This window comes from Lichenostomus cassidix, chromosome 6 (assembly GCF_008360975.1).
Source record: "Lichenostomus cassidix isolate B80296 chromosome 6, HeHo_3.0, whole genome shotgun sequence".
NCBI lineage: Eukaryota > Metazoa > Chordata > Aves > Passeriformes > Meliphagidae > Lichenostomus > Lichenostomus cassidix.
Window position 1 is genome coordinate 5,753,311 of NC_139487.1, and position 144,179 is coordinate 5,897,489.

Below are 144,179 nucleotides of genomic sequence, written 5' to 3' on the forward strand. Positions count from 1 at the left end.
GCAATGTTGGCTAGGGAAGGTTACCTCTCACAAGCTGTGGCAGAAAGTTCTGGGTTTTTGTGCCCATGGTAAAAGTTTTGTGAAAATGCTGAATCAATGCTGCACTGGCTTCATGTGCAGCTCAGAGGGAAGATTCAGTACTGGCAGTATTGGAAAAGGATATTTAGGATGTGTCAGACCTCTTAATTACAGGTGATCACTTAGCAATTTCAGCTCTTGGGAAGTGAGTCAAGGTCATTAGTGGAGGCAGAGCCTTCCTTTACCACAGTCCCTTCCAGCAGGGTTGGCTCTCACAGAACATGAGCAATTTGGTTTAATTGCTCTTAGAGGGGACAGGGCATTCAGAAATGGAATCATGCTCCAGCTCAAAGGTAAGTTTGAGAGTTGTGCTGCATGAATGTCACTCCATTATAAGCACACATCACAAATTTTGTTCAGAAAACAGTATCCTGGGTTGCAGGAAAATTGCTACATTTTCATTAGTCCAGCGTGTTTATTCAGCCTTTCTGGCCTGTGCCACGTCAGAGTCTGATGGAGAACTTACTTTTCTCCTTTTGGAATGAGAAGGCATCAAAGCTCATTCTGTGATTTTAGATGGTGTTCGTTGTTTTCTCTCTATCCAGGCACAGAGCCCATTCATAAAAAGAGATGAGTTTGCTCTGAGAGGATTTGCAGTTGAAAAATCCATTTTGACTCTTCCTCATTGCCTTGTTTTCTTTCATTGCTCACAAAGATTTTGTGCTTTCCAAGATTTTTCTGGCATTTGAAGGTAAGCTGACTGATAGACAAATCCCCAATTAATCTTCTCCTTCCATTCTTAGAAACAGAATATATTTGCTCCTTTGCAGTTTTCTGATGCTTATTTACACCCCATGACTTCCCTAAGATAACCCCAAGTGGTTCTGACATTGATTCTGTCATCTTCTCCTGCAGCACCTTAGGATAAAATGCATCAGGCTCAAGCAGTGTGAAACTTTCCAGTTCTCCAAATGTGCTGATGCCTCCTTGTGCATTTCCTTGGGGATTTCCTCATGCTCTGCTGCTGCTTGGAGCCTTTTCAGTTGGTCTTTCCTCTTAGGAACACAAAAACCCACAAAGACACAACGAATTTTGCCCTTCTGGGTTTTTGTTTTGTTTTGTTTTTGCTGATTAGTCCTTCTTTTAATTCAATAGCTTGCTTTTTCTGTTACCCTTTGCACATTGAGAATTGTTTCTTGCTACCCTGATACCACTTTTAAAATCCTCTTCTGTACCTTCACTTTTCAAAATTTTGGCTCTGCTTGCTCGTGGTGTTCTTTGATATTTGTGTCAGAAACCCCATTTAGTCACTGCATTCTATAGGCAATTTCTCTGGTTTTATATTGAAGAACTTGTGACTTTTCCTCATATTTCCAAATCTTCTCCAGCACCTCTGGTTGTCACCCACATGTCCTTTGAATTGTGATGTGCTGAAGAGAAGGTGTCAGTGTCCCAGTGCTGCTCAATAAAAAGAGCTGAAGTCTGATTCAGTTCTGTCCTGCTTCACACTACTCACTTTCCCATGAATTTTTTCCTTCTATTCTGCATCTTTAATACAAATTTTAAAAAGCTAAATTGAATCAAGGAGTTTGTAAGATTTTCACAATAATCCTTTGGGGTATTTTGTTCCTTTTGAAGGGGATTTTTCAGAAGAAACTTCCATTTAAGCAATACTGCATAGAAAATTAAAGCAAGCCCAATTACCCCTCAAATATATGAAACAGGCATTTTTTAGTGTTTTGTGTGTGACCTGATCCTAGTGTTTTTAGCAGCAAACTCTACACACTCGGTAAGGCACACATCAGAACCCCTTGGTTGCATTTCTCTCTCTGGAGCTGCTTTTCCCCTGAGCCCGGCTGTGGGGACAATCCCGGCATGGTTTGATCCATCATTCACCACCTGGAAAATATGCCAAATGCCCGCAGAGCTGCCCCAGCCCTGCCTCCCGATCGGGAATGAGCCCTGAGCTCTGAGCCCTGTGTGTGGAGTGATGGATGCTCCTCCACTGCCACCTTCTGGGTGCCACCAGGGCCACCGGAGACAAAAGCTTTACATCAACATTTTCATGAAAAAGATGCTCAGCCAAAAATTCAACTGCCCTTTTCGTTCCTGACAGGTAAAAACCTCCCTCACCTTGGATGTCCCCTGTTGGGCAGCACTGTAAATGTAATAATTTTTGTCTAGATCTCTGATTTTTCCAGCAGTCTGAGTCTTTAGTTAAAATCCAATGCTATGAGCTAGATGCTGTGAGCTAACTCTGAAAGGCATTTTCAGTTTCACACAGCTCTCAGTCTTTACAAAAGCACAAAATACGATATTAATCTGGAATTGAAGGAAAGGTTCAGATCCATCAGACTGGCTCTGTTCCCTGGCTAAGCAGAGCAGGAACAACTTACAGCAACATAAAAGACTTATTGTTACAATAGTGATGCATTTTCAAGTTTTCAAAGTTCTAGGACTGTGCCTATATTTTTCTTGAGGGTTTTTTAAGTTTTGTTTTACTGTAATTTCCTTTATTGCTTCAGATGTTCAGCAGGTACGTGCTGGAAGTTCTACCATGAAAAGAGTTGAGGGGGACTTTAAAGGTAATTTAATTTCAATGTCTTGTCATGGGCAGGAACATTTTCCACTACACCAGGTTGCTCTGAGCCCCATCCAGGCTGGTGGTGGGTAATTCCAGGGATGGGGCAGCCACACTTCCCTGGGCAACCTGTGCCAGGGCCTCACCACCCTCTCAGGGTAAGAAATTAGATTATGCCTAATCTAAACCCACATTCTGTCGGTTTAAAGCCTTTAGCCCTTCTCCCACCTCTCCAAGCCCTTAGACAAAGTCCCTCTCCAGCTGTTTAGGCACTGGAAAGGGCTCTAAGTTCTGCCTGGAGTGTTCTCCAGGCTGAAGACTCCCAGCTCTGGAAATTGGATTTAAAATGGTAAAATGTCTCCAGCAGGTGTCAGTGGAAGCTATGGAATTGAAAAACTCCTCCAAAGTCAGGCTTTATTCACCTCTCCCTCCTGCGAGGTGCTCCCTGGCCTGGGGACAGAGGAAATGCTCCATTCTGTGAAAAAAATGTTATTGCCAGACAGGTTACTTATTAATTTTTTTTCCTTCTTTGAAGTACGGCTCAAAAATTTGCAGTGACTTCAGAAGGGGACAGTGATGAAACAGGTGTTAAATATTTATTGAAGGGACAGTAGATATGTTTGAAACATTTGAATTAGTGACCCAATTCACACATATTGCTACAGGGAGTTAAAGATCTCTGCCTTTACTCACTGGAGTAGTGCTTTACCCTACAAAGTACAAACACACAAAAGGGCAGAGATAAGGTTCTCTCTGCAGCTTAAATCCTGACATTTCCTAACATTTGAGTGCTTTAGATGTGACTGATGGCCCTGCAGAGTATCTTCCAGCAGGGATTTGGCTGGCAGCCCCCAGGCTCTTGGAGACAGGAATGTGACAGCTTGGGTGGACTGGGAAGGAGGGCATGGAGGAGAAACTTTGCAAGGTTATGTGCAAGGTAATGACAATTTTTTTCTGTTTCCCAAGGTATAACACTATTGTCATCTTAGTGCTCTGTAGTTAATGAGTTACACACACTGTCTTGGTGCCCTGTGATGTTCTCAGAAGGCATTGACTGACTGAGAATTGTAGGTTCATCAGCCCTGTGGAAAAAATAGGTTCATTGAATGTTTATTAGAAGAAATAAGAGATGAAGAAATATCATCTTGCAAAGGACAAAAAGAGCTCCATACTGAGAGCCTTCCACTGTGTTTTCAAAGCATTCATTGAGAGATACCTGACTTGTGAAGAGTTACTCTCACTTGGGGAGAAATATTTCAAATTGTCAGCAGCATTTCAGTGACACAGTTCAAATAACACGTCATACAAGGTAAACACATGGTGACTTTAAACCACTGACTTGGTGTGTTTCCCCAGAAGGTTTTATTCAAAGAAGATCCTACCCCATATCACTCGAAGATCATGATGCCTCAATGCCACTTCACAGGAATATTTAAACTTTGCTGAATATTAGCAAGGGGTGAACCTACCTATTTTGAGTGAATAAAATGTTTTGTGTGATGTTTTATTAACAAGTTCATCAACACACATTTGCAAAGCTTTTCATGATCCTCTCTCAATTAATCCATTTACCTATTCAGAAATGCAAATTTTTAAAAACATGCATCCATCATTGAATAATGACTCTAAAAGTCTTTAAAGACACTTGGACTAATACACAATGTAAGTTTCTATTAACATCAAGTATTGCAAAATAAATTAAAGACTTAATCTCAATATCCATTAACTTAATTTACAATTCTCTAGTAAGAAAATCTCATGCTCATTTACTCTGAGATTTATAATTAAAAACTCTGTCATAAATTCCCAGCATCTTTATTTCTGTTGTGTTTTATTTAATATGTTGCATCAGAATTCAGAGGAAGAATTTATAGATGATTCTTGATGCATCATATAAACCTTTTTCTTGAAATAAATTCAATGAGGGTTATAGAATCTATCCTTAAGAAAGATTCCATAAAGTATATGAAGAAATAATTTGGAGTTGACTGTAAATAAGAACCATTCTTGCTCTCACACAGGAAATTGCTGTCACCAATTCCCATAAAACCGAGGAGCTGCTCTGTTGGTGTTTTGCATCTAACATTTCTCTGTACACCCAGTGCCAGCCTTTACTTCTGAAACAAGGTTTGTTTGCTAAAAAATGGCAATGTGCCACTTCCAAGGCACTGGAGATTCCTCACAGGCTCCTTTCTGGGATCAAAGGGATGCTGTTTGGGTGACAAATGCAAGGAGAGCAGCTCTGGGTTTGGTGATCAAGTGTCAGTGGACAAAGGGCTGCTCCTTTCCTCAGGAGGGTCTGACCAGGAATTGCTTCACCTGCAAACACTGGATTGTGTTGCCAGGGTTTCTGGGCCCAAAATAAGGTGCTTGGACACCTCCATGGTGCCAACATTTTGGGAATCCTTAGAAACTGAAGCTTGACAACATTTTTCATATCAGAGCTTTGCAGACACTCCGAGAGAGGGAAGGAATTCTGTAACTGTAGTCATGTGAATCACCAAAGAGAATACCGTGAATTTGAGAAAAGCTTTCCCCAGCACCAAACTCACAAATCTCCCTTAGCCTCAATAGGATGGGGAAGAATGTGGCTCACCCAGGGAGGATTTTCAGGTGTGTTGTGCATCCTGCTAAGGACACCACAGCAGCCAACATTGAATAAGTGTGTTATACAAGATACCAGAGGTTACCACCCCTGTACAGCTGCTTCCCAAAATTTCCGTGGGGCCAATGGCCACAAAACACATGTTTCAGGGGGAGAAAGGCATGGGAAAGTCTGTGGGGCTCTTTGCAGGTGGGAGGGAGAGGTAGAGCCCTGAGCTGCCCAGGCTGCAGGGTGGGCTGGGTTAGTGGGCAGAGAGGTCTGAGGTGTGACAGGATTGTCTCCAGCAGTTCCCACTCTGTGACCACAGACTGGCACGTGGGCTGGCTGGTGGCTGTGATGTTGGCCCTCTGACACAGCCCTGACCTGAGAAACTGCATCAGAACTGCTCCCAGCTGAGAGCTGACAGCTGGCATCCCAGCAGTGAACAGGGAAAAAACACATGAAAAGTCCCAGCTACTGGAATGGTTTATTATGAGGTTGCATTACTCGGGTTGTGAATGTCACACCGCAAAGTGATCTGCTGCCCTCATTTTCTAACATTCAGTTGTGCTTTCATCTACCTGGGTGAGGTAATCAAACCATGTTGTGAGAATAAAATCTAGCAAGGCACTGTGTGTATCCACATGTTTAGGGAAAACTATTTCTTTTTTTTTATTATTTTATTTTAAACATGTGACGCTGATTATCTGCAGATACTTGACGTGCTTATGATTTCAATCAGCATTTTGTTCATTCACTGCCTCTTGGTTTATTGATTTATAAGCCCTTTAGAATGGTATGATTAGTCCTAGCATTTTATTCTCAGTGGGGGTAAAACGGTATTTCATTATTAACGCGTCAGAAGCTATTTCAAACTGACAGTTTGTTTTGAATCCAGGCAAGAGAAGTGACATTTATATTTGGAAGTGGGAGATTGACATAGAAATTATTCTGAAACATAATTACACTAAAGGCAAATGCAGAAGAAGATAGAAATTCCAGCTAGAGTTTCTGGGGGCTGCTCTGCCGTCAGTAACTAACTCCTGCTCTTTTCCCAGCTCAGAGTAATGAGACACAGCGGTGGTCCCTGTAGGCACTCAGAGGAGATGCAGGATCAAGATTTTTATGCATTTAAGCAACTCAGCACAGGGCTGTGAGTGAGGACAGAAGGCAAATGCTGCTCTACAGCCTGTTCTGGCTATCCCAGAAAGCTGCAGGGCTGTGATGACAGCCTGTGCTGGAGAAATGAGGAGAGGGTTAGTGGCAGTGAGCAAAGAACTGCTGGGGAAGGTCCAGAGGAGGATGAGGAGCATCTCTCACAAGGAAAGGCTGAGGAATCCTGTGCCACCTGCTGTAGGTGAACCTGCTTTAGCAGGGGGGTTGGACCAGATGATTTCCAGAGGTCCCTTCAGACTCCAGCCATTCTGTCCATCCACGCTTTATGCCCCTTTGCAGTCAGGCTGATTTAATTCAGTGTTTTCTGGGGTACCTGGGTGTCTGTCAGCTCCAGTGGGGTGGGGATTTGTACCTCAGTGCTGCCCACCTGGTCCTGCACCACCTACACCTGCTGCAGGCATTTTGTGAGTGCCCAGAGATCTGCTTGGCATTTTCCAGGAGTTGAGCTGACTTGGTGTGCACTCCAGGGCTGATAATATGAACTCTTCCCATTTTTCCCAAGCTAAACATTTATCTTACATTACAAAAGTGCCCTGTCTTGCCAGTGTCCATTGTCAGATGCTATAAGAGAACTCAAGAAGATTTTGGATTTTAAAAATAAATTATAGTAGGCTTTTTCTCCAAAGGATTTTGATTATAGTGACTGACCCCTCCATTACTGAGGTCTAGAGGAACTTTTCCATTGATGTGAGCAGGAGCAGAGAGGCCAGGGCTGTGTTGTGGTGCTGAGAATTTCCATCTTGGCACTAGAGCTCATGCAAAGGGGACACTGCAAGTTTCATACAGAAGTTATGGACAACCTATTAGTCATGGTGTAAGGAATACATAGATCCAGAGAACAGCAATGAGTCAACATATTACATGAAACTAGGTGCCAAACATGACCTGATTTGTTGCTCTCTCCTCTGGAGCAGAATAAGTAAGAATACAAATTGGCCACTATTGCATTTTTTGTGTGTTGGATAATTTTTGTGGTTATTTCTCAGAGGTACACAGAATCTATTACAATGCAGTTTTTAATATTTAATATGTTGTAAGCAGATTAAATAAATAAAATGCACGGACTCTAAATTCTTTTACATGAATGCATAGGCTTTTGTTTGTGCAGGACTGAAGCCTTACTCTATGCCAGTGAACATGCATTTCTGCTTGAACTTACTTGGAACTGCAGCACTATCAATTTCTTAGGATGAAATCCTGGAATCTTTTCTGAAGTCAACCAGAGCCTTTTATTCCAGCAGAACTGAGATTTCAGATTTCTGCCTGATGCACTCTTGCTTTACCTAACCTCCAGGTCTGCTGTTTTCTGCTGGCTGATCTCATCACACTGCACTGTTCCATGTTCCTCTCTAATGAATGAAGCCAAACGTGCACCCATTATCCATACATGCTCCCTCCATAAAAAAGGAAGGCAACAAACCCTAAACATTACAAATAAACGTCCAGCTTTATTTGAATAACACAGAGAAGGTGACTCAGTGACTATGGAAAAACCAATATATTTGAGACTAAAATTATTCAACTCCAGATGAAGAAGAGTTGAAGGAAGCAGAATGCAAGTAGACACAATCATGAAAGATATACAGAAAATTACAGCTGATCATAGGTATTTTTCCAACTAACATTTACCTTTCACTGGAGGAAAACTTTTAACTGAAAATATCCACCAGAATTACGCCATGTCAAGCAAAATGCTGATTTCTTCTTTTTGGGAGGGGGAAACAACAAAAAAACCTCAAAACCCACCCTAAAGTGCTTTTGAGGGGTGAAAGATTCAAAGACTGAAAACTGTTTCTTATTTCAATGAGAAAAATCAAAATTTCCATGAATAAGTTCCTGGATGAAATAGCAGAACTTGTCTTTATCCTAATGATGACATCTGTTTGCAATAACACTCCATGCCAGTAAACGATGTTATTTTAACTAATCTATTGGCGTGGCGATGAAAGTGACAGTAAAATGTTGATATGGAGGCTAATTTCTGTGTTTGGCCTTGAGATCCATCTTCACAGACACAGGGTAAGTGCAGAAACTATTTTTGGCAACATCACAGCCATCCAGAATTAATTCCGACACTTCCGTGCTTTCCTGAAATCCAAGGAAGACATCTGGCTGTGTTTTCTGAGTATGTTCCTGAAGGGCCATTGAAATAATTTGCATCAGAAGTGAATCTGGAGATAGAAATGTGACGAGAAGGTGCATGTGGGGAGGAGGGGACCAAAACCTGGGTTATGAAGAAAAAACAGAATGGCAGCTCTTCAATGTACAATGTCCTTACTGAAAGCTGGGAATAAGATGTCATTCTGAATGTGTTTTTGTGAACTTTAAACTTTGTTTGGTGCTTCTATGTTGCTCAGACCCATGATTTACACGGAATTATGCATATGCATGGCATGTGAGGAACGAGGGGATGGCTCTGCCTGATTCCCAGGAGAGTGGCTGTCCAAGGCATTTGCAGTCCCTGCCATGGATGTGCTTCCTGCAGCCCTTCAGAAGAATAACTGACTGAAGTGTTTGTGAGTTATCAGTTAATTTGATACTATTTAGGGTGACCACAGGCTCCTCATCATACTTTTTAAGCCGGAAAAGTTTGTTTAGGCAAAAAAACAGCCCTGCAGCCTTTGTGTTTGCAGCCATTCCACATAACCCACCACTGTCTCATTGTCTTCCGCCGGGAGGAGCTGCTGGCAGCGTGCTCAAGTTGCCAACTTCCTAGAAAAGAATTAAAACCCCATAATAGTGCTCCTGGTGTGCCAGGCTGCCCGCGGGTTGTCCTCCTGTGGGTTGTGCTGTGCTGGGAGCTGGGCAGGTCGCGCTGGGGCAGCCCCTGCGTGCTCAGGCACAGCTGGAGCAGCTGGAGCAGCAGCCTCCTGCCAGGATCGCTGGCCCAGGCTCTCCTTGCCTCCCCACATGGCAGCCATGTGGGAGGAAGGCGGGCGAGCGGCGGAGCAAACTGGCTTGTGGCTGCTTCGCCTCGGAGATCGCTTTTTCCAAGCGTCCCAAACACGGGCCTTAATCATCAGCACTTCTGAAGCACTCATCGTTCTTGTAGCCAGGCAAGGAGCCTTGTTATTACCCTTGGAGAGATACCACATTCCCTCATTTCCTAGGGAAGGGCCTGCCAGCAGGATCAATACCGGCACTGCTGGGTTTGTTTCAGATTAAAGATGTGCCCAGGGAAGGTCTGAGTTTGTTTTCAGCAGGGGCTCAGCCAGGTCATGGGAATAAACCCCTGCTGATGGTGACTTCCAGGGAATGTATAGGTGGTCGCCTTCATTGGATACACTGCTGTGAAAATATTCTGGGCCTGAACTGGGAAAGACTCCCTCTCAGGCTTCTTGTTGATAAAATGGTGTTACAAGAGTCACTGATTGTCCTTCATGCACTGTTCTGAACCTTCCTCTCTCTGGGGTGACTTCAGTCCTTGGGGTGGTGGCTTCCCCTGGCTTGGACAAGCCTGACTGGCTTGGCTGCAGCCCAATGCTGGAAGAAATTCTTGGAACAAAAGGAACCACAAAACACTGCCTGCAAGGTCTTCAGTGCACAACTTCTCACACCCCGACCTGCTCTGATTTCCCAACCATGGAGGGAACTGAAAAGAAAAGCTCCATTTCCAGCAAAATTTAGATTTGCCTCCTGTATTTCAGAGATGCATGTTCTGTAACTACACACACTCCTTAAGGAGATCCATAAACACCACACGCCATGGCTGACTGCACACGGAATCCATGGGATTCTCCAGCCCAGCCTGTGCATGAAAAGGCCAGCCATCGAGGGCGAAGAAAATACTGTAGAGATGTGATATCACAAGTTATATAATATCATGGCCAAATCTCCGCAGCTGGATATCATCAAATCAAAATTAGAAACTCATTGGAAGCAAAGGACAGTCTTTGCACAGATTGCCTATAAATCTGCAATAACTAGTTCTCCCTGGGCGTAACATCAAAAACATTTTTTAGTGTCTCATTAGTAAGAAAATTTATTGCTCAACTATTGAACTATGTCGATTTTTGAAAACATTGTGTGAATAATTCCAGAAAGCATGTGTTTGATTTGTATTCGTTTTGTGCCGCTGGTAGAAAAAGTGGCTTTCCCCCCATGATGAAATGACACTAATCATGAAATTATAAGGTGAAGCATGTCTACAGTTTCAGAACAAGGTAAATTTTTATAAATATGCTAATGCCCTCCCTTTCCCATAAGTCAAACTAAGATTAAGGAGTTCATACCCCAACTGAGCTTCAAAAAAAAAATAAAAAGAGAAGACCCAATTACAGTTCTGGAGAGGGGAAAAGAACTCCTCCCAGCCTTTATTATTTTTCTTTGTGCTGCAGTGTGTTTCCCAGCTGTGTCTGTTGGCCAGTTTTGTGGCTCAAATAGCCTGGGAAAAAAAAAAAAGAAAGGAAGATTGAGAAATGGGAGAAGTTTAAATCAAGCAGCACTGTCCATGTAGGATGGATGGAAGGAGTTTTCAAGTATCTGTTGGGTGGTGAGGATTTACTGAGGGGGTGGTTGGGATTTTTTGACACCCCTGCGTTCAGGCAGAATGCTGTCTTTTCCCACATTTTAGCAACAGGGAGGGCAGAACAAATGGCTCCAGGGAGATTCACCAGCAAGGGCCCATTTGTGCAAAAGTCCCTAAAACATTTGGGTGCTGAGGCAAGTGGCATCTGCAGGCATCTCCCAGAGCTTCAGCGGGAGTGTACAGGTGAGTGTGGGTGAGAAAATGGCACAAAGACACCCCTACCCTTCACCAGCATTCCTTTGCTGGATTTTCCTCTGCAAACAAATGCTTGTAAGATGGAGGAGAGCCTCTGAGAATGAGGATTTGTGATGCCCAAGGTCTGCATGCAGGGACAGCAGGGGCATGGCAGGGCTGCCATGAGGTGTGGAGCAGTTTTTGGGGCAAGCCCAGATCTGGACCGTCCAGGGGCTCAGCTGGCATTCAGGATTTAGCTGGTGAGCAAGGGGGACAGAAAAGTCATGCAATTAAACCCCCTTGTCTTCAGCAACACATCCAGCTGACTGATTTTATCTCACTGTTGGCAGTGTTTCCTCACTGCCTTTTCTTTAGCCCTGCCCTCTCCCCCCTTGCATGACACACCCCACAAATGCAAACTAATAACCAGCTCTTGTATCAAGGGCTTTATACTGGGGGAAAATAAAAGAGAAAAGAAGAAACCCAGTCAGAGGGGCCAAGTGGTCTGGTCAGGGTTTCTCACACCTCAGTGGCAGAGTCAGAAATAAACTCAGGCTGGGGAATCACATCCTGATGCCCGCCAGGCTATGGAAAATACAACTAAACTCCCAGCTGTCTTTGCAAAGTGAGGTATTTGGGGATTTTTTTTTTGTTCCAGAATTGAAAAAGAGAAGAAATAACTAAGTCTGTGTAGCATTTGTAGTATATAATTTCTTCTCGTGAAATAGTTTCAGCATCATCCAGTCAGGAAACGTGGAAAGCACAACAAATGGGAATTGCTATGATAAAGCCCCACTCAGATCTGTGAGCAGCTCCTTCCTAGCCCTGCCCTGTTAACACAAGTACCAGGATCATGGGTGCAGGTGAAGCAGATGACAACAGGAAGGAGTGTGGGGACAGGCTGAGACCTTCCCAAAAAGGTGTTGGAGACTGGCAGTGCAGCTGCCCTTGGCACATGGCATCCTGGCTGGCACAGGGTCTGGGGTACAGGTGGGCTCCCCCCACTTCCAGGCATTACCACCCTAAGCAAAAGCAACCCCAGCATGAGAGACATTTCTCAGCCAGGGCTATCCACTCTGAGCTGAGTTGTGAATGAGGGGTGCCCTCCCCAGAATTGGGGGATGCAGGTAATGGGGTCACTCCTGGAGGAGCTGAGTCCCAGCAAACCTCCCCAGAGCACCTCTCTGGTTTGCTTACAAATGCCTCCAAGCTGGGCTCCAGAGGACACCAGCAGTGCTCTGCTGCTTTCTTCCAGCTGGGCTGGGAAATCTTTTTCCTGAGCACTCCTGGGAAATGAGAAAATACAGGCACAGCCCTGGCCTTCAGTGGAACGCCAGTGAGCCCCTCGGTGACCCCACTCCCCCACGCCAGGCCCCTCCAGCCTGGCTTTATGGGTGAGAAGGATCAAAGGGCTCCAACTGCTCCCAGATGGTAAATGGCCCTATACGTTGTGTGTAATTACACACAAGCATCCCCACATCCATGTTCAGCCTCCATTAACGATGCCTGGGCTGCGGCCAGCGCCGTTTTCCCAAGGCAGGAACATTCCAGACGTCACGGCAGTGGCGTCACAGCCTCGCACGCACGGCCTGGCGACCAGGGGACACCTGCCCGTGGCACGGCATCCCTTCCCTGCCCATGTCCTGCCTCACAGCCCTGGCAAAGGGCAATTCCAGGGGCACAGCAGCCCTTCCTCTGGACACCAGCTGGGAAAGGTGTTTTCCAGCCACAGGGTGGCATCTGATGGAAGCGTTCGCAGCGAGTTAATGCTGCCTGGGTGAATGTGAAGCTGGCCTTTCTTGAAATTAAATTTGCTTCGTGAATATAGCTTCCCAAAGGGGATGTTTGCTTTTTATTAAGACTGGGCAGAAACGGGAAGAAAATCAGACCTTCAGTCACTTATTTTAGGCTGCTGTGATCCTTTTTTAGAGAAGTGGGTGAATGTGTGCACATGGCAGCCCTCAGGGCAGAGATCTCACCCCTCATGGGTGCCAGAATGGCACTGCTTGCAACAAAAACATCATCTGCAGTTGGAGAGTCTGGGTATTCCCAGTGTATTCCTGGAGTGCCAGGCTGTAGGAAACAGCTTTGTTCTGCTTTTAAAGGCTGAACTCTCTGGAATGCAATTCTGCCTTGCCAGAGGGGTAGAAGGAGGTGGTTTTCTTGTGGCACCCACATGGGGAGAAAGTGAGGGAGAAATGGATGAAAGAGGTATGAAGGAGATCTGAGACACAAGATTTTATATCTCATGTTTGATCAGCATAAACAATATGGGAGATTCAGAGGGAAGTACCCCTTGTTTCCATAAATGATGTTCAACTTCGCCAAATATGGGAATGAAAATCCCAGTTCACATTTTCATCCCCATGGTTTCAGAGATGAAGTTCAGATGTTCACACAACGATCCACATGAACACCTGGGCTGATATGGCAACCTCCTCTTCATAAACACAAATACTATGAAACTTGGGTGGTGCTTGACTTTGTTTTTAACTGAAGAAATTCCTCCCTCCTACCCCTTCCAGCTATTCTTACCTTGGGTCACCTCCTGCAGGAGCTTGTAGCAGATCTCTTCAGAGATTTTTCATCAATGAAATGTTTCCAGAGAGAAAATATACTGGCAAAGGAAAGGCTGTGTTTTGGGGTGGTCTGCCCGGCTAAGAAGAAAGAGCAATCAGGCTTTTCATCAGGAAGATTCCCCTGGTTCTCTGGGGAGGATCCTGGGCCATGACTTCCTGAAGGACTGGGTTACTCCCCCATTTCTCTGAAGAGTTTTCTGAGGCTCACCCTGATTCTCTACAGGGCTGTCAGTCAGGAACATTTTCCTTCTTTGCTCCCTACTCTCCCCTATTGTGTGTTGGCTGTCTGCTGTGGTTGGAGTGACAATGCTGAATGCAATGTTGATACCTGGTTTGAATCCAAGCAGTGTTTTATTCAAGTAATTAGTTGGGGAAGTAAAAAGCCTGCATTGCTGTGCTTTTTCAGGGACTGGTGGGTTAAGTTACCTGCTGAGTTAGAGAAGTTACCTGTTTGGGCTTTTTTCCCCCCAACCCTAGACTTGTGATAGCCTGAGAAAAAAACTGCCTTTGTAGAGGAACCCTTTAAAAACAGCCACAGGCGCTCCCACCTTTCTCTGCTCAGCAGCCCAAAGGCAGACTTAATTAAAAGTTCCTTCAAAATATACTCCTTACCACTCTCCTGTGTTTCAAAGGCTCTGGTGCTGTGCCAAAGTGGGAGCAGGCATACATTAAAGTGACAGGTACAAAAGAGGTTGTTGTATTCCTTGTGCTCCCTCCTTCTCTGATCCCTCTTAGCTAAAGCCCCACAACTTAAATATTATTGAAACTAAAAAATAATAGTCTCTCTTCTCCCCTGCCCATATAACAAACAGATCATGGCTGAGTGTTTGCCTTTTGCATGCAGCCTCTTGAAGCACAGATTCCCACTGCTCTTGGGAATGTTTTCCTGGAAGGAGCAGCTTGGTCACACCATGTCTCTGCTGGCAGCATGTCTCATGGAATGCTGGCACTCTGCCTGTGCCAGGATGATCAGGCCAGGGCACCTTAATATCTACCAGCTTCTTGTTAATAGCTGAGATGAAGCCATCCTTTTACTGGGATAGTTTGAATTTTCCAAGGGTATCCATACACATCAGCCTTTCTGAACAGCACATCCCAGGAGCTACTGACTGCCAGCAACACAAGCCAATCCTGGGTTCAGAGACAATGATTTCAGAGAAAAAGGTAGGATCATCACTTCTCCAGATGGAAAGGTAATGACAGCCATTTCTAGGCAGTAAGGAAGAGATAAACATCCTTCCCAGGAGACTGAAGGGAGAGAAGGAGCATGGATTGGAGAACATTAGTTAATCTAACAGTTTGGCATGGACTAGCTTCTCATTTTCACAGTAAGTGGGAGCCTTATTCTGTCAGTGTGCTGAGGATTTTATTTCTAGAGACTTATAGCCACAGGTTCTGGAGTGCTCTGTAATTACATGAGTTTACACTTGCAGGGACAAAGGATGAGTAAATATTTTATTAGGCAATTTTTTATCTTATTGAAACTAAATACACATGTGATAATTTGCCTGGTGAATGGGGGAAGGACAGTGAAATAAATAAGATAGTTTGCAGGGAGCCTTTTTGGTGGGCTGCATGCAGAATCAGCACCCACACTGCAGTGTCCCAGCACAGGCCCAGGAGTGACACCACAGCCAGCATGGGAGCCATGAGGATGGGGCCAGGGGGAGAAATTTGGCATCCCACAGGATGGAAAAGACACTGGAAGCTTCCTTATAGAGAAACATTGTCTTAGGACAGATGGATTTTTTTGCCTGGTGGTTGACCTGCCACCACACCACCAAGGGCTGAAAACACCAGGTGTCCTTCTGAGAGTCCTCAAGGGATGCTGGCACTGCAGCTCTCCCTCACACTCTGCAGCAGATTATGACAGAAATAATACACAGATAAGTTACACAGGTTTTGCACAGGACCTCTGGTTGCTGCAATTTTTTCAAGATGTCTCTGCTGTGGGATCATCCAGCCAGTGGAGCTGACGTGAACTGGACTGCCATGGGAAATGCTGCACAATCACCTGGGGCACTGACCCACGAGTGCAGCAGATTTATTTCACTGCAGTGGAGAAATTGTTGCACAAATTGAGGCCCATATCCAACAACTCACCCTTCAGAGCAAGGATGCTCTGAAGTTTACAGTTCTTCTCCCAAAGAAGAGGGAGATTTTACGAGAGGAACACTTAATTTTTGGAAGTTGGTGAAATTAAATGGTTGTCATTGTAGGGTAGGTAAATGGCCCTGGAAGGCAGGAATGGATGCAGCCAGCTGGGCTCACTGCTCTTGTCCTGGGCTGCCCCATGATGCAATCCAGTGGTGTTGGATCATTTCTCACCATCATTTTTGGAACTCTGAGAGCAGATCCCAACCCTGTGGTTCTGCAGGCAATGAAACCATCTTGCACTGACACCACAAAGGCAGGGAGATGTTGGCACTGCCTCCTTGGGGTGCTCCAGGGTCTGCTTCACTCCTCAGCCCCAGTTTGCCAGCAGCAGTGGGGCAGAAATTCATGTCATTGATTGCTGGGATTCTCAGGGGACAGCCAGCTGCTGTTTGCATTTATTTTGTATTTACACTTTGCATGGACAGAATGTGGCCTGCCTGGGAAGGAGCCCATTGATTTTTAGAGCGCTTATAATGAAGAGTGAACTTCCAACAGCTTCCTGAGGTGCAGGCAATAAGCTGTTGGACATAGCAGTTGGATGTGAAACTCACATTTGAAATTAAGGTCTTGGTGAAGAAGCATCACTATAACATTTTTTAGCAGCCAGACATTTAATAAGAATCTGCACAGGCCCACATAAAATTGACAAAAAGCAAAGCTTCCTATAGCATTTCTGAGTTTCATTTTATTATTCTATTCACAAACAACTGCAGCCTGTTATAAGTCCCATGGCACGAAATTTTCTAAGAATAGTCAAGGAACCTTAGAATTAATTTATAAAATTTGGTAATCATTTGCAAGTTCATTAAATACTCAGATGCCTAATAATACATTATGCTTATCTTGATTTTAAATTTTAATTGCATGAAGTTTGGTCCCTCAATAATTAACACGTTGTATATCCCACCTAATTCATGAACTAACTGTAATTTCCTAGTTCTTAATGTTACTCACTAATTCTGCCAATGATAAAGAATTTTATGTCAAAACTCCAGAGTAAGTGACATTCTACATGCACAATAATGACAAAACAAGTTAATTTTCTGCAAAGTTGCTGAAAGACAGAGCTTTTTTAATTGCATATTTGTTACCTTCATTAAAAGGTAAGTGGCTCTTCAGTTATGTATTTGCCCATTTCTTACACATTAAAAAAAAGTGCTAATGAACCTGATTAAAATTAATTGAAAAGGTCCAAGATCTGCAAAGAGATCCTAACACCAACAGACTTCTAATTACTGCTGAAAGATGGACTTAAATGGGGTTTAGTGGAAGATAGAAAATAATTTCCTAGCCCGGCTGTAAGGAACGATACGGGGAATGCAAAAGCGGTGCAGAACCGAAAACGCCTGGTTATGACACAGAAAATGCAGAGTGTCTGGACACTATTTCCTCTCTCTCCTCCCTGCTGATAGCTGCTCTTCCTGCCTTCTGTGCCCTGGCTGGGCAGGCTGTGTGACAGCTGCACAGGGAGGAGCAGGCGCTTGCACGAGAAGGGCAGGGGCTGGTAATTTTTGTCTTTTCTTTTTTATACCCTTTTTATACATTTTTATACCCTTTCCCTCTCCTTGTACCCTTCACAAACACTCCTTTTACTTTAGCCCCACATGTTTGTAACTCTTGTAATCTGATATTTAGCTTACTTTGGGGGTGTTGGAGGGTGGGAAGACCAAACATCCATACTATTGCAGAACTAGAGGCTCCAACCTTGAACAGAGCCTCCTCTCTGGAACATATTTTTGTAAATTAGGCTGTACTCTCATTTGGGAGTGGATAATTAGAATAGGGGGGCAATTACTTCATTTGTTAAGTTTCTTATTGGGGGATTTTAGGTAGATATGCTAATTTGAAGGGTCCACATAAATGCTATACACATTGTATTAATTGTGCTCCTTGGTGTGTTTCCACCTTTGATGAGTTGAGCACCTGGGATCCTATTACACCAAGGTAATACCCTTTTTCCTTTTACTGCTCTGTGTGCTTCATATTTTTACCAGCTGATAAGGCATCAGTGGAAGGAACTCCAGCCCTCTCAGCCTCACCATGCTGGGAGGTGTCAGGGAGAGCCTGGATTGGGGCAGGTTTAGGGAAATACCCACAGAAGTGTGGATAGAGGACTGAGAGGAGGAAATGAGATGCTGCAGAGAGAAGGGGGAAAGGCACAGGAGAAGGCTGGGCAATGGTACTGATGGGGACTCCTGGACCCTGCGGAAGGTGGGCTGTGCTGAGAACCCCATTTTATCCCACCCTGAGCTTTCCTGGAAGCTGTGGCAGTGCTCACAGTCACCCAGGATGCTGGGAGATAACATTCCCAGCCATATAGTCCTTATTTACATTGCCAAGGTGAAGACTGTAATTAATTCATGGAGTCGAGGCCCTGTTCAGGCACCTTTCTGGCTCATCTGGAACATTTTGTCCCACTGTTTGTGTGTTTTCAGCAGTCACAAACACAGAGCCAGAAAATGGAGCTCATCCCTTGATATCAGCAGAAGTGTTTCTGTCTAAGGTGGGCAGAGAGTACATTTATGTGTTTATAGCAAGCATAGAGAGTTGCCTTAGACAACAGTCAGTCTCAAACTTCACAAACCACTTCATTACTTTAACTGCACACTTTATAGCTGCCCCTTTTGTTCTTCCCCACTATCTATTGCCATTATTCCAGGATATTCTAATCTTATAAGAACTATTTTCTTCCTCTCTGTTAATAACACACACCACTTATCTTGCTACCACTATATAAATGTAAAAGAAGAGAGAAACATATGAGCTATTTTAATTTTTTTTGTTTTGATTGAATTTAAATTGCTGAACGAAAAATTCCACTAATTCTGCTGTAACTAACTCAGTTTGATATTGGTTCTATTAGCCTTCTAATAGCATGAAAGCTAAAAAATTAAATCGTTCCACTTGCACATTCATAATTATGTGCAATTAAAATCTTTACATACCCAAAAGTCTTATATGAAGCCCTGAACCCTTCAACTGTCACTCTTCATTATCTCCAAGCCTAACAATTTTACAGTGACACATTGTACACAATGAGATGTGCTAAAGAGGAAATATTGTATTTTACTGATGTATGTGTTCTTTTAATTTCTCTGAATTAGCTTTTTGATATGGATGCTAATTGTTTTCTTTGAAAGGAGTCAGCACAGATATGTGATTTCTCTATGCCTGTTGCGCTTCAAAAAAAATACAGTTAATTGCAGGAAACAGGAATTTCTCTCTTTTTTATATATTAAAAAAAATAATCAGCTGCATATCAAAGGAGAGAATCTTAATCCAACTTTCTGATTGCACATTAAAAAGAAACCTTCAGTGTTTGTGACCAGCACGGAGTATTTGGCGACTTTTGATGTTTCCCCTCTCTTCATTTATTCATGAGGAGAGATGAATAATTAAAACAGGACGTTTGGCAAAACCGGCGCACACACAAAAAAATATTTCCATATGAACTTCCAGCTCCAGCCCACGACAGTCGAGGAGACACGTTGGGGCAGGATTGGCCATATGGCAAGTGTGCATGGAGCTCTGAAACCATAGCCCTGGCCAGCCTTGGGATGTGGCCATCAGTGGCTGACAGCTGTTCCTGCTCTCCACATGCAAATGCTGCATGGGGGAGACAAGCAAGGTGGAATTCAGGGTGTGATGAAGCCACTGATAATGTGTGCTCACAGGGAGAGTGATGGATCTGCTCTGGATCTCTGGGGGAAGGGGACTGAGTGGCCACACTCTCACAGTTATGCAGGAGAAACCTGAGCTACAGTACAGAAACATCCCTGAGGGGAGAGCAGGTTGTTCCACATGCTCCAGAGACAAGGTCCTGCTGATGAAGAGGGAGTGCTTGCTCTGTAGTTTCCCAATTTTCCTAAATTTAACATTTAGTTTTAGCTGTGGTGTTACAGGAAGCAACATTTTTCACCCTAAATCTCATAAAAGGTTGATTTGACTTAGCTCTCACTCATTGTAAGGAAATATTATAGAGAAAAGACAATATGCCATGTATAGCAAAAGGTCTTTATCAGTCTGAGCTGGGCTCCCCTGTCTCACAAACCTTCAAAGGAACTTGTGTGTTTCACTTGTCACACCCTGCTCCATTTCACTATTTCTATTATTGAAATAATATTTCACTGGTATTTCTTCAGCTCTGAGGACCCTGCAGCTAAAAGGCACCTTCTCTCCATATCTAGCTCAGAAATTCCCCACTGCTTCTAGGAAAATTCTATTTTCCTGTTTGCAATATTACTAAATTTATTCTTCCAAATTTTTAGCTCCTGACCTCCTGTGAGCTTATGCAGTGGTGTTGGATTCACAATTTAAAAGGGCTCTATTCATGCTCATTGTAATATTCCATCACTGTATGCAGCTGTCTCTTTTAATGTTTCCCACAAATTCTTCTCTCTGTGCAAATTGCACTTTTTTTTTAAATTTTTTTTTTTTTTTAATATCTGCAGTCAGGATTCAGCTACTTACACAGACAAAAAGACAAAAGTTCCAGAACATGGCTGGTTTGTTCTTGTCTGTGCACACTTTCAGGAGGCCTCTGGAAAACAAACACTAGTTTTGCTCTGTCTCCTCTTGGAGATTCACCTTTGCCTCTGCATTTCCTGAAGTGGAGTCTGTGGTTTCTGAATTGTTTTACTATGACTTTGTCTTGTTTTCCCTCCAGAGCTGTGGTCTTTGCTTACATTCTCTGAATGGCAAAGCCCATTTGTTTCTTTTTATACTTCTGTCAGCTTAAACTTCCCTCAGCCCTCCTCTCTGCTTGGGGTCTCTGATCCCCACTCAGACCTTATCTCAAATTAGGGATTCCACAAGCTTCTGTAAAATGAGGATCAACTTAAATTCTCAGATTAAGTAAGATGAATAATTAAAATAAAAATTCTGTCTCTATTTTTCTGTTCCTCACCCAATGTGAGGATCATCTCCAATTTCTGATCCGCAAATATAATTTTAAAAGCTAGCTTCTACTTTCACTGACATTTTTGGTAGCTCCACCTGCACAGATTTCTTTCTTGGAGTTTTTCCTGAGGCCCATGGGCACTTTGGGTGGGGGAAGCTGAGTGCAGAGATTTGTTCCATATTCTCTCTATGATCTTAGGGTATATTTATTAGTGTGGTAGAAAGACAGCATTTCCCAGAGACAATCTTCTTAAAAAATAATAAAATGTTAATAGTATTTATAAAATTATTCAAAGTTGTTTTGTTTTTCCCAGACTTCCCTTACTCATTCTCCCAGAAATTTACAGTCCATAGCTATGAGGAGATGAATCTTCACCAAGTGTGAATTCCCTGCCCATGAGCTCTGCCCTGCCAACATGTCCTGACTGCCCATTCTGAGCATGGGGGACACAGATCCACCATCCAGGAGACAAATATTTAGAGGGTGGCTGCAAAAGGAGTCATCTTGTGGTGTTTTCTTTTCCACAGAGGCTTCCTGAGAGCTTCTGTGTGGAAGACTCACTCACTTTGCTTATATTGTTATCTAATATAAATAAGTTGATTAAGTGGCTTGTTTAAATTGCATTTATCACATTCCATCCTTGTTGAAAAACGCTCTTCAAAAATCTAAGTGGCTGGAGCATTTGCAGAGAAGTGTTATACTCACAAGAGTGATAATGAGTTAGGTGCAGCTGGGAATCAGGTATATGAGGATCCCTGAATGCTTGGCAAAGGCTGTTATTCCCTTTCTCCCCCCCTTTTCCTTCTAATGATTAAAAATAAATTAAGCTACATATTTGTACACCACCAACAAAAGCTTGTTTGTTATGCCTTACAGAGTTCTTTCAGGTTGTAGGTTCTCATTCATTTATTTTTCTACTTCTTTAAATTACTGAGGAGTGTTTGCTAGCACCTCTTCTTTCCATTCCTTTTCTGGGAAGTTAATTGTGTCTTTAACCCTGTGCCTCCACACAGGAACCTCAGTCTTTCCTCTGATGTCAACTACAGTTTTTTCTAGATTTTGATCAACACATATATATTTTTCTTTCTACTTTGTGACGATGGTAGTGGCCTCAGTCAAGAGGAAAACAGCACAGCCTCCTCGAATGGAACTTCCCAGGACAAGCTGGTTTCCTGGGTGGGGCATTCAGTGCCATTCTCTGGCTCTCCTGGTCCCAGATGGGTGGAGGCAGAAGGCATCAAGAACATTGAGCACTCAGACTCCTCTGGGCTGAAGGGACATCCTCTGTGCAGTTCTCCAGCTTGGAAGATAAATGAGACCAGACTCTGGTAGTCTTCTCAAATGCTCTTGCCCAAAGAGGGGATGAATTTGTTTCCGTCGGCGCCAGAATCCGTGAAATAATGCAAACAAGAATCATGATTCCTCTTGCAAATCCATTGATCCACATGTGTGGTGAGGAAGATGAAGGATGGGTTTCTTGTAAACTCATCACCAATGAGTTTGAACCACCTGGTGCAGGAATAGCTGTTCCATGAGTCATATCCAACACGCACGAATCCTCTCAGCAGCTACAGCCAGAGAGTTACACAAGCCCCGTGCAGCACCACCCCTTTTCATGTGGGCTCTGCTCTGCTTTTCAGCACAGGCACTTTGAAAAGATTGATAGAAAGATGAAAATTCAAGGAAGAAAAATGGCAGCAGAAAAATCTGCTTTATGCTTCCCACTTCTTGTTCCTGTTAGGCACTCTGGTCATATCCTCAGCTAAGTGGAGTCTGATTGAACTATATATCAGCTTGGATGGCAGCTCTGCTGCTGTTTTTCCAACCCAACAAACAGCATTTTTCCTTCCAGCAAGGTGGTGTATCACACTGCTAACAAGATATTATAGAGATGTTAAAAGATTACCCACCAGTAAAAAGTATCACAGAAAAAAGCAATCTATTTAGACAGAATTTCTACTTGAGTAACAAAGAAATGCTGTTGCAGGCGTAAGCAATCAGCTCAAGAGTTCCTAGGAACTGTGTTGTTTTGGGCTTTTTTAGCCTAAAATCTGCTGAGCACATTTGCTCACACAGTTGCATCACTGCCACACCCTGGTGTTGAGGCATGTAAGACTTGGGGGAACATCAGGATTTATTTAAATAAACAACTGAACCATCACAGAGACCTGGTCCAGTCACCCAGTTACTGACAATCCTCAGGAGGAACAAAAGTCCTGTGCAAAGCTTCAGCTCCTCACCTGCCACAGGCTGAGCAAACAGAGGCAAAACCAGCCCCTGGTTACAGGGCACCTTCAGTTCTGTCCAGAAGCTTCAGATCTCTGCATCTCAAAATGCTTTCCCCAGTGTTCTACTCTGGCCATCCCTCTAATGTGGGAGATGGACTCAGAGGAAGCACCTGAATGGCCCCAAGAGACACTGAAATTTAGTCTGTCAGAAGGATCTGATGGAAGGGTCACCAGGAGGGGACAGTTATGGTGACTTGGAGTCATGGAGGAAACTTCAAACTTGTCTCACCAGGTCTACTTGGAAAAGTAGGGCTCTGAAAAATAACCTCTCATCACCCAGTGCTGCTGTGGATGGCCAGGATATTCCCTCCTGGAACAATGCTGGCAACCAAGAAGAAAAACCAAAGTTCTGCATTTGGTCACTGAACTGAGACATTTTTGTTAGGCCCAAAAGAAAATATGCATTTCAATCGCAGGCTTTAAAGCAATGAGTTTTATTTTTCCATTTTGAAATAAGAAGTTTTTAAACACAAATCTAAAATAATGTTTCATCAATTTAACAAAAATGGTTTCTTTTTTTTTTTGTTCTTCTGAAATTTCACTGAATCTAATGCAAAGTCACCACTTTTTTGTATTTTCTCTGGACTTACAGTTTACACTCCATTGAAAAAATATCAGAATACTGATAGAATTTGGAATGGACATTTGTTGTTGTTTTCCCATCAGGACACAGTGAGTAAATCAGATGGAAACTCCTGGCAGAAAGAATAGATAGTTCCTGCCCTGGGAAGATATTGAGTCTGTTCTGAAACTTTCCAAACAGAGGTGAAGCAGGCAAGGAAACGAATCAAGAGTCTGCAAACAGCAGATGCCATGTAGGAGACAGTGAGAGTCAGCAGACAGGTGAGGCAGGACCTCAGACACATTTCAAGATCAATTTTATTCTTTCTCTGATATTAAAACTCAGAGGAGAGCTCCGTGTAGCTGCAGGAAGGCTCCAGACCTTCAGATTTTGAAATGAAGTGTTTGTAGATCGCTGAAGATCCAAATTATGCCAAAATTATGTTATTAAAGTGTAATCATCTTGTTAGCTGCTCAGAACATTTTCTTCATTATCACTTCATTCATGCTTATGATGATGAACAGATGGTACCAGTGTCACAACGCAGCATAAATCACTCCCAAATGTTGTTTGAAAACACAGTTGGAAGGTGGTAGGGACATCCTCCTGCTGATAAGCCTGGCTCACTCTGCTTGCTCCAAGAGGAATTACAGAAACCTGCTTTGCCACTTAACCTGCTGGCTGCTGGCACCAAAACACTGCCAGTCCTGTGCCAACACAGGTTGTAGTCGTACTGAGAACAAAGTATGTTTATTTTTTTTCAGCAAAACCTGGTGAATTTGAGTCCTGAGTAGCCAAGGAAATGGTGCAGTTGGAAGTTGCCTGTTGCAGTTTTAGCAGCACTGGAGCTGCAGCTGAGAAGGGAGCAGTGGGAATTTGTCCCAGGTGCTCTCTGCACCCACAGCCCAGCTCAGGGTTCAGAGGGCAAATCCAAAGTTAAGGATTAAGCCAGAAGTCAGTGCCCGTTCAAAAAAGATCATTGATTGCTGGAGTATCCACAGATGCCTGCACACTGTCCCTCTCTGCAGCCAGCAGCTGGGGAGCCATGGAGCTCAGTTGGTTTGTGGCTTCTCCCTGGGATCATTGCTTTCCCTGGTTTGGGCAGCTGCCCCACAGCAGTCAGCAGGAGGAATGGAGGTGCTCAGAGCAAACACTCTGTAATTTCACTCCGAATCAGAAGACACACACACTCCAGACCCCAATCCCCAAATCCAGGAGGCACAGATGGAATTCAAACCCAGAGCACCTATGCAAACAAAGGCACACACACAAAACCCCCATGAAAACCAAAAAACAGCTACCATAAGGCTAATGAACCCTATTGAAAAAAAACCCCAAACAAACAAAAACCCAAAGGACCAAAAGACAATTGTTAACACTTTCCAAAATTACACAAAATAGAATTTTTTCCAAATCCTTCTTCACCCTAATTCTGTCTCTCACCCTCAAGCTGCACCAAACATGGAGCAGAGCCTTTGTTTTCTATATGTAATCGACATTACTGAGGCCAAAAGAGCAATTTGATCTCTACCTGCAGCACAAGGGGGGTGAGCTTTGTCACTGCACGAGGTAAGAACCCCTTGCTTAGGTTGTTAAAAGCATTTACATCCCTAATTCCCCTTGATTTCCCTTTGCAAATTTGGTTCCAGCTCTTGGAAGAATTTCCTCCCATAAATCTTTTACCAGCCACTAGAGGGGAATGTACAACGCAGTGAGAAGGGAGACAGTGAAACAGCATTACAGTTGCAGCCAGTTTGCTCACTCAGATGAAGCATTTAGTGTCATGCTGGATCTTCACTTTTTTAGGAGCTAATTTCACGTTTATCAGGTACATTTTTATTTTACTCTTTCCTGTCATATTGATTTCTCTCACCTTCTGCCAGTTTAGGCTAGTTTATGTTAAAGTCATGGACTCTTCAGGTGAGAAAAAGATCCTTACAGACATTTAATTTGATACTTAATACTCTCATAAGCCCATAAATCATGCATTTGAGAATGTGATCTCCACTGAAACAGTGTCCTATTCAAAATTGTTTACAGAGTATAGCAAGTACAGCATTTACATCCCAGGAGAAATGTTGGCATTTCAGCCTTTCTCTCCATTTAAAACAGGATTAAAAGTAAGATTCAGATTTTTTTTGGTGTGCGTGGGATGGAAATTCCACATTAATTCTAGTTCGGAAATGACAAACAGATTCATTTGGGTGTTCCTCTAACAGAATGAAACTTTCAGCACTTTTGAAACTCATGGTTTTTTCACTCCAGTTGCTGATAAAACAACCCTCAGTGTCCTGCACAGGAACGTGTTTCTCAGAAGAGCCTGGGAGGCAGGCATGCTCATGGAACTGGGATCTGCTCTTCCTGCAGCCCAGCCTTCCTGCAAAAATGGTAAAGGACTGGAGCATCTCTTCCAAGGAATGGCTGAAGGAGATGGGGCTGTTGTTCCTGGAGAGGACACACTAAACAGGGACCTCATCAATATGTGTAAATATCTTTTGGGTGGGTGTCCAGAGGATGGGGCCAGACCCTCTTCAGTGGGGTAGAATGGGAGCAACAGGCACAGACTGAGACACAGGGAGCTCCATCTGAGCATGAGGAGAAACTTCTGTGCCATGAGGGGGACTGGGCAGTGGAAGAGCTGCTTAGAGAGGCTGTGGATCTCCTTCTGGACACAACTCCACCTGGACACCATCCTGGGCTAGGTGAGCCTGCATTAGCAGTGGGGTTGGACCAGATGATCTCCAGAGGCTCCTTCAGACTCCAACCAATCTGTGAATCTGGGATTTAGAATACGTTCCAAGTCAAAACGAAACAGTTAATTCCATTTTTCTGTGGAAATTGCAAATATTCAATGAAAGAAAAACTTTCCAACAGAAAATTCTGATCTGGCCGTAACTGCATTTTTATTGGGGAAAAAAACCCCTCATTTAAAAACAAAATTTATTTATCCCCCTGATAAAAGATTCCCAATCATCTCTGGTTATTTGCATCAGAGATTTACATTTCAAATATGCCTTGTTCATGAGCCAGATTTTTGGCAGATAGGAATTAGCAGATTCAAGTCAATAGAAACAGAGAGTCTGACCGAAAAAAAAAAAAAAGAAAATGCATCCCTACATTTCCAAATGCTCTTTCCTGATAGCATATAGATGGATGCTGAATTAAACTACCTGTTCTGCAAAGAGGCTTTCACCAGAGCACTAGAAGGTCACACTAACCCTGCAGTCTTCTCTCTGAAAAATCCCCATGCATGTTTCCAGGAGATGTGGAGATCCCAAACAGGGCTGAAGTTGACCTCTGCCTACAACCCCCTGAAATAACCTCTAGACTTACCCAGGACAGACCCCTTCAGCCAAGCCCCCTTCTGGCCCAACAGAAACTTTGCCATGCAAATAAAGGCAGATGCTTGACTTTGGACCCTCAGCTTTTATATTCAGAGCACACTCTGTGAGGAGATGAAGGCAGAAGTTTCAGATATTTCTCTCAGTGAGGGCAGTAAAAACTATCCATTGCAATTGGTCATATTTTAGGTGTATCTCCTGCTGAGGCCCCAATGAGAACATCCCTGTGTGTGGTGAGTGGCCTCAAAGTTAGACCAAAGCTCTTCATTCGTATTCTGCTGCTGCCAGGGAAGCACCATGAGGGGTTGATGGAACAGTGAACACACACTTCTCTAAAATTATCACATTTAGTGTGATTCCCATAATAAAAGCATGAGCCAGCTTGGGGAGCCTCTTTCAGTTTACACAGGGAGACTTGGGGTCTCCAGACAGTCAGAACAGAGCCAATGTTTCTGAGTAAACTTTGTTAGGAAAACAGATTAAAAACTCTAGAGGTTCAGCTAAATCTTATACAGGAAAACACCTTGTTACCCTCCTGATTTAGAATCACAATTTAGTGCCAATGAATAATACATATTAAGTGGTGGCAAATATGCCTTTGTAACAAAGTTTATGCGATGGATTTTTTTTTTTTGGTCTGAAACATGCAAAATTAGCTTTTCTCTTCTGATTATGATTGTTTTACTGTCAATAGTTCTGCAATAGTTGCTACAATCACGTTTTGATGGCTCCTTAATGAGTTGTTTACTGAAAATAGTCAAGTGTCCATATGTAAATTCTTCTGGTTGGCCACATTAGTCTTGTCATATTGATGTGGCTCTGACTGGAATATTGTCACGTCTAGAATTAGGATTTAGGTTTTAAAATAGTAGACATTAGCCCCCCTGCATTTCAAGAAAGCAGGAAAATACTACCTTTAAATCTACTCTTTCTTTAAAATCTGCTCTAAATCCTAGTCATTCTGTAAATTATCATTTATATAAGATGAACGCAAAAGGAGAAAAAAACCCCTCCTGTCTGAGATGGATTGGTAATCTCACATTCCCATTCTTTTTTAGCATTACCCAACTATTTACCTTAATTTCTTTTTGCAAATAGTCGTGCTAACTGTTACAGTGAGCCCTTTCCCGTTGATACCATGGGGTAGAGCCAGGAGCAGATGGACACACAGAAAGACTGATGCTCTAAGGACTGTCCTATGGTTACCTCTGGAGTTCAGGCCCATGGCTGCTCCTGCTTTTTGGTTTTCTCAACCTGTGACCAGGATCAGCTGGATCAGGGAAGGATCATGCTGGGTTACAAGACAGGGAATTCAGGTTTTATAATCCCCTGGAAATGTGAGCTCTGTAGGCAGCCTGAAACTCTTACATTAATGTGATGTGAAGCTGTTATGCTGGAGATCAACTGCTCCTCTCTCCATTTTCTGTATTTAAAAGACTTTTTTCTGACACACTATTGCTCACATCTTTGTGTAAATGAAGATGTAATTAGGGTTCTTATAAACAATGTGGTCAGGGCTGACATCCCTGCCCGTGGCAGGGGGATGGAAGCAGATGATCTTTAAGATCCCTTCCAACCCAAACAGTTCTGTGAGTCTTTGCTTGCTGCTGAGTTCTCTGCCTTGTTTTACCTTCCCTAAACCCTGTTGTCCCCTCCATCCCAGCACTCCCCCTTTCTGTCCCAAAGAAAGGAGTGTGTGTTCATCCAGGCATCCTGTACTGCATCTTACCTGACCTGAATTACTGTGTGTGAATTCTGTGTGGGCTGAAAGTGAAAATCTAAGCCACATTCCCTTTCTCCACGCTCTAGGAAAAAAAAAATCCCAAACAAACCACCCAGATTCTAACAAATTGCTCTGCAGGGATTATTTTACCTTTTATAACTTAATTTGATTTTACCCCTGACACAATTGACTGTTTTTGACAGTTAAACTTTCCAGTCTGCTTGTTCCATATATTTCAATATCCTGTTACCTCTGGCAGGGAAGAGCTAAAATTTCATGCCAGATACTGAAGGTGATGTGCCAAGAGACTTTTCTAAAAATTTGCTTAAAAAATAGGAATAATTACCTCTATCTGCAGCAACACAACTTCCTAAGCAACTACTGGCAATAGTTAGCTAAGCAAGAAATTGGAAAATCAAAGTGAATAACCCAATTCCAAACACTCCCTGCACGTTGCCTACACAGAAAAATGCAAATTACTTTTGAGGAGCTCTGTCATCCTTTCACTCCAAGGCAATGTGTGACAAAATGGGTGACAAAATCTGATTACTGTGAAGTGCTTGTCCCCATGCTTGTCCCATGCAGTATTCCATGCTGTTGTGTTGGGAATTGCCTCCAAGGCTCTCACCCTCCAAAAGACAGGGCTAAATGCAGGTTTTGAGGCAGTCAAAACAAGAGGTTTGGGCAAGGAGGAGACTTTAATGTAGAGGTTATGACAATCATGGCTCATTCTTTGAAGAAATATGATCTGGGCAGGCTCAGGTCACAATTGTACAGGCAGGTAGTGAGCGATTTGCCATGCTTTTAAGTCAAATTCATAATGCTCAATCTTTCATATGCAGCAATGGGAAAGAAAATCCATGTGATTTCACGAATAAGTTGTTCGGATGTTTCACAGATGGTGTTAGAAAGGAGACATTGAAATCATTTGCCTAATGCAATTGCATTACCAGAAATTTTAAGAACATCCCATCTCAATTTACTCCTGCCTCTCAGATAGAACCCCTCACTTAGTTATTTGAAACTAGTTTATTCAAGTATGCAGTGACTCTGGGACATTTGCACAGCAATGTCAGATGCTATCTGGGAAATAAGTAGTACATTTGCAGGCTCTGAAAGTAATTTTTGATGACACCCTTAAATCAACTTCATGGTCAGTTTTCTCATTTTGAGCAAGAACTGGGATTCCATTGTGATAACTGAAAGCTGCATGTTACTTGATCTACAGTAATGTAGAATAATTACTAGTCCATTGCACTTCATTACACTACTGTAATAGGCAGCAGGTCAGTGTTTGAGCTACAGCTGCTCTGAAAATTGAGCTGACACTGATACTATGGTAGAAGTGATAGCAAAAGGCTCTCATGCAAATTGCTGAAATTAGCTTCCACTCAATGGGTTTTGAAATGCAATACATGGCTCTGATCCGGACACCTGGTTTTGACTAACATTTTTTATCTTGGATACAATGGGATGGTCATGAAATAAATTAATTGTTCAATGCAATCTGCCTTATAAAAGGTCACTGAAATGCCAGAGGATTCTAAATACCACACCACTGCTGGACTCTGACTAATAACATTCCCTAACATGTCACTGAAGACTATCTGATGGTGGTTTTATTTAACTCAGATGATTCTCACAATCATTTGCAAGCATTCTGCTCCTATATTCACAGCACATTTCTTTGCATAAGACATTGCTACTTTTTACCAATGCACCTAATTTATCAAGTCTTCAGGAGAGGGGAGCAGGCAGAGGCTATGAATATGGAGGTTCTTTCCTTTTACAGCCAGCTTGAATCTATGGATTCAGAATCGATGGATTCAGAAGGATCCTCATGCAGTCTGTCTTTTAGTGAGGTGTGGAATGATCCTCATTTCAAGTCAAATGTTCCTGCAAGGTCTCCCTGGAGAACTCAGGCTAGCACATCACTGAAACACTCCTTACTGCTATTCAAAAACAGATGTGGGTGTTTTTAAGGAAAATTAAATATTTCTTCTCTGAAACAATCGTGTAATCAAACCATCAATTTCAGTAAGTTTAGTTCTGCTGAACAATTCTCTGGAAAACAATTGTCCAAGCAGATGTATCACATCCCCACTCTGGGGAATGCTTATCAATACTTACAAAGAAAGAGAAATTTGACACGTGGAGAAAGAAATCCTGTCGTATCTCTAGAGTTTTAGCAGAAAGACCTCTATACATGCTAATGTTTCTTTACTGCAGCCTGCCCAGCCACACACTGTGTGTCCAGCAGAAGGTATTTGGTAGCTCCAGCTCTGTGACACTGGACTGGTGTGTGTTCCCCTCTGTCCCAGGGGATCCCCAGCTGGCACCTTCCTTTCCTCTGAGCTAAGACACTGCAGTAACTGTTCTGTTTGTGCCTCTCCCATTTGGTGTTCAGAGTGATTAAGACAGGCCTCTTTCTCCTCAAAAGATGCCAGAGTTCAGAGAGAATCCCTTGTCACCTGCCAGCACATCTTTAAAGAATAACCATGCCACTTTTTACATGAGGTGGATTGATTTAAAATGATGCATTGGCTGAAAATATTCCCTTAACATTTGTATTTACCAGCTTCAATATGTAGACAAAGGGATATTGTGAACACATACACAGACATCTGAAATCTTACCCCATTAATGCACTGGGCAATGCCTATAGATTGTGCACTTGTCTGTATCTTTCCTAACCTCCTGGGGGATTATTGCTAGAATTGACTACCACTGTTTGTTTGAACTCTTTATAAATTAATAAAAAAATCAATACCTGGTTGTAAATGCCAGCTAATCACAAATAGCTTTGTACAAATTAGAGCAGGGATATAAGAAGAAAGTAAATGGACAATGCCTGTGAGGGTGAAAAAGTCAACACTCAAAGTTCATCTGCTACCTGAATGCTTCCAGAGACATCCAGCCTGTTCCTGTGGTTTTGTTATTCATGAGAGATGGAAGAGGAGGAGGAGAGCTAAGCAAACATAGCCCATGCTGTATGGGCAATGAATACAAAGAACCACTAAGCCATGAGAGTAGGAACTCTGGCAGAGAGGATTGGAATGCTGGAAAATTCCTCATCTGGATTTCAAAATGAAAAAAAAAAAAAAAAGCTTTTTTAAAGAAATGATTTCTGGATTGATAACTGGGAGGGAATTATCAGTCAGATTCAGACTCATTGCTTTTCTACCTCAGGAAACAGTTCTCTGGTTTACCTGTGATAACTATGATATAGCTGTGCTGACCAACAGCATCCATGAGGTGGGATTCACAGTTACTACATTGTAGAATTATTAGAAGATTGATATTTTGCCCCCCAAAAGTTACATCTGTGACACGTGAAAACATTTATTTTCCTCTATATAAAGCACTTCTTTGTAAAGGGATATTCCCTAGTGTTCTCTTATTCAAAGACTAGCAACCAAACAGAAAATGGCAATGTATCATTTCCAGTCCTTGTTCAGAAAGGTTTAGTGCATGCAGCCAAATCAACAGGGTGAGGACACAGTCTGGGACCTTTGCATCACACAGTGGGATCGACTGGACTCCTGGAATGTCAGATCCACTGGGAAATGAGGGTATTCCTAAGGGATTCTACACCTTTTGTGCTAAAGTCTGCTTGGCTGCTCATCTCCTGTTTTGCCACTTTGCAATGATACCACCACACCACTTGGAGCAATAAGAAGCAGTGGGGACTAAAATGCCAGTATAATACAATTTCAATGCAGTAAAGCAAAGTGCTTCTGTATAGATATCCTCTGTGTCTAAAAAAATATTCACTGCTTGGAGTTTCTTGAGGTTTATGTTTGGCAAAAGCATTTTTTCCCCAGTATAACTACCTGCTGAAAATGTGCTAATTTTTTTCCATTTCCCAGACAAGAGTTGTACTCTTATTAATTTTTCTGATTGATGCAGATGTATCTTCTAAAAATCCTTCAGAGAGGGTTTTATTTATTTGCTTGTGTTGTTAGGGTTTTGTTTTGTTTGGGTTTCTGGTTGGTTGGTTTTTGTGTGCATGTTTTTTTTTGGTCATGCTTCCATAATGGTAAAATCCTGTCTGAACTGCTCTGGGAGCTGCTGAGCAACACTTGCATAAAACTTCAGTTCTCCTGCTTGAAGCTGTGAAAAGCAGTTGCAAAAGCAGATTCCAGCATCCACAGAAGACCCTGTAAGCACATCCAGAAACTCGCTGTTTCGGATAAATTGCTGTTTTCATGTTCTCCTTTTTCTCACAGCCACCATCCTTTCAGTGTGTTTGTTCTCATTTCAAATTACCAATTGAGCCTTTCATCTACAATACGAGGGACATTACCAAGGTATTAGTAGTTAAGCTGCTTTGTTAATTACAGCCAGGCTCCTCTTTTCCCTGCCTGTCAGTTCAGCAGCAACAACGGTGCCAAATGGGTCTCCACTTGCTCTGCAGTTGGTGTTCACACACAAATCTCTGCTGCCTGAGGTTTCCAGGTTTCTAGTTCAGGTGAAGACCTGCCAAGGTCACCCCTGTTTGGCCACACAGGTCACACAGCACAGCAGCCTCTCCAGGCTGGGCTCAACAGCCATTCAAATGGAAATCATTGAAAAGCTGTGACCATCTGTGTCAGACCCTTCCCAGGCCTTCTGCAGGTCTGCACATCCCGTTGTGTCCATCCTGAATCCACAAAGGGGCAGGATTATATTTCCTGTGTTGTTCTCTGTTTCTTTCCTTGTAATAGCCAGTTAATTGTTCTGACTGAGGCCTGGCTTTAAGCTGATATTTCTGCAAAGCTACTCATTATAATCCTAATATAATGTTCCTTATGCTTGCAGACAAACAGGACTTTCAGTACACGCAAAATTAAGTATTTTTCCATTTTCATCACAACGCATTTCCCTACATCAAATTTCAACGTCAGTTCTCTTGCCCTATCACTCAAGAAGTTGATAAGGCCCTTCAGATTTTCACAATTAACCTTCATATTTACTATCCTGGATAATCTAAGTATCCTCAGAGGGTTTCACTAAGAGAATTGCTTATTGGTGGCTGGTGACTGCAGGGTCTGGAAGCTCTGGGAACTAAGGAGTTCCCTAAATTATGATCCAGCAGCCCTGAAGGCAGGGACTTGTCGCTGCTCCATCCATCCTGAAGTCTGTTCAGATGAGAAATCTGCCAAAGCTTAGGAAAGCACATTCACTAGAGTATCCATACTTAAGAGGATGGGAATTTTGCATGGTTCTGCCATTTCCAGTATTTAGAAGCAAAAAGAGGGGAACACAATTGTATATGGTGATATTGCTATCACTGAGTGAATCTCTTTCAAGAGACCAGATATGGTCTGCAGACAATTGCATTGTTTATACTTTTAAAGAAAGCTCACACAAAGTAAAAATAAATAAAAATAAAAAGAACAAACTCTAATCTTTCAGGGCCAAAAGATAGCTAAGGAAAAAAACAAAGCCAATTTATTTTTCCCTTCTGTAATTCTATTTGTGAATAGAATGTAAATCAAGTTAGCTGGGTAATTTGCTAAAACCCATGGATGCAATAATTCTTATGTTGTTCTAACAGAGAAAGAAAGTAGAAAATGTTACAGGGAGAGACAATATGCAATTATGTATGAATACTAACACCCTAAGGGACAAATTACCAACAATGACAGTAAAATACTGCAGATTTCTTTTTGTGCTACAGTATAATTGACTTATACTTTGACAAGAAGAAACAGCTTAGTGTTGGAGAAAAATTTAAAAACACCAGCTATGTATTTGCTGAGAAGTATATAGTAATTTCGGTTTTTTACTTTGCTTTATCTGTGATACTGACTGCATTCTTTAATTTTTAACTTACATATGTAACTTTATTTCAGAAGACATAATTTTTTTTTATCTGTTCAAGAAATCATTAATCTTTCTTAATGGTATTAATTATGTGACTTCAATTACTTAATCAAACTTAGTCAATACATTCAATGTAAACACTTTTAAAATCACATGTGGGAAGCCTCCTTTGTTGTTAAGTGAAGGAGAAATAAATCTTTCTCTAATGACTCACATGAGCTGAGCCTCAAGGGGCTGCTCCTGCCCATCAACACTACACCTTGTAGAATCTGCTGTGTGGCATGGGAGAGCAGGAGTTGATGTAACCTGATAGGCAGCAATCTGCAAACACCAATCTTGGGGCAGAATAAAGACCTTAATTTGAATTTTAGTGTTAACCTCAAGGAAGTTTAAGGAAACAAAGTCAAGGTTGGATGCCCAGCATTCAGGTACTTTTTGAGTCATATTTGCAAGGTCAAGATGATTGTTCTCCAGATTTCCCCCCATCTTACTGCTCTGATTTTTCTAGTTTTTGTAGGGTAGTTGAGGAGTTGAGTTTGTTCACAAACAAGTTTATATTTTACCTTTAGAGATGCAGTGCTTTTTTAGTCACAGGTTACCTGGATGTGACCATGAGCAAAGCCTCCAAAGACTACTTAAAATAGGCAACACTGGCAAAAACAGAGTAGTTTTGCTTGAAAATCAGTTTACAGAGTATCTTGGAATGCCTTGAGTTGGTAAAGAACCAATAAACAGAGCAGCAGATTCACACAGGGCAGAGCCAGGTTGGCTTTTTCTGTCTCCTTGATATTTTCAAGGACACTCCCTTTCTAAAGGATGGAAGAAGGAAGACAAACATATTTTACAGTTAAAGACAATTAAGTTCAAATTAACTAGAAAGGTTTTGAACTGCAAAATTGGGAACTACATTATGTAATATCCAAAGTAAAATGGAAATTAACAGGGCTTAGCCTAACCTAGGGAGGTAGAAATTGTTAATTGTAGCACTACTTTGCATAACAAGGCATAGTCCCTCACAGGAATCCTTACATTAATTAATGCTGTTCCCTAACTAATCATCCTGATGCTCCTGATCACCGTTATGGTGGAGAAAAACGACATTTGGCAGAAAACATCTTTCTGATTCATATTCTGTCAGCAAAACATTCAGGAGAGAGTTATTGATGGTAACTCATGCAGCATCTGGAGCAAAGCCATACTTACATGGCAAAGATATATTTTGCCCTAAAAAGACTGAGGTGCTGCAAACACAGTCCCTATGGGAGAATTCTTGTGGAAGGCACTGAACCTCACAGCACAACAAATGCAGAGTCCTGTTAAAAGCTATGCAAGGTGGGCAGGGTAACAGAGGAGACCAATGGTCCATCAAAGCCACTCCTCTATGTCTGTGAACACTGACCTTTAGTCTGTTCAGGGAACAGTGAACTTCGTTTTGCTACATCTCACACAGGTTGCAGTTCATTCTGAATGGTCCATATTCCCTTTCTCCTGCAGAGGCACAATGAGTGGGTGGTACTTCCCAGTCTACTGCAGCTGAGAAATATTTACAGACACTGCAGTTTCAGATGGAATTAAACATAATTACAGTTATGCCATTACTCTACTGTGTCACACACACCCAAGGTGGCTGCAGAGTAACAAAGCTGTGAAATTATATCAGAAACTTGGGTGCACATGTTTATCTATGAGAGGACTGAACATGGAAACAGCTTACCTGCTTTCTGAGGAGTTTTAGAGTTTGGTCAGTCAAATTAACCTAATTTCATTTCTTCTCTTTCTTCCACCAGTGATGGGGCTTTCAATGGGCTAAGGAGGCTGGAAGAGCTTTGACAGAGACAAGAAGTAAGCAAACTCATAGCTGCTGCTGTCTCTGAGGACACTAAGCATTTTCTCCCCTGGCTTGCCTACCCAGTTCAGTCACTGCTCTTCCTCAGGCAGGAGAAAGATAGAGATCATAGCCTGATAGTGGCAGACACAGCGTCTGAGAGCAGATTAGAGGCAAGAAGAAAGTGATAGAGGTGACTTCTTCAGAACATAAGTAGTTCTCCTGTAACACTTTAGCCCTTATCAGGCTCAGGTGCCTTCTCTCTGCCTTTGACCTTAAGCCCCAATGAGATAAGATTTGATGACTGTCCCCACAGCTGAGCAGGATGTTTACCTCTTACATTACATATGCACTGCATATACATTCTCTGGAGCTCAAAATGATTATACAAATGCTAATAATCAATTAAAGTCTCACAAGTCCTGAGATTAGGAAGGGTTATTATCTTCATTTTACAGATAGGAAAAATAAAAAGCTTTGAAAGGTTACATGATTTTTTCCAGAGGTCACTTGGGTTGTGATATACAAAGGACTCCTGAGTAACCAGTAGATCATAAGGACTCCAACACTTTAGTGGTAAGGCCTGGGACAAACTGTGATCAAGAGTTGAACTGATCTCTTAATATGCTGCACACCTCGCTGTAAGTCAGAAGATTAACGCTGATTTAGTTATATCCAACATGTTTAGTACCATTTCATACTCTAACACTGATGATGAGTGTCTGAAACTTCTGTTTTTCCATCCTCTTACTTTTGTGAGACATTAAAATCTCCTTACCACCTGGTTAAACTGGCAAATATCAGCTTAAACACCTGTGTTCCTGATACATCTATTAATATCACAGCATGCAGCACATGCCAGGTGCATTACTTTGAGAGGCTTGGGATAGGGATTCAGTCTAAAATGATGCTGGTCTCATTAAGAACCATGTTTTCCTCTTTCTCACTGTGTTCCTCTAATCTTCTTACAAGGCAAACAAGCCAGGTGTTTTCTGAGTACTTGTGAAAATACTGTACTTTGAATTTCGCTTCAGATGTTCACAGACTGAGTTTTGTGCAATTGTGTTATTGTTTGTGTGATGCACTGAGTGAGCTGTGAATAAACTACTGCTCTTTCCCTCTCTCACATAACCTAAGGACTACAAATGATTTTGTGGAGGTTGAGAAATCATTTCAAATACACAGAGCAGTCGTGCAGCCATTTAGTAACTCTTGGTTACATCTTAAGAAATGCTTTTCAATACATAAAGGCTATATTTTCACAAAAAGGACTATTTAATTTTAAGGGAAATAGGCAAAGAATCCGAGGTGGGAAGGAGTTATGTGGTAAACAAAGCCTGTGTGAGTGACCTGTCACTCCAGAATGAAGTTAAAGGCTGTCCAAAAGTTGTGTGAATACAGCACTAAGTCTCTCATTTTAGAAACATTGTTGGATAACAGGAGCAGATTCCAGACTAATACAGCTGCACACCCCTCTATCACACAGCCGCCAATTCCTAGCAAATTCTGCAATATAGTGACAGTAATGGAAAGCAAAATGATCTCTAAATAATGGTTTAAGATGGTTACTTGATAAAGGGTACTGCAATAATTATGATCAATGGAGCATGGATTCAATATATATTGCCCATTTAGATGCACCAGATTAGCTTAACAGCTTTCTTTAATGTTCTGAGTATTCTGTGTGTGTGTGGTTGTGTGTGGGGCTGTGCATGTGTATATGAGAGGGACAGCACTGCACTTTCTGGTGTATTCCTCCACTTAAAATTTATCAATGCAGATGAGCACCTTGCTGCATGGGAAAATAAAATGTAAAAGTTAAACCACCAGTTGCAAAGGAAAAATATAAACACTTGTGGGTTATTTTGGTGGGGTTTTTTTTTTGGTTTTTTTTTGGTGGATATGATAATTTTGTGTTCTTACTGCCAATAATTGTAGAAATAGTAATTATATCTTTAAAAAATAACATGCACACAAAGAAAGGGACTGGAAAATATGTGCAGCTGGACTGAGTGCTTCTTGGTTCCTCCAGACATACTGAAAGACAATGAAGGCTTGAGAAGAAACAGAGCCAGTGATGGGTTGTGACTCATCCAGGGAGGGTCTAGGGAGGCCCTGCAGATTCCAAAGTTTCTAGGAATTGTGTTTCTTCACAAAATAGAAGTTGCTGAATTAAAACTCACTGCTGATTTTCAAAGCCCAGAAGGAGGGATTAAATTATCACCTCCAGGACAGTTTCAGTGCCTGAATATTTTGCCCCCTGAGCTTCCATGGATGGTCATCCATTGGCTCCAGCATTGCATGGAGCTGAGAGCTGGGCTGTAGCATGACATGGAAAATGCTTTGGCTGAACACCATTTAGTGCAGAGCCCTTTCTGCTCCTTGTTGGCCATGTCAGTGCAGTAGGAATGGCTCTCATGTTTTAAGAAGGTGCAGAACAATTTATCCATAATTTTGCTTGAGAAACTGAGGCACCAGAGAGATGAAATTTTTCCAGAAACATGCAGGCACTGTTTTTGCTGGAAACAGACGGCTGAGTTCCCACTTTCAGTCTCATGCTAACCACTGGCATATGCTGCCTCTCATTATGCAATGAAATAACTATCAGATGAGGTTTGGTTCCACACTGAAGGACATAATTTTTGTGTCATAGCTTTGACAAATTTAGGACTGTGTTTTGACAGAGCACAGAAGTGCAATGGCAGATGCCACAGACTCTATTAGACCTCAGCAACTAAAGAAACAAAGCTATTTTTGAATTGCAGAGAGAAGGCAAAATCTAACTATAAACACTCCTAAATGTATATATGAAATAAAATCCAAACAAAAAATAAAAAAACTATCAGCTCAAGGATCATGGCAGAGGACCAACATAATGATTTCATTTCAAAGGTACTACAGAATAGGATTTGGATGGACCCTGATGATGTATTTAGGGAATCTAGATAGGCAGAAGCTTCTCATGGCATTAATTCCAGAATAATAGGCAAAGTAAATGAACATTACATGCAATGCTTTAACTGTAGCACCACACGCTGGCTCTGTTTTGTGAAAAACCATGGCAATTGGTGAAATGATAGTAATGTGTGATATACAAATATTTTGGGTGAAATATATAATCAGTTAATTGGTTTATTAAATTATAAAACTTTTGTTTGCCTGAAAGAGCAATAAAACTAACTGACTAAATGAATATTCGCCCCTTTGAAGACTTCTTACATTAATTATGTTTATGCATCACTTGCAGCAGTAATGTTAGACAAAGGAAGCTTTATCTTTATATGCCATAGCTACATTGTATTGTGGTACAAATGATGGCACCGACTTTGTGTCTACATAATTACTGAAATCTTATCCCTTTTGTGTTTGCACATCATTTTCAGTTTTTTGGAATAGTTAAACTCCATTTTACTTTTTAATAACATTTTAGAAATCATTCTGATTCAGGTAAACAGAATTTGATTGCTTTGATGGATTGAAAATGGTTAGCTCAGCCAGAGCTTATTTGATTTGTTTCTTCAGGGATTACAAAGAATAGGATTTTATCTATGAACTGACAAAAGAGGCAATCTCTGCATTTTTGCCTATGAAATAGCAGATCCACTAAGCCATTGCTCCTTCACATAGTGAATGTATTAGTCACGGGGTTGCTTTTTATTCATTTTCAAAGTTTTTATTCCACATTGTATGGGGTGTCAAGCTCCTTTGTTCTTAAAAAAAATTAATCTAGAAAAATAATACTGTCAAATGCAGTTTGGGGAGATTCAGTAGTCCATTAGATTTAAAGCAGATTTTAAAAACAAACAAACTCTTTGTCACCAGTAACTGACATCTTAGACAAATGCTCTTCAACTAATGCCATGGATTTAAAAGCCTGAAGTACCTGAATGCTGATTACCTGGCAAAGTTCAGCCTGAGAGTTCTCCTGTGTGTTTCCCAGGAGCTCAGTCCCTGACCCAGTCAGATTATGTGGTTTTCCTGGTACTGCTCTTCATTTTATCCTGTGTGACATGACATTTGCAAAGCAGACAGCAGCAAGAAAATGTCAATATACGTTATAGAGATGATACAAGACACCCTGAATAATGTGTTTGGAATTGTTCTTTCACTGGCTGGTGCATTCATTGAGTCTCTTCACAGGTGCTGCTGATGCCTGGGGCCTTGTGCCTGCTGGGTTTGGCTCATGGTGAAGAAATTGTAGCCTGATATGCAGAAAAACACTGAACAATTTTTCAGGGAACTTATAATTTACAAGCTCAGTCTTTATCTCACACTGGGAAAAAAAGGATATGCAGCCAGGTATTGGAGGATGCAAACTAAACACACTGATATCCAATAACTCGTGATTCTGTTTCAGTCTTCTCCCCTTTATGTCTGTTTGGGCTAGCAAAGAGAGAAATGTGTTGCTATTCAAGGTGTAAAATTTTTAAGTACAGATTCAATTCAGTAAGAATTACCCACTTGCTTAAACCAGAAGTTTTTGCAGTCTGAGACCTTGTCTCCCAACTATTTCCAGATTTCATCCTCACACTCTGACTATTGGAACACAGCAGGATTTCCTGTGTGCACTTTAAAGCTCCATTGGGTTCTGCATCCTATACAGTCTACTCTCAAAAAAGTCCCTTAACAGTAATAACTTGATGTTCTCTCTCAAAATTCCCATTTATGGCCAGACATGATGGGCAATGTACAGCATGTAACTTCTGTATCATCCCTGTTAAGTGTGAGGTGTTTGTTAGACTTGCTCTGTAAAATTTAACAGGCAGTTTTCAAGTGTGCCAGATTAGACAAAGAGCTAGTGGAAATCGAGTTTGATCCATTTTCTCCTGTGATTCACATTATCTGAAGATTTGGCCCAGCATGGAGTTGTTTCTGTTCCCTTTAATACAGAAATATGGGACAAGCTACGGATTCTGGTAACTCAGGTTGTGGAAGAAAGCTTTGGGGAATGTGAACACAACAGCTCTAGGAAAGCTGAGCTGTACCAACACATGTTCCTGCAGCCACAGCTCTAACCTGGACAACTCCTAGCATCCTAATACCCTAGAGATGACACAGGATGGTGTGTGGTTCAGAAATGAATGACTGGGGCTGATCCCAGGACCTGGCAGCAGAAAACTGGAGGAGGAAAACAATGTGCTGAGGAACATTATTGAAAACCTCCTCAGGTCACAGGGGCAGCACTCAGGCCCCTTAATAGAATCTCTGACACTGAACTTCTCCCAAAACTGTTGGTGAGACTTTGTCTTGCCTGCTCTAACCAGGGTTTGGGGGATGCAGCTGCCTCTGTCTGAACCCTGTGCTGCTCCACAGCACCTCTCCCATTTTCCCACTTCTCCCCACAGCTCCATTCACAGGCAGGGGGAGGTTCACCAGGAAAGAGTTAAAGCCAGTTGCCCTCTCAAAGCAACAGGCACTTTCTGCTGTTTTACAAGGCCAGGTGAGCTCATTCATGAACATCAGACAGTTCACTGCCAGCGCTCTGAACTCCCTCTGCTTTAACCTGAGATTTGAGTTGCAAACATCTTGGGCTTAATCCTGTATTTAATTAAGTGAAGGTCAGGAGGAGGGTCAACTAGACTACTGAACTTAATCCAAGACCCACAGGTTATACAATAGCTGCTTTGGGGAGGTATAATTGTAGATAGGAATTGAGACAAGAAAAGACAATATAATTGAACAAGTTATACGATAAAGGAGGAGGGCAAAAGCAGGATTAATTTTTTTTTCAGACTGTGTGGCACTGGATGTATTTTTAAGAATAGCCACTAGATAGCAGAAAAGGCATGATGCTGTGAGAGTTTCCTGGGCCAAATGCAAGACAAAGAGTGTCTTGGTCCCAACAAATACAGTGTGTGTGTCTGTGTTCAGCTGGGAGCACTGTTTCACAGAACAGAGGGATTTTTAAGATGCTATTCCATTATGCTGCTTCCTGCTTCTCTGATTTTTGAGTGTTTTTCTTCCAGCATGCTGAAAAGGGAGCTAATTTCCTGAACCAGTGATCAACCCTGACTTTTGTTCTAGGGAAGACTTTCTTAATGAGTGAGTTGATCATTCGCTGAGGTCAGGGAGCATCAGCCCACCGGAAGTCAGTCCACAAAAGTGGTCTTCTTGTATGCAAACTTAGAGAGAAAACATCTTTAAACAGCTGGATTAGGAGAACTGAAGTGGGTTCCCACCTAGCTGCATCTCTGATGAAGCAATAAAAAGCTGCAATAGAATTTCATGGGTACAGACATCTCACAGCCTTGCCATGAAAGTTTCATTCATGACCTTGCTGAGTTTGAAGCTGTGCAGCCACTCCCCTTCAAGACCTAAATTACAAAAGTAACTCTTCAATAGATCAAAACATTTTTGAGCATTGGATGATGGACTCGTCCAGCCCCCAGAACAAGGGTCTAGATTTTCAGGAGAGGGTTGGAGCACTTCTGTAAGTCAGAGGAATAAAAAGAAAACACCCACAGCTTTTCCAGTGCTCCACATTCTGCACTGCACTGAAGCAGCCTCATGTGATGACTCAAATCCTCATCTCTAATTCCTATGCAGCCAGACCTGCTTGGGAAAGTCTAGAACTTAATTATGTAAAAACATTCCAAGATACCAATAGTAATTGATCCTCATTACAGATTCAATTTGTCTGCAATTGTTTTAACTAAATAAGAGAGCTGTTTTCCGGTTATAGCAGATGAGGGAAGGGGGGCGTGGAGACTTAAACAAGGATACACTTTCTAACTCACTGCCTCAAGGGGAAAACAAGATTTTTCCAGAAAAAATGTTTTAAAGTAATTAGCTCCCGAGCTGAGATATTTTCAGCCTGCTGTGAATTTTTATGACAGTGCTGTTAGACTGCTGAAAATATGGTTTCCTAGTTTATCTTACAGAATTTTAACTAGGATGTGCAAGTAATACTGGAGGAGTACTAATCAAGTATCTGTAGCCATATATACACGTGCATATAAATCTCCAGATATTCTAACTTGTCTCTTGTAAGAACTGAACCTTTTGTGCTCAGTGAAAGAATGAGCTACACTGCACTGCCCAGTTCTTTATTATTTTATATTTAAAAATGAAAATTAAAAAAATATATATCTTGCTTTAAATGTGCTGTTCAGTGAATAAGGGACCTGGTGGATCTCACAGAATCAGCTTTCAATGCCCTCCCTTTGTTTGACTCTGGACTAGGAATATTTGCTGTCTCAACCTCAACCTCCTGGTTTGCAAATTGGGGATAATGATGCTGAGCTCGTTTGCAGAATGCTTGAAAGGGGAGCCGGAATAAGACCAAATGCTCTTAGTTGATATGAATCATGTAATTCTATCTAACAAGAAAAAAATGTTGTGTTGGACCCTCTTGGTCCCCAGGCCACTCAGTGCTGAGCTGCAGACATTTTGCCAAGAAGTTCCTGTCACCAACACGACACTGCTCTGGCACCTCCTGCCAAAAGCTCACCTGGGACTCTGCAAAGGTCACTGATGATGCTCAGACATCCTCAGTCCTCAGCCCTGTGCCTTCCCTTGGTTGGAATCCCAAAGCAATCACTCTGCACACAGAGGGGATGAGGCTTGAGGTCAGCAGTTGTGTCACACTCAGTGTCACCTGGCTGGAGCTGTGCTGGGGGGCCAAACACATCCTCACTTTGCAGGTATTTCACATCAGGCTGAAATGGAACAGGAAGGGTAAATACAAGAACAATACTTTTTAAAATAAACCAATTAAACAAAGAAATAAGTGGAGCAGTCATTGCAGAGCCTCTCTCCTTGGAGAACAGCTTTCCCTCATCCATACCCACCTGTTCATAGGAAATATCAGCCTGTAGGTGACACCAGGAATCTCCAGCCTAAATGAGAGAACAGTAAGTAGGAAATAATACTGTCCTGCCTGTGTAATTAGAGAAGCTGATGCGTGAATCATTGTTATAACGAGTTTAATTATAAACATGATTAAATAGGCAATTAATGCGTATTCTGCCCCGGATAAACAAAATTAAATTCCTGCAATATTAACATCTTCCACAAGGTTTGTTATTTGATTGCTGCAAGTCCTGTGTTATGGGAACATTTTCATGTCCTTTATTTGTCGTGAACCAACACCAATTTTTGTTTCCACTTAACTGGATGTAAAGGACAAAATTTTTCACTCCTCTGCACTGCCAGGGTCTCTGCAAAAACATCATCCTGTGCATTTTAAAATGTATCACATAATAAGCCACAGGCAGCAAAGGTTTTCCAAGCTTACCTAGTGACAACTAACCAGAGCTATGACTGGTGCTGAACAGAAATACCAGGTCGAGTCCTGGGCAGGGGCTTTTTAGTGGGTACATTTTATTTCCTCACATGTGTATCTATGTAGAAAGATACCTTCAACATATAGGCAGTCATTCATCTGAGTAGCTTCAGAAAATGGTATAAATATATAAACAGCCTTTTCTGTTTAGGGATTACTGATTTGAGACTGTTGAGGAGACAGAGAAAATGCTGAATGCCCATCCATCTCTGAAAATCTGGTCCTGGGAGAAGCTTCCAGTTAGCAAAATTCTGAAAAAGTTTTAGGATAGTTTTTAGTTCTGGTTTTCAGATAAACAGGTAACCAGAAACAGTTTGAAACTGGTTACCAACTCCAAAAGGATTTAAGCCCTTTTTCTTTTTTTGCAGCACAGTCCCTGTCCTTTTTTACTTTGGTTTCCCTTGAGGATATAATTTATATTTTCCCAAGTCTCTAAAAAATTTAAAATTGCATACATTGTCCCATGCTTCCTAGCTAGCTAGGGATGGGATTTGTCACCAGTCACTGATTTAAAGGCCACAAATAAATGTGTAAGGGAGATATACATTTTGTTTATTCGTCCTATTTGAAGCCCACACCCTCCTTAAGTGCAAAACTTTGGGGACAGTTGGTAAAAAAAGAGGAAGCTGCTGCAGTAACATTTAGCTGTAATATCACATCCAGTGTTATTATTCCTGACTGTTGAGATAACCTAGATTCTTTCTGTGCATCTCTTATAATTGCCCTGTGAATCCAGAAAGGATCCAAAATAAATTGATATACCAGCCATATGCATAAATCTGCCTCAGCAGAAATTGATTCAGCAAATTTTCTGCAGTAGTGAAGCCAACCTCACCACCCCTGCACATTGTTCATTGTATGCTCAGCTTTTGGGAAATAAGCAGCATTCATATAAGGCTGTTATGCTGTGCAGTTAACATCTTCTGCAGTGATGGAATAAGCAAGCAGCTGGGTTATGGAGTCTAGGGAAAATCTCAATTTGGATAAGAAATTGCCACAAGTAATTTTAGCTCTACACTGGCACAGTCCCTCACTCTTTCATGAACGAGGCAATCTCCGTCTAATATAGCATGGCATTCACATCTCACATGATACATAATGATGTTCATACCACAAGAAAATTTGTGTCTCTATTTACAGCTGTTAGTGATGCTGCAGCTTGTAAATCCTCAGGTGGATGACATAGGCAAATCCCAGCTTTCTCCCAAATAAAAGTCAGGGCCAGATGCAACTTTGCTGATCAATTGACTTTGTTGGGTTTGACTGGAGTGCTCATTCCAGCAGGGAGTTTTGTGCTGGCCACTTGAAAGGAAGGTAGGCAATGTCCTGATTGATGCAATGTTTTGGAATTTGGATGAGCAGAGTGCCCTGGCTTTAGGAAGAGAGGATTCTGCTGTCTGTGCCACTCACAGTCCCACACTGTGGGACTCCAGAGTGACTCCTGGCCCCAGTGCTGACCTGCTGTGCAGGAATGAGCTTCAGCATGAAACTGGTGAAAGGTGTCCTTGCTGGCACTGCTGGGGTTCAGACAAACAGCATTTACTGACTGAATGGCCCTGCATTAGGCCTGTGAGCAGATTTATACCTGTAAAGGCTGCACATATTACTTTGTGAAAAGAAGTAGGTGACATACTGAGCTATTCCTGCCAGATGTAGCACACAGACAGCACAGCTCTGGCTCAGGAGAACGCTGCCTCCTCCACATTCCACTTGTGCTTAGCGAGCCCTTTATCACATTGTCAAAATCAGCACCAGCTTCAGCTTTCTGATAGCAATAGAACATTAACTTCTCTTGGGTCAATGGTACCTATTAAAGAGCAGGGAGGAATGTCAGAATTCCCCTAGACATAAGCACACTGAAAAGCCAACTGAATCCCCAAATATGCTTTTCTTCAAAACCAACAGGTGTACTTTTCTGTCTCTTATTTCTAATTGAACTTCTTGGCATTCTAGTCAATGCTCCGTAGTGTATTTTGGAAAACAATAAATCCTGGTAACATGAGACTTTGCTGCAGTATTTCACTGTTAAATCTTTGCTGAGATTTGGGAAGACTGTACTGGGGTTTGTGTGCTGAATTATGGGGTGTGTGGATGAATGATTTTCCTCCCTTCACTTTTTCCATCACAGAATCAGCGCACAGGGAAATCTCTGATGAGTCAGATTCCTACTGTGTCTGAATTTGGATGTGTATTTCAAATACATTTAAATCTTGCTTTGAAAGTAAATTAATATTTCCAAGTAGAGAGCCCTGATGTTTTATTTTATAGGGCTAATCAATGTTTGATTTTGTTCAAAATTTAATTTTGATGGTAGTGTGTTTTCTCCTTAGAGGAAATTTTGGGTGAATTCTCAAAGAACACCTGGAGTTTTTCTTGCTTAAAAGCTCTGTTTATAATTTTAAAATATTTTCCTAATTTCATATACATGTCACAAAATAGAAAAATATTCTTCGAAGCATTTTTTAATTGAAAAAAATCCCCTTCATTTTGCCTGGAAATGTTTGGAGAAAGAAATATTTTTGGAAATGTCATGAAAACTTTTGTGTTTAACATTACCTGATTAGTGTGCATCCAAATACTTTTCTGTTTAATTATTTTATCATTGCTACTGTGACTTCCTGGAAAGAAATCAGGATATTTCTGATACAGTCATTAATTTGGTATTCATAAACTCCCTGAAACTGTCTGAAACTGCAGGTTAATGATAAACATTTAAGAAAAAACAAACCCAAAATCAAACCTGTGAAGTTTCAAAATCTTGTATATATTCTTAAAGATCTGTTGAGGCATTTTAATATGACAGTGGGTTAAACATCATTGAGGTTTTAATCTCACAAAGGCATAATGAGACAGCAAAGAGTTGTCCAAGACTCTGCACTAACAGTGATTAAAAACTGTGAAATTGTATTTAATACTTTATAGTCTATATTTTAACTGCAATATAATGAACAATAATTCTTTTTTGACCATTTTTTCCAATTTAACATCACTACAGTTCAAAAATCAGAGAAGCATAACTCTAATAATTTTCCCATTTCTGAGAAAATTGTTATGCTGCTTTAACAGACTGTCCTAAATGGACTCAACTCTTTCTGTCACAGACTTCAAACACTGTCCAAACTTTTTACCCCAAGCTGACCTGGAAGATCAACTGTAAGTTTTTATTCCTCTAAAAGGCTTTATATGTCAAGAGCAGCTCTCATAATAGTAAGTTGGGTTTGTTTTACCTAAGCATTTTTGGCCATTTACAGGGTCCCTCAAGTTCAGTCATTAATCCTGGAGCTTGATCATAGCATGGCTATTAAAATAGAAGATTACTGGGAAAATAGCATTCATTCTTTCCAAATCTGTACCCTGTAGTTTCACATATTCCCTGACACTTGATGTAAAAATTAGTATATCAATAAAAGCTTTTTTTTTGCCTTTATTCTTTACAATTATGGAGAAAGTGCACGGCCCAGTAAAGCAGTTGCCAGGTGTAATATAAAGAAGGATACTACAGAAACTGAGAACTGGCTATGGCAGATATCCTGTCAAAGGAATGACTTATAATCTGGAAATACAAGCAGTAAGAGAGGCCCACCAGCTAGACCTGTATCATCTGAAGCAATCAAATCCTGCAAATATAAAGCAATTTAGTATTCCCATTTCCAAGTGCTCCCCACAATAAGGACTCTTGTATGCCAAAGTTTAATATTCAGAGCAGAAACCACAAACTCCAGCAGCAGCTCCTGGTCAGGACAGCTCATAAGAGTTCCCAGGAACGGCACAGTTGTAATGGCATTGCAGAAAGCAGCTGGGGATTTACTTGTATGTCAGCTTCTACATCTGAGAACCATGGTGGGTCAGACATCCATTTGCTTTATATATTGATATAATTTCATCAGAATTTATGATGTGGGAATTATTGCACTGGCAAGAAATGTAATCTAACCTTCATCTTGCACAATGTAGTGCCGATATTATGTTTTTGAAAGAAATATACTGACTTGTTGAATCAGATTACTCCAAGTACATTCCTAATGGATTTCAATATTCCCTTGGATAAACCAATGCTATTTGCTTTGTATTTATTACATTTAAAAAAAATATACAGAAGATAAAACCTCTTCTAACACCATATATTCTTTCATTTTGCAAACTACAAACATACAGTTTTTCATTAATTTTAATGGCTAAACTTTTCCCTGGGTAACAGTCACGGCATTTACTCAACTACCTATATTTCAACTGCACACTTTAAATGTATGAAGAATTTCAGTTCTAAGTATTGACAACTGCATGTTTTTCTCCTTCCTCCCCTGGATTAGGCAGCTTGTCCTAGCATATCTGTGAGCATCACACAGTATAATTATTAGTGCTGGGATATTCCCAAATGCCACTGCTAATAAGTGATATATTTGGGCTAGTCTTTATTGTGACACTTCTAATGTAACATAACTCCAGAGGATTTTATCAAGAGATAAAAGTTGGATCAGTGCTGAGGCTGCTTTATATCATGAGTCAAGAATGGGGAAAATAATAATAGCAACAAAGATTTATAGGAAGAGTGGGATCTTGAGAGCAAGTCCCTCAAACAGCTCTGAAAAGACCTTAAAAACCCCTATGAACTCCAGTCCCTGACCCAGAGTTAGATTATTCCCAAGAAGAGTAATTATTTTCAAACCCATCCATATCATTAACATGCCCACTGCTAAGTTATCTTCTCCAAGCTCTCATTTGCCAATGAAAAATCCTGGCAAGTGCCCCGAAGGAGATTTGTCTCTGCTGGTGGAACATTCAGCTTGGTGAGCATCATATGCTGGTACCCTGGAACAGCTCCATGGCAGGAAGCACTCAGAGCAAGCCAGGCCAGCTGGAAATGGATGTGCAAAGAGCATACTGTGCCTGTCAGCTCACCTCAGCACCTCCCTCAGCCCTGGATAAGTCCCAAAAAGGCAGGAATGCTACTGGGGTGCAAAACTGGAAACAAAGCTTCAAGAAGAAAAGCAAGAAAATCAGCTATTTCTGGGGATACAGCTTTATCCTCCTCAGCTGTTAGTCCATAATTCCTGGGTGGACAGGGTGGGACAGTGAATAAAGTCTGAGGGTGAAGGGCAGCAAATGTTCTCCCAGACAGGATAGCAGCTCATGGGGATTACTTGCTCACCTATCCTACTCACCTCCCTCACAGTACATCCCTTACACTCTATCTCAATCAACAGCTACTGAGTGGAAATGGTTCCTCTCCCAACCCAGTTAGAGACCTCTTCAGACTCCTGGCAATTCAGCTTGCAGATCGTTTCATATTCCTGCTTTATTTTATTGTCCTTTCCTCCTGCTGTGGTGATCAGACAAGACAGAATAGGTTTGTATATCAATAGAAATGCAAACTGCTGTGCATAGTGTGTAAATATTGATATTAGAAAAGGGGAGACTGCATTAATACTTCCACACACTGTTAGTTCCAGGATACTTGGTCATGTCCAGGCAGTTTTATAAACAAATATATAAAGAAGAAACAAGATTCAGACAAAGATCTCTTCCCTTACTGTTATTTATGCTTGAGCACAATCAGAATCAGAAGAAAAGATAGATAACCTACCAACACCTGCTGGTGCACAGTGCTGGAAAGTGCATTTTAGTTGGAAATTCCTTTCTTCGTGAAGAGCTTCACATTTTTATAGTCTAGTCAAGCCAAAGTTGGTTTACCATTCACACTGGGTTATATTTTAAGTACCAAATGATATGAGACATTGTAATGTGAGAGCATTCATTAGAGCATTTGTTAAAAATTCACCTTTTGAGCTCAGAAGACTGCAGGGCCTCTAGTTACTGTCCAGTTGCACTGCACCCACTGGGCTGATTTGGTGATTCAGGATCTCCACACTGAGGAGCTCCATGAGCTGTAATGCTCCTCGGAGTGCAGAACTGAAACAGAAGTCAAATCACAGAGATGACTGCCTTGCTTGGAGATTTTCTTGGGGAAAAACAAACAAAAACCTCACCCCAAAAGAGCACATAGGGGGTTTGTGTGAGAACCCCAAGCTGAAGGTTCCTACTGAACATGCAATGCTGATGGGTGAAAACATGCAGTTAGTTCTCTACCATTATTGACAGCAAAGCCATTATTACAGTCAGAAGCTGTGGATGAGATGGAGATGATCCCAAGCCCAGCATTCCCTGAGCACAGGTGGCAGTGCTTCAGAACCCATGGATGGTGTGTCCTGAGATGGTCACCAGTGTGTCCCTCACCTGTTCTTTATTGTCCTTTGATGTTCATTGCAAAGGGGCATTATTTAATGATGCAGAAGCAATTGCAGCAGACCAAATCTCCTGAGGTTTGGTTGGCAATCTTCTCTTGCTTCAGCACACATGGCCTCCTCCTCTTTGCACCTGAATCACACACAGGTAGCAAATATCACCATCCCATATGATGGAGTTTTGTGTTGATAAGATTTTTCTTAGGAGGAAAAGCTCTGTGTTTTGAAGCCCACTTAACTAAATCATGACTGGTATTAAATACTGCACTCTGAAAAAGGTTTCAGCCCAAAATTAAGGGAAAAAAAATAATAGTGAAGTTTGAGCGTGCAGCCACAGGAGTACATCAGTCTGTGCTTTAGGGAGGCAAGGTTGAGGTATTACCTAAAAGCATTCATTTCAAAGCAGTGTAGTGAAGCCTGAAGGAGCACTATTTTAAAACAAATCAGTCAGCATTTTATTGGTGTCGGCCCAGCTTTGTACTAAACACTCAGATTAATGTTAAATCACAGCTCAGGAATTATTCATGAGATCTCATACAATGTAATTGCTGATTTTGGCATCAATAGTCTGTATCCCTTTATTTCCTAGATTAGCTTCCCTTCCTGAACTACTGTATGTCATGGCAGAGACAATGATTTCATATGACATATTTAGGAAAGAGGAACCCACCTATTTTACATAAAAGAATGTCTGAGAAATGTACCCTTATTGCTGAGATGCCAGTCTGTGCTGACACATTCCTGTGAGAGGCAGAGCCTGCTGGGAGAGCAGAGAGCACAGTGCTAAATGTCTCCTTTCAAACTGTTGACTGAATGGTTAGTTTTATTCCAAACCTTTATAAAAACTAATGAAATTACCCTTCACCTATCTTTAAGGATTAGCATTAATGCTCAGAACAAACCGCATGACTACTAATCTCTTAATGTCCCTAAAGATATGTACAAAATGAAATTTATAAATAATAAATGAAACCCAACTTTTTCTAGAAATAGTCATCCTGCTCTTTCCCTCTCTCTCTCAGAGCTGTGTGTTCATGAATAAGGTCAGGCTGATACAGGGAGGTGGAGAAAGGTGCCTTTGAGCATGGAAGTCAATGACCTCCTTACTTTTTGGGCCTCCCCCAATTTTTTTTTTTTCCTCTAAAAATGTCTCCTTTTCTCTCTACAGCAGCTTGTTTAGATCTAAATACCTCCAGCCTCTCCCCCCTTTCATTCCTTCATGCTCCAAATACCTGTATCACATGGGTGAGCAATGATAGCAGGAGTCCCTGAAGACACAGGGCATTTCATGCTCAGGTTGCTACATCCTGTACCTTCCAGAAAAGGAACACTCCCACTCACGCCATTCCCTGCACCTAAATTTTCATCCAAACAAAAAACTAGACTTAAATTCTCAGAGTTGGTGAGAAAAAATTGTTAAAATTTATGAGAATTCATTGCATGCACTACAAGAAAAAGAGTTTCCCAAGTCAGACACCCAGCTGTTGTTCTCTTAGTTGGAAAGCAAAGCCAGTATTTTTCTAAATGATGATACTGGAGAGATTAGTCAATCTGATTTTACAGTGCCCTCTGCCCACCCACTGCACTTTCACCCCTGCTTATAGACACTCACACTTGCATACTTGAGAATTTTCGTGTCTACTTTTAAAGACTTGCTTTTTAAGCCATAGAAAATGATAGATTTTGAATTTAATAATCAAAGATTTCACAGGAAAGCTGTGTCTTACCTCCATCCCTTGTACTTGTTTTTGCAACAAGTACACCTGAAGTGTTTTTATCACATTTGTACATATTTTCGAGCATACCATACTTTATTTGCCTTGACTGCCAAATCAAGTGATCCCATTATCGCCTTAGCTTGGAGAGGCTGATCTAAGCAGATAAATTAGGGTGTCATCATCATCTTGCTCCCTCTAAAATCAACAGCCCCCACTACCTTTGTACAGACCTGCCTTGATGTGTAGATCTACTGGGTCAGTTCTCTGAGATGACAAACATGGAGAAGCACCAAATTTATGGATCCCAGTTGAGCCCAGATATTTTTAGGTGAGGACTGGCAAAAATCAGTACTGTGTGCCTGTAGCAAAGCGGAATTTTTTGAACACTGGCAGCTGAGATCACATTGAGACCCACGAGAGTTGGCATTACTTGCAAGTTAGGCTATAGTGCTATGATGATGATACAAGATTGTTTCACTCCTCAAGATTGGGTTCCTTTGATTCTGTAAACAACCATGGCATGAGAAAACACGAGTGCTGGTTCAGACCTAGCTTTCCAACCCAGCCTCTTCCAAAATCTGATTTGTTTTCAGCTGTATTTGGACACTTAAGGCCTCAGAAGCCTAAACCCCTCTTGAGAAGGGTTTGTAGGAACTGTTGTAAGAAAATCATACTTATCCATGATAGAAAAACATACTTTGTGATAACATTGTCTGCTCATATATATCAAAAAGTCATGAAATGTTTTTTAAAAATACTTCCCAGGTGATTACTACTGCTTGCAAGGCAAATAGTGATTTTGTTAAAATAAAGCAGATCTATTTCTGTAAGTTGTAAGACTCCCATAGGCACTGAGTGGAGCTTTAAAGAGTCAGAACCCAGAAAAGCAACAGCACTTATTTTTATGCTCATAATTTTGCAGTGGCCAAATGTACAGTCTTCTAACTTTGGAAAAACTGCATAAATTAATAATACAAAATAAAAATAGTATGATCCAAATTACCTCAAGGCTGAGATACCATGTGCCTAATTTCAGCCCAATTTTCATGGCTGTGTTATCTGGGTCTGCATATTTATAATGGAATTATTGACAACCCTTTTTTCATAAGGAATTCCTCCTGCTTTAAGATCAACACGAGTATAGCTGGACAAATTTAGTATGCAGGAAAACAAAAATCAATGAAGATTTTGATACGCAGAATAATATAGAAATGACAACATATTTCTGGCTCTGTACAAAAACATGCATTCATCTGTAAATGATTACACTTCTATCTGTGGCAGAATGGCAGTGTGGGGCATATGAATCTCACCTTCAAAAGATATTCTTTCGTTCTACAAAAAAACGCCGGCAAGCACAGGAAACTTCAATCAATGTCTTATATTCGAAAACTATGACACTGTCAAACTGGTGTCATTAAAGCTAACTAACCATATTAAACGAATATTAAAATATAGGTTTCTTTGCATAACATAATGAGTAAAACTGCTTTTAAGTTTTTCCCTATGCTTTGAGGTGTAGGTGGCATTTTCATTCCAAAACTTTGAAGTCAGAACAAAATGTACAGGTAGAGGGTACTAGATCAAATAATAATCAACTTCAAAAAGCATTTTGGCTGTTAGATGTCCCAAGGCTAATTTCCTCTAGACATTTTAAATGTAAATGTCTAAACTCATTTAAAAATTGTAAATTGGTCTAGGTTCAATCAAAAACCATCCTGACACAGAACAGGGAGACTGGGCTAATTGTCATTTGTTTGTCAAATGAATTCCATTTGGAAAGCAATGAAACCTCCAAGCTAATTCTTTTAAGGTGAGCTGGTAGTTGTATTATCAGTTAAATGCAGTAAAATGGATAATCACATGATGATAATGAAAACTGAACCTATGTTAGCACTCAGGCTTAGTCTGCCACAGGGCATATAGTGATGGAACTTAAGTACTGTAATGTTCCACTGGGCACAATGGCACCAAGTCTGCTCTTTAGCCTTACAGACACTTTCTTTGCATTTTAAAAAACTTTATCAAAGCACCGTGGCAATGTAGAAAATGTCAAAGTGAAATGCACTGTAGGCAAATTGAGATTTCATTAAGTTTAAATTTATTGCTTTTGACTGATGTATTACCATGCTTGTTAAGAACCAGTAATTTGGAATATCTGCCTGCCTGGTAAAATAGCTTTGTCTCCTTGCGTAATACTTTATATGGACTTTGAAAGACCACAGTAATTCCAAAAGAGTGTGGGTTATTTTATTTTTCTAAAGAACAATTTCAAATATTTTAAGGTCCCTGACCTAATGGATCAATAGACTCATGCATGTGTCCCAAGTGTGTTGTTGGTGCACTTGGTAGAAAATTACAGCACTAATACGTTATTTTTTTGCCTTGGTATAACACTGACAACAGAACCTTGGGAAGCACTTAACAATTCTATTTGTTCTGTCACTCTCTGATATATTGGAATTAAATGAAAATATCTGTGAGAGATAAGGAATTGAAAAAAAAGGTAGGAGATTACGCATCTGTGTGCAGATGCATAATTTTTTAATATAAATATATATACACACACATATCTTGTATGTCTGCATGAGTTTGTGCATAGATTTATTAACAGACAAAGCAGAGATATACCTGTATCTCTATCAGGGCACACAGAGGCATTCTTGATGTTGCATAGTATAGATATTATTTAGTTGGCTTCAGCTGTGGCAAAAGCTACATTTGAAATGTTGACATAAAATCTCTTAATGTGCTGTGGTGCTTTTCTCACCTTCAGAAAAAGACTGAATCAATAGTGTAGGACTAGCAGAATTTCTGACTGATGAGGAAGGTTAGGCCTTCAGGAACAGATTACTGCCCTTGGAGAGAGACCTGGATTGAATTTAGTATATTCTAGATATATTTATTTACACTAGGTGCCAGGGTTTTATGGCAGAAGTGACAAAGTTTGTGAAACCCAGGAATGCATTATCATGTTATCTGGTATCTTAGATGGACAGTCAATATGAACAGACTGCAGACACACCTGTCCCAGTATCCAGTTCACCAAGTAATGAAATGGAAACAATAAAAGTCTTTGAACAAACAACAGACATTTGAGTCTTTGGGTTTAAACAAGAGGATTGTAGAATTCAAATGGGTTTCCTCTAGTGCTGCCAAGGCAGCCATATCTGTATTGGTGCCAACGCTGAGAGCCACACAACAAAGCTTGACTTGTGTCTGTCCATGTGCTTTTATCCCACAGAGTATGGATATATGTACTTCTTGGGGTGGGGGCTGAGGGAAAGAAAAGAGTTTTAAATTATACTTATTTTATCTACACTTTCAATGAAACTTCCAGTTGAAACCTGAGGAGAAAGTGATGTGTGGGTTTCTATGAATTTAGACTGCATTTTGTTTTTACCATTTAAACATTACATTCTGAGGGTTAGGGCAGGTTGTGTGTCTTAATTGAATTAAGCCACCATCATTTGCCACTGGAAAGACTTATTTCTCCCTTCATAGGGAAACAACCTGCATCCCTCCAGCCCAGTGCTCAGATTCTGGCAAACACTCCCTGCCTGTGACTGCAGATTTACCAAGGCAGGACATGGCTGTTTCTTCAGAACCTTACCCCAAATCCACTTAAGAGTGGGGCACCCACCCTTCCTTCCACTAGAACCCCCAAAACCTCTTCCTTGTACTCCTCCAGGGGACAGCTTGCCAAGAGAATATTCTGTCACCAGCCCAGGCTGAGCAAGAGACTTCCAGAGCCACAAGACATCCATGTGCACTACACAGTCCTGAGAGAAAAGGAACTCCACCAAAGGTAGATGCAAATCTCTAGCCCAACTTAAAAATAAAGCTTTCTAGTTTTATTTGTGCACATTGTACAAAGGCTACACCAACTCTCAATAAGAAGGGTGCAAAGTAGGAGTTAAGGTAAAGCTTTTTATTTGATAAAACATCTGTTTCTTTGCTTTAAGACACATACGTGCTGCTCTCTTTGAAGTCCAGAAGAGCTGTGCAAGTCTACACTTGAGGGTAGAATTTGGCCCAATGTGATAACACAGGAGGCTGCAGTCTGAAAAAGGAGTGTGTTTATTACATTTTAAACATTTTGTGTGTTAACTCAATTTAGCCAGGAAGAACTAATGTCTCTGAATAATTCTCCCTCTCAACACACACTTCAGAATACTGTAAGAATTACAACTAAACTCCACCTTTCTTCTAAGGCACTGGACAAAATTTGCATTTTGGAGTAAGCCACTAGCTGGAGCTAAAGGCCTGTAGAGCAAATTCAAAGGAAAAAAAAAAAAAGAAAATAAGGAGGGAAATCAACAAACCTCAGGAGAAATCCAGAATTTTTAAGGCAGGCCTGGAACAGGTTTTTGAGTGAGTTGTGACTACTGGCTGTCATCTGTTAGAAGGACAGAATGACCAGCCTAAAAAAATGAAAATATCCATATTCCTGAGTTGATGGCTAGCTGAACTAAACTGTGCAAAGTCTGGTATTTAACAGAAGAATGAATCAAAACAATCATACCGAGGTTTAAAAAGCACCCAAAGGAGCAGTGAAGTAATGAAAGTGAAGAAAATCTGACTAAAGAAGTAATTAAAGGCAGAAATTGTTAGTAACTTCTTTGGAATTGAGAAGGAATTACCTAGAAATACAGAAAGCACCTAACAAACTCTCTGACCTATTTAGTTTTAATTATTGATACCGCAGAGGTTCTTTAATATGCAATTGTTCAAACATCATCCCAAAAGATGCTTTCATGGGAGCAGAAGAAAAGGTCTCCTTTTGTAGATAAGGATCAATTTATCTTTGGCAATCAGATACAATATATCAGGTGGGAACTGAGCCCTCCCTGGTTTTGAAGGGTCAGCGTGAAACAGAGAAACACAAAGAATATTTTACACATTCTCCTAGTTCTGTGGCACACTCACAGGATTTGATCTTCCCGTGTCAATTGTGGCACTGAGATGTCTTCACTGAAAACGCGAATCACTCTGAGTCAGACAGCTGCAAGCAAAATGGATTTCAATCTCTCAAAACTTTTCAAAACATCACCAAATAAATGCCTAATGTGCCAAATGGGATTAAAAGGGCCAGCTTTCCCTGCAGGCTTCCACAGAGGAAAACCAGGAGTAAAACGCTGCTGGGGAGACAGTAAACATTTGCTAAGTTTCTATTTGTGCCTCCTGCCCCCTCGGCTGCAGCAGATATGGGGCTGGCAGGCCAGGTGTTACACCTGGGGAAAGGATGTATATGCATCAGTTCAGTGTTCCCACAAGGGTTACACATGTCACGCTAAATATCATGCTGCCCTTGCCATGATTCAACAAAACACTGAAATATGAATGCAGATTTAAACACTTGCTGAAGAGCTCTCCTGGAGCTGCCTGATAACCGCTTGTTAGTCTCGAGCCAGGTGTTGAATATGTGGCTCAGTTTCTATATGGAGGCGTTTGTTTTCCACAGCAAATTTAGCTTCCAGAGGGTCACATGTGCATCCTGGAAATGGCTGTGTTAATCTCACCATTGGGATAATTTTCCTAATTGAAAAAAGTCCTGTTCCTTGAGCAACTGGTGTTGACTGGATTCGTGGAGCCAGTTTGCAAGGGCAGCACCCACATCAGCCAAGGCAGCTCCCAGTGCTCTGCAGCAAGTAGTGAAACATTCTCTCTGGGCAGTGGTGCAGTGCTGTTTTGAAGCAGCCATGTGTGACAGACTATAGCCACCATATTATATTGAATGTGAAAGATTCTTTAATAATTTTAATATGCAATTTAATATTTTTTAACATGTACTCTATTCATAGGACTAACTGCATTAAACAGGGATAGTTACTATACCTTGAACTGGACCTTTCGTTTCACTCTTTAAATTTAAACAGAGCTTCTTTCACATGTGAACATGAGACTTTCCTTCCCGACTCAGAAGAGGAATTTTTTTAAAAAGCAATTTCCACTCAACTACTTTCCCAAACCAATAGCCTGCAGACATAGTAAACAGCTACATTTTCTCAACAATACCACAATTCTGACCATTTCTCCTTTTCTTTGAATTGTACAAAAAACCTTTGAGTTAACACCACCTTCAGAACTCCTTTACAACACTATGCCAAGTGTATTTATATGCTGCTCCATAGGATTCAGAGAGAAATCATGTTGTTTCAGTGCTCCAGGCAGCATTGCAAATAAAGCTTTTATATTGATACACTTAATGATTCAGAAAAGTTTCCTTCTGGGTCACTTTGTGGTGTCTGTTGTTAAGTTCTGAAAATCAAGACAAAGAAAGACATAAAAACCACAAGGAATTCTGTATTTATGTATGTTCTACTTGAGTGTTTGAAAAATTCAGCTAGGAAAAAGTAGAGTGTTCCTGAAGTAGTGACTGCCTTTATTCTATTGCACACACACTTAAAAAAGTCCTGCATCAGCCTGAACACAGAAATACCTTTTTACATGTCTAGTGATGGGACAAGGTTTTAAACTTAAAGAGGAGAGATTTAGATTGAGTATCAGGAAGAAATTCCCTACTCAGGGGTAATGAGGCACTGACTCAGATTGCCCAGATGAGTTGTGGATGTCACATCCCTAGAAGTGTTCAAGGCCACGTTGGATGGGCCCTGAGCAACCTGGTCTAGTGGGTCACATCCCTGCCATGGCAGAGGGGTTGGAACCAGACGGTGTTTAAGGTCCCTTCCAACCCAAACCATTCTATGGTTCCATGGATACAGAATGGAGCAGGGCAGACTCAGGTTTACTTGAGGCCAAAATCTCCTCTAGCAATGAGATTTAAAGAGCTGAGCTGCAAGCTAAGAAATTTCCAGAGCAGGCAAACTGAGAGGATTTGGCTGCAAATCCAAGGAAAACACAGAGTGACTCCATTTCCCTACGGCACCCTGTGCACCCCTGCATGAATTCAGGCTGTGGGCAGTTGTGGTACACCTGATCCTATCTTGTGTATATGATTGCATGGCATTCCCTGGAAAAGAGAGGCACAGTGCTTTTAAGCTGTCCTCTTGTGAATCCTGTCAAACTGATACCACGGTCCTGCGACTTTTTGGAGTATGGATGGGACGTGACAACAGAAAAAGAGAGTTGTGCTGCACAGAAAAGCAAGAAAACAGGTCAGGAGCAAACGCACAAGCACGATGTTTGTTTGGAGAGGAGAAGCAGCAGAGGATTCAAAGGCATCAGGCACAGCGTGTAAAGGAACACCGAGGGCTGGCTGGCCAGGGAGCCTCTCAGTAATTCCGTATGGTGTGTATCCGTAAGAAATCGCACCTATCGCACAAAGACATTGGAGTCATTTACATAGCCTCAGCAGCAGTGCGAAATGGCTCCTCGTGGAGTCAGACATTTGGGAACAGATAAAGCCCCTGAAGAATGCTTCTTTTCTCCCTAAGAGATTAATGTAGATGTGAACACATTAGCGCTGTTTAAGGGAGAGTATTCTCTTTGACAGATAACTGGGATTGGGAATATTAGATTACCAAATAATGGACCTTTTAAATTCTGTCATCATTACTTATCAGGTACATTAGTTTAAAACCTGCAATTTTGAACTTAGCATTATTGAGCTTTTGAAAGATTAAATTACTGAGCTTTTGTTTGTGAATGGCTCTGTGAAATTTCCTGAAAAGGATAGTCCTCGTCCTTCATTGTGTCGACGTGAATGCCAAATAACATACTTTATTGATATTTACAGACATACAAATGATAGGACTAATGCACCTTAATGTCTGTCTCCCTGAGTGAAAAGCCAGAGCACTGTTAGATAATATGGTGCACTGTATCTCTTTTGTAAACCCTTTTGGAAGAGTTAGTGTTTATCCCCTCCCTCCCCTCCTTTCAAACCTCATTTGCACAAGTAGCTTCACAGAACTGCAGGTTTGCAGTACAGCCTTCCCTCTAAGGGTCACTTTCTTTTACTCATTAGGTAGACCAAAAAATACGTAAGTTACAAACATAGCTTGCTTTATGGGTTGGCAAGAGAGCCATGTTCAACACATTAAAAATGAGATATTTATAAGCACATCCACAATTGCATTAGATAGGGAGGATAAAGCCCCATATTCATTAGGTGATCAGTCTCAGTCAAGGATTTAGGAGCAAAATTCCCTGCTGTCTTGTTAAATCTCCAGCTGCCTGCTAAGTGGGTTCAGGAAGAGGGTGATTCAGCAAGATCTGCTCCAACAGCCACGGCAGGAACTTGACAGGTACCATCTGTGTCCTGGACGTGGCAATGTGTGACCTTCCTCTTCCCCACACTGAATTGTGGGATTGAGTCTTCCAGGCAGGATTTTCAAAGCTAAATAAGGAAATTAATCTCACAAATCCCTTAGACACATCATGAAAATTGGGTGTTTTCTTCATACCAACACCTTTGAAAACCCCCACTGAGTTTCTCAAAGTTGCTCAGTGAGAGCAAGACTTTTTTATTTTTCAAACTTTTCCAACTTTTTAAGGAGTCAATAGAGTAGTGAGCCAAAAAATATGAAGACTGATAAGCTATAGCCATGAAATGCAAAAGGAATGTTTGTGAGAATATATGTTTGTTTAATGAGGTAGGTTCAAATTATGCTCATAAACCAAAATCAGAGGAAAAGAAAAGACATACAGTAAATATTCCTGACACTCCATTAGACACCAAATGTAGGTACCGCCTATGCCTAAACAACTCAAAGCACTTGGAAACAGTTTAAAATACATTTTGTTTTGCTTGTTCAGTCTTTATGTGTTTTTTTTCTTTTTTTTTAAGTTACCACATTTTTTCATGCCTCTGAGATAAAACCTGTTATATTTGGGAGCCAGACTTCAAATAGATGAATGTTCTGTAAATGTTAAAAGAAAGAAAATTATTTCAAAAACAAAGTCTCTTCTTCTGAATGATGCTTTTTTTTCCTTTTTCCCCCCACAAATGAAATATACTCTCAATTCAGATGAAAAAAACTGGACACCTATTCAACTCATCAATTTGGCTAACAGTGAGGAGCATACTGTGGCTATAATATTCATGAGTTGTTTATCAGGTCAAGCCTAAAAGGCTTCCAAACTCTTGTACGTTCTTAGGTGTCTTTGCCACAGAGAGAAGCTTCATTGCTATGCTTGGGTACTTGTAAGACTTGCAAAATGTCACACACTCATTAAATAAGGGAACCAAGTTACTCATCAAAAATGATTTTCATTCTCTTCTCAAAATTGTATTTCTCTTGTCAGCACTCACTGAAAGAGAAAAATATCAAAATAATATAGTTGTACTTATTTTTAATTTAGAGCAGTTTTGTTGAATCTCACCAAATTTGGTCCAGGTACAATCTGTGGCACATAATGATGACATTATTTTCGACAGATTTAAACAGAAAAGAAATTTATTTGACTCCTAAATCATTGACTGTACATCACTCTGTACTGATACATTTTAAAATGTACCTTCCACCTTCTAGTGGAAAATGTCCCTGCCTGTGACAGGGGAGTTGGAACTGGATGATTTTTAAGGTCTCTTCCAACCAAAACCATTCTATGATTCAATGGAAAGATAATAAGGATGTGCAAACAAAGGAAAATATAATCAATCCAAAATAAGTATAATGATTTCTCAGCCCCAAATTAACAAAGCTATGGATAAGAAGAACATTAGAATATGAGGTTGGAGACATGAGAGAATCCTCTTCCTGTGTGACATGAGGGTTTTTTGAGCAAAATGAAACAAGTCAATATGCCTCATTCCAGCCAAGGCTAACATCTGCTTTTGTATTTGGGGAGTAATGTGACTCAGAGACCCAGAAATGCTTTTTCTTGCTTGTACAAGCTCTTCTCATTATGCTAAAAGCTCATTACCATTTTAATTTTTAGATCACGATTCTCATTAATTGCTACTTATAAAAAAAAAAAAAGGCTTAAGGTTTGAGCTGTGTGTAGTGCTAGAGAGGTTGCATGAGCATCACAACTTTTTCCCCACAGCGTGTGGCAAAGTCCTCAATGGCTCAGCAGATACTGGACTATACTGAACCCTAAGATAAGGGTGGTAAAACTGCTTCCTCCTTGAGCTGTTGTTCATGAGGATTTTTGCACCTTCTTCTAAAGACATGGTTAGAAATGGATGCTAAGATCCAATGCAAGATTTTAGGATTTTGGGGATACGATTTAGGGGTGGTTATCAGGGTGCTGGGTTTATAGTTGATAGTTTACAGATGATCTTGAAGGTCTCTTCCAGCCCTGATGGTCCTGTGATTAGCTACTTGAAACCAGTTTTCTCTGGTGTCCTCAGAGGGATAAGGTCTCTGTCCCACCGCTGGTAAATGTCTTCCACTTGAAAGAAAGTAGAACTGTTTGAAATTAAACCTTTTATGTTCAGGGTGAGTGGGAATATATACAAACTGCTTGACATGATCTTATTTGAATTTACAGAAGCCTGTTTAAAGAGCACCTCCTGCTTCTACCATCTCAGAGCCATTTTTAAGCATTTCCATCCATATTCTGCTGATGTGTACAATGCCACAAACACCCACTGCCATTTATTCAGGCTAAATGACATGAACATCTCCTACCCTATGGAATTTCACAACACTCCAGTGAAAATGATGAGTAAGTAAGGAAAGCCAGCTTTTCATTCCTGTCCCACCTTCAGCCTCCTCTCTTCTGCTCCTACAAATCTGCACATACAGAACGGATTAAATGAAGTTTTTAACCTGAGGTCAGCTGCACACTGGCCTTGCAATGCCCAGCAGGAAAAACCTTTGGCTGCAGACAGAATGTGTTGTGTTGCATGCTGGGCACCTCATAGGGACAGTACTGACACTAGAGTTATGTGCATTAGGCACCAGCAATGTTATTTATGCCTATTAATAAAGAGTCTTTCAGATAATGACCGACAAATGTGCCTTAGTTTAACACACAGAACAGAAAGATTACATACTAATGGCAACAGCCAGGAAAGAAACATGATAGGCAGGGACAGAGAAGGGTAAACAAGAGAGACAGAATTTGAAAATGGCAAAGATGCAAGCAAATATTTGTGCAGGCTAGCTAATGTCAACCTTCCACCACAGTGCCTGGGGGATGTGGCACTCAAAAAGGACCCTAAGCTCCATCCTGTCTGTCTCTCAAGGGAAACAGGCTTATCCAGCTAGAAAATGTCCCAGCACTTTGGGGAAGAGGAGATATTTCTCAGACATATGGTTAAGAGTGGAATTCTCAAAGAGATACTTGAGACACTTTGTAAAGCACAAAAACTTAGAAGCATGGCTGCTAGGGTGCAGGGTCAGACAAAACCCCTGTGGTGAATTTTGAGGGAGCAGAAATGCTGACATACCTTCCCTGCAGTGTTTGTATTTTGTTAGATGTAGAACTAAAATCCAGCTAAACGGAAATATTCCACTCAGGGAAATAAAGTTTAAATAAGCTCAGGCCTCAAATGCCTGTGCTTAAAGCTCAGGTAAATTTGAAGGCAAAAACAGAGCAAGTGTTATTGGAAGACAAGATGCAAATTAGGGAGTCTAATCTCTGTGCAGTGATCAGCACACTCACTTTATCAGGTTTCCATCTGTCATGTGAGCTGCAAGTTTACAGGCAATGTACTGTCTGTCCCGAAATCTACATCTCTGATAAGGCATTCGCTTTTCTGTGGTGGAGAGTCTCCTCCACGGAGATAACCAGTCTTTTATTTGGGGAAAAAGGTAAGGGAATTAATTCACAAACATACTGGAAAACTGACAGCTTTTCTGTCTGTTTTCACTTTTAAAAGAACGTCACAATTTCAAGGTTTTCTCCTAGAGTGGGAATAAAATTTCCGAGCTCAGAAAAAATGTTTAGAATAAACAGAGGGCTTTTTTCAGGTGATGGTAAAGCATATTGTCAATAGAACTAAATGGAATTTAAAAGACCATCAGATTAATAAACTTTCCTGAATAGTTTTCCTGTAAGTTATTTTTCTAGTAGATCACAAAACTCCCTGTTAAAGAGTCAACAATATTATTAAATAAAAAAAAAAAAATTAAAGCACAGGTAATAGGGTGCTGGACAGAATTCTTTGTGGTGAATGTTGAGGCAGCACAAATTTTGACATTTCTGAGTACTGAGCACTATTCACACAGGGAATTTCAAAGGATTTCCTCATTTTATGTGAGATCTAATTTCAGCCCAAAAACTGTTCTATGCTTGCAATAAAGCACCAGAAGTAGCAAATCTGAAACCAGTCTGTGCATAAGACATCCCATAGACAGGGGAAAGGCAGAAATGTTTTAAATGAAATCTATCTAACCCCTAAAGTCAACTGTGCATGGAATCCATGATAGCTTTGTGACTGTCAGGTGAGACTGGCCATAGCCAACTGGGGTATTAGTGTAATATAGAAAAGCCAAATTTATCTGTAAAATTTACAGGCCTTTTCATGTATGCATGCATGCTTTTGCAAAAAGAAATAAACACTGCTGAAACACAGACCCTCTGTGAGCAGCCCCCTGATAACAAATCTGAACCACCTCTAAATAAATCTATTGCTGCTCTTCACCCACTTATTAAACAGCTTTAAAATAAAAAAGTAGGAAACCAGAGTGCCAAAAACTTGCATAAAACTGATTAAAACTCCTAAGCCCTATGTGAAACAGGTGTTAAATCTAGATGCAGTGTGCATTATGTTACCACCTGGGCTCATCTGATTCTGGCCAAAACAATATCCTCTGCAGGTGTGCAGGAGAAGCAGGAAGGTAACAGTGCTTTAGAGAAAGGGGAGAAGGAGGCAGCTCTGGCTGAGGCTTTCACATCAAGTGTGCAGTCAAGGAACACTGAGCTGCACACCAGAGGATGACCAGGTCTGTATGCAGAAACCTCTGTGTGCAGAACCACGTGCAGGTGAGGACACCAAGACATACCTTTTGCCATATAGATTTCTCTGAGTATTTCTGCTGATCCAGCTGGAAATGGCAGCACATGCCAGTAGCAATATTTCCTGGGATTAATAAAAGAAGGATCAATTAGACAAACATAGTCTTTCGTATTTATCATAATCACCATATTTATGAGCTGATTCTGACATTTCTTTTTCTTTCCACTTTTCTCCATTCTGCTGCGAAGTAGGCGAAGAATGCTGATGAGATATGAATGACAGTAATTCAACCCTTGCTGCACCCAGTGCATAAAGTTCAAACCCAAATTAGAGGGTTTTGGATAGAGAAGTAATAAATTTCACTGGTGATCCTGGTTTCTCAGCTTCTGTGGAGCACTAGGTCCACCAGGAAAGTGCTGGTTGCTCCACGAATACCTGGTGTTTCTTCCTCATCAGTTCAAAATTCATTAAAACAGTGAGTGAGACTCTGGGAGACTTTTCTTAGACCTGCTGCATTATTTCCTGTATAGGAAACATAATTTACATCCTCTCATTCAGCTGACAGAGGTTCTCAGCAACCCTTCTCCACATTGACCTGCATCACTTCCCCACAGCTATTTGGAAGGTAGAGCATCCAAGCCAGGGGAAGAGATACACTTGAGCATTTGCAAGACTTTGTTATTCAAAACACAGTTTGAAAATGGCTGTAGGAATTTAATTAGAAACTTCCATTAGGAGATTAGATGACTAGAACAAAGAAAACCAGTGAAAAGGCTTCTTATTAAAACCAGTAGCACTGCAGAATATTGATAATATAACAAAGGAATGAGTGGATATGCATAGCAAATTATTAAAGGTTACAGATAAATGTCCAAAAGTTGCTTAGTTTCTGGTTGTCCCAGTATATACAGAAGCCACTGAGAGGAGATGACACGTGGTTCCTGCCCCTGCTGAATTCAGTGGCTGAGGTGGCCAGAGGTATAAGAGCACAAAGCTCAGCAGTGCTGTGCAATTATTTGTTTGCATCTTTCCAGCTCTGGTGCAGAAGTGAAGCATGAACAAACACACACGAGTCCACAGGTTGCAGCACGAATTCTAGCCACAGAGATTAGTAAAGGTAAACTCCTCTGATAAAGAATCCTGCCAGGAAGAAGGTGAGTCTGTGCCTGGAAAAGGACTGGAGCAAGAAGAGATTCACAGTGCTGGACAGTGCAGAATCCCTAAATACCCTCAATGGGCAATGTCAGCTCAGGTGAACCTAAACCCTAGAAATTCCCACCCAGAAAATTGTCTGAGCAGATTCCCTGGGCAGGGAATAAGAAAAAAAAAATCAATAAAATATTTAAAATCAAACCTGAGCATAATTTGAATCAGTTCACCTTTCTGGAATGCAGATGAGTTGCTGCTTTTTGTGATCAGTATTTAGAATCTACTTGTAACAGTCCTACTGTTTCCATCCAAGAGTGGTTTGTATTGTCACTAACTATCCAGCCCCTAGTTCCCGTGGTTCTGTCCTCTACAACAATCTCATCTGTGCTTAGTTTTATAATTTCTACAACTAGGAACTCAGACTTATTTCATTCATTCTTTCTGATTCAGTCTGCCCCAATTTAAAATCTACACTTGAAATTTTCCCGACACTGCCAAGAGCAGTCAATGGGTTTGCAGTATGTGGGAAGAAACAATTGAGGCACAAAGCATTTCCTTTTCACATCAGAAATTTCCCCAGTCATCAAGGGTGAGATTGTTGGTTATGTCTGCACAACCTTGCAATCCTGAGCTTGCCCAGGGCTACTCAGCCAGCTGAGCACCGTGCTGATGTAGGTGCTTTGCTGTCAGTATCTGAGTCAGGTCATGCAGAGTTTGATCAGATATCTTTGTGTGATACTTCAGAAAACATTGAATGATGAATTGTAATTTTGTAAAATGCTTTCTTACCAATTTTATAGAGTCCATTTGTATGAACACAGGTAAATACACCCTCTATTATTGCTTGAGAAAGAACTCTTAAATGATCAAGACAAAACCAGTGCATGAGTATCATTCAGCCTTGCCACAACCAAAGATCCTCCCATGTTTTCCACACTCCAGTGGATCCAGTAGGCCAACACCAACTGCCTTGTGCCTCGCTGCACTGCTGTGAAAAATCCTTCTTAATGAGACAATGTGCCTTCCTGCCACCCTGCTGAGGTGGAAGTCAAAGCAGGACAGGTAGCAGCTGCCAATGGCAACATTTGTACAACTTTTGCCTACAAAAAGTAGAGTAAACCAATAAATTAGCACACAAAGGTTTACAAGAGACAAGTTTCTTCTTTGTTAATACAGCATGTTAATGGTTGCCAGTTACTAAAAGGTTAATAAATTTGAATATTTCCAAGAAAAAGTAAGGGTATTACAAGATGAACAGATAGCTAGATGGATGACTGTAAAATACTAGAAAATTGCTGATTGCTTTGCTAAAGGGCAGAGGCAAATTACAATCATTGTCTTTTGTTCTTGTGAACCCAAGGCATTCTTTTTTTTTCTTTTTTTTTTTTTTTGGTAGTGAAGTTATTTTAAAATGAACCATACAAGAAACTATGATGTCCTAGGAAAAACTGAATATAACCCAGGATATTTAAATGGGTCATGAAGCCAACCTGAAGCAGTACTGAAACACCCCAATATGCTTGCACATTTCAGAGGCTTCACACAGTTTGGAAAAGGCAAGAAAACATTCAATGTCTTTGTAACAGTACTACAGTATCTTAAGGTCAATGTTATGGTAACATAAGCTTCCTCCCTTTGAATACAGAGAGGAAATTGTACAGCTACCACAAGACAAAGTCTCATCTAGTTCAGTAGTACAAAAATTAAAAAATCATTTATTTTACACCTCTTGCTGATGAAACTAGATGCAGTTACCTGCTTAGAAAAGCAAAGACTAAGGAGGAGAAGCATGTAATGTTGGCAGAACAGCTCCAAAAGAGACCTTGCTTGGTATGTATAATTTTTCCATAATAATTATTACCATACCACCGAAACAAACCACCCCCCTCAAATTCCAACATCGCTAGTCCTTCACTTTTTCAAAAGCCTTTGATGGTTCCTGAAAAATTCTTGGTTATACTGTGACTATTCCTTTCAGAAACTAGGAAGAAGAAAAGAACTTTCTGTCTGAAGAAAAATGAATCCATCTCCAGTCTGTGGGGCTGTTACATGGAAAGAGGACAGCTGTCTTAGCTGGATTCCCACAGGAGCTGGTAGCTTCTGATCCAGCACCAATCTGGACTAGAATGCCTTTTTGTTTTAGTACATCCCTATTTTGCCATGAAGAACTGAATGGCTGATGACAATGATTTCATGCAAGAGAATAATAATTCCTGGGAGCACCACCCCATTCTGGGTATGGCTGAGAGCTCCCTTGACTTGAAGCCCAGCAAAGGAGGGTTCACTTTGGTGGCCCTAAAGCTCTGCTCTGGCAGCAGCCTGGTGACAGCACTGGAGAGAGCCAGGGCAGCAGCTCAGGATGCCAGTCAAGCTGAGGAGGAACCTGGCAGTCTGTTCCAGACTTCTTTAGGCAACAGTTCCTTCAAATTTCACTTAAAATAACTCTACTATTCCACCCACCACACAATATCTGCTTTAAACTTATGTTTATAAGGTAATATTTAAATTATGAAGCACTGGCCTTTCACCTTTAGGTTCCTGACTGGATTCAAACCCTCTTCCTATGGGAAATGAGTTTGGTGGCCTAAGCAGAGTCTCGAGTAGACAAAAGTCCTTATCTCTAAACTCCAAACATAATTCAGCAAAACATGTCATGATTGGAATTCCCTGCTCAGGAAAAGACAAGGAATGAGCTTGTGTCAAAAGTAAATTACCTAAGTAATCAAATCAATACTGAATTCAAAGTGGAAATATCAAAATTATCAGGTGGTGCTGTGGAGGCTACAAAATTGCTGTTTAGCACAATGTTTTCCAGCTATATTCAAAATGAGAAATGTCATTTAGAGCAGATAAACTACAAAAAATGAGGTCAAAGCTGCAAAGAAGCATTAGCTGAGAACCCTAATAAATTAAAAAAATTTCCTTGAATAGCCCCTTATCTCCCCTGGAAGAATGCATACAGTCTGGAACTGTGTATCTTCCCTCCTCACGAGTATGAGGCAAAGAACCATGATCAGCATCTCAGATACATTCAAAGATGGCTGAGTGTGGGGCAGAAATACCATTTGGAGGTGAGTCCTTACACAAATTTGATGAGTTTAAAATTGGACATTGCATGTTGTGACAAAATATCTACAGATGAGCTATCGTAACTTCCAGTTAAAAGAAATTCAAGAAAATACATGTAAGTACAGTTGCCTTCTCAGGTTGGAGGGGATAAAAAGATGTAACAGGCTATGAACCTTTATACCTGGTGATGAGAAAAGTAAAACAAAGTAGCTCTTAGCCATGTTGTGATCCTTAAAGCACCTCATGGTCAAGTTCACATGGCATCAGATATCCACTTCATCCCCGGATGTTTGCTTTCTAGTCTCAACACTTAACTCACCACAAAATGGATGACAGTTCCATTACAGAATGGCATCACTTGTCGAACTTTGAATTACTGATCATAAAAATATCAGTTATTCTTTGAAGGATTGTTTGAGCAGTCTTTTTTTTTTTTTTTCTTTTTTTAATCAGCATTACTGTTTAGTGCAACGTACACAAGGGGTTGAGTGGGGGAGTGATGGTGGAAAGAAATCAAACCTGGCTGAAGAGCTAAGAGTTTGCAATACCCTACCCATACAAACAAGCTTCTATCGCAGTTATAGACAGCAGAAATAAAAGGGAGCTTTTTGGCTCACAGCTATAAAAAAAAAAAATTATCATAGTGATGAAGTTCCTCAGCCATCAACAGAGCTGTGATAACGCTGTTTGATGATGATTTTCCCATGAATGTTAAACAGCCGCCACTGCGGAGGAAAAGGAGCTTATCTGCACCTAATACTGATCTCTAATTCCTGCCCTTCTTGAACCATCCATTTTCTAACAGCATTAACTGGCAAATTTACATCCCATCTTAATGCTGCTAAAGAGGACAGGAGATGAAGAGTAAATGACAGCAGTGTAATGAGGATGGCTTTTTTCTCCTTTCTCTTTAATGGCTGAAGATTTACACAATTGTCTGTAAGCTTATATAGAGAGCTTACCTGAACCTTTTGCCAGCATGGATTCAACTTACAGGAGCTTTTGTTAACTAAATACACATAAATATTTTTAAGGAGGTTTAATATTGTGACTTCAAAGAAAGCTAAAAGGCAGGATGAGAAAAAAATATTTTTTTAGCATTTTGATTATGGATAAAAATTGCTAATATATCTTTCTTAAGCAGATGCAGTTGTATTTACCAAATAGAAAAATCAGATCCTAATAAAAATTCTTTTTCTGCTAAAAAATGCTTGTCTTTTTTCTGTCATGTGGAAGAAGAAATTTTTTTTCCAGTTACAGAATTTTAGGGAAGAATTATCTCCAAAACTCAGAAATCAATGGTTATCCAAATACATTATGTAGAGCTGTGTTTCACATGTCACCCACAATATGGATTGCTTTCTGATCATGTCGCTGCCATCGGAATAGGAGGCACTACCCTGCATGGCAGAGAGGAGAGCAAGGAGGGAATGTTCTAATATAGGAAACCACAGCAGCAACACTGGGCCAGATTCAGTCAAAGTGTTTCTACAGATCCAGATGATAATTTCAGTGCAAATTAGAACCAGTTCAAGATGTGTTGTTGATATTCAAAAGGCTCTTGGTCTGACTCTGATACAAAAGACTAAATTTAATTAGAAATAAATTTTTTTAAGATAGCTTTTTTTTTTCCCTACTCTTAATTTACTTCATGTATAGGATTTCTCCAGGGTGTATAAGGGAGACTGGAGCTGAAAGGGAAAACAGAAAATATTGTTTAGAAAATACTAGGGTGGAGGCTACTAGGGTGGATTATTCTCATGAATCACAGTTCATGAGAATAATCCAGGACAGCAAAGGTGTCTGAAAGAAATGCAAGACAGGGACATCACTGTTTTTCGAACACTTTTGTTATAATTTGTTAAATGTAATCCTTTGAAATTTCAATGTTTGTTTAATACACATTGCCACAATTCCCATGTCAGGCATGCCTCAAGCATTTAATACAAGATAAATATGCATCTATGCATATATATATATACACACATACACATATGCAAGTTTAATATTGTATCAAGTGACAAAAAAGCACCTAGCGTAATAAAATATTCAAAATTAATTTTTTTTTCTTCTGTCAGAAATATTGGAAACCTGCAAATGTACCTTGAGAAGAGCTCCTCAGCAGGGTCCTGTGGGCTGCCATACACCTGTCATTGCCCAGCTGATGGAAATTCAGGAGCCCTGAACCATTGCTGTGCTGGAAATGGGAGCAGACAGCAGCCCCAGGCCAGGTGCTGTTGCTGCACTGGCTGTGGTGACACATATTCCTGGAAGAACATGCATCTCAGGATGCAAACTTCCTTCACTCTTAGCATAATATTTGTCAGCTATGTTTATAAAGGATTCTCATCTAAGACCCCAGGGCCTGGATCTTCTAGGAAGCATAGGTTTCCAAACTGCTTTACTACATTTGATTACTTTGGCATTTATTTTGAGGACATTGGAACCTGCTGTAGGTAGAATACAGACATCCAACACAAAATACAAAGGATTGATTACTGAAAGACATACTTTGTCATTAGCTATAACTAAAAATTTAGGTATCTGCCTTCTCTTCCTCCATGTCAATGTCTTGGTCCCAAGAGGCTGATAATATAAATTCAGTTAATTTGCAAACTGTTTCTACTGTCAAAAAAAATGTAAGCAAGTGAAATAAAAGTCATATGTACACAGAATAAATAGGAGGTTCATCTGAGGGCTTCTGTTTATTGATCAGTTCAGACACTTTTTTCAAATAATTAAGTTTTATGTAGTATGTTGCCATTGCCCAACACTTCTTAGGTTCCAGAATCACTAAGGAAGTTGTCATAGAAGACATAGAAGAAGACATAGAAGTCTTCACAGAAGAAACAGAGAAGCCTGCATTTTGTGATGTATAGATCAAACCCATTTCAGAGGCTGGGAAGGTCTGTATAATCCTGTTTTGGTTTTGATTTTCCTTTGAGCATCATCCAAGCCTTCACTACAGCTGGCTTTTTGGCAATCAGAATTGTTCTGTCACAAACTTGTTTGCCTTTTCCAAATAGGTCCCAAACTAAACCAGTTTCTCCACCTTTCAGATATGCAATAACCACATGCTTACTAATGGAACTGTCTGCATGACATATTAGTACTCTCCAGTTTCACTTTCCTGGCAGCCCAACCTCTTCATTGCATAAAATTTCCTGAAGGAACAAGGACACAAAGGAAGAGCCCTAAACTCAAAAGAAAATGAGAATCTAAAAAACCAGCAGAATATAGATATAGAGGACACTGGAAAAGATTCTAGGAGAAACAACTGCCATTCATGTTTCACTCTCTCTGCAAGGCTGTAATCATGACAGTATCTCACTACAACTGGGTAAGAATTTTTTACAGAATGCTGTTTCCAGGAAAAATAATGCTCTTGTCATAAGAACCAAAACATTATGATTTTCCTATAAAAACAGAATATATCTATCAGGCAGAAACTCCCTGTGAAATAATGGGAGGAGGTTTGGGGTTTGCTTTTGTTTTAAAATGAAACTGAAACTGATTAATTTAAAACATCTGAATTACACTTCCCGTTAATCACTGCAATGTATTATGAAGAAAAACTCAGTTCAGTGTTAAACTACACCATAGAAAACATCTGTTAGGCCTAACAAACTAAAATGAAACACTGTAACATTTTTAGATTATTTATATTATGTTTATATTGAACTGAAAAATCCGTGTGGTATAATGAACCAAGAAACATCAGAACTTCAGCATAGCAGATATTTCTGTTTTCAGCCAATTCCTCCACCTACACACACAAAAACTTAGATCCACAAATCAAATTGGTTTACAGGTGGCAGGATGGCAGGAAGGTGCAAAGCGAGGTCAGCATGACAGTGTTCCCAACGACCCTGCAATGACCATCCAATTTTCATTTTGCTGCCCATCATAAATAAATAGCACACTATGAAAGAATGGAAATCAGTGAAGTAACAGTACATATCCACCTGCATTACACATTTGAAATGAGATTAAAAGAAGAAATATTGTCACAAAATTTCACTATTTCCTCATGTTTCAGCAAGTACCATCAGAATCACTGTTGGAAATGCAGAATGCCAAAACTCTACCTTACTATAAACTGCAGATCTTTTTCTGTGCATACAACAAACATTTTAGCATAACAGGACATAGCAAAAACACACCTTCAAGTGCACTTCAAAACATACTTTCTCCTGGGCTGCATACCTGGGAAAATCAGGAACAAGGAAATAATGAAGGAAAAAAATACAGGGGGTTTAGAGAAAGAGCAGACACAGCCTCACAACAACTAAACAAACAAAGAAAAAGCATTAAGGGTCATCCAAATTGCTTGAATACATCATGAAGCCCCATATTATGTTAACGCTAAGCCTTACAGTGAGAGATGGAAAATATGATGTAGCATAACTGCATTTCATCAAGGTGAATCCCTCTCTGATGATTATCAAGTGAAGATAGATTTCTTGCTCCACTCTCTCTATCCTTGTACATGAAGAAAGATACTGAGATAACATCTAAACCATAATAAAGAAAAGAGATTATGTTAACTGTTGCTTAAGAAGTTTCTTTGTACCAGAGAAACAAACAAATTGAAGGCTTTAAAAATCAAAGGGCAATGTAATGTTGCAGTTCCACAAACACAAAAGGACTAATAAAGAGCTGCCTCCTCTTGTTGCAGGTAGATCACAGAACCCTCACTGTTTCTAGCATATCAGCAGTGGCTTCCTACTACCTCCACCATACACCTGCCCTGGGCTGACTGGCTTTATCTTCAAAACTGCATTATAGGCTGTCTAGTTCAGCTTTATTATAGCACCTGACCAAAGAAAAACACACTGTGGTTATTTTTCTGGAAGAAAACCTCCAACATACCTACATAAGCAAGGTATGTTTTTCATTTGTGACGTGGCTGTTTGTGCCTACATATCTGGAATAGCAAGCCAGAGATCCCTCATGAACTACACTGGTACTACACTGTATAAGAGAAATGGATTTTATCTGGCAGGAAAAAAAAAAAAAAACCTAAACACAGAACGAACAGTCTGCATCACAAACCCCTAAATCAAGACCCAGAACAATAAAAATCCCAATATGCTTGACTGAACTGAAAGTCACTTCTCACATAAAGGCTGCCCTGGAGAATGTCTGAAGGTATAACATCTTCAGAACAATGAACAGCTGGGTTCTGCTGCACTAAGAAATGTTTCTGACTACAATGAAGCCAAGAAGGGATTTACAGGTGAAAGAGAACAGTGACTGGCCTATAGTCCCACAAGACACTGCAAGGACATTGCAAGCTTTCCCTGCACTAAGTGTGTGGTTCACCTCAGGTGATCACCCTGATCTTTGTCTCCCTTTCCCTCCCACACTCTGGCTCAGAGATGAGGGTGTGGACATCCAGAAAGCTCAGTGCCATCAGCTTTACTGTTGGTCATTTGATACTGCCTTAGAACGCTCTAGAAATCTTCCAGAGCCTCATGTGGCTACATGTACATCTAGTCTGTTATTTTGCCTTATTTTGCAAACCAATATATTAATTTCAGTTAATGTGACTAGGAAATAGCAGAAAAGAGAAGAAAGAGGGAGTCATGCCAAAGTGACTTTATACCTAACCACTCAATACTGGGCATCCAGACTTGGTCAAATAGATGGAAGCTGTAAGCAGGAAGCACAACAAAAGATGGGAGCAAATATTATCAGTTTCAGTTAATTTTTTACACACAAAACCCTGTGTTTTGCTTGTACCCACAGACCTACATTAATTTTTATGAATGTGTCAAATTACTATGCTTAGAATGCAGTATTGTGAATTCAGCCTCTGCAATATATCACAATGGCATTTTTAGTGGTCCAGTTTGAAAATGTGACCCTTAGAGACACGATGAATAAAATTAGTCAACTCTGTAACTTTAAAATAGCTCTTTTCTAATTAAAGTGTGATGAAGCTTTCAGCCTATCTAGCTAGGGATGCAGAGTGCACGAGCAAACCAATTAGAGATAGTGGCAAAAACAAAATGGTGTCACAAAAAGATTTACCACATCAGTCCCTCCAGTAGCTGTACCATTTCTGCTGATAAAGGTGAAACAACAGCTACTGCTGCAGCTAAGACTGAAGCTAATGTTAAGCTGACAAATCAACTTTTAGAGTCTTGGGAGATTCAGGAGAGCTATCAAGAGGCACAAAGGCTACTAATGCTTATGTCATACTTCTCAACTCTCACATTTTACCCAGGAGACGCCAGATTTTTTTGGCTTAAAAATTTTTTGATTTTTGTATTCTCTTGGGCAAAAAATCAAAGAGGCCCATTAATTCAATGAGAATTTCACATATCTCGCTGCTTGATTTTTTTTTTTTCCACAAGACTCACACTGTTTGAGGTTGAGAAGTATGCTCTACTTTGATAATGGCACCCTGAAGGATAGCACTGGTAGAAGGATGAACACACAACAAAATCCCAGCTGCTGCCATTCAAGGCAAACATTCAGGACGCGTCGATGCTTGGATTCAGGTGGAGAGGCCACCACATGTCATTGCACTGCCATTGAGGGGAGCCTACACAATCAGACCCAAATTCAGCCAGTATTTAAAGCACACAGCACAGGGAAGAGAAGAGCTTGGCCTGACTCCTGTGAGCAAGCACACAGCTAGTAATAATCTGTCAGACATTTGCACGCCTTGTGGTAATCTGGTTCACCACTTCTTAGAGGACGTGATTACATGCTTACTTGAACAAATCTCCCTGGCTGTCTAGTGGTGAGCATTAGTAGCAACGGGAGGAAACAAACAGATGTGATGCTACAAAAAGAAAAAGCAGTGATTTTTATGACAGATTTTCCTTATGTTGTTTTAATCTTTCATATATCAAAATACTGGGGAGTGAAAAATTTTTTGCAAAGATTGACGTTCTAGACAAAAGCTAGAAGCAAAGTGACTGTTAGAGGGTGGAACAAGGTCTTGTAAGTAAAGTACTTCTCAGGTTCAAATCAGGTTCTAAAAAGCCCAAGAACACTGCTCTTCTGTGGTCAAAAGTACATGTGTTTGAGCGCCTGAGGGCACAATTACTGGATCTTCTGCAAACTGTGTGTTACCAAAACCACCCAATGTCCTCTGTATTACACTCAATGCTATTCCACGTGGCAGAATTAGCACACGAGTATCAAGCAGTACTTGGCTCACATTTTCAAGATCTATAACCAGCTTCAAACAAATACATGCTCCTTTGCCTTCGTTCCAGATAATTTTGTAAAGAAACAGTAAGTGCCTAATATATAGAGTATTCAGAAATTAGGGTGCACTATAAATTGAAACACAGATGCAAATTTTCAGGACTCAGTAACCCAGTGTAGTTCCCCTCTAAAGTTCAGACATGAAACCTAATTCAAATTGTGCATGTGTAGCTCTTCAAAGCCATAGATTTATTTCGAGCTTAGCTGAAACATTATTATTATGAAGAAATAGTAATTAAAAGACTAAGTTAGCCAGATGAATTGGGAAAAAATGTAAGACAAAGTGTAATTTTAAGATGTAGGTAAATATGGAAGAATGATGTCTAGTTAATTACATGCAGGAGAATAGAAGTAATATGAGTTAGGAGCATGACAGTATTGAAGGTAATAACATCCAGTAATACATCAGATTATATGAGATAAGTGGAAGAAGAGTAGACTCTTTTCAATGCATTCAGAAAAGGCTACAAGTAAGTAACCACCACATAGATTCCCATCTATGGATGTGATATGGAAACTGCTTTAGAATATAGCACAGGGATGATGGCTGAAATTCTATATAATTCCTGCTCAGTTTTTCAGGGAAGGCAGAACAAAAACTGCCAGATGATTACCTGACTCATTGGATTAGCAATACTTGCAAAACATGGTTAAACATCTGCATTTTACATAAGATGATGTAATCATAGTGGAGGAGACGTTTGGAAACAGGACCGTATTATGGACCTGGTGCTGGAAACAGGAACTAGAGGGGAGAGTTACTAAACTCAGAAAAACTCAGAAAAAAGTGATAAATTCTCCAAATAAATATTTGACTTTCAGTCTGCAAAAAAGAGAGGAAAGACATCAGAAGAAATATTATTACGTGTCCAACAGAAATACATTTCTAATTGACTAAGGCCATTCTGCCTTTATAATGCTGATACCTGTGTTTCTGATTTCGTCCTACTAAAGACGTTTTCTAAAACTGTCATTTTAAGCAGCACGTGCAAAATACAATCTGTTTTTTCCTGGGGCCAGCTTTTTTTTCTGGGCTCTGAAAGCACAGCTCTGATACAAATCTACATCTCTGTGTGCCTGCTGCATTAGTGATCATATGCAATGGCCTGTCTGCTGTGCGAGATTATGGGGATACTGCAGGCAGGGGGCAAGGGATCAGCCAGGATGTGTACAAACTTCAAATTGCTGGCTACACCCCTGACTGAAGTCTACATAAATTATGTCCACCACGTTCCCATCATTTATTTCTTTTGTCATTCCTTCAAAGAACTCGGTCATATTCTGTCTGACAGGATTTATTCTTGGTAAAACCATTGCTGATCTTCTTTTAATAACCCTTTCTCCGATAAATACCCGGCGCTTTCATCCCTAATGATTGATTCTCGTATCTTAACTTTCAGCAATATATCTGAGGAGAGCTATTGAAAAGCAAGTTTCATCTGCCAAGGCAAGTTTAAAGATGAACTCAGGTGGCTCTATGCTTAAATGTCTGTGTATCTATTTATCATCTGTTAAGGTACAAACAGCTCATCATTACAACAACAACCACTGAAGATGAAAATGATATCCTTCACTCAGTCAATTCTAAAGCAGGAATCAAGTGCCTGGAAATAACAGTTTAACTTTTTTGAACATGAAAAGGAAAAGGCAACCCTTTATCACAGTCATTTTTCTGTCAGAAAACCATTTCCCACCCTCTCCCTCAATACACATCTACTACATTTGTACTAGAAAATGTGACTAGCTTGTTCTAAAACAGACTCCCAACTTTTATAGGCTCAAGGTCCAAAAAAGTTCAGGTTTAACATATTTGATTGGTAAGACTTAATGATATAATAGCAGGCAATAACTGAGGCTGTTGTATATTCCAGTATTCATATTGAGTTAGTTATGGACAGATTTATATCCTTCTTTTTTAAAACATAGAGAAACCCCCACGGTATCTGCCCTTGCTGAAACAAGTCTGAATGGCTGTGCCCATCTAGAACTTGATAATGCAATTCCATGTCAGCATTTTGTCACTCTCGCTATTGCACTGGTGAAGAAACTTCAGTTAGTCTGGAACTCAGCTGCTGAAATTTTGACTGACACCATGCATGAAAATCACATTACCCTGGTTGTAAAAAACCTTCTCTGGCTACCTGTAAAGTACAGGATTATGTGTAAAGTCCTAGTTATTAACTTACAAGTCCTTAAATTGACTTGGGTTTGAATACCTCAGAGACATTCTGGAACCATACATCCCCAGTCGTTTTCTTTGGTCTCAGTCAATTGGATTAGTTCTTTTTGGCTGAAGACATTGAGCTACAGGGCATTTTTAGTGTTTGCTCGCTCCTCATGGAATTCATTAACCATGGAGGTCAGACTGGCTGACTCTCTAACATGCTCTAAATCTGAACTTAAGGTACACATTTTCAGATTGCTTATTAGGTTGTATAAAAGGTATATGATTATCTCTATTAGATTGCAATAGTCTTTTCACATCTGTACATATCCTTGAGTGTCAGTATTTCAGAGCTAGAATTAGTCTTGTCTCAGGCTTATTTTTCCTCTGTGCACTGCAAGAAAAAACTACTTTGTTTTATTGAAACTTTTCCCAATAACTTTGTAAGGATCCGCAGAGAAAAAACCTGGCAGATGGAAATCCAATGCTTAGACAAGACATTCCTACCTTTAAAACACATTTGACAACATGATCTAGATCACTATTTCCAGGAAGCACAGCAGATGAAACTGAGAGTAACTGTCTTTTTAAGTTTTTTGAAGTATTTAGTGCAAATACTATGAGCATTTGCTTTTAAGATATTTATAACTTCTCCTTTTTCCCATGAGTATCCACCTGAAGAAGTTTCCTTGGTTTTAGCTGGTCTGCACCACAAGTAAATGAGCACTGAATTCAGACATTAGATTAAACTCTGACCTAAATAATTATTAAGACTAGAGCAGAGAATAATTTTACTGTACATTCTTATGAACTCCTGTGTAGTGCGGTGATATTTACATTCCACAGTGGTGCTGCAGGTGGACGTATTCTAAATTATGAAAGCATAACAAACTTAAAAGGTTGGCTAACAAGAGTCTAAGGGGATTTGATTTGACCCTTCCCTTGTGTCCCAGGGATAAGTCAACTGGCTACAGAGAGGATGATGCAATCAAAAGAGGGAGGCATGGATGCAGTTAATCCATGAACGTGCTCTCTATATTGGTATATCATATAAAGAACAATTCCCTATCAGCAGTGTATGAATAACTGTGTCTTGAGCTTGCATGCCAACAGTTATGGGTAGATGTCATCACTTTAAAAAATAAAAGCTGTTTCTACAGACATGCAAGACAGATTGGTGAATTTGCCTGGTTTAAATTAGGCTGAGTGGTTCATGATGGTGGAAGGAGAGGAAAGATATTTTAATAAAACCAGCCAAATCAAACCTTCCCTGCCCAATCGACTTTTCACAGAACAGGTTGACAGGGTATTAAAAGCTGTTCCATTGCATTCTGCATGTGAAAAGGGTGCCTAGCATCTAGATTTAATAGAGCCCTAAATAGCTATAGATAATTTATTCTAGTTATAGCTTTAAGTTCTGTTTTTCGGAGAATATGAGTCTTACAAAAACGGTTTCCATGCAAATCAAAACCAGCTGAAAGCTTGCCAAGGCCAAGATGTAATTTAAGATGGCATTTAAGCTGCTCTGTCTTTTCTGTCTCTAGAGATATCATCATAAAATAAAAGAATTCATCAGGTAATGTTTTCTTCATTATTCAACTGCACAATTCTGAAGTGAAAAAGTTAATTAGACATACAGTGCTGTCGACACATAGTTTATTAGGAGATTCTGATTAATTAGCTATGGTAAGAGGTTTTTATATAGTCATAATTAATTTATACTTCAAGAAAAAAGGCAAACAGACAGTACACAGATTGCAATATTTCTGTCCTCTGACAAATTTCTCAAAGTAATTCTGAAGTTCTGTTGAACCTACTGCATTGAACCTTCATTGTTACTTTATAAAGATGGAAACAGACATCTAACAGCACCACTAACACTGACTTCTCTGGGAGTCAGCTTAACATTCTCCCACCATGTTGAAAAATGCATTTTTTCTCTGCTGAACCAGGAGTGAAATCACTGTGAACTGCTCACCAAGACACACTTTGATTAGGAATACATTGAATCAGCAGTGCAAAATTTGGATGTAACACACAAGTTGTCTTCTGAATTTTCATATTTCCTTCTACCCAACTGACCTGATTTATAGTAGGACTCAGGCAAAAAGTTGATCATTCCATATTTCTTCAATTTTGCATATTGAGTATTATCTACAAGACTTAGACATATTCTCTAAATATATTGTCATGTTAGCTCCAGACTCGTGCTCACGCTCAAGTCCAAATTCCCCTGACAGACCTCACAAGTGATACATATTGATTTATGTTTTGGCCAACACTGGAATGAGTCAACTGGTGCAGCAGAAGGATGAGACAAATTCAAGCAAACTCAAGTGCATAGGAGAAATGCAAGTTGTTCAAACCATATGGGACAGAAAGAAAGAACCTTGACTCAGGCACAGATAACAAAGATGATGCCACAGAGTTTAACTCATGTATCTTCACTAAATTACTAGCAGGGAATAATTTAATCCAAATAAAAGAAAAACTCTCAGAGAAAATCTCACTGATCTTTGAGACAATCTTTAAACTGCATCACTGTATTCAGATTTATTAGCCATAGCACCTACATACTATGATATAAAGATTCATTTTTTTGTGAAACAAACACACTATAAATCCATGTTTGAATATGGGGTTAAAGGTAGAAGCACATGTGCAATCACCAGATACTGATCAGGGTTTGTAAATCACTTAATCTGAGAGACAGGTAAAGTCCTCTTGGGACCTTCATCAACAACTACTGGACACAGCAGGACTCCCTCCAATATAATTTGGCTCAATCCTTTGAAAATGCTCAGGTGGCACTTCAGCCATGGGTAGAATTAGAAAGACTGCCAAAATCACTGTTTCTTCTTTTGTTCCTGCAAAAACCTTAGTGATAAAAAGTAGTTCAGAAAAGCTGAATGTAAGATTCCAGGTAATGTCCATTCAATTTCTGGTTAAGCTTATTTGATGCAGTACATTACTCAGAATGATTTGGAGCTATAAAAAATGTTACAATAGTGAAGATTCCTGAATAAATAATTCTCAATTAAGTGTTAGCACCTAATTATATTAACTTATAGTAATTACTGATTCAATTATGAAATTGAAGATTAACCTGAAAATGCAGACTGGCTAATTTATTTTTATGATAGCTATACACTAATAGCACATGTAGTTGGGCTTCTCTGGGCACAAGAAAGGTAGGGTTAATTTTATCACTCTTTTAGGAAGCTAGATTGTCTTGCCACACTTGAAGAATATCTGACTAGAATACCTACTGGACTGTGTCTGACACAATGTTCCATTTATTATTCTATAGTCTCATGTACCTTGCATAGAAATAGGGGAAGTAATAGACCTTGCTGTTTATCATCTCTGTTTATGGTTTCATTTTTTTTCAGTCAAAATTTGCATGGGGTATTTCATGTAAGCCTGAGTTTTATAGTAAGTACAAGAATCAAACATACTTCTTGATACATTTGTGTTTGGATTTTGTTTAGTGAACAGGAAAGTTAGAGAATGGTTCATGGTTCAGGTTTGGTTAGAGAGGAGAATAGGTTCAACTGTCAGTCCAAATGACATCATTTTAGTATTTAGGGAAAGCTTTTGACTGTTAAGAACAGTGAGGCAGAGTAAGGTAAAGATGGCATAGTAAAGCTTTCTTTGGGTTGGGAAAGATAGACTAGATGAACCTAAAAAGTTCCTTCCAGACCTCATATGTTACGAAAGGGTGTAAAATAAGAATTCTGGTGTTTTGGCCTCTCATGTAATCTCCTGATTACATATTTTCTTTCTATATGTGTGTAACTGGGAAAGGTTTTGGCACAGATTTGAACTTTAAAGTCACGTGACTAAAAATATGCCTTGGAATTCCAAGCATGCCTTGGAATATCCATCAGGTAATTTCTCCCAATCCAAATTTTCAGTAATGATTTACTTATTGTGCTACTTACAATAAATATCATGATTCTCAGCCCCAAAGATAACAAGCTGCATTTGTGAGTGGTGCATGTCGCATATTTAAAAAGTAACAAAGCAGTAAAGATTACTTCACGTGTACAGATTATGTATTGTTTGTTAGTGTGTCACTTCCAGAACTCTTTCTTTTCCAAGGGAAAGTATAAAAAACATGTGATTAGCTATGACACTTTATATGTTAGCTTTTACCCAGATAAATGTCAGATTTAGGTAATCCTATAGGATCTATGCTTCAAATGCTTAGAAACATGACTCTGGAAGTTTAAGAAAATACATACATACATATTATTGAGATTAGTACACCAAATAGCACAGTCCTGCAATAATAATGTATGGGGCAGATTGAGTTTAACAACCATCTCCAAACATTTCCTATGTGAATTAGTGGAAACCAAGTATATGGGAAAGGGGAGTGGATTATACACTAAAGGCAACTAATAAATGTATCATTGCTCCCTAATCCATCTCTATCTTAGCATGTTTTTAAAAACTTCAATCTCAAGTATATTCCCAACTTTCAGGAAGATAAAATATAGTATATATGGCTTCCAAAAGGGACTGCTATGGATAATTCTTTTCATTCCAATGCATGAACTTTTGCACAGGTAATTGGTTTTTACTCTATCATTCTTTTGTTTATATTTTTTTATAAATTTGAAGTGAGTACTTGAGAGGATGGCTGTATAGATCTTACTTCTTTGGCACTTACCTCATTACTATAAAAGAAACGAGAAAACTTCAGGCAATTTGTGCTTTTGACATATTTTCTTCATCAGTATCAAACTGGAAAAATACAAACAATGTAATGATAATAATAAGAAAAGTAATTCTTTTTTTGTAAAAACCCATTTGTATTTTGAAGAAAGATCGTTTCATGTTTATACATAAAATTGTTGCTACCCAACACAATATAAACAAGTTTTATTGGAGTTCACTGTGTCTTTCCACTTCATCTACTGCTTGTTTCAGTCACTTCCAAAACACACTGTATTACTCTACATTCTCATAAACACTGAATATTTTAAGAATTCTTTACTGTTAAGAAGTTGGCAATTAGAATGCATGAAAGCACCATAGGGGAGGCAATTGAGCTTTCCAATACAAAACTGAATTTGACACTGGCTGTGCAGAAGTGTGAACAGCAAGGTTAACCTTGCACTCAAGTCCTCCCTTTCCCATTGCTGCTAAAATCTATTTCTTGCTGATGGTTAACTCACAAATGCAAAAATTACTCACCTGCCTGCCAACTCCACACAGCTGCATAGATCTCACTGCTGATCCAACCATCTGCAAAATGCAGCAGCCACTTAATGAAGAAATTCAAAGCACTCTTAAAAAACAATATTTTATTTGCCAAGTGCTGCCTGCACCTCAAAAGAGGCATCCATTCTTTGGGATTCTCAATTAACAGCATTGGATTCAATTTGGGAACCTAAATGGGCAGGACAGCCTGGTTTAGTATTTCTGAGTTTCATCAAGGGCCTGATACAAACCAGCCCCGTTTTCATTCCTACACCAAATGAAAGGCTAGAGGAATTAATCTCACTGGTGTCTACCCATAATAAAACAGTAGGAGTAAGGAAGGTGCAAACCTTAAAAAAAAAACTCAAACCACTCAGAAATCCACATCAGATAGATTTCTGCTGTTTGCACACAGTTCAATATATAGAAAATATGTGTCTGGGGCTTTCTGACACTTTGAAATAGATGAAACTAAATATACGAAGAATTCAGAGTAGGAACACTAAATTTAGAACTTAAAATACTCAGACCTGGCTTAAGTGGGCCCTTATCAAAGACGTATTTACCCAGAAAAAAAAAAAAAAAAGGAAGAAACAGAGCAATACTGTGCAGTTTTGAAGAAAAATAAAGGATGAAGAAAATGTCCTGGGTACTTACAACATAAATGATGGGCTGTTAAGAGATAAGGGATCATATAAATGATGTCTCCATTGCTTAAACTACATCCTTCTCTTGGAAACCAGCTCTGTGTAAACTGCAAATAGGCAAGACAACACATAATGAGAAAAGAATAAGATTCTGTTTATTGTAAGTACCACATTTAATTTTTAAAAAATATTCCAAACACCCAAAGCTCTTGGAAAATAACTCCTGAAAAATAATGAGACACAAAAAACCTATGGTTAAATGTGCTAAATTATGATGATCTGTCTGATGTAAAATCATGAAGAAACATCTTCTAAAATGTGTATTGATTTACAACCATTAATTCCTTTCTTTCTTTAAACAAATAATTCTTCCTGACATGTTTATTTCTAATCAAAGACCATTTCAGATATTAAAAGAAATTAAACAGCACTCACTTAACAATGTGTGTTCAGGACTCTTTCATCCCTCCAAATATACACACCAATTACCCTACCTTTAGCACTGACTCTGCTATCCCAAAGAATACCAACATGCTTTGCAAATATAATTAACAATATGGCATGTCAACGTCCACTGTTGACATGCAACTGCTATTTCCGAAGCTGTCAGCATTTGGCAATACTGTGTAAATGTTTAAAACAAAAGTGAAGAATTGGTTATCAGTCTAGGGGGCAAATATAATCACTGAGTTTGGAATTTGATCGGGATTAAGCCCTGGAGTTTACAGCCCTGTTCTTCTCATTGCACTCCAATGGTATTTTGATGGTTAGCATCCTTTAGCTGCATAATTGATAATGATCTTTGATTGGGTGACTGCATCAGAAGAAAGGGTAATACACACTGAACAAGCCTGGTTTATATTTAACTTTGTTGGCGTTTTTTTAATATGAGAGTTCAAATATATTTTTTTCCCACAATACCTCTTGGTATAATTAAATGGAAAGCAGTTTTGTGGTCGGGGTAGGTAGGCTGGTTGCAGCAATTGTAGCATCTGGAAGCTGCTCACTCCATGTCCTTTCTGGATGTGCCCCCTTTGAAGGGATTAGCAGCAGCCAGCTCCAGGCAGTCCCCTGGGTATCAGCTGGCATGTCCCTGACACACTGCCTGCAGTAAAATGAGTTGATTATTGCAGCTACAGAGACCTGACACTTTGGAAGAATCTCAAACTGGTCACTCAGGCTGCCCACACAGCCTGACACACTGGTAGCCAACAAGGACTATCACAGGAAACACTAAAACACAGCACAGAGCACTGCAGCTGGAATAGCCAATGATTGTATGGTTCACAAATTGTGTTTTATGAAACAATAAAGGGTGTTTACTTTCCCTGGTTATAAAAGAGGATAGGAGAATTCCTAGGTTGTTCCAAAAATGTAAAACAGGATCAGCAGTAAAAGATGTTGAAGCAGCAGCGTTTCCCTGAGAAGCAGCCAACTTAGAAGTGGAATATGGATTAGTGTCATCAGGAGCAGCAGCAAGAGCTGCACAGGCAGTCTAATGGGGCACTTTCTTTGCACATCATTCTGAGGCTCTACAGCTGAGCCACTCAGAAAATCACAGCTGAAAAAATTTTGTCCAGAACTATCAAGCAGATTTGCACCTTCTCTACACTCTGAATTTTACAGGTTACTGAATAAAGATGAATGAATATCTTATGTAGCAGGTGGAATTTCGATCTTTGGAAAGAAAAAAACATAACTCCACTACCATAAAAAGCAATGGCATGAACTAGAGTTTGATGTGCCATACAGGGTCTTTGCAGAAGTCTCTAATCTCTTGTCGGATGAGGAAAATAAAAGCTCTTTATAAACAATTCAGTCAATCTCCGATTTTTTTTTTTTTTTGCAATAACTGTTGGTGGGAAGTCTCTAGAAGTCTCTAACATGATGTGATACAACAAGGAAACATTCAATGAATTTTCAACATGTTGTTTTGACATTTTTAAAATATTCTTATTAAATATAAACACAAAATATGCTAGAAATCAGCCTTCCACACCAATGCAGTGAGAGCATTAATTTCAGTCTCTGTCTTTAACTGGCTGTAGTCAACAAGCCTTCAGAGAGTCTGTGAATCTCTTCTCTTAGCTGAAACTGGCCATCAAGTACAAAAACTATAAAGGCATTGACTACTGAATGATTGATGTCTGACTGGAAGACCAATCAACATTTAAACTGGGAGTTTTTGAAGTGGCAAAATATATTTAAGCTCCAAAAGCTCAATAATGTGGGTTTTTTTTGATTTTAAGCCATTTGGTGTTTCCATAGGGCAAATTTGGATCACCTGCAAAGATTCTGTTTAAAAAAAGTATTCTACAAGTCTGGGTTTACTTTCTAAGATGTCTCAAGGCAGGTACCTGAAATTGCAAGTACCAGGATACTTTAGAAAACATAAACTTCTATTTCGAAAGCACAGAAAGTTATTAGTCTTACTGAGTTTCAGACATGAAAAATCCTTATTTATTCACCACACAGAACCACATGCCTCCTTTCTTTGCCCTTGTCTGGATTGAGTTGGTTTATCACAGTGTCCTTATTTCAGTCACTTAAGTTTGCTCCTATATAACTTTTTGTGTTCCTATTCACATTCTAAAGAAGTTGAAGAATTCAAAGTAGTAAGTTTTCCAACATGAAGATCTATAGTATTTACCACTATAACATTAGCTTCAAAAGACCTTCATGCTACCTAAAGAGCTAGTAATTCTTTGTTTTCCAAAGACTCCTTGTCTTGACATTGAAACTTTCCTATGTTCTTCTGTTTAAGGTGAAATAGCTCTGGCCATGAAGAACCCAGCTCTGCAAGATGGAGAGGGAATGATAGAGTATGGAATTCCCCCTTTTTCATAGACTGTCTGTTCCATGGTATAACATGGCTTTTACTACCTGGCACATCCTGGGAGCAGGCAAAAAATAAGACAATTCCTAATTTTAATACTAAAGAACAACTCTAACCAGGGAGGTTTTTTACCCCATGTGTTATGCCTTTGTGCCATCAAGGAAACAAGGCAAACTTCTTCTCCTTATTTTACAGATGGGAACAAACACAGAGGGACCTAGTGACCTATCAAATCTGTGGGTGATATCAATGTCACAAGCAGGAGCTCATAACTTCCAAATCAGGCCAGTAACCTCCAATTGTGATCACAGACCCCTTGAAAATGGTCAAATTGACCATACAGTCATAACCACTGTGCATTGAAATTAGACATTTTGTTATCACAATTACAAGTTTAATCTGAATTCTGTGTGTGTAATAAAATTTAGAACTACCTCAAATGTGTTTCTCATAGCAGATTGCAATTTTTATTTTCTTGACACTCCGTAGATGTCACGGAAGGGTTATTGTGATCCCTATGTCTTTTAATATGCCCTAAAGATAAGTGAATCAAGATGAAAAATCCAAGAACCAAAGGCAACCTCATAATCCATACTCTCTGTGCTGTTCATTTCCTAAGGAGTGCTCTATATGAGGGAAATTATCTGTATTATATGTATACTATAGCAGAACAGATCTATTTTCCATCTGCTATATTTTCCCCCCTTCAAGCTGTACTCCCTCTGTTGGTATAATCAAAAGATGGCCACTGGTCCTCAAAGAGAAAAATAGAGTAAACATCTAAATTTATATAATTTATCCTACATTTTTAGTAAGGTACACAAAAAATCAACATAACTATTATAGATTCCTAGAAATGAGTTAGGCCTTAATAGTTAGCTACCTCCTTTTATTGTAAAATTCAACAAACTCTGAGAAAATCTCTTTTTTTATACAATCTTTTGGATATGTCATTTGCCATTTATATTTGATGGCCTTAAGGAAAAAAAAGTTACAAAAAGGTATTAATGCAAGTAGATAATAAAGCTGCATTCTATAAATCTATAGCAGCTTACAGTAATCATTAAAGCATGCAAAACTCTTTCATCTATTCAAAAATATGCAGTGCACAGAATGCCTGCTAAGGTGCATGACAAGTCAGAGTTAAATATATATTAATAAATGAATTAGCTTCATAAATAATAGCCATAATGACATTTTAGGAGACAATAAGTCTGAGGATTGTCAGAAAATGGTTGATGTATGAGCTTCACGTCTCAGTGATTCTTCAAAATGAATAGGCTTTGCGAGATAGTTCAGACCCACGACCAGCCTATTTCCTTGAATAATTTACTTGTTGTCAATTTGTACAGCCACATTACACATGCAAATTGTGCTGCCTGTGCAAACACCACTTGGAGATGATAAAAACAAATTTACGAAGGCTATAGAGGAAGGATTTATTTCACTTTCTCGCCCAGGTCAAGCAATACATGTATCTGACGATTGTGTGTACCCAATTTTGTTGTAATTATATCAGCAAATTATTCTTTATAATCTTATTATTTTTAGCAGTCTCCTTGTGCTTGGGATAATTAGCTTTCTTCACTCAGTGTAAAAACAATTCAACTTGCCAGCTAGGCAGGGCACAGCTCCATTATCTGTTTTGGGTTTAAATTTATTCCCTATATTCTTGGACACTTTGTGTAAATTAAAAATTTCATAGTCCCTAATACTGTACACGCTGTTCATTCAGTGATGAATTAAGGTCCCTAAACCTCTACGTTTGCTATTAGATATCTCACCCACTTTATATGTTAATCTGTGCTAATGAATTCCACAACCCCTAGCCACAGCGAGATGACTAAAATTATTACCACTTACAGAGATATGCCTTTTTCATTTAAAGTTCAATTCAAATTGCTCCCATAAACAGTCTGCCACACAAAGATACCTCCTTTAAAGAAGAGTTACTTACCTGTAAGTAGAGTTCTCTGAAGGTAGCACTATCTTTGGATACACATTCCTCAGCCACGTGACCCCTGGTTTGTGGCAGGGGGGAGTGGATCCATCCCTTGATAGTTAAGACTTTTTCCTCAAGGCACTTCATTACCTCTGCAGCTCCTGTGCCTCAAGGGTTGTTTGTATCACAGCCTGTCAACACAACCAGCCCTCACTTTTGGAAGGCCCTGGACCAAGCTGGAGAGCAGAGAGGCTCCTTAGAGTGGTGGCCATTGTGTTGAGGGAACATCTACACAGCAGCTCTGTACTGAGCGAGTCTCAGGTGTGTGTCTTCTTCCCTCTCAGGATTGCTACCTAGGAGCGAGAATAGCAAATCCAGTGAAACAAAAACACAGGAGGCAACAAAAAAAACCAGCACAGAATTAATTACGCGTGTAGCACAAGAGTCATCCAGGTGTCAGCTCGCCCATGGTGCAGCTTCTTGCACTCCACAGAGAGCCTGGCTGCACAACCAAAATTCTACTGCTCTCAAAAGGAAAATAATTTAAATATTACAGTTTTCTTAGTAAAGGAAAATAGGAATACCCTCTGCTGAGCGATTGTGTTTCAAACCAGTAGAGGGCATTGGCATACACAGAGACTAAATAGGTTCATTACAGGAGCTTGAAAAATCAGCTGTTATTTATAAAAATGAAACAATAGCACACTTCAAATATAGTACAAAGTATCAAAACCAGCCCTTCAAAGTTAAACCAACACAAAAATAAAACGCTCAAGATTCTTATAAGACTTTCCTTTTATATTGACTTTTATTGCAGCACAAATACTAAACTAATTAATTTTATCTAATATCCTTGAAAAGTAGTTAAAATAGCGTTGTTTGTTTCACAAACTAAACCAAGGAGAGGTTAAGTGCCTTGCCCTAGCTCCGTGTCTGAGTGCCACGTGAGCTGCAAGACTCACTATTGCACTTCTAAACAACACCCATTAATACACAAAGCATAACTCTGAGGGGTTAAGAAAATTGCTCTCTGACTCTTTTCGTATAAAAACAGCCAGGTGATTCTCCATTTGGTGACATGGCAGAAGGGTGTTTCTCTTCTATTCCAGGGAAATGTATCCAAGATCCCAAACCAGCATAAGGATTTTGTGCTCATTACAACAAAACTGGGATTGATGTATTCAGATCAATGAAATTTATCCAATACTAGGTGAAGACCTTCACATTGTAGTGAATTACAGGGCTGCAGATTCCATGAAACATATCCTGTACTCAAAGTAACAAATGCAGCTGTAGCAGCAGAGGGGTCAGGTCAGAAAGCACAACAGTCCTCAGGCCCCAAGGGAATGCCAAGGGGATGAATAAATGCTGTGGCACAACGAGAAGTGAACTTCACTCCCTCATTGCCTATCCTTGCTGAGATCCAATCGAGTCAGGTTATGATTGGTGTGGATACATCCACAACAGCCCATTTATGCTAGTGCCTTCTGCAAAAAATGTATTCTAGGAACCCAGACCATCAGCACCTTGAAGTGCTTGCACTTTTTTGTCAGATCTACACTTCAAGATTAATTTGTCCAATTGTTATTTGTTCCTTGGCCTGACTCTCTGAAATCCAGTGCAGCCCTTGCCAGTGTCTGTTGATGCCCTTAACAGTCCAAATGGGCTCAAAACCTTCAGAGTTTATGCTCACAACAGACAAGATGAAAACTTTTCCACCTGTGAGGCACTGAATTTGAAAGTTGAAAATACCTTGTTCATTTCTCACGGGAAGCCTGTGGCAAGAATGGTAACTGAGTACAGATCTTCCAAGCTTCAATCTGGAATTTTCAACAGAAAGTATTACTTCCTCCCTGAATACTCACTGTGTGTTAGTGCTTTCAAGATGCCTTTTTAAAGAGTAGGCAAAACAACTTGTTCATGGGCTGCTGATGCTTAAAACCACAGACATTTCTTTCTGATTCCATGGTCAGAATTTTCATTAAAATGCAAACCTGAGAGAGGCAAGGACATTGTAAATGGTGCTACGAAAATATTCTCATTAAAAGCTAAGGGCTTGATGCTACATTATTCAGTTATGGACTTCCCTAAAATAAGAAAATGTAGAAACATCTGGGAAGACTTGCTTAGATTTTATATGGCAGAGTATGTGAAAAACCATCTGTAAACCTTTTAACTGACTTTAAATGTTCATTTGACTATAATTATTTCAAAGGATTGATAAAAAGTATATTTTAAGTTAGTAACAAATTAAAAGTTTAGGAAATAAAACTCAGAGGCTATTTTATTGTCTTTACATCTCTCTTTAAAATCATATTAATTTTCCTTTCCAACACTATTTTATTGTACTAAAATATAACCATGCTAGAAAAATTTCTCATTATGTTAGCAAAAATGAATACAAGGTAGATAGTATACTAACACAATGACTGTAATCTGCTAATACAATAAGGCCTTCCTATTATGTTTAAACAAGAATCCAGTTCTCGATCATTTTGACATAGTTTGAAAACACTGTCTCAAAAGGATAAAATGTAGCATATTTCTATGCTTAAGAAAAAGTTTCTTATGTCCTCATTTGGAGGACACTGTAATAACTGTGACTCACAGTAGTATCTGTAAATATCCAATAGCAGGTAAAGGAAGAGATAAAGAGAGATAAAGAGAAAATTGCCTAGAACCTGACAAGTCATAGAGATCCTGGAAGATTCAAATTAAACCTGCTGTTACATCTAATTGCAGTAGTCCTTCCTTCTAAAGTTCAAGTAGTTTTTAATAACAGCATCAGAAATATCTAAGCTGTAATTACTGTGTTGTGCCAGTTTGATGTTCCACAGGAATCTCAGAGGCATGACTCGTTTCATTCATAAGAATCATTGCTTGGCAGGTCTCCAGGACAGGAATTCAAGTGAGAAAGGAAGTTAGATCAGTTGACCAAAAGGAAATAAATCAGATTATTTGAATATTTGCTCAATGGGGAACAGAAAATTGCCAACAGAAGAATTTGACACTGAATCAAGTGGTGGACACAATAGCAGCCTTCACAAATTTGATGTAAGAACATCAGGGTTGGTCAAAAGGTTGTGCTAGCTTGTGCCAGCAGATAAAAATACTACACATTGTTTCAACACAAAAACCCAACAGCAAGTTGCAAATTCTGATAAGTAGCAAACCATCTTTTTTGTAGTTTCATCAAGCACTGATTTGTGAGATCAAATACTTCTGGACTGATGCAAGTCAAGCAGAACCTCTTGCCACCATTTTTCTCAGGGAAGAACCTGTGAGAAGTCAGAATTTTTTTGTGGGAGGACTGGAGATTATCCTGAAAACATGGCTTTTAAAATGACAAATACAATTAATTTGCAATTAAAAATGAAATTAATGTGGATATTTGAGTACTTCATTTGTGTGCATTACCAGTGCTATTCTTGCTACAAATTGGTTGTGGACACTGAATAAAGAGCCCAATATTTGGATATGAATTGTTTAATGAAATTAAATTTGCCTTCTGAAAATGTATCCCTACCAAACATATAAATTTACAGGTCATAAAGATGCCACACACCTTTCAATTTTTTGAGTGTGTTCAAATTTGGTCACATTAAGGAAATATCATGCAGCCTAATGGTCTAACAACTCACTAAAACAAATGGCAATGAATATCCAGTATCAATACAGTTATTAATTACCAGTTATCTGTGTACCAAATACAACCAATTATTCAGTGTAAATAAAATAACTCTCTTAAAAATTGATTTCCCAGATGAGAGGAAAATCTAGTTAGCAAGCTGAGTGTGAAATTTACATGTAGTTCATGAAAAAGTGATTACTTACGGATTTAATTGATTTTAGAAATGAATCTGAGGATGTAAAATTATGGCATAAAAAGGAAAACAATCTGAAGATCTGATTTACGTCCATGAGAAAGGCATTTAGATTTTCCTTCCTTGCACAGCCAATCCCAGAAGCTGGGATCCACCAAGAAATCCCTACTCAAAGCCATTATTTCCTATTATCCATCTTCATGACACTTGCCCTTCCCTCATTTCCCTCATGTTTGTCCACAACTGGGTTATGTTGTGGTTTGGGGTCAGCAACTCCTTTCTCCAAAGTCTCATTATCATATTGAGATATAGTTTTCAACCTGTCAAATTGCCACTCAAAAATACATTCTCTCACAAATTATTTTGAAGGCAGGAAACCTCCAGTCTTTCAGAAGCATTTCAGTGATGCCAGCCTTATCCCTTCATCTATTCCTTGCAGTTTCCCTGTGCCTCCCTTCCTGTTGCTCCTTGTACACAAGATGTCCTTGCTGAATCATATTCATGATGCTCCTAAATACTTGTGTCATCTGCCTCACCTATGAACGTTGAAAAGATAGGGTGTGATAGAATATTCCAGATAAACAGGTCCTTTGGTGAATGCTCTGAATGGACTGTCTGTTCCCCCTTGAAGCTCCCAGGGTGTTCCTGATGAGATTCTAGGAGCTCTTTCACATTCTCAGAGCAACTTAAGGAAAATGTGAGCTCTGATGCTGACAGACAATCCACAACCAACAGCCTTGTAAGATCTGTGACTGTGGTTTCAAGGTTTTCTCTTCACCACATGGATAATCCAATGCACTAGCAGGACCTTTGAAAGGATTTTTCAATTCTTGAAGAGTACAACCCTTGTCATTCTGTCCCAGAGTAAACATTTTGGTGTGGTTTAACGACAAGGCTTACTGTTGGAACAGATGTCATAATTCTTTTCTGGCAGCAAGGACTGCTGTACAAGTTGATCCCTGTCTTTGTTCTGAAAGAAGCACAAGTCTGATGAGGGGCAGCTGAGCGAGCTGGGGGTTTTCAGTCTGGAGGAAAGGAGGCTCAGTGGCACCTTTTGTCTCTCCACAAATCCCGGACAGGAGAGTGCAGCCAGGTCGAGCTCTGCCCCAGGGAACAGGGACAGCATGAGAGGAAATGACCTTATGATGCATCAGTTGAGATTTAGGTCGGACATTAGGAGGAATTTCTTCACTAAAAGGGTGATTAAACACTGGAATGGGCTGTCCAGGGAGGTGGTGGAGTCACCGTCCCTGGAGGCACTCAAGGGAAGACTGGATGTAGCACCCGGTGCCGTGGTCAGGTTGACACAGCGGGTCATAAGTTGGACTCGGTGACCTCGGAGGCCATTGCCACCCATTCTGAGACTCTGACAACCTCCCCGCGGGCACACGTTGTCCCCTCAGCCCCCCGGGATCGCTACCAGGGCGGCGAGAACCATCACCGTCCCCTCACAGCAAGGCGCAGCCATGCTCCCCCGCCCCGGGGCACCCTGCCCCTGCCCCTGCCCCCGGGCCGCCCCGCCCCGCTGCCATGGCAACCGGCGCGCCCGCTGATTGGCTGCGCAGCCCCGCCCAATCCGCGCGCGGGGTGTTCCGGCGGTGCCAAGATGGCGGCCAGGTAAACACGGCCACGGGCGCAGGGCGCGGGGCCGGGCGGGGGCTCTGGGGGACCCTGAGGGACCCTGAGGGACCCTGAGAGGGCTTCGGCAGCGCCGCCGGCCGTGCGGGGAGCAGAGGGACGGCGAGTGCCGGCTGCCTTCCCCCAGGCCGCCGTGGTGTCGCGTTTCTCTTCGCGTCGCCGCCTCCGGAGCGGGTCTCCCTCACTCCCCGGCCTGTCGCCTCCCCGGGCTGGCTCTGTGTCGCGGCCCGGCGGCGAGGAGAAGATGCCCCCGTGGAGAGACGGGAGGTGTTTGCTGCAGTGTCGGCCCTAAACTGAAAGAAGCTGTAAGGACACGCATAGGGGCACAACGTTAAAGGACAGTGCACAGCCTGTGTACTCAAGCTGTCTGCTTTTTCCTGAAATAGTAAGTACTAGGAGCTTTATAATGTGCTTGTCTAAATCATGTAATGATAGTTGTAAGAGAGAAGCTGAAATATTTCTGATGACGTGTTCTGCTGTTTCTGTTTCTCTCTTCTGCAGGTTGTTTTTGGGTTGGGATGGGTAACCTGGTGTCTTCTCGCTGACTTGAAGCAGTTTGGACTTGTTTAAACTGGAGGATGTGGAGTGGGCTGTTACCTCCAGGACTGAATGAGAGTGATGTTGATCTAAGTTCTGATGATGGAGAAGAATCGCCTGATTCCTCCAAGCAAGATGCAAAGGAAGATACTGAAAGAGTTCAGGGGGCTGGAGAGGAAAGTAATGCCAGCAGTGAACCTGTTGTGGTACCAGTGACAGATGAAGACAGTGAATCTCAAACGTGCCCTCCTGGAGTTTCTGTAAATATCTGGAATGTATGTATCACTGCAGGTCTGCAAATGAGTATAGTGCAGCGTGCTCAAAGTTGAATGGCTGATTTTTAGATTAAAATAACTCAATGTGAATTGTTAATGTGCAAATCTGAAATGAGATGAAGTATGATCTGAGTTTATATACCTTAGATTGTTTCAAGCAAGGTGAACAGGAATTTAGGAAGGAAGCAAGCAATTAGGTAGTTTGGTGGTTGTTAAAAGCACAGCAAGGAGTTGTCATAACTATACAGTTGCATAAAACTAGTGTTTTAGTGGTTTATGGTCTCTGAGCTGCTTGGTAGGTGCTTTTTGCATTAGTTAGGATTTACAGCTCAGTGTATCAGCCACTGTGGGGGTGCTTAATACCTGGGGAGTGGAATAGTACCTTGCTGCTTGCTGTGGGAGTTAATTGCAGGTATTCAGGCTCAAGAGTTCCTTTTGACCTCCTGATTTTGCTGTTGCATGTAAAGACTGGGGAAAAAACAACCCTTAACAAAACAATCTGTGTTTTAGGCTTTGGATTCCAAATAAGAATTGGCAAAAAACGGTTGCTCTCTTTCATCCATCAGCCCTTGTGGTAGCCTGCTGTGCAAGGACCATGCTGTCACTAATTTGTGGATTGCAAACTACCAGCAAGGCAATAACAAGACATGAAATTGCTCAGGAGTGCACAACCACCAAAAGTGTGGTCTGTGTCACATCCCATGAGAGATCTGTCAGATTTGAACAGTCCTGGGATGTAGGGAGGGCAGCAAGTCAGAGAGAGGTGATGAAAGATTAACACCAATTCCAGTTCAGCATCATCACAGTTGGATGTTCTTGATTTATAAATTTGGATGTAATAGATAACATGAGGTACTGTGGATAAATAAGATACTGTGACAGCATTTCTGTATGTATTTTCTTAAAAATGGGACGAAAATTAAAAATCCTGATTTGCTTTTTCATAATCTTGTAGAAATTTGTGGAGCTTCAGAAGAAACACCGTGAAATGAAAATGCAAGCAAGAGAGGAAAACAGATGCCGAAAAAGAAAGCGCCGCCGAAAAGGTAGGGTTTTTATAATTAACAGAATTTACTTTTTTTTCAAATTGAATTAGTATCAATACATGCTGCTTTGTGAGGTTGGTGGTTTTGGTTTTTGTGGGGTTTTTTTTTGGTGTGTTTTGGTTTTTTTTTTTTTTTAATAAAGAATTGAATGCCTTAGTAGATGTATTCTAGCTGTTATCTAGGATTTTATTTTTCCACTACTGTACATCACTTGCAAGGTTGTAGTGGGGTTGTAGATTGATACATAAAATTAAAGTAATATATTTGTCCTCCTCTTAAAAAGGAGGCAGAACTTATTCAGTTAATACAGATTTATAATGGTTAAATGTATTTCAGTAGTTCTGTAAAACTTTTGCATATTCTGGTTAAAACTTTACAGATATTGTAGGAGTTTCTTACAGCTGAGTGGTTTAAATCCACATGATCATTGGGTAAAAATCCCAGTGTGTTGATCTTTCAAGGAAATGTGACCAATTAGAGCTCTGTTAACGTCATTGGATGCTATGGGGTATTACTGTGTAATGTTGGATTTTTCTTTTTTTTTTTTTTTCCCTTAGCAAAACAGAAAAAGACTGATGAAGTGCCTAAGAGGTATAACCAGGTCAATGGGATTACCTGAGGTCTGTTAGTAGCAGGCAAAACTTGTAATAAGCTTGCCAAAGCCTAGCTTTGAGCACTGTGTCAAAATATCTTTCAGATTTGTTCAGTGTCTCTGTTGTTCAGGCTGGATTTGTACCAGTGATTGCTTGATAGAGTGTTATTGCTTGGTTTTAAAAATCAACACAAATGCATTATTTAATGTAACTTACAATAGACTTAATGCTTTTGTTATTTAGTTTTGCATGTAACTGCATACAACCTCCTTTCAGCCTGCTTCTTCCCTTCCTTTTCCTCCTTGGCAGAGTTAGGTTTATGGTTGGAGTTGATCTTAAAGGGCTTTTTCAGCCTAAATGATTTTATGATTCTATCAGCTTGCTTTCAAGTTTGTGAAATTACACTTACAAAGGGGAAGGAATAATTAATTTCACTTCAATTAAAAACTGAATGGGTGAAAAGACCTTGTCTGCCAAATGGAAGAGTTTATTTTAGCATTGAAAAGGATATTACAAGTTGTGGAAAGGGAAGTTGTGGTTATATTAATGACTTGTTTGTTTGTTTTTAGTACTCAACAGTTGGAAAATGAAGACAAATGGAAAGAACTTACACAATACTTTGGAATCAATGACAGATTTGAATCACCTGTGGACAGCAGGGCTCCACAAAAGGTGACTGTTAATACAAAGGCAGTGTCAGCTTGTGTTTGGCAGTAAAAGAACTTGACCTTAATTGAAATAGGAGGAAAACTGAGGCTATTTCAGACTAAAGGATCGAGCCACTCTGAGGAATTTTGTGCACTTTTTAAATAAATATCCTTGAATGGTTGCTGTGCTTTCTTTTAATATCCAGACTTGCTTCCTGTCTGATTTTGTTTTCTCCTGTTGTGAGAGACAGAACACTTCATATGTGTTGTTTGACTTTGCATTTTTTTCTTTTTCGTTGTGTTTTAACTTTAAAATGTGTGACATAAATCCTTCAGTTGACACTAGTGGCTACAAGAATGAAAGGGGCAAACCTAGCATACATTTTGACTGGATTCATAACACTTTCTGTTCAAAAATACTCCTAGTTACACAGTAATATCTGAAACAATTGGTACACATGATGAAAAAGTTAAGAATCTCATTATATTGTGAGTTTCTGGTAGCACTGTTAGTTCTGTAGTTTTTGTAATAAAGTTGTGTGTGGGTTCTGTGGCATGAAATGTTCAGTTAGCTTCCTTTATGATAAATTTCATATTTTTCATTTTCCTAAAGTAAGTTTCTATGTGCAGATCATGAGGATTTGTTTGCTTCTTACTTTTGGTGGCTATTTAGTTGTCATTAACTGTTTAAGATAGATCTGGAATGGATCCCAAAGCATTAAATTGCAGGTGGTTTCCCTGTAATTTCAGGGATTTTATCACTATTGGAAGATACGTCTCATTATTTTCAGAAAAGACATCTTAACAGAATTTTCCATCACTGCAACTTCCAATTGTGCATTTTTTTTTCATCTACCACCTGAAATAATTCATGTGCAATGTTTGCAGATCACTGTTTCTCCAGAATTCCATTAGCTTTTTCACTTTTATCTCTTAAAAAAGTGTATGTTATGGAACTGTCAAATATGTTTTTTCTAGTTTCACTAATATTTAAAACCAGTGAGGCTGTAAATTGTCTTTTGTTATGAGAATGAGTTTTTTTGTGAAATTCTGAAGTCAGTGCCTACTGCTGTGTTATCCTTCTGTATTCCATCAGAAGTTTCCAACTATAATTTCCAGGAAATATTTACTTTTTATTGTTACATTATTTGTAAGCGTTGCCATTAAACAAGTTATGTTTACCTCTGAAAATAGGAAAACAACCTTTAAATCCTAAAGCTTTCCCATTGTTTTCCATAGGGCTGCTAGAATTTTTAATTTATTAGCACAGTGGAGTGGCTTTGTGCCAGAACTCTATTTTTTGGACAAAGATAAGATCTTAGAACTGTAACGATACAGTGGTAATTGCCATTCTTCATGTTACCTGACACATATATTTCACTTTTGGTTTAGAAAGCTCCAGGGATGGAAGAGATAAGCCAGATCTTCAGATGAAATTTTATCGTGACAGGCATAAACTAGCCCGTGTAATTTTTTTAACCTATAGTATTATCCTGCACATAAGGTGGAACTAATGCAATGATTTGTGCTCAGGCAGCCTCTCAGTGAATTCTTAATTATACTGTCCATTACAAAACACAGACAGAGTGATTTATGGTGCACAGAAATTACAGGTTTATGCAGTGTCTTAAGGAATTTTATGAAAGAAATATTTTTAGAAAGGAGGTACTCCCTTCAAATATGTTCTTTTTGTTCTGAAGGTATTTACTTTTTTTTTTTTCCCCTAGTCTGGCCTTGAGCTGAGCATAGAGAAGTGTGTGGCTGAAGGTGACATTGCCAAGGCTGAGGAGCTGAGTGACAGATTAGCCACTCGTGAGGTAAGTGGGCTGTTGACAAAGACTCTGAGGGGTCATTTAGTTTTGCACATCTGGACTAAAAGTGTCATGACTAAAATAGCATTGAAGGTTGTTTACAGCATCTTCCCCATTTCCTAAGCAGATTGCTGACAGTGATTGACTTTGCTGCTGCTGTAGCAGTGCTTGGACAGCTGTAGCTGTGTTTAAGAATTGAAAATACAGCCATGAGCTATCCCAGGTAACCTTGCTTTAGAGCCTTGCTGCTGACCCCACAACTCAGAGGAGTTGGTAACTGGTTAGCTGTACTTAGCTTTTGATTATTCTGCATGTTCCAAGCCAAGAGAACAGGAATAGGATGTTCCCTTCCTGTCAGTTCCCTGTGGCTCATATTTTTTTGCATTACCTCACCAATAAGCTTGGGAAGCCTGAAGACAGGTAGAGATTTAGCAAGCCTAGAGTAAATGAGGAACTATGAGCCCCATGTTTTGTGCCAATACTTTTTTTCCTGTGTATTTATGTGGTCAGGAGTCCATGGCAGGAGGAATTCTGAAGAAGAATGGGAGTAGATGGTTGTCAAATACAGTGCTGCAGCCTTAGAATTGTGTTGGCTATTTTTTCTCCTCATAATTGTTTAGTGTAAAGATATAAAGCTAAAAACAAATCCAGAGAAACACAGTTTTTTCAAGATGGTGTCTTGTTAGTTGGTGTGTCTGAGTAATTTCATGAAAGCTGTGCTCTCTTTGGCACAAAAATGGGACATTTAAATCTGTATGTAGTGCTTAGTGAATACTTAAAGCTGATGAGGAATCTGTCAGATAACTCCAGTAATTTCCTTTAAGAAATTGTTAAATTGGTGCACATGTGGTAGGTGGTAGCAGCTGAACTAAGTAACTAAAGTCCACAAGGGCTGTGTGCACAGGGAAGAAAATGCAGAGGAAAGAATTAGGATAAAAAGATGGTTGAATAGTTTTGAAGCCAGTTAAAAAAAAAAAAAAAGTACTGTTTGAGTGAGTGGAGAAGTGATCATTTTTGTGTCAAAGTGATAATTTTTAAGTCATTTGAGTTGTATGATATAACCTATAAAACTTATAGGATTATATTAGAAATTAATTATGTAATTTTTGCTTTCATTCCTTTATCTTGCATAATATTCCATCTTCACAGGGGTAATGGGAATTTTCTGTCCACTGTATATGCTTGCAAAATTCAAAGGTATCAGAAAGGGGTTAGGAAAGCAAAGACAAATTTTTACTGCTTCTCATTCTCATACAAATATTTTAAATGTTTCTTAAATACAATATTTTAAACTAAGCTTTAATGTAAAATTGCAGATTTAAATCTGTTTAATGCAATGTGTTACTATATTGTGATGGCTTTAAAAACAGGTGGCTCTTGAAGTGGGAAGTACAGTTCTTAAGGTTCTCTGAGGTTAGGTAAAAGTAACTGTTCCTCAGTGAGTGTTCTTACAAAATCATTAAACTCCTCCATTTAGTTACTCAGGGCAGTTTCTAATGACTAGACTCTTATCTGCCTTGTCACCAGTGATGACAAAACTTCAGTCTGCAAAGATAACAGCTATTGACAGTGGTAGGAATGTGTCCTGATGTTCCCTTTAAGTCTGACCAGCTTCTGACTGTTCTATTACCTTTCATGTGTACAACATGAAAAACACTTGCTGTTCTCCTTCACAAATGTCATTATCCCATCTCCTCTAAAGTGGTTGGAATATTATAATCAATAAAACATACTGAGGTTCTAGTGCAAATTGTTTGACTATAAAAACAAATTAATGTAAGAAGTTTTAAGGTTTTGTAATATTTATGATAAACTGTTATCTGATTTTGGTAGCCACGGGATTATACAACATCTAGCATATCCCAGGTGCTACAGCAGTGTATTATTATTTGTGGAACATTAGCTCCAAATTGTTGACTTTCAAATATTAGCATGTTGTAATTCTGAAAACAAAATGCTTGAAACGTTATTAGTATTCACAGCTTTGACTTGGTTTTGGTTAAGTGGGTTTATCTGAACAAATAGTATGTTGAAAGAAGGAAAACTCAAATGACTGGCTTGATCTCTCATGAGGAGTTCTGTCGAGGCAGAATCCATGTGAATTCACTGGGGTTCTCTGCTCTTGTAAAGATGTGCTCCACTACTCACTGCAAGGTTCATTTTTCTTTGTGATTTTTCAGAAGCTCTTTTTTTTTCCTAAGGAAATTGTTTTAATGGTGACTGTTTCAGTGAAGAGCTATTAGAAAGAATTTGATTATGGAAGAGGTTGATTGAACAATCATTGTTTTATATACAAGTACAGTTAAAAAAATCTTGCTTTCATGTTTTATAGTATTGATTCAATTGCTACTTTCTTCTCTTAGCAATTTACAGAAAGGTCCATTTTAAAATACAATGCCTCTAAGAAGTGAGCTAATTTTTGAATTATGTGGCTGGCTATTTGTATCCCTCTAACTTCCAATGCAACACAACTCTGTGAGCAAGTCAGGCATGGCTGTATTGAAGTACACCACTTCTGAAGTCTGGAGTAATAAGTGGATGAATTACTGTTCTTTTATCTCAACTTCATCTCTTTATGTATAGTTTTCATTTTTCTTGAGCGGTGTTAGAGGGCTGGGGACAGAGAGTGTGTGAGAAACAGCTGTCTTGTGTTTGGGGTTCAGCCCCCCTTGCAGCCATGTGAGAAATGTTCAGTGGGTAGGTGTTCTTTTTGAAATCAGGTGTATGGGGTTTTAATCGGCACCATTTTCTTTTGCAAGAAGCAGTGACTGGAACCTGCTGATAAAGCTTTTGCTTTGAGGCACAGATCCCAGAGTTCTTAAAGCCGTTTCCTGCCTTAATAAGTGAAACTAATTTTTGATGTATAACATTTATAAGCCTGTGAAACTGATAGGGCAGCTTCAGTATTTAGAAAAATGAAGCCAAAAATAAACAGATGATGAGTATAGACGGTAAAAACATGTCCTAAAAAGCAAAGGAATGTCAAAATGATACTGTCAATATCCTATCGTTATGACACAGTGAGAAAAGGTTTTTTAAAATCAGATTCATTTAAAATCAGTGATGTCTTAGGCAATATGCATAATCTAGCAGCTGTCAGTGCATCACAGAATTTTACATTCTAAAAACCTAAATGATACTGCCTCATGGTTTGGATGTTCAGGTTTCCATGTGGTACTTGTTGCAGATTCTTTAAGGAAAATGTCATTGCACTGCAGTAAATGAGGCTTTGGGCAATATGTTACTTGTTTTCTTTGCTTTGACAAATACACACAAATGCTGATTTTTAAAACAAAACTGCTCAGTCTAGAAGTATTCCAGGTTTTGGTGTGAGAGTTGTAACTTGGATACTTCCTGCATGAGGCTGTATTTACTGATGCCTGCATGTGTGGATTCGTAGGTAGCTTTTGAGACTGGCTGGTGTGTTCCTCCTTTTTATTGGCATTTGCATTTCTATTATAAAAATGAGCTGTACTTACATAATGATGCTGATATTCAGTCTAATCTCTTGGCAAACCTCACTATCCAGTATTACCCCTTCTCTCCTGTTGTCAGCTATCAGGTGGCAGATCTCTACCTGTGGCATCCTTGGCCATCCCACAGCATGTTCTCATGTGGGGTGTTCTCCTTCACTGAGAGGGCTGGTAACCCTGAAATTCTTGATTTCATTACTTTATACATGAGTGAAGCTTTTCCTGACAAAAATATGGACATCTGTGCATTATGTTATAGAGAATAATTCAGGCCTCCGGTAACTGCTCCTTCAGCTTCTGGCTCTGGAGCACCTCAGTGCTGTAATGCAATTGCAGTGTCCAAGATCAGCACTTCTTTGATAAATGTGTTGAGCAACAACATAATGCAGGTGGGTCATACTCATTAATTCACTGTAGATCTTCAAACACAGTTAGGCTACTCAATTATTTCTTTAATACCTACAATGCAGTACTCCTAGTATTAAATAACTAAGCAGTTCATGGCAGTGTGCATGGTACAATATGCACAGTTAGTGTTTATTATTGTAATCCAGTTGCTGTCTTTGTTATCACATTCCAGGGCTTCCAGCATTGGCAGAGTCCTTCGTGTTTTACAGTTGTGCTTTTCAGATGTAGACTGGCATACCTGAAGCTATTGTTTGAACATTGCATTTGAGGATGACTTGTTTAACTTGAGAGATGCCAATAGAAATGTTAATGTTAATGTAGGAGTTACCCAAAAAATTCTGAGCCTTTTGGAATGAAAGTTACTGAGAGAATAAAGTTTATGTGAACACTTACCTGGGCTGAAATTACATGATTTTTTGGTGATGCCTTAGGGTAGGATAGCTGAGATCTAATAGTATCAGGTACTTGGATATGGAGCTGGGAACAGACACTTGGAATTATGTCAACTTTTTAATGCTTTGTAAAAATCTTTCTGGAATAGTATCTTGAGATGTAATTAAATTGTTCCTACTGTGTTAGTGGGAATCCACCTAGATTTTGAAAAAGAATAAATGTTGATAAATTAGAACACTGTGACTGTGCGTAGCTGGATGTGTTTATCCCTTTGAGTAAGAATAGTTTGTGCAGATATCTGGTAATTTCACTCTGCTATAAATCAATTTCAATTTGGAGTGATACTTATAAAAATTATTTTCATAATTAAATAATCTTAAAAGATTTCCCACCACCACACCTTAAATACATTTTCCGAGCTTTTATCCCCTAGAGAAAGAGGTTTCTTTCATAGTGCTTTTGTGCTCAAATCATGGTTGTGTGTCTCAAAAAGCAGAATGCAGCTTTCTTTTGGCTCTGATATTGTGAGAACTAATCTGACTAAAGCTCCAACTTTGCATTTGTTGGTGTTTTTTGTGTGAGCTGCCTGGTAGGTAGGTGCCACATTGTCTAAGAACACATTAGCCTGAGGACTGTAACTTGAACATGGTAAAATAATCTTGACCATGTTAGACTTACTTGTCAAAAGTTACTTTTAAAATATTTTGTAATTTAGTGTGCTAAATTGCTGTAGCTCTTGTCAGTCTCTAAAGAGCACAGACTTTTTGACAGCACTTCCTAAGCATTTGGCTTAGTGGCTTCTGGCATTTTGGGTAAAGACTTAAGCTGCAATTTATAGGGACACTGGTATTTAATCAAACTTAAATGAAAGATCTCCATTGTAATTGATGAAATTAATTGGCTATTCAGTGGAATATCATCCTCATGTTACAGCAAGATCAGCCCTGCTGTTGTCTTCAAAATTTGATGCATCAGCTTTGACCATTTTCTCATGATCAGATTGGTATCTCCTGTCTGCAAGTAACTTCTAGTCCTAGAAATTAGTAAGGGAAGTACACAAAGCAGTTGTAGATCATAACTACTGAGAACCATTCTGGAAACTGGTTTCCAGGTGAGAATCTGGGTAGGTATTGTGATGACATTACTGGCAGGGATGGACAGGAGTTAGTACTTGATGCTATTGTGTTGGTAAAATAAAATTTCTAAGTTCTGGGCAATGTTTGCCATTTCTCATAGTGCTTTTACATACCTGAAGCGATGCAGTTTTTATGTGGAGTGTAACCAAGCACAAGTTAGCTTGCAAGTCTTGCTTGTTGACGAACTGCTCCCCCCCAAAAAAAAAGAAAAAAGATGAGGTTTTTAATCTGTGAAGGATTTCCTTTCTTACACTTAGTAGAGGTGCTTCCAAATAGTCCTCTTCATTGAGGTGGTTTTCTTTTAACCTTTGGAACATGGCAGGGTTATCACCTAGAATTACATTCTTATGCTCCCTTAATTATGTATATCTTTTCCTTAACAAACCTTAAAAAAAGATTTCAGATGTTACAAGTCTAATTAAAGAGACAGACAAAGCACAGTTTATACTGTAGATTTTTTCTGCAGTTCAATTAATCAGCATGTTTTCTCTTTTAATTAAAACCATTTTAGTAAATTAAAGCCCACAGCAAAACACATATATAATTTGTTTGTAATTAGCTCTTAATTGGTGGTAGTTGAAGCTTAGCACCCTTGGTTTCTTTCTTCATGATTGCCATTTTATTAGCAGCCAGTCATTAATTAATCTTTTTTTCTAATTAGCTTATAAAACTGTTGATGGCACATTATTGTAAATGTGATTTTAAGTTCAAAGCTTGTTAATAAGCTTTCTTACTTAGAAGAACAGAGATAAAGAAATTGCTGAAAACAGTACTACAGTTCTTTTTTTAAAACTGCCTTTGTTATAAGGGGGCTCTGTAAAGCATCTAACAGCTTATGGTTAATTTTTTAATGCTGTGTTTTCTCATGAATGGAAGAAGTTACTTGCATTTAAATGTTTAAGTCTAGCAAAGAGCTTAATATTAGAACAGTTTTCTGTCCTTGCTCCATTACTGTGTCATCCAAATATAATTTGATGTTGTAATACACAGCATAAAAATACAACAAAGGTATTACAAAGTATTTTACAGTGGAAGTTGAGCACATCATTGAAAGGGGACAATTTTCACTGCAAAATCCACTCGGTATTCTTGTTTGCTTTATATATTTTATATACGTCAGCAATGGATAACATTCCATAACATAAAAGGAGAAAATCATTGCTAGAGGCAAGCCTGAAATAACTAGATTCATATTTGATGAGAAACTGTAACACTATATTAAAAGGCTGTTTGGCTTCTCTGCTATGATCATAGGATATTTCAGGACCTGTTTGAATATAGATGTTTTGTTGGAGCTTTTGTAGGTTTCAAATTTTGTATTTCATACCTCAATATTTATGGAGCAGTTCTTGATTCTGTTGTCTCAGTACTTGTATCATTCAGCATTTACTTTTTACAGTCCTGTCTTAAAGACAAGTCTCAGCTTTGTGATATTTAATGTTAAATGTCTTGATTTGCAAGGAAGTTTTCTGGAAGTTACAGTAGATTCTGTTGCAACTTAATAAAAAATGTTTACTCTTCTGCCTGAACTTTACATTCTATTTCAACTTCAGCCATTTCTTTGCTTGTTTTAAAAGTGTTTTATGATGCTGTGCAAGAAACACTAGAAAGGGATAGCTGACAAGGAAAAAATTAAAAATTGGATAAAAAGTAAATGAATAATGTCATATTACTAAAAAGATGAGAGGCTAATTTGTGCCGACTTTTTGCTAATTTTGTTCAAGCCTCAAAATGAGGAGCTGTCACCCGTTCTGTGTAGCACTGATGACAGTGCCAATGATCCATGAAATAAGCTGCCGCTGGCTTTGTTCTGATAAGAATGAACAAATCTGCACAATGTACGGCTCCCAGAATCTCATTTTCATACTTGCATGCAGGCTAAAAGAAATAAGCTGTTTGCAGGCTTGATTAATCAGACATTTGAGGGTTTTTGTCTCTTTGATCTCTTTCGTCTCCTAGGTAACTTGCTTGACATTAATGTTGAGCTTGAGTAAAGACAATCAGGAATTGTAGACCAAACTGATATAAAAATTAAAGACCTTAACACTTTAAGTACTCCAGTAATGGTTCCGCTTTACTTCAGAAAACATCTGTTTTCATTTAATTAAAGAACAAAAGAGAATGGCATAAATATTTTTCGTAGAGACCTGTTATTCCATAAAAAGTTAAAGTATGATAATTGGTATTTTTAAATAAATGCCTTGAAAGTGTTCAAAAGGAAGCAAAGCTTCAGATATTTGTTACAAGGTAACAATTTCAGATGAGTAGGAAATTTTCATTTATGCTACATTAAACATCTAGAGGAAGATATTTGACATGATTATTGGTCAACTTCAAAATGGAAAGGTCTTTGCCCTGTAGAAACTAAGTTGTTTTTTAAGTTTGTCTCAAAATACACATATATATAGTGTTACAAGGATGAACCATTATATCAGCTTTACTACCCAGTATGATTTACACACTTTAAACCTGTAAAATTGAAAGGAATTTAAAAAAAAAAATGTCGCAGTGCGTTTGCTTGAGGTTATGCAGACGCTTTTACAAATCTTCCAAGTGGCTGTAAAGATGAATGCCTCAAGGGTCTAGCCAGGGCCCTGCTTTTCCAACCAGCTAAAGCCCTTATCTTAAATCCAAGCAAAGTACCATTAATCTTTTTGAAAGACCTTTTATGGCTTTTAATATATCCCAAATTAGAACATTTTACACCCTTGGTTCCTGAAATATGGTGATAAAAAGCCTTTAGAGCTTAATTTTCCTTACTGCGTGCTCTGACCAATTTGCAGTTCTTTGTGATAATGTTTAGACACCTTAATTAAAATGCAGCAAAATATTGGATGTTCTATATGGAAAATGCTGATACTTTGACTACACAAGAAATTGTTGTATATATTTTTATTCATGCTTTCTTACTTCTTTTAAGATTGTATTTTATTGAGTTATCTGATGACCTGAAATGTTAGTGTGGGTTTGTTGTTTTTTTTTTGTTTTTTTTTTTTTAATGTAAAATCCATTGACCAAGCTTTTATGGATTTCTTTTGGGGGGAAGCAGGGAGTGAAGATGTATGTCTGGGTTTGGGTGGGAGCAGAAGACATTTAATCTGACTAAAATGTTTGTGTCTGTTTATTTGTTTTCATGTCTTGAAAATTTGACTCTGTGTAGCCTAGAAATTACAACAATGCTGCAAAATGTTTCTGCTTTTACTTCCACATATGCTGCAGAGGATCTTATTATCCCATTTATTTTCTGTACTTTTCAAAGATGGGAGAACTCATTCTCTCCTCCAAGAAATGCAGATAAAAAGATATTTCTGCAGCACTTGTGTAGAGCTTGCTTGTATATATTTGTATGTATATAAGTGCTCAATAGGCTACTAGAATATATTTTAAGGAGATGCTGTTATTCATCACACAGTAAAAGTTAATTTTCAAGTGTGTTAGGAGGCAAAGTACCTCTAATAAAGGCATGGTTCTGCTGACTGACTTCAGCCATCAGATTGCTCTATTGTTTAAGCTAATAATTACTCCTGTTTCAATTTAAAAGCAAACATTTTTGGAATATTTTAGGTGAGTTTTCTTAGGCATTTTTATACTGCAAGTATATTAAGGTTAATAGCTGTCCTTAAATATTAAGTGACAACGCAAATAAAAGAATGTTATGTTTTAGTCTCTGACCTGAGATTTGGCAGTTCAGATGTTGGCATTGAATTACTGATAATAAAAAATGTTAATGCTCAAGGGAAAATTACGTAGCTAATACAGAGGTTTTGAAGTAGCTGGTCACATTATTTTGTGCATCAAAATTATTCCAGAGGTACATATTTATAACCTTATAACACATGCAAATAGAGGATGAGAAACTTGTTCAGCATTCTTTTTCCCTTTTTAAATATTATGCTTATGAAAATCTCAAATTTCCTTTTAAACCATTATGCTCAGCTCCCAACTGCTTGTGTTGCCAGTGTTTAGAGCCTCAAACAAAGCACAAACTGATGTTGTGCTTGCTGCCTTTCCTTAAAGGCTGCTGCAGAAAAGCTGCTTTCTTCATTCTTGAACCCTGAGAGGACCATAAGGCAGAAGAGCTTGTAGTGATGGTGATTTTGGTTGGGTTTTTTTGCTTGGTTAACAAAATGATCACCTATCTATTGTGTGTTGGATGGGACAGTTATGGAAAATGTGTCAGTGTATCTACACCTGAAGATATGTTCTTGAGCTCTCTCTCATCTTACCTGGATAAAGCATTTCTCAGAGTGAATGTTGGTTTGCATAGATGCTGCAGATTATTCAAGTATATTAGCATTAAGAGAGGAACTTCAGCCAAGGTGTTAAAGAGTATTCTTTCCCTTGGGTCTCCCATTCTTTGATGCTCCCATGACATTTTGGGGAAATTTAGAATATCCAGTCAGAAACATATTCACTAATTTCAGTCGGTTTGGTGTGGATTGAAAGAAAACCTGTTTGTCCACAGCAGCTTGTAGCAATTTGGGGTAAATGAATTGCTTGCTTGTATTGGAGAATAGCAGTAACTCTGGAGAATAAATTCCTTCATAACTCATAATGTCAAGTCAAGACAGCAACCACAAAATGTTTGTTTCTTGTTTGTCCGATCTAATAGTGCACCATCAGCCTAATATTTGACAGATATTTTAGTATCTGTTGACTTTTGAGAAACAATATCATACCAAGTAATTTGTGAGGATTAAATTTCATATGAGCCATTTGCATCTAATCAGTTTTCCTTTGTTCCTTTTCATGTCTTAGCTTGGTGTGAAAATTGCCAAAGCTGCCGCTTGCCGCAACTTTGTAAAAGCCAAGCAAGAAGCAGAGGCTGCCCAAGAAGCTCAAAAGAAAAAGAAGCTTGCTTGGGGGTAAGTCATTTGAGTATGGAATTAAACATTTGTGGTTTCATTGGCACTAAGTGTGTACAATACAATCTCAGTTAAATGTTTTCTTAGTTGAAATAGGCTTGTGCTAATCTTATTTGTTTAGCTGAACCTTGTTGGGTTTTGGTGGGCTTTTTTAGGAGTGTATTGGACTTAAGTACAGAGGCTTTATCAGAAATAAAGTGGTGGTTGTATGGCTATATTTGTCTCCATGTCTTTATTACAGTATTAAAAATAAGTTCTTATTTTTGTTGTTAAGAATAACATGGTTAAATGCCTGAAACACATACACTCATGATTCCTAATGTGGTTTTTGTGCTCTGTTTCAGATTTGAAGCCAAGAAAAGATGGGAAACAAAAAGCAACATGGGCTACATGTAATCCATCCTGTTTTCCTCAGGAGTCAAATACCTGTTGTTACTTGAAGAATTTTTGTGGGCAGCTTATGAAATCTAAACATAAAGCCCCCCCAAAGCAAAACATAGCACATCAAATGCCTTGTGTTTGTCTTAATGTTGTTATATTGCACTAGCTTGTTTTGGCACTCTCTTATAAATAATACAGCAAATATACTATCTAAACATCAGTACTGTGTTAAACATAGCACTTTTTGTCTCGATATGAAAGCTAAAGGTAATGCATTTCAGAATGCATTTGTTGGTGGAGAACTCTTCTGAAGTTGAAATAAAATCCTTGGTCCAAAAGTGTTTTGTGCTGTACTGCAATATAATGTGTGTGTATAATGGGAGGGGTATGTTTTCTGCTGGGGCTACACAGACCTAATGCAGTAGGTACTACTTTTCTGCTTGAAAGCTGGGGGAGGACACTAAGTAAAGAAGAGCAAAGTCAACCTATCTCTTTTAAACCAAGGGCATTTATAGCTTTAGTAAATATAAACACAAAAAAAATGTCTGAAAAAGTCCGTCCTCCCTCTCCTGGAAGGATCTGGTACTATTGGTCACATCCTGGTGCCACGTTCAGAATATTTCAATTTCCTATTTTTCTTTCATTCCCAAGAAGACAAATTTAGAAGTCCCCTTTAGAAGTCCCAGTTTCTTTAAAAGTCCCAGATAAAATACATAAATACATATCTTGGAAAAATATCTGAACTTTCATGTTGTACAGTTAGCTGCATCCAAGATACAAATGCAGATTTTACTCCAAGTCAAATGTTTTACAGATCAATTAGGATTTGAATGTTTATGTTATAAGATTATAACAAGAATTGATGATAATGTTTCTTCAAAATTGTTCTCAGTGAAAAGTAAGTACACATTCAAAACTAATAACTTTTCTCCCTGAAGCTCTTGCATATATGTTTAGTCACCACAATGCCTGAATTGAATTGGTAATGTAAATGTCGGTTATTGTTAACCAAGATTAATATGTTTCAGGCCAAAGGTATGGTATTAGTGTAATGGTGATTTACTGTGTAAGTACTTGGGGCTTAAACAACTTGCCAACAAATAGCAATTTGAAGTTTTACGGCAGCAATTGGAAGAGCTCAGCTTTCCAGTCCAAGATGGAATAGTGCATTTTTGTTCATTAGCCCTCGGGATATTTGATTCTTTTTTTTAACATATTTCTTTCATACAGATGAGAGTTTGCAATATGGTAATCTGCAGTTAGCTGTAATTAGTTACGATGACAGAGTTGAATACAATTGCCAGGATTGTAAATTGGGGGCTAAACAGGTTTCTGCAGTATAACATCGTAAATCTCCCACTATGGTTTACAAACTACCTTGCTTTGCAAAATTTGTGTGGAAGGAAGCTATCTCTAGTAAACTGATTGTAAACTTAAATTGCATGTTTGCATGTGTAAACACAGAGATTACACCATGACCCTTCATCAGGATCTTTCTCAGTTCCAAACGTTCCTGTCCAGAAGTTACATTCCTGTCCAGAAGTTACGTCCCTGTCCATAATTTGTGGTATTTTTTTAAGCAGCTGGAAGATGGGTGTTAGATACAGTTGACCTTTGTTACATACTGAAAAGTAGAATGATGATGATAATTTAGTGCCAAACATCACCAGTATGTCCCTTAAACTTCTTAAAGTACCATTTATTAAACATGCTATTTTTTTGCCATAATTGCTCTTAAGAGTAACAGTATTTGAGTAAAAGTAACAAATCAAGATCTTGGTCTAATTGCAAGGATTGGTGTTCTTTGATATGAAAATGTGCTTTAAAAAAAATCCAAGCCCTCAAAAAGCAACTATTGCCCAGCTATCAGGAATGTTTTACACTTAACCTATTAGTTTTATGTTAGGCCATTAGTAATGGAACTGTTTAGGAAGTATGTGGAATATTTGCTTACTACTTGTGTGATTAATTTTAAAATGGTCACATTTCAAGCCTTTTTATCTACCTAAAGTATTTGCTTAGAATATTAATAGTTATAATTAATAGAATAATAATAGAATAATAATAGTTGATTTCCAGGATTATACCATGTTCAAAAACCTCTTAAGGAAAATACAAAAGCCTAATACAGCTTTTTAGAGTCCTTATAAATACATAAGAAATAAATGAATGCATAACTGGGCTTGTAATAATCATCTTCTTAAATTGCTGATCTATTTTAAAATGTCTTGCATTGCTGACACTTTTTTTTGGTAGTAGTTTTAGTGAGTGATGTACATATTGGCCAAACAAGTAAAGTGCATTCTGAGACTTGACTTTTCCTGTTTAACAGTGTTAAACCAATCCAAATGCTTGTTTTAGTTGACTGAAAGCTTTTTAATCAGCTTAAATATATAATCTCTTACACTGAACTAAATCTGAGATATAATAATAATTCTTTTAGCAAATGAAAAGTTTGCAGTATCTCCTTGTCTGACTGAAATTACCAATCTAGAGGAATGTACTTGAATTATAAATTTCAGCACAAATCTGTTGTGAAGTGAAATATTTATTAGAAGTACATTTCATGCTGTCTTGAGTTGGGCAACAGTTTAAAGGCAGCCTTGCCTAAGTGCATCCTCCTCTCAGAAGTTCTGAAAAACATAAATGCATGCACTGGTTTTGCCTCAGTTTTTTCCTTCACAATTTCATATTTCATCTAGCATTGTTCTTGGTACCCTTGGATATCCTGTGTAGCCTTTAGTCTTTTGAGGAAATACAGTGTAGCTTCCCAAGTGTGGTACCAGGAGCAGTGCACACTCCTCACTCACTGGAGTGTCACACATTTTCATTCCTGCTCCCATCTCATGTTCTTGCAATTATATTGCATTTTAAGGCCTACACAAGAAATTCTTTTATCAGCTCCTGTGATAAAATACAGCCAGTTTGAAGTTTGACAACAGCATACTAATACAATTACTTGTATTTCTTAATACCACATTCCTGAGCTCCTTAACCAAAGAGTGGCTGCAGGGACAGTTTGACAGATAAAAACATATATATAGTTGTTAGAGTTTTAATAGTTTTTTGCCTGCAACCATAATCTGTATCATTATTTTTTTAGTTTAATTCTGTTGGACAAGTTTCAAAGATAAATGTGGTGTGTAATAAGTCTTTGCAGCCTCTAATTTGTGAAGGAGTGTCTGTCCAGTTAATACTTGCTCATTGAAGCAAGGGGTTTTGAAATAGCTGAAGTACGAACTGTAATTACTGATGTCTGTTTCCTATTCACCTATGGCTTCTGGCATTTGATCAAAAACTGTAATGTATTGCTTAATCTCAAAGCATTCCCCACTTTCAAAAATATTTACCTCATGAGAATTGCAGAGCACTAAATGACCTTAGCAAAACCAGAGTAGATTTTTATTTGGCATTGATCGTATGTAGCTAATCCACCAACAAGTATTTTTCCTGTTATTTTTGAATGTTGGTAATTTAGATATGGATGTGTTTATAGTGTACCTTTAGTGCAAGCTCAAAGCATCTTAAAAAGTATTAAATATATTAATAATAGGGTGGGATTTTCACTTTACAAATGGGGTGGCTAAAAAGAGGAATACAAAGACCGAGCAATTTATGTGAGGGCAAACTCCTGCCTGGCAGCAAAGTGGTGAGTGGAAGGAATCTCCTGGTTTGCTGCTTGTCAAAGCTGAGAATAACAGAGAGAAATCAGTCTTGAACAATTGTGAGGCAGGTGCCTAAACCTCTTTGAAAGGCTTTGGGAATTGGGCACCTCATTACCATCTGTCCCACCAAGTGAAAGAGCTGGGATATTGAATACAGATGTTCTGAGTATCACAAGAGTAAGTAAAAACCCCAATTTCATTTGAGAAAAGTTGTCATCTTTCTTGTTGAGAAATGCCTGCATTGCTTTGATCTGCCTCCAGCTGTGTTTATTTTACCATCAAATCCTGTCTTCCCAGTTTCTTTGTGATTTTAACAGAGTTGAGAGGTTTTTCTGTTTTTTACTTGGAATCAGACCAGGAATATAATATTTTGTCCTCAAAAATCATAGGAGTTAAACAGGTACTAAGAAATGCAAACAGCTTTATAAAAGGAGTTGTACAGATTTTACATGTGATTGTGCTTGTCATGCTCATTCTTTGCTATTGAATCATCAACCTGACATAAACAGTATGTTCATTTCTCCTGGAGTTTCCAGGTGTGCTGGCTGCTTGACTCACAGATGGAAGTGACTTTAGGCTGGCATGAAGTGACCACAGATTGAAATGAGCATTTGTATTTCTGTGTTACATGTCCTAATGAATCAGCCTTTGGCAGCCTTTGCTGTAACTGAGTAAAAGAGGTATAAGAGAAAAGACAGATAGGGAAATAAAGGTTCTTACCAAAATGAGAACTGACTGCTTTCTGGTAGCCAAAGAGGAAATTTTGTTCATTCTTTTTTCACAGCCTACCTGAAATGAACAATATATTCATGTAGCCCAAACAGCAAATTCAGGTATCAAGTGAATGTAATTTTGCCTGTGGACTCTCCTAGCTAGGTTGTGTTTACGGTATTTTAAGGATTTCTGTGCGGGGAGGTGGTTGCTGACCTTCTTTGATCTTTAATGCTGAAAGTCCAGTTGGCCTCTACTGGTAGAGACCATTAATTCCAAGCTAGTAGTGCTCTGAGTTTACCAGTACTGCTCAAAGAGAGAAAGAGAAAATGCATTTTCTCTGATAACTCTGATTCTGTCCAACCATCTGCACCTGTGATGAAAAATCATCGCATTCTTTTGTGAATTGAAAAGATTGCCAGCATAACCAAGGATCACTGAGATTGTTTTAACATTGATTCCTCTTCTGTGAAATTTATAAAAATACCTTTACCACAATTATATTTGACGTATGTCACCAGCTCCTCCAAGTACACTCTGTAATAGCAGAGGATTCTTAGAAAGCCCTAAATAAAACTAGGTGTAATGTGCTGGTATAAAGTGTAAACATGCAAAGAACATCAGAAAGTTGACGTATCGCGTGATTCAGCTTCTAATTACCATCAAACAATGTAGGATGGAGCTTTTATTTTTTGCAAGTTAATGAAGACAACGTTGAGAGCAGCCTGCTAGCAAGAGCTGTCCTCTCTGTTATCTGCTGAAGGAGTACACAAGCTGCAGAGGGGGAGAGTCAGCCAAACGGGCATTTCCAATTTGAATAGTTTCTCTTTTTAGAAATACGTTTATAAAATGTCCTCTACTCTCAGCACAGCAATGCCAAGGGCCTTTCTTCCAGAAATACAGACATCACAGAGTACTCTTTGTTAAGAATTACTGCCTTTGCTTCTCTTGCTGTTTTTGTTTGTTTGTTTGTTTAACAAACAACACTTTAAAATATGCTTAGCTTTAGGTCTCTTTAATTTTTAAAGAATATCTCAGGGAAGGGATTGGGGTGCACTTTGTCAAGCAACAGCACGTTTTTCCCAGCTCTGTGGGGCTGCTGTTTCATGCCATACCTTTAGCAAGCTTTTTAAAGATCTGTGTCACATCTCACAGCCTGGTGTGCACTGCCTGCCACTGGGGTCAGCCCTCAAGGTTACCTATCTTGGGTGTGTTTGAGCAGTTGCTGCTTCCTTTCCAATCTCTTCTTCCTAAAGGAAAAGTGTCTATTTTTAAAGCAGTCCTTTTTCAGTGATCTGGTTTAGAGTGTGCATCCACAAATAATTGCAGAGAGCTAATTGGGGGAGCGTTAGGGAATGGGTTGAGGAGTGAGAGAAAAAGGATGAGATTCCTGTAGAAGAAGAAAAAGGGAGGTAATAAATGTCTTATACTGACATTATCTCAGGCCAGACTGTACTCAAGGACCCTGTGCTGAGTTTTAGTCTCACAGCACTCCCACTGGAGTCACCTTCATTGTTTAGAATAGCTGATGATAATGCTGGTCATTGTTGTTGTTAAATATAATTATGGATTTGACGCATAGAATTATCTGATGTAATTAATTTTCTTTTCTGATTCAATCAAAAAAGCCCTAGCTCTAGGAATATATTGCCAGACTCTTTCATGATGGAAGTGGCACAATTTAGGCACAGACTAATCTCTGGGGATCATATTCTGCTGCCCTCAATCAAGAAGAGCCTTTACTCCAAAACTTGCCAAACTGGAACAAATTAGAGTGACAAAATTTGTATGAAAACAAAGGACTGGAGATAGGGACCTGCATTTGCTGTGGGGTGTTGATATTAGCTCCTGTTTCAATGCTGACTGCAGAAGGGTATATAAACCTTTGAAATCTGAAGGCAACTGTTAGGTGGAGAAAATTAAGCAGGCACTGCTGTGCTTGGTGCTGCTAAACAATTTAGCACTTAAATGCTGACACAGCCTGTACAGAAAGAGCTCTCCTACATTTTAACTGCCTGTTGGTACCTGAGCTCTTCTTCTGCATTAATTTTCATTGGTCCCAGCACTGCATGTTTTCAGAGTTCTAGCAGGTGTTTGCAGATCCTCAAAATGGGATTCCCAGTGGATTTACTGGGCTCCATCAAAACATCTCGGCCTTAGCTCTGAGGTTTCTGGGATATTTGCTTTCTCACAGTCTTGGGGAAGCTGAAGTGGAATGAGTTGTGGAGAAGGGAGTGTTGTGAGATGTCCAGGCTTCAGATCCTATTTCTTTGATTCAAGGAAAAGGGTACATTGGAGCAGGGGGAGGAGTGGGGAGTAACTGAGAGCAGAAAAGGCTGCAGGATCAGAGATAAAGAGGCAAATATCTCGTGGAAATTCTTCCAGCTCCACTGATGCCAATGGTGAAAGTTTGTTTAAAAAAAAATAATGCTTGGTTTCTACAAGTTGAGGGTGCATCACTTGCTGTTATTTAGGTACAAGGCAGTACTAAACACCTTCTTCAAGGCTGCCTGGATGTTGTTTATATTTCAGCATGTGAGCTCTGTGAAATTCAACACAATTACTGCTCTCATAACAAAAAGAGACCTCCCCAGAAATGTTTTTTATTGTTCAATGAGAGCTTATCACAGCTGACACGTGCCTTTCATTACTGTCACATAAGATAACCAGATGACTACTGCCAGAGGCTTACCAGTCACCACTGCCACCACTGTAGAGAGACTGGTAAGAACTGGAAAAACTCCCAAACAGACCATGTAGGGCGCATTTTCGGTGCTGATGAAGGTTATCAGCACAGTCCCTTCGTTTAGAAGGAGGAAGTTAATGGATTTTACAAACTGTTCAGGTCCTCAATGTAATCGAGTGAGAATATTTCTGAAAATGTCTCCCCATGGTCATGCAATATGGAAAATAAAGCTGGAGCACAGCCTCGTGCCTGAGCTCCCTCTGGTGTAGACAGAACCTGTGCTGCTTGCACAGATGTGGACTAAATACTCCTGGAGTTGTATTGCCCCTTGCCAAATGCTGTTTGTCCCTGTAACACTGGCCATGCCCACGGCTCAGAGTCAGGACCACTCACTCACAAGGGTCCAAGTATTGGGGTGAAAACTCCTTTTCTTTCCCCCCAGAAATAGCACAGACAGGTTAGGAAAGTTGGCCAAGGCTGTGGAGAATATGACTCACAGGATACAGAGAGTTGATCTCACATAATTGTAACCAAGCACAGGCACCCTGACGTTTGACTTTTATACAGTGAAAATCTGGCTGCAGCTCTTGTGATTCACACCTACCCTGCTATGAGCACCTATTTTCCACTGCTCATAACCCTCTGGTCTTACACATTCTGCCTACGTCTTGTATTGAGTGTTTCAATTGACTTAATTATTGTCTTAAATAAATGTTAACTAGAACTTTATGAGCCCTCATGACAGCAAGGATGCAAATTTTTATTGAAGTAGGTTTTGGGGAATGATTGTTAGAAATTCTCAATTCTTCTTGCGTTATTTGTTGTGAAATTCATCCATTTTGATGATATTTCAAGAGCTGTGTAATCCTTGTTGCACTAATTTGCTGGTGCAATATGCCACAGACAAAAGATTTGCTTTAGCAAGACTGAGCAGATGCTTTGTTTGAAATTTCTTATAGAGCCCAGTATTTCAAATGGAGCATAAAGGCACTGCAAATGTTAATGCACCTCAATTGATCCTTCCAGCGCTGCTCAGCAGTGCAATTCATCCTCTAAGCATAGAATCTTACTTCTAGAAAAAAATAAGCAGAAGTGCTTAGATCACATAGACTCCATTAGAAATAGGATGTCCATCTAATAATAGAAAAAAATGTGTGAATTCATCCTGAGGATAAATGGGCACAGATCTATTGAAGCAAGCAGTCTTTTTATGTAAGTGGAGTTGCACATGTTTTCTCCAGGGATCAGTTCAGTCCACTTTGCCTTTGTAGTTTATGCTGAAATTCTTCAAGATAGGAAAAACTTGCAGAGTATTTGCATGTACTAAGTGCCTGGCATAGATCAGAGTCTTTACTTTTCACTTTTGCTAGCAGTACAGTCATTTAAAATTAAAGAAAAAAAATAAAACAAGTAATTAATCCTGTATGAACGTTCAAACATTCGGTTACTAAGAGTTATTTTCTCCCTCTAGACCTTGGACTTCCTCTGTGTATGATCCAAGTAGGCGAGTAAAAGTCCTTTCCAGGAAAATACAATTTTCAAGCACCCTGATTGTGCTATGATACTTGCTCTACCTGAATCTTTTTAGATAACAGGCATCATGCTGCCTTTTGTTTATTTATCTCTGATTGAAGAGCAGAGGAACATAGAAGTGGCAGTCAAGGAACATGTTAGAGGTGTGTATACAGTTTGTGATAGTGAGATCAAGCAGAACTTGTAACAAGGAGAATTTACCTCATTGAGAAATTCAGCTGTGCTCAGAGTAAGATCCTCCCTCACAAAGAAAAAAGAACAATCTGGGAAAATATATCTCCCCTTGAAAGGACAGCCTGATCTTGTCTTTAAGGTATGGATATAACTCTGGATATTTTTCCATGGTCTTTTACAGGCCAGACTAGGATCATAGTGTCCTCTGTCCAAGCTGGCAAGCAACCAGCCAGCTCCAATCCCAGATCTGTGCAGCTCAGTTGGTATGGTGCTGTGTCCACTAAATTAAACCTTCTGAGAGTCCCTAAGCGTTGCTTAAAAAATCCTGGATAGACATTGCTCAGAAGAGCACAGTTCAGTATCCAGCACTGGCACCATTTCACTGTGAGACCCTGCAAAAAGTGCTGTGAGCCAGATTTTTAGACACACAGAGCCATCCCAGAGCCCACTGTTAAAATGCTGCAGATCTTTTAAACCATCCTGCTCAGCTGCAGTCTCTGGTTTTGCCAGAGGGTGTGTGCAAAGCCACTCAAACTCTGACACTGCCTCACCGGGAGGCTGCAAATGAACTCCTGCATTAACCCTGCAGTACAGGCGTTCTTGTTTCCATCCAGTGGAAATTTTATTATTTTCACTAACCAAGTTGATACTTTTAGGGAGGATCAGTCAGCCCTGGGGTACCTAGTGCCTCAGTGGCTGGGATATTTCCTTAGCTGTGGGAAGGATGTCCTCCAGACTCCAGTCCACATGGGATGCTCAAAATTCAACTGCTACCTACAGGGAGAGCCCTGGTGAGGAAGGACTTCTTGTTTGGTCTGAGCAAAGTACCTGTTCTTAGCCTTATTTGTATAATCTCCAACTGCTTTCTCCACAGTTCAGATGTTCAGGTCCTCTGTAAGGGGAACACATGGTGAATTCTGCCATGATTTAGTCAAAAATCTGTGCAAGAAGGAAGGATTGGGTCTGCTTTACGTAGGGAGGTAAATAATGGCACATGGAAATCCCAGCTTTCAAATCCTTTTAAAATGACATTCAAGTAGACTGCTTAAAAATATGACCTTTTTTTATTTTAACCAAACTTTTTAATTAGCATGAATTACATTTTGGCTTTCCTCATGTGGGAAAAAGGAATGTAAAGGCAATTCTTGGATATCATCATGCAATAAGTACCTCTGAAGAGGGCTGCACTCAGTTCAAAAGAGGCATGCACTTGAGAGCTCATAGGGCATACTTCCAAATTGTATTACAAGCTGGGTTTTAATTTTCTTCTAATTCTAAGACAGGAAGATCAACAAGACAGTTATTTGCAAGAGATATTGGACATAGAATCTCATTAAGAAATATTTATCTGATCTCTTTATGCTTCTTTTACAATGGGGCTTGTGGGGTTGAAGAAGTCTATGAAATGACCTGTTTTTGTGGGAGAAAGGAAATGCTGCCATTTGGCTTTTCTTCCCAAGGGAGGCTGTTGTCTTCCCTGAAGAGCCCAGCACTGCCCAGGGAACAGCAGGGAGGTGCATATATTAGAGGGATGGTGGGTGGGGTGCAGCAGCAGCCAAATTTTTGCTTCAGCATAGCCTGGAAGCAGCTATGAAATGAGAAACAAAGGCTGTGGCTGGCCACACCTTGAGAGGATGGCAGCACCCACACAAACCCTGGCAAGCTCCAGCACTGCCTCCTCCCTGCCCCTGTACCAGTGCAGGGATGTGCTTTCCTGCCTTCCCCTGGCTGGCTGCAGCTCTGCCATTGTAATTCTGCTGCAGTCATGCATGCCATCGGAATTCATTTGTCATATTCCAGGAACTGGAATCCATCAAAGCGTATTCACTGGCCTTTTAATTAGTGTTAGATTAGCATTTTAAGATATGGGTAAATTCCCAAGTCTAACTTTGTTTAAAGGTGCATATTCAATACAGTAGCCAGGAAATCATGTATTCTCATGTACTTATTACCTTAGTAATGTAATGCTGTGAGGGAAAAAGGCAGATAATACTTCCGACAAATATTAAATGTTATTTGTATAGCTGCTGTCTGTGAATTTAAACAGAAAATCATTCCTCACACCTCGCCATGAAACACACACAAATTTCTTTTGTGGCTTTCATGTTTCATTAAAGCTTTGTATGTGCAGGAGAAGAAAATCTAAATTGCTACTTAATTAAAGGGATACTGTCAGATTAAATATATTTTGAAGAAATGAACTTTGCTTTTTACCTGGCTTGTCAGTAACACCTAGGATTATTAAAAATGAAATATTTTTTAACATCTAATATACTTCTCACCATTTATCAAGCTGGGTCTTTTCTTCTCCTTGGCTGGTGAAACTAAAACAGCCTCCTGCTTTTCCCTGTAGTCAGCTTCATTGTCTGGATCCTATTAGCTAACCCAATATTGGAGAGCTTTAGGTTGTAAATACCAGGAGGTGAAGCTTACAACTAAACCAAAAAAAAAAAAAAAAAAAGAAGAAGAAAATGTATGGCTCTTTCTTTATTCCATTAAAATATTTCCCTAAAGCTGGACATAATGTAATATAGGCTCCTTTAATCACATTTTCATCACCACACAGCATGTGCAGAGTGGGTTAAATCCTGGAAAGTGCTGAACAGCATGGTGTGTGTGCCCTCCCCTCTTACTGAAGGCCAAAGGGTCTACAGGTGCTCAGTTGCATGGAAAGAGGTCAGACATCTCTGTCACTATGTTTGGAAACTGCAGCCCAGCCCACATGGCCAGCTGCTGACTGTGGGAGTAGGGCAGGAGCTGGAAAATATGTGGATACATCTGACAAGTGAAAATTAAAAGTGGTGTGGAGCCCCTCCAGCACCTTGGCTTTCCTACAACATCTGCAGGGTTCTGTAGAGAAGGGCAGACAAAATCTTACCCAGGCAGGTGCCAGCTGCAGCTGTAGAGGAGACTGGATTCTGCAGGAGTGGCTTTGTTACTGATTTCACAGGAGCTGCGGAAAGAGGATAGAGAAGGTGTGTGGTATGGGTTAATGTTATTATATTTGGAAATAATGCATTCAGCAATCCCACAACCCTGCAATATCAGAAAGGGCATTATTTACAAAATGGCCCTATCTACGTACACCAGTGAAAGCTGGTTTTGGAGTTTCATATTAATGCACATTAGCATCCTCATGAACCTATCTGATAATACTTATACATGGAGACTTAAGCTCCTTAAGCAATGTTCACACCTCCATGAAAAATAATACAGTTAAGTTCTTCCTTTAAATAAACTTTCTGAGCAAGTCTATTAACAGTTATCTGCTATCTGCCACAAGGGGAAACATGTAGACAGTTCTGTAGTGTCTTATAAATCTTGGGCTGCTGAGTATTAGGTAGTAAATGAAATGAGAAGCGAGAGCTCCTTTCACTGGATCCTCCTACTTCATTTTACCACGTGGGAATGTTTGAGTCCTGAGGAAACAATCTGCATCCCCAAGGGATATGTTCCTGCATTCTGAAAAATAAGTCTCCTATGTAAAAAGCATTTTAAAATGCTTTTGTAGTAAAGATTTACCATGGCCTGGGCATATAAAAGCCTGCCTTGGTGTTGTATGGTGTTGTATCATTTTAAGATGAGTGTGTGCATAGCAAGATCACTCACAAAATCTGACTTCAAATATCTGGAGATGTCCACAGGCTTCAATAGTGAACAATTGCCTGTGGTTTGGCTCCTGCTCCAGGCTTGAGCAACTGGAGCTCAGTTCCCAGGTCGGCTATTTCCTCCAACTGTGAGCAATTCACTTCATCATTCCCTGCTCCACAATCCCCTTCAATTAAAGGTGGTGAGGGGCTTGAAGGAATATATTCCTGGCCTTGCAAGGGCTGGGATGGCCAGGGATCTCCATACCAGTCACCTTGGGGACAGAGGTTCTGGACAGAACTGTGGAAGCTGATGGGAAATTCTGTCTGCTATCACATCATTTAAAAGCAAATTCTAAAGAACGGTTGTCATTGTAAATTAAATCCCACAGACCTTTTGTTTCGTGTTTGGTTCATTTGTATGAAATCTGTTTTTATCCCATTTATTGCTGCATAAACTTTCCACAGTGGCAGTGGAATTTCATTTGAATAAAAAACCACCCTCAAAAACTGGAGGATTTGGATTCTAACCATAAAAGTTAAGTTAGCTGGATTTATAATATGCCATAATCAAGTAAAAATACATAAACAGGGAATCAGACATGTACAGACAGCACAGAACATGGATAATTCCTTTTAGGATTTAGCATATGGCCAGCAGCTGGCAGATCTCTGTGAAACTAAATGATAACGTAGACATCCTTTGCTGCATGTTCCTGGGTGACAATAACTGATAGAAAGGAAGGAAAAGACTGGCCATTCATAATCTTTATTTTATTTAGTGAGACTTTTATTTCTGTTTTGAAAGGGAGAAGGAAGACATGTAAAGGCAGAAGCTTCTAGGAAAGTATAAGCCTGTATAAATGGGAAAAATAGGCTTTTATTTTCTTTCAAAGACATAAAATGAAACAGAACTTTCCAGCATATGTTAGTATTCATAACTCTTGCAGACCATGCATCAGAACAGAAGACTTGTGATGATTATTAGTCCTTTGTATTGCGGTAGGTCCTAGAGATCAGGGTACTATTGTGCTGGTTGCTCATAATTAGAGATTGTGTACTCCCTGGAGTAGTGACTATCTCAATAAACAAGACAAAGGATGAGAAAAAGGAAGTGGTATTGTTCTCACTGCACAAACAGTGCACTGAGAAACAGGCAAATTAAACGATTTGCCCAAGTTCCTCTGAGAAGTCTTTGGCAGAATGTGGCAGGCAAAGCTTCTTGGGTTTTTTTGCCATGTAGGTATTTAGTAGATTGATCCCCTTCTGTAAAAGAAGGAAAATATGGTTTTGAGTGTCAAAATAATTTCAGATTTAAGATATAAATGCATTTTGTTGTCCTCTAAATCTATTCTGGTCACATGAATGTCATATTTTTATTTTTCAAAATTTTGGTTTTCTTTCCAATTTCCCCTGTTTATTTCCATCCACCTTTCTCTTTAAGAAGAGATGAACAGGAAAACTAGGAGAGGAAAGAGTTGAGAGGCCTAGTGAGGAAAACCAGTAAGCCAAAGAAAGTCCTAATTAAAACAACACAATCTCACCATACTTTCCAGCTTCATGGGGGACAGAATTAATTCGCTCTCTTATTTCCTCATCTTTTACCACATCTATAAAGGCCCTCTAGCCCAGTCTGAGATGAAGCCAGCAGAAATATCTGGCCATACACCCATGAGGCTGCCCAGACAAATCAGCCCAGGACACTCTGCATGTTGCCATGATGGTTCCTACTCGTTTGGGTGAACTCCAGTGCTCCCCTGCCCAGGCTGGCAGGGTGGGAGAAGTCCTGGAGTCAGGATGATGCCAGAGCTCACAGTGCACTTGGATATGTGAGAAGCTGGGCTGCAGATCTGGGCTAGGGTCAGGGTTTGGGAACTGAGGGTTTGGGAACTGAGGGTCTGAGCTGGGATTTGCAGCACTGGGAGCATTCCAAGAGGAATGGCTGTGACAATCTGTGATCCTGAGCTCTTGTTCATTACAGGGTTTTAAGCCCATGATTCTGTCTCTTTCCTACCTGTAGCACAGGAGCTAAAATAGGCTTCTTACAGCAATTTCCTGCCATGTCTGCACCAGTCAAAACCTGTCCTTTCGTTGCAGAACTCTCAGGAGCTTATTTCACTCTTCCAGTTCTTCATGTGATGTCAAGAGCCCAGAACATCCATGAGGAACTTATTGTTTATGTTTTTAAACATAAACACATGAAAGAGAGATGCTGGATGCACAAGGGAAGGGTCTCTTCTTCCACCCTTGATCCATCCTGTCTCTCCTTTAGTACATTACGAGGCAAATAATGCAGTTTGTCTCTTTTTGTTCTTGTTTCTTAGCACCAGGATCTCCGTGGAATGACTCCTGTGCTCGTACTGAGGTCAAGGGTTTCCCCCTACAGGCAGGGTTGGGGGTCCTTGGACATCACTCTGGAATGTCCTGAGACATAAACAAGTTTTAAATATGTTCTGAGACCTCCCATCATTTGAATGGTAATGATGTAACATTTTTGTAACACTCAACAACTTCAAAACCTGAAGGAAAAGCACCCAAATTAACAAAACAAAACCCTTTGCTCAAACTTAATACTTTCTAGAACACTAAGTTGCCATAACAACTTGATGCAAAAGTCTTTGGTGGCAACTTTGTACTTGGTCCTATTGAGGCTAAAATAACCTTACTCTTGTGTTAATACTTTGCCAGCATAGTAAATACTATTGGTTACAGAAAATTAAAACTTTTAAATGGTGAAACTACTTTTACTGAAGTAAAAGAAACCTCTTAAATCTAAGTGTTTTTCTTCCTTTAAAAAAGCATAATTTGTCAGACATTAAAATAACAAAAGGTCTTTGAAAAAGGATTATGGTTTCTGATGTTTCACTACGAGAATGGATTTACTTTATATCCTACTGATGTTGTAATCTTGAATTCTGAGGTAATGTTTTAGCCCTTTCTTTTCACATAAATAAAGATTTCAATGATAGCACTTCATTTCTTCTGTAGAACTTGCCTTTATTTTTCAAACTACTCATTTTCTCTCGCTTAAACCATTTCATCAGAATAACATACAAATTGGATGCAGTGCTTATTAGGAGGAGGGGAACAGTTAGAAAGGCAAAGCATTTCAAATCAACACACTGCTGACTGCAAGGTAGATTTTAAATGAAGAATTTCCATATTCCTTATTGCTTATATGTTTTCCTCCTCAATGTACTTTTTTAAAAAGTCTTTTTTTTTTTTTAAAGATTTCCCTGTAAAACATGAAGGTGTATTTTTTAGTATGTTGTGGGATATTTTTGTATTTTAAAGTCACCGTAATTTTCATTGCTATGGAGCACAAACAATTGTTTTCCATCAATACTAAGCACTGAATTTTAAGAATCAAAAAGCATATTTTAACATGGTAACAAAACACTTGCTAATCAGATTGACTTCATCCCTCCTTGAAAAACGGTGCTACATATCTCTTTGGGCTGCATAGGTTTTAATTAACACTAAGTGTCTTTAAAGAGTTGCAAATTCCCACCCTCTATGAAAGGAAATCCACTCTTTGCACACAACTGGGCTGCTTTTTGGGGTTGTTTAATATCTTATATCAGGGTGAGTGTTGGAGACAGCAGAGCATCTTTAAAAGATAATTGTTTACTACCACGGGAACAAAGAGTGCTCAGGGAGGCTCGACAAGAGATTTCCCTGCAGCAACTTCATCATTATTATTAGCTTGCTTTCCAAATAGGGACCATTCTCCTGACTCTCACCCTACAACCTGCCTTTGAAAGTATAGAAAAAGTGGTGTTTATAAACCAGATTTTTTTTTCTTTCTTATGTATAGTGAAGTGAAGGCCAAAGCCTTTTCCGCTCCAGCAGAACCAGCAGGGAGGAAATACAAGTAGTAATTACCTTAAACAAGCAGGAGATAAAGGCAGCCGCCTCTCGAGCTGGGTGTTGAAGGGTACGAGGAAAGGTTGAGGTGTCAGCACTCACAGCCCACAACAACTGGCTGGAAATCTGCCATCCCTGTGCTCCTCCAGCCTTCTCCTGTGGGCAGCAGTCCTGGCTGGGATGTTGCAGGACACTGGGGGCTTTGTTCAGGTGAGCAATCCCACTGATGAGAAGGGTGCCCTTGAGGGAGAGAAATGACAAAGCGTCCTGAAAATCAGTTGGGGAGAAGACAGAGCATGGTTCAGTCCTCTCAGAATAATTCTCTGCAGAAGTTTTCAGTCACCTCATTTTTGGTATGGGTTTTTTTAATTGAATAAGGACCAAATTGGCTTTAATTTTATATTTCAGCACAAAATATTCTTTCTTTTTCCCCTGTCTTCCTAGACACAGCTCCTTAGCTATGGGGAATTTGGTGACAAAAGCAAAGCCACCAGAAAGGACCTGAGCACAAGAAGCAGGGTGGGAGGTTGGACAGGGAGCATTTGGTGCTGGTGGGTTCAGTGCAGAAAAAAGAATGTGCTTTAAAAACGGTGAAGAGCCTGGCTATGCCCCACTCATGGTCTTGCTGCCTCCTTTATCCCCACCATGGATGGGCTGTCCCACCAACAGGAGTCACTTTGGAGGCTTCACCCCAAATCTTCATCGCCCTCGTGAGATGTGTGGCAGATCCATTTCTACTAATTTTTTAAGTACTGAGTGTATCCAGTGTACTTATTGCTCCTAATTAATGTGAGAATAAAGAATCAAAGAGGGCATTCCTCCAATGAGTTGTTTTTGAAGAGTGACAAATTAATCCCCTTGGATATGGCTAAAGCCAGGGAAGATCTTTTCTTTCCTCTAACAAATTGCAGCAATAAGATGGTCAAAACCCTGCTTGTGATCAATAGATTCTAATACCTATTTATTCTCTTTTTGTAGGCCCAAATCTGGGGCCTTGCATCCTCCAGCCACAGGTCCTTGCAGGTAATGAGATGTCGGCATGTGTTTCCAGCTGTCAGGGCCTGTGTGCACACATGTGTGAAACGCCGTTGTCAGGGGTTGCACAGAGCCATTTAAATGCAAATTTTGTTAGACTTTTCCTTAGATTCTTGTGAGTTTTGGGCCAAATCCTCAGTTTGGCCCTCCCTGTTTTCCAGGCCCCACTTGCTTGCACAGTTACCTGTGTTCTCTTCCCTTGAACCTACGTTTTGTGAGGAAAAATTTGATGGCTGGCTGTTTTTGTACGGCTGTCTCTGCAAATGCACAGTGACATTTCAAGGGGATACTTGTAATCTGCTTTAATAAGGATCAGGCAACATTGGCCAGAACTCATTCAGACTCCATGGGTGCAACTTTAAACCTTCCCGGGCTCCAAGTCAGGGCGCTGGGGCAGCGCTTGGGCAATAAGCCGAAGATGAAACCCTGACAGCCCTTCTACTGATGGGGGCTGGAGACAAAGGACTGGGAGATTTCCAGTCAGAATTGTTTCTCCATGTCCTGACGCTGGGTGAGGGTGTTGTGGAAGGCTTTGGAGCACCTTTGTGCTTGGGCCTCAGAGCAGGCGCCGATTGAATGCTATCAGCCCTGAACAGACCCGCGGGGCTCCTGCACCTGCTGGCCTGCTCCTTTATGCCATTCCTGCTGACACCCCCTCAGCCCGGGGTGACACACCGGCTGTGCCAGAGGGTCCTCCCACCACAGGGTAATCCTCAATCCCTGCTGTTTATTCAGACGGCTGGGAAGGGGCAGCAGCTGCCGGTGGTGGCCACGGAGGAGCAGCTGAGCGAGCTGGAAGGTGGGTTTTCCCCCCCGTGCCTTGTTTCTGCTGTGGGTTTTCAGTGCTTAAAAGTCTTTTCCGTGGGGCTGTAGGTGACCCCTGTGTTGCCCTTGAATTTTCAGCTGGCTAAATGTAATATGCTTACAAAGTTTATTACCCAAAGGAAAGAATGGCGCTTGCGCACTCAAGAGAAGGAAGAAAACACTTAAGTTTCACTGCAGCCATTCATGATGAAATAACATAAAGTAGAATCTTTCTGCAGTACTCAGCTTCAGAAAAAGTGATATTTTCACTGACTATTTTTTTTTTTATATCAGACCTTTTTCAAATGGGAGCAGGCCATAAATAGCTGTGAAAAATCATTGAGAAGGGGAATTTTTACAAAGCAGAGTTTATGACACAGGATGCCCCGTGAATGCAGACACAGATCTATAAGTTTGTTGATTTTTATCTCATATAATACAATTCAAAAGTTGGGGTTTTTGGTACTCTCAATTAATGAGAAGCTCTAAAACTGAATTCTGTAGTGACATTCTAGAGCGAGAAGGGTCGTGATAGCTTGAGACTATACTCGACTCAGTGCTGTTCGAAAGTTTTGGGGCCAAATCTGAACTATTCAGCCCAGGAAACCAAGGTAAATGTTGAGGCCAGCTTGCTGTGGTGATGGTTCTTTGATGTCATGCAGTGCACAAAAGGGAGATTGAGAGGTCAGAAGGAGGAAAACTGGTATTCAAGCCCAAAGAACCACTGAGGCACAGAAGGAAGGTCTAGAGTGGTGTTACTGGGGTGGAGTGTCAGAGCCAGTGGGGACAGCCAGATGGTGAAGGACACTGCCAAGAAACACGTAAACCCTTGTTCTTGTTCCATACTTAAAGGAAATAATTTGCAGAACTTCTGGAAGCAGATTTTTGAGTAAAACACCAAAATATCCAAACATGCTGTGTAGTCTTGGAAGCAGAGAATGCTGCAGTCGCTGGATCCAAGGCTGAACAGAACCAACTCTCATCTCCTCTTTGATTTCTCACTCTCGCTATCCCAAGCCCACATCGATTTTCACTCAGCTATTACATAGAGAGGGCTGCACAAATCTAGATATTTCTTTGCTTCTTTCTTCTTCTTCCCACCTGTGGCTGCTGTGGTTCACACTGGCCCTGCCTTTCCCTCGGCACAAATCCTCGCTGCTGAAGAGCAGGGCTCGACTGCAGCGCAGGCACTTATCACTTTATTTTCTCCTATGAGCACGGAGTGGAAATGTCTCATCTGGTGTGTTGAACTCAGATCTAAGTGCTAAAATGTTTACTGCTTCCAACCCGCCCAGCAGGATGCTCTGAGCAAAAGAGAGGGTTGTGAGCCTGCTGCTGATGGGCTCATCCACCTCGCAGGGCTTACAGCATCTCAAACATTAGGCTTTTCATTATTTTAGGGGACTTGTTCCACAAGTACTTCAGATGGTTTTCTATTAACGTTTGACAACATCTCAGCAATTGAAAGATATTTCGTGAGATTTAGCAGCATTTAGATTGCGGTCTGAGAACTTCTGATCAAATTCTGCTTTGCCTAATTAATGCATTCCGGCACCTCCTTAATGACATTCATTTCAACAAATAATTTCTGTTCTTGTCTAATGATATGCACCATACTGGGCACTAGTGTACAGATAAATACATATATGTTTTTGCTATTCTAGATGGAAAATCCATATGCTCTGGATAATGAAGGTTAAGTGACAATTTTTCTTTACAACCACTCATGTCTTACAGTCTGTGAACTGAAAACTGGATTAACCTTTAATTACCCCCCATGATCTCTCAACCCTGAAACAACATTACCACTCCTCCTAGTGTTATTTGCGTACAGCATTTAATGAGAGAAACATCTGTTTGCATATTTCATATCATTAATATTATGCAGATGAGGTGAGTTTTCATGTTGCAGTGGGCAATTGTGCAGAAATCTCCTTTTTTCTCATTTTTGGTTTATTTCCCTCCTCCAAACAATTTGCTCTGACATGTATTAATTAGAAAAAGAGCTGCCTGGTGCCACTAGCCTTGCATATATAATGCATAGGTGCTATGTGATCTGAATGGCAGAATGGCAATATCCTGATGAATTTACAAAATACTCAGTATCTTGTTTGATGCTATTGGCAAACCTGTTGATGTAGTCTGAGGCAAATGTACTCTTTTAATAAAATATGTTACTATGCCTGAAAATTTAATTAATACAAAATTGCTCACTGGTTTGGTGTTGGTTTTTTTTTTCTCATGACTATTTACTAAAATTTGTTCTGTCTAATAATATAAAACATATTCCACAGGTATCTGATTGGACAGCCATTTGATTGACTGGAATCTAAGTTAGATTTCTCTCTGTTCTCTCCTGGAATGTTTCACATGGCCTATAATGATATCTTGCTATGAAGGCAAGGCCATTGAAAACTGGTGAGCCACTGCTTGTGGTGAGCGCATAAACCTGAGGCCTGGGAGAAGCTCCTTGCTTGTCTTGAGAAATAAGGAAAATTTTCCATTCTGTTTATCTTTAGAATCCTGTTTTCTTGAAGGTGTTTCTAAGAGTTTAAGCCATTGCTGATATTAAAAAAGAAAGAGGGGAGAAAGAAGTGGGGATTGAACTGTGGACAATAATTAAAGGGGGAAACAGGATATTGATTTCTAGTTGCTACTTAAAATTCCCTAAGTCCCAGATGTCACAATTTGCAGAAAGTTTAGCCAGCCCAAGATGTATGTCACATCTTGGATGGATTCCCAGTTAACAAGGTACATTATCTTTAAAATCAAACTTTTAGTAGCAAAGCTGAGGATTTGGTTGGACATTGTTCTGTGCTGGTTTTGCCATTTTCTGAGGAAATTTCCATTAATTCAAAAGTGGAAATTATTTCCTGCAGAGAGATCTAAAAATTTTTCATAGGTCCTAAATTTGTCTAACTCATCACAAATTGCTTAAATTGCCTTTTTGTGCTGCTGAGCCAATGCCAGTGACTACTGAAAGTTCACAAAACTTCTTTTGCTACACTTTCATCTGGATAAAGGTGAGTCTGGAGCAGCCTGGAATTCAATTCATTGACTAAAATGACACCTGAGCTATATTTATCTCACAAACTGTTCCTTTGTTGGAGAGGATTGAGTCAGTTTCTGTGGGACATGGGGTTCCTACAAATTGCTAGGACTATGGTGCAGAAACAAACAAGTTTTCACATTTGGAACTAACTTCTATATGGAGACAACTCATGGTTCAAATTGTCAAGGGCTGGCAAACTTAAATAAAATAGAAATTTGAATAACCTACAGGCTTATCTGCATACCAAAAATTCAGTATGTTATGGAAAAATGAGTGTTTATATCAGGATGACTTCTTTCCAAAAACTTTGTGGTCATCCTTGCCTCAGTTGTTTGGGACTAGCTGTGCCCACCTATTCTCAAAATAAAAGAGATACCGTAGGTAATACATACCCTGAGACTAAATGAAGATTAAATATGGCTGAAAAATGTCATTTTTCTTCCCCCCGATTGTGCTGCAAAATAATAATATGCCTCATTTCTAATTCATGACATAAATTTTATAGGAGAAATTTGTGGGATGTTGCCTTTTCTGATGGGAATAATTTTCATGATCAGTTACACGCTTTGTGAGAACATATGTTCATTTGAAGCACATTTTCATAGTTTAGGAGCTGCTTTAAATAAATAAAGCCTGTTTATCTAAAGGTCTGACTTGCAGGTAGGATTACAGTGGTTTAGTACACAAGTCATTGCTTTGGCATCTACCAGGCCTTTTATGCAAAAAAAAAGAAAACAATCCTTAATGTATGCAAAATGTTGTGCATGCAAATTATAGCCCTGTGTGTGGAATTGAGGCATGCAAAGGAGCACAATGCTTCCCACATGGAATTGCTCCTGCTTTGCAAATCATCTCACTCCTGAGCACCTACAGTGCATGGACCAACTCATGGAGCCAAGTCATTGCTCTGGAATTTAGATTTATTTGGGTAAACAGATTGTGCCAACGGCAATCAAGATTTATGTTGGCATAAAACTTTCTTTCATAATTCCTTTCATTTCAGGAACTGCTATGCCCAAGGAAGGAGTATTTTCCATGGTCAGACAGAGACCTGGAGAAGTAAATGAAATTTGGGGCAAGTTCATATGACATCTTGACAGAGTTTGTGAATAAGAGTATTGCTATTCTTATTACAAAGCTGTGTTTTTTATTTCAGCTACACAAGCAAAATTTAAGTTGCCAAAAAATTTTGGATAAAGAAGATTTTAGCCTATCATGACAAGCTTTGTTTATGCGATATTATTTAGATTTTTCAGATATAAAGCAGATGGCCTTAATTCACAACAGTGTACATTTAATGGGTGAGGACTATCTTTGGGTCCCCTGGAGAGAACTTAGGAAAGCAAAGGGAGCTTTTTTAAAATTTGCAACAAACTCTTTGTGCGTCCCAAGGCGCTGACACTTCCAAGGCAGGGATCCTTCCAACCCCGACTGCAATCCAGTGGCTTCTCAAGTGAACTAAAAGTTGTTGATTGAGCTAGTTAAGAAATAATCCCCTTGATTGTTCAAGGGCTTTTGTCAACACAAGGTCAGATAAATTTTTGTTGGCGTGGCTCTATTTTCACACATTGCGACCAAGAAAAACAAAACCTGCAAGCGGTGGCTCAGCACAGGCAAAACAATTCTTGCAAAAATCAGCAGCTTCTGTGCCAGAATTTAACTGAACACTGGGTACTTTTAGTGGGTTTTTGTTGGCATTTGATACACGGGTGCACTCTCGTGCCAATTCATGAATGCGTTTTCCTCGGAGCAGTGATATCATAGGAATATCTGTACTTTAACGTGAATGACATTGTTTTGGAATTGGTGAAATACTTCTCCAGTTAAACACTTTTTCTATTTGTGCAGCTGTTTGCCCGAAAAACTACTCTCCATGAAGTAGCTCTGTTTCCATGTGCGTAGAGAAAAATCACTAAACGAGAAAAACAAGAATATTGTGTCGTAATTGAGTTTAAATGCTGTGCAATTTGCGTTAATAGTGGCTTTTATAGGCCCTATTATATAGTAAATTAAATTATATCTTTATTCTTGTATCTAAGATAAACAGTAAGTAATATATCAGTAATAGAAAAACTCTTGGCATTTAGGAAAGAATTGAGCTTTAATGTAAGGACGTTTTTATACCTCAGTAATAAATTAACATTTCAAAAGTACTTTAGCCTGCTGAGATGGATCATTCTATGAGTATGGGTAACACCATGGACTCCAATAATTAGTGTAAATTGCCTTTGAATAATACAGAGCTGGGAACAACTTTCAGTGCTTAATGCCCCTTGCAGTACATGATGAAGAGTCCTTAATGGAGCTTGGAAAAACAAGTAATACCTATAAATCAAAGAAGAAAAGCCGTTTTTGATGCATTTGTCTGAGAGTGTGAGTTTTAAACCAAATTGTTAACACTCCTCCCTGCTGAGGGTCATGGATTAGCTAGGGTGGGAGTTTCTTATAGGATCTTTCACACTAACCAGCAGAGGTAGGGGGTTTCAAATACAAGTGTTTTCTTAACCCTAATCCCTGCCTCCCTGACCAGTAGAGCTCTGAATTTCTCTCTAATTAGGTGGAGAATTAGTAGGTGGATAAATGTGTTAGTGGATGAGGATGAAGTGATTAACTTGCCCCAGACTATGATAGTGAGTTCAAGGCGCTACTGAATTCATTTTGTTTCTAATAACTTTCTCCCTATATTCTAGCAGCACCACGGCAGAGGACTTGCATTTATATCTATAATCTTACAGCAGTATGTTCTCTTGCCTCATTCCCAGAGCTTTATCTGCTATATTTGAACAGCAGTGCAGTATATTTCCCAATGTGCCAGCTCACATTTATGTGTGCTATTTAATTATCTCAACAGTTTTGTAACCTAATTTAGATATATTTATGTTACAGTATGGCTGTGTGTGTGAGGAAATACGAATTTTATTACAAGATAATGAGACTGGAATACTTCCTCCGAGTATTTGCTAACTGTACTTTACAAACAAATGTCTGCTGCCTTGCTGTTGCTGCCTGCTTGCTGCTCTTTGTTCAGTGTGTGAGGCTCTGCTGGCACTGAGGAAACACAATTTCACAGCGCTGTAGCCAGATGTGACTCTGCTAAACTGGAGTGGTGACATTTTCTGCCTCTGAAGATGTGTCCCTGTTGACTAAGCAGGGAAGGATTTGTCCTGGTGGAGGGCAGGATCTGCTCCCTGCCAGCTCTCCCTCAGCAGCCTCTGGCAGGGGACAGGCTCTGGCTTCACCTTGGAAAGTTGGTGTGAACTTCTGCCCTTTCACAGTGATGCTGAATCATCCACTTCCAGCTTACTTTTTATTCTTACTCCTGATATCAACAGTGTCTCAGCCACCCCTGCATGTTCCTGTCCTGTGCTCTGCTCAGGCCTGGGAATTCACTTGGCCCCAAAGAATGAAATGTGCTTCTTGTAAAACAAGAAAACCCAGCAGGAAAGGGACAAGATTCCCAAGCTGGCTCAATGTTGTGACTCAGACAAGCTGGGATCTGAGAAAACCTTTCCTGGAATAAAAGTCAGTGAGTTTTTCAGGTGTATTCTGAACAAAGGAGGGTGCTAGAAGTTGCCACAGAGAAGCGTAGATCATAAATGTGCATTTTCTGAGAAAACAGTCTGACATCTGTGACTCATGGCACTGGATGCTAACCTTAACTAGTTACTAAAGTTATTTAGTATCTTTCAGAGAAGATCTGGTGCTTCTCAGCATACACAGTGAAGGGAAATCAAAGTGCCTTGAGGAAATACCAACCACTGTTATTGGTTAACTAATCAAAAATAGAGTCTGTGGGACATACCAAATAATCCTTCAGGTCTGCCCAGGGGAAGTAAAGCCTCAGCTGAAGCAACATGTTTAGAGACACCACATTTCAAAAAAAGGTGGGCAGGGAGAAGGGGAGCATGAATGATCAGAAGCCCAGGGGAAAAAAAGAAAAGAAAAAAGGGTAAAGAAGTAATATTGAAGAAAAGGGAAAGGGAAAGGTTCTGTGTAGTGGGAGAGGGCAGGTCGGGCTGGGCAAGAGGCTCTGTGGGGCAGCCAGGGTAGCTCTGCTTGCATGATTGAGTCATTAGCCAGGGCATTGTGTGTGCAGCCAGGAACTGAGGCAGGCAGGAAATTTAAAGGGAAGTGTATTTTCTATGCAGTGCAATCAAAGTCGATTTCACCCTTATCTCAGTTGTTTGCTCCAGTGAGCATCGACTGCCTGAGGAGAGCAGGGTTGCTGAGGAATCTGAGGTCCAAAGGGTGCCAAGGAATCAGGAATCAGCCCTGACTGCCAGGCACAGCCTGTCCCTGGGCTGCTGGGTGCTTCTCCTCACTAAGCCAAAGGATTTGGGCACTGCACAGGCACCTTGAGGTTAACCTTTATAGTGAGAGCCCAGTCACCTCAACCCAGGGGTCTGCAGAATCTCTGGACCACAGAAGATCCAGGAAATATCGAAAGCAGCATAAGCTCCTGAGAACTCAAGCAAAAAATCCTGTCTTGAATTGGCTGCTCTTCTTTTTTTCTTCCATTTCCACCTGTCCTTTTTGCCTTTAGAAGCCTCTGCCTGAATGTCTCACTGATAAAACTCAAAGGGACACCTTTGGGAAGTAAAAGGTTGGAGAGTTTTGATGTGTTTATGGCAGTGGTTTGCAAATAGCACTGGGGGAGTTTTGAGTAGAATAAAATGATGGGAACAGTGAGGTGCCAATGCACAGCTCCCAGGACAGGAAAAATGCTTCTTTTAGGTAATGACTGGAAGGCTCAACATGCCTGGTAGGTGAAACCAGTGTATCAGTTTAGGTTCAGGGTTAGCCCTCAAGAGGGAACTTCCCCTGCCCCAGCCTCCCCAGGTGGAAGGATTGTCTTTCTAATGTTCAACTGCATCCCATACAGTACATAAAAAGTCACCCTTCATTAGCCAGGATTATGTTGTCTCTTGATCTTATCAAGTTTTGCTCTGCAAACTGCAAAAGAATGTAGCCTCATGTATGCAGCAAGCCAGGAATCTCCACTGAAAGCAAGAATTTCACTGGCAAAAATCTCTCTGAAGTCACTATCTGCAGAGTTTATCTTCAGTTTTTAACAGGGATACAGCTTCATTAAAGCACTGGGAGCCAGAATTTTGCTGGAAAAATACAATTTTCTTCATTAGAAAATGGAAGTCAGTGAGTGCTTCTGTTTTCTTTTCTAACTGGCTACCCAACCCATTGAAATAATTTTATATATTTAAATGGACGAGGATGTAAATTGTACTTCCAAACTATTAAAGCCAATGGCACATATTATAATATGCTGTGAAAAGAAGATAGCTCTGGCCAGTGACTCTTAAGCCTAAATGAGTTTCTCCTAAGAGGAGAACAGCTGCTTAAAGTACATATATTTAAAATTAAATTTCTTTATTACAAGTTACTTAGTGTATTTTGGACTTATATGTTCTCTAGCTTAAATCTTCTTTTTTTTTTTTTTTTTAATTGCACAAAGCTGTGGAAAAATAATCGGAAACTCAGTTAGCATTACAAATTGAAAATCAGAAATTGTAAAGATGTTTTTTCCAGGTTCTCAAGCTACATAGGTGTATTAACCCTCATTAGTCATTTTGTGGCAGTGAGAGATTTGAAAACAGAATTCCATTATGGTATTTATGGTCAAAATCTGATATGATCAAATAATAGGTTTCCCAATAGAAATGTCTATGTGCCATGTAGTAAACTTGATAATTGTAAGAATACATTTAATGCAGTAGAACTGAATACCGAACCAGGAGATTAACATTTCTGTTATATAATTACAAGTTCAAGTTCAGCTTCTTATCATACTACAGTAAGTATAGAAAGTAGAAGTGATCCTCTTTAATTTGTAATTATTTAACTGAAATAGAATGTCTCCCCGTCTTACTCTTCTACACTGAAGACATTGGTATGCAGAAACCATGCACCAAGGAATAGTACACTATCAGAGTAGGACATGTTTGAGTATTCTTTAAAACCAACTAAGAGAAGTTAATCTCATTGAACTTCTTTTTATTCAACAAAAGAGTTAGATGTTTCCAAGTCTAATGTGACTATAATGTTCATTAAATGGACTTCTTTACACCTTTAAATGGATTAACTGTACATCTTCACAGTCTAATTATTATACATGTCGCTCACAAATCACAGATCTAATTCAAAGCACTATAAAAGCTCTGTTTATGAGCATTAGGAAAGCAGATACAGTGAGAATTGAGTGTGATTTTTATCTGGGTCATATAAAAGAATAAGTGTCGTCCACATTAAAGTGCAGAAATGTGTGTACCTTCACTTCTTGAGTTTTCCTTCAACTCTGGTCTGGTGAGAGCCTTCTTTGAAAAGTTAAGCCACAGACTACTTTGGCATCTCCACTCCCTCATTTGTCCATGATCAGAGGTGATTCCTGACTAAGATACCCTCCATGCAGCTGTGCTGTTCATAATTTCCAGACAATAGCTGCCAGTTGGATAAAGGATGATATACAATTTTACCAGTATGGGAATAACTGTGACTTTGTTTCTTTTCTGGAGTTAGCTTTTCTAATAAGAAAATATTAAGTGGGATTTTAGTGATCAGATTTTAAAAGGTAGCCAGGTAGCTTATTTAAAAGGTAGCTTAACTTCCTGGTGCAATCAAGTCCAAACCTTTTAAAAAGAGCTTTAATCTATGTTTTTGCCACATGCAAACTGTTGTCAGTTCACAGAAGTCAGTGGAGCTGTGCTTGGCTATCAGAGTGCATAGTTAGCTGTAAAACAAGCTCCACTCTCTGGGCAAAGAGAGCTTATCAAAAGGTTTGGGAACATGGTATAACAATATGGTACTCAGTGAAGATACTACATATGGAGTGGGAGTAGAAGTCAGATGTTTGCCCAAATCTTCTCATGGTTTCAATCTGGAGAAGAAACAAAAGGACCTCAAAGTAATACTGGAGATGTTTGCAGGATGGTCTTCAGGCTTTACAATGATGGGCAACAGTAACAAAAGTTCCATATATTACACAAATATGTTATGTATGAGATGCATTTCCAGTGAATCCTGACATGGCAAAAAAATCCTCATTTCTTAAAGATGTGTGCTGGCAGCAGTTACAAGTCAGTTTGTGTTTATTATGTGACATCAGAAATATTTCCCTTTTCCTCTCGATTACAGAGCCTTGGATGTTCCTGCCACGTTTCTCCTAGAAGAGCATGCAGATTCCTGGAGCAGATGAGAGTTTGGATAATTACAATTCTCAACCTGAAGACCATCAGTTCCCTGGCAGGGCTCACAGACCCCTTCAGTCAGCAAGGATCCAAGCTCTCTGACAGCAGTGGTGTGTCTGACATTGTGCAAGAAGCACAGGTAGGGTTTTCTTGCAAGGAAGGATATTCCTGTGCAAAAAGCACAGACATTCTATTACTGTGCAGAAAGCACAGACATGCTCCAGTATGACAAGCTGGAAAGTGATGAGCCTCTGTGTGTCCTTGGGTCTGACTTTTCTCCTGTGTTTGGACAATACAGATCTGGTTTCCCTGGATCATTTAGAAGCTGCTGTGAAGCAGATCCCAGAAATGTAAAATGCAGTCAAAGCAGCACAACTGTGCCTCCCTTTGTATGCCAGTCACAACCACAGACCACAGTGTTTGGGTATTCAGACTTCAGTCAGCAAAGACACTGAAATGGGGGATTTTGGATGTAAGGGGCAGTTGTTTAAGCCTTACACATGTGTCTAGGATAGCTACAGCCCACTGACTGAAATGTGTCATTTTATTTCAATCTGAAACTTATGACTGGAAAAAGGCTTTTGGAATCTTGCCTTGCCAGGCCACCTGCTCCTGTTCCATTCTCTCCTGTGCAAAAGCACTTCAGTTCATAAAATAAATAACTACCTGCAGCTCTCTCTCCACCATAGGCTCCCCTGACCCCAGATATTATCATGTTTTCTGCAGTGATTTTAAATAAATGTGTGCTCTGCTCTCCACATGTGCCTCTGTGTCCTGAACACCAGTGGCAGGTATGTTAGGTGGGATGAGAACCAGGTGTTCCCCCACAATTATTTACTCATTTGCAGACATGGGGGCTGCAACATCCGCTGCAGCAATTTGACAGTGATTTACCTGCTCTGCCAGCTGCTCTCTGCTTGTGGGGGCTGAGCTGCTCAGGCACTTGAGGACCTTGGTTTGATAGCAGCATTTGGAAGCCCTGCTCTGTCATTTCGGTGAGAACCAGACAGCTTTAAGCTTTTTCTGGTGTCTAAATCTATTGCAATGACTTAGCTGATGAGATTTCCAAGGTTTTCTTGCTTGTGGTCTGAAGATGCCACTTCCAAACTGTTCACATTTCCACAGACTTCTACTGTAGGGGTTCATCTCAGCCCAAGATATTTGTCTCTCCAAGGTGCAGCAACATGCCTGTGTGGAGCTTTTTGTTTCAGTAAAAAGGGTGTTCCCACAGGTAATTTTTGTGAATTTGTGTAGCAACATATTATTTCTTTGAAAGTGTTGGTGTTATAATGGCATGAGGATAAAGTATCACAAAGCTTTGTGAGCTGGATCTTGATGAAGGACACAAAGTATTTTTAGTTTCACTGCTGTATATATGAGCAAATGTCTGGATACAATTCCAACCTGCTGGCTGTTCCCTTGACACCTTAACTGAGGGAAATCCAATTCTTGCTCACTGTGCTCTTACAGATGCATGGTGTGTGGCTGGGGACTGGTGTAATTGCATGGATTGGATTTTAAATGCATGGGGGTTTGGCAGGGAAGCAGCAGCACAAGGAATTAATTTTTTAGTGCTCTTGTACTGTTTCACTCTGCCATGCTTTTTGACTGTACCCACTTTGGAGCAAGTGGGTTTTAATTCAGTTTTTCTCGTATTTTTAAAGCATTTCTTAAAAAAATAAAAAACCAAAAGCCTAAAACTAACTGCCATATACAGCAAAGTTCCCTACTAGTATGGACCAGTTTAGATAAAATGACCAAAGTCTGCAGTCTGATTTTCTATTTTTTTTTATGTGATACATTTTTACTTACACAGCTAAGTAAACAAACAGATTCTGAGGTGAAGAAGTTGTTTTTCTCTCTGTGAGTATGTACAGGGGTCCTGAGCAGACCAGGAAGGTAGAACCTCCACCAGCAATGGAAGTCTCTTCCAGAGATTAAGACTGAGGGGAAAAGAGCAGAGGGCCTGGTGAAACCCAGGACAGATTTGGTTAGAAATATAATTTAAGGGAAAATATTGACTGGGTTTTTTCACCATTGGAACTGAAATTTCCCTGAGAAATGTGTAGGATTGTGGGCTTTATGTTTTACTGAGAGCATGGAAAGATTGTTCCTCCTTCAGACAAGAATGTTCAATTCTAGTTTTGTGCATGTGGCAAAATCTGGAAAATTTGAAGAAATTTTTGGACAGAAAAAGCATCCCTTCCCTGTGAATTCTCAGTGATTCAGCTCTGTGCTACAAGGCAACTTAGACTGTTATCCTCATCTTTTTCCCTTTCCAAAGACCTTTGACCTGCCCAGGTTTGCCCAATTCCCAGATCTCTTTTCTCAGGGAGGATGAATTAGGTCAGCTTGTAGAAGACACTCAGAAGATGTATCTTTGCTGTTCACACTCCCTGATCTATTAATGAGTTCAATGAGTATCATTTTAAGATTAAATGTTGACTATGTAAAGTGTTTATCACTAGAATATCCATTCTGGAACAATGTACAGGAACAGCCTGTTTTCTTCCATATACAAATCCTGCCTTAAAATATGAATCCTAGGTCACTTCTGTTCTACAGGATTCTGGCCCTGCCCCTGTTAACCCAGCATGTCTTTATCATCAAAATTCAAACACAGTTGCACCAACTGTTAAGTAACTTGGATCCTCCATTTGTAACTGATCTCAGCAGAGATGTCAATTCAATTAATATTACATTAGACTACCCACAAGACTATGCTAGTACAGAGCTGATGCTCCAAGTCAAGCCTGGGCTTGTTGTCTGCTACCTGACAAAGCTGAAAAAAAGATGAATACTAAATGTAAGGTAACTCCATTAACTCTTTCTTTCCCTGAAGGCATGTTCAATGTTTGAGTGCTGGGGGGCCTGCTTGCAATCTCAGTGAATATTTCATTCTGACTCCTCACTGGATGTGTTAAAGCTGTTTGTGGAGCAGAGACATCTTAAATCACTATCCACTCTGGGAAGTTTTGATCTTGTGTTGAGTTTTTATATATTTCACCTGAAGTTTCCTCATGGAAAATAAGGGAAAAAGAGCAAAACACTTTGCTACTGGGAACTTTAATACCAACTAATAAAGTTTCTCAGAGCAGTGCAGGTGGAGAATAGGCAGAGTGTCAAGGACAACTGAGGGAGAAGAGGACTTCTTTCTCTGTGTTCCTTATAGAAGGTCTCAAAATATTTGGCATTCCTGAGCCACCTGCTCCTGCTGGGAAGTTGTTTTATGCACTGTACTGATTGTACAGGACCTAAGGGTAGCAACTAAACACAGAACACTTTCTTCTGTTGTCTGACAAGCAAGAGAACAACCAGTTCTCCCTTTGTAAATAACAGACAGTGGATCTCAAATAAATTTGTCTTTCTTGCTGACAAAACCTGGGTTTTATGGGTTTGTCTTGCAGCTGCTAATCTCAGAGATTTCTCACTGTGTGACATCAGTTCTCCCACTGGCCTGCAAGGCAAAAGAAAAGCTGGAAATTGGTGTGAACATTTCTGGTTTAGAAGACAGGCAACAAACAAGGATATCTTGATTATTGTTTCCTTGATTATTAGACAGAAATGAAGAACTATTATTATGGCTCTTTTTCCAAGATAATCTGATTCCTAACACACTTTATTCTTGTTTTGCAGCTCTGACTGAGGAGTGTCCAAAACCCTGTGAATCTTGGTCTCTGTGGCCTCTCTCCAAAGCAATGACTGGTTGGATGCAAGTTGCTGGGTTTTGGTTTTCTTCCATTTTCTGTATCATGATGAGCTGCCTTCTAGCTGTTTTGTCAACAGTGCATTTTTCAATAGGGATTTGCATGTTGATATACTAATTGCCTTGATAAAATGTTTTATCATTTGGCTTCCACTCCAAAATGGCAGAAAAGGCATCTCTTCTGACAGAGGATCTTCCCAATCAAGATAGAATTTTTTTTTCATGTGAGCAGATTTGATAAAGTCCCAGTATGACTCTTTATAATTTCTTTTGCCTCCTGAACTTTTGGAATAAAGCAGTACACATTCGTACTCTCTGCTGGACCAAAGTCATAATGAGGTGAATGGCAGATGAGCAAAGGAGCTGGGAATCAGTGAATGTTGCTATGTTTCTTTAAAAAGGCTAATACAACTGACAGGAACATTTACAAGGGACTCCAATTTTAAAGTTATTTGAAATATTTGGGTGAAGACTTTGATTTACTTGTTAATTACTTTCCTGTTTTTTATTGAGCATGAAACAGTCAGTGCAAGCCTAGTGACTCACGGATGCCTTCAAAAAGCTTCAGGCTCAGTTTCAGAGTTTTATAGCAGCTTCCCCTGAGTCTGTGCTTGTTGACTTGTTGGGGTTTCATGAGTTTTTGGAAGGGACCCAGAAGATTTCAAGTTTCCCCATCAGGGTGCAGTATATTTTCTAAAGAACCTATTGATATCTGTAGGTATCCAAAGACCTTTCTCAAATCTGCCTCCCAAGAAGAGCCAGGACATCAAGAAGCTATGTCAGGTCTGTCCAGCTGCTGGAGAGCTCTGCCTAGAAGTTTTATCCTAAGGAATAAAATCAAGATTTTGTCAGTGTACCCCATGATGTTACAGCTGCTGACAGTACTTTGAGTTTCAAAAGTGAGAAACATATTCCACTTCTTTTCCCGATTGTGTGCAATGTGTCAGGTTTTGAAAATATGGTATTATCAGTGGGATATGGGAGCATGGAGAGTCTCCAGAGATTATGGGCAAATTAGCAGATGCTGAGTCTACAATCTATGCTGTGGAGATATGAATGTAATTGAAAAAAAAAGGGAAAATTTTATTTCCAGTTTAGTACCTGAGACACAGAAAGATGAAGTAATATAGGTGAGATTGGCAGCAGAGCTGCTGTTCCTCAAGTGTGTAACTTTAGCCAAAAGAGCATCTTTCAGTGCTTTGAGAGTCCTGTAGGAGCTGGATAACTCACAAGGGTGTCTGTGGCCCATGTTCAGAGCAAACACACTGTGATTTGGTGTATAGGGATAAACAATACCATTCCTTGATGAGACAGAAAACCTGAAGCCTTTGCTGAATGGCAGCTCTGGATGGCACACAGAAAATTATGGAGTACATTCACTTGCAGCCAGGAAATTGGTCTTGCTGGGGGCTCAGGGTTTGATTTATGGTGCCCCAGAGTCAGGGTTCCTAATTGTTGTTGAAACAGGCTCCTGGGATGGACTGGGGGTGGGGGAACAGTGCTTAGGAGCCAGAGGCACAGGAGGATGGTGCTGGGCACTCCCTTGGCCCAGCCTGCTCTGCAGACAATCCCAGAGCATCCTT

The 144,179-nt window shown here is 39.8% G+C and overlaps 1 protein-coding gene and 4 long non-coding RNA genes across 17 annotated transcripts in view; 2 read left to right on the forward strand and 3 right to left on the reverse strand.

Annotated features, from left to right (window-relative positions):
• Positions 1-34,519: 34,519 nt before the first annotated feature.
• On the reverse strand, positions 34,520-94,852 carry LOC146435110 (uncharacterized). 10 transcript variants are annotated; one of them, XR_014853140.1, is made up of 15 exons: positions 93,385-94,852; positions 92,724-92,828; positions 91,416-91,544; positions 89,566-89,903; positions 87,459-87,568; positions 84,783-84,879; positions 84,120-84,315; positions 83,593-83,666; positions 65,278-65,428; positions 61,544-61,704; positions 50,763-50,903; positions 50,308-50,438; positions 49,691-49,848; positions 36,134-36,234; positions 34,520-35,952 (listed from the first exon to the last, which is right to left on the reverse strand). It is a non-coding gene; the product is annotated as an uncharacterized LOC146435110 (long non-coding RNA). The 10 variants fall into 10 exon arrangements; XR_014853134.1 differs by having other exon boundaries at positions 65,352-65,428; positions 87,459-87,665; XR_014853133.1 differs by having other exon boundaries at positions 87,459-87,665.
• On the forward strand, positions 72,355-73,528 carry LOC146435111 (uncharacterized). Its single transcript, XR_014853063.1, has 3 exons — positions 72,355-72,429; positions 72,550-72,863; positions 73,335-73,528. It is a non-coding gene; the product is annotated as an uncharacterized LOC146435111 (long non-coding RNA).
• A 95-nt stretch (positions 94,853-94,947) lies between the features above and the next one.
• On the forward strand, positions 94,948-110,915 carry FAM204A (family with sequence similarity 204 member A). Of its 2 annotated transcripts, none has more exons than XM_085064730.1 (8): positions 94,948-94,991; positions 95,514-95,824; positions 96,780-96,870; positions 97,428-97,461; positions 98,033-98,135; positions 99,838-99,927; positions 110,090-110,196; positions 110,541-110,915. In XM_085064730.1, exons 2-8 carry the CDS (start codon positions 95,591-95,593, stop codon positions 110,590-110,592), a joined length of 711 nt encoding a protein of 236 aa, XP_084920856.1. In that variant the 5' UTR covers positions 94,948-94,991; positions 95,514-95,590; the 3' UTR covers positions 110,593-110,915. The 2 variants fall into 2 exon arrangements, with proteins under 2 accessions (XP_084920856.1, XP_084920855.1); XM_085064729.1 differs by lacking the exon at positions 94,948-94,991 and adding an exon at positions 95,017-95,397.
• A 4,743-nt stretch (positions 110,916-115,658) lies between these two features.
• Positions 115,659-128,505, reverse strand: LOC146435113 (uncharacterized). Of its 3 annotated transcripts, none has more exons than XR_014853144.1 (5): positions 127,758-128,494; positions 126,819-127,040; positions 122,225-122,299; positions 121,629-121,781; positions 115,659-116,203 (listed from the first exon to the last, which is right to left on the reverse strand). It is a non-coding gene; the product is annotated as an uncharacterized LOC146435113 (long non-coding RNA). The 3 variants fall into 3 exon arrangements; XR_014853145.1 differs by lacking the exon at positions 115,659-116,203 and adding an exon at positions 120,317-120,620 and having other exon boundaries at positions 127,445-128,505; XR_014853143.1 differs by lacking the exon at positions 115,659-116,203 and adding an exon at positions 120,321-120,620 and having other exon boundaries at positions 127,758-128,493.
• Positions 128,506-142,510: 14,005 nt separating this feature from the next.
• The window catches only part of LOC146435114 (uncharacterized), a 2,843-nt gene continuing 1,174 nt past the window's right edge, over positions 142,511-144,179 (reverse strand). Inside the window, exon 3 of the long non-coding RNA XR_014853064.1 lies at positions 142,511-143,420. This is a non-coding gene — a long non-coding RNA (uncharacterized LOC146435114). The remainder of the gene's footprint in view (positions 143,421-144,179) is intronic.

Excerpts from the sequence above, each read along its gene's own strand:
- FAM204A (XM_085064730.1), top strand. The coding sequence starts at position 95,591 with ATGTGGAGTGGGCTGTTACCTCCAGGACTGAATGAGAGTGATGTTGAT. Across the intron at positions 96,871-97,427 it reads AAGAAAGCGCCGCCGAAAAG|CAAAACAGAAAAAGACTGAT; the intron begins GTAGGGTTTTTA and ends TTTTTCCCTTAG. Across the intron at positions 98,136-99,837 it reads ACAGCAGGGCTCCACAAAAG|TCTGGCCTTGAGCTGAGCAT; the intron begins GTGACTGTTAAT and ends TTTTTCCCCTAG.